This window comes from Apodemus sylvaticus, chromosome 3 (genome assembly GCF_947179515.1).
Source record: "Apodemus sylvaticus chromosome 3, mApoSyl1.1, whole genome shotgun sequence".
Classification (NCBI taxonomy): Eukaryota; Metazoa; Chordata; class Mammalia; order Rodentia; family Muridae; genus Apodemus; species Apodemus sylvaticus.
The window spans coordinates 129,153,385-129,297,139 of NC_067474.1; the positions used below are offsets into that span (position 1 = coordinate 129,153,385).

At 43.3% G+C, this 143,755-nt stretch overlaps 3 protein-coding genes and 1 long non-coding RNA gene across 11 annotated transcripts; 2 read left to right on the forward strand and 2 right to left on the reverse strand.

Moving 5' to 3' along the window:
- Positions 1-31,485: 31,485 nt before the first annotated feature.
- Cmpk1 (cytidine/uridine monophosphate kinase 1) lies at positions 31,486-60,729 on the reverse strand. Its single transcript, XM_052177012.1, has 6 exons — positions 60,489-60,729; positions 41,788-41,934; positions 36,415-36,567; positions 35,062-35,138; positions 34,744-34,840; positions 31,486-33,691 (listed from the first exon to the last, which is right to left on the reverse strand). The coding sequence occupies exons 1-6, from the start codon at positions 60,654-60,656 to the stop codon at positions 33,650-33,652; spliced, it is 684 nt and encodes a 227-aa protein (XP_052032972.1). The 5' UTR covers positions 60,657-60,729; the 3' UTR covers positions 31,486-33,649.
- Positions 60,730-62,700: 1,971 nt separating this feature from the next.
- Positions 62,701-68,845, reverse strand: LOC127681091 (uncharacterized). Its single transcript, XR_007977077.1, has 2 exons — positions 68,560-68,845; positions 62,701-63,492 (listed from the first exon to the last, which is right to left on the reverse strand). It is a non-coding gene; the product is annotated as an uncharacterized LOC127681091 (long non-coding RNA).
- Positions 68,846-69,046: 201 nt separating this feature from the next.
- On the forward strand, positions 69,047-117,392 carry Stil (STIL centriolar assembly protein). Of its 2 annotated transcripts, none has more exons than XM_052177013.1 (17): positions 69,047-69,243; positions 71,853-71,937; positions 73,821-73,928; positions 76,649-76,761; positions 77,076-77,263; positions 83,244-83,491; positions 84,036-84,119; positions 85,824-85,910; positions 87,722-87,872; positions 89,806-89,921; positions 96,285-96,399; positions 98,107-99,039; positions 102,746-102,914; positions 105,820-106,048; positions 112,202-112,391; positions 112,945-113,195; positions 115,553-117,392. In XM_052177013.1, exons 2-17 carry the CDS (start codon positions 71,927-71,929, stop codon positions 116,340-116,342), a joined length of 3,783 nt encoding a protein of 1,260 aa, XP_052032973.1. In that variant the 5' UTR covers positions 69,047-69,243; positions 71,853-71,926; the 3' UTR covers positions 116,343-117,392. The 2 variants fall into 2 exon arrangements, with proteins under 2 accessions (XP_052032973.1, XP_052032974.1); XM_052177014.1 differs by lacking the exon at positions 69,047-69,243 and adding an exon at positions 69,264-69,341.
- Positions 117,393-129,160: 11,768 nt separating this feature from the next.
- Positions 129,161-143,279, forward strand: Tal1 (TAL bHLH transcription factor 1, erythroid differentiation factor). 7 transcript variants are annotated; one of them, XM_052177016.1, is made up of 5 exons: positions 129,161-129,242; positions 131,830-131,978; positions 135,307-135,753; positions 136,892-136,986; positions 139,799-143,279. In XM_052177016.1, exons 3-5 carry the CDS (start codon positions 135,308-135,310, stop codon positions 140,245-140,247), a joined length of 990 nt encoding a protein of 329 aa, XP_052032976.1. In that variant the 5' UTR covers positions 129,161-129,242; positions 131,830-131,978; position 135,307; the 3' UTR covers positions 140,248-143,279. The 7 variants fall into 7 exon arrangements, with proteins under 7 accessions (XP_052032976.1, XP_052032980.1, XP_052032979.1 ...); XM_052177019.1 differs by lacking the exon at positions 129,161-129,242 and adding an exon at positions 129,549-129,646; XM_052177018.1 differs by lacking the exon at positions 129,161-129,242 and adding an exon at positions 129,674-129,959.
- The last annotated feature ends 476 nt before the right edge of the window (positions 143,280-143,755 follow it).

The following is a 143,755-nucleotide window of genomic DNA, read 5'->3' on the forward strand; positions in this document are numbered from 1 at the left end:
TGGTACCCTATGCTGCTAGTCAGGAAGGCACCAGGCTCCTTTGGACAGTAGGGAACCAGAGTGAAGGTGATAGAGGCTAGCGCAGAACCAGGCTGCCTTCGTTGCAGGGGAAGATGTTTGGAAGCCCTAACTCCTTTCCCTGCTGCACCCCAGTCATCCTTATCCATCCCTAATTCCAGGCCTTGTGAGCTTGTTTCAAACATATATAATGGTCAAAAGTGCTCCGCCTGCTTTAAAGGAAGAGCCCCCAAAAGGCGCCCTCCCCCCACCAAGTGCTTCCACTAAAGCTGAACGAACTGCTTTCTGGTGTGGAGATGGGAGAGTTTTTGTTATAATGCCATCCTCCACCACCACGCAGAGAGCCACAGGGGGAGAAGCCTTGTCTTAAAGGTGAGGTCAGAGGAAGGCGCAGCGGCCAGAGAAGGGCGCACTGTGCCAAGTTCCAGAGGCACTTCTGTCAAGTAGTCCTTGAGAAAAGGTGGGCCCTCATTAGACTCCATCTCTAATGAAGTATATCTTATCCCCCACCTCCCGAGGAGAGGGCTCAGACCTGCCCTTTAATTTGCTAGTCTAGTGCAAATGCCCATAGATTCAGGTTGCCTGTAGCCTAGGATGCAGAATCCAGACTCAAGCAAGGAGCTCAAGGGCTCCCCTCCTGTACCCTCAGCTGGAAACACGTTGCAGCCACCACTGTTTAGCATTTTGTATTTGGTAAACACTTTATAGTATTTCGCTGGTACGTAAGCTCCTCTGAGAGATATTATTATCCCCGTTTCTTGACTGGGGGAACCGGTGCTCTGAGAGGTTAAATAGTATACCTCACCTCCCAAGGTACACTAATAGTGGCAGAGCAGAAATGAAACCCCACGGTCAGAGCACCACACATCACCGCTCTTCTAACGCCATTCCTTACAATGGAAGCTTTAGTCCAGCATGGTGGCATGCACGCATGACCCCAGCACTGGAGAGACTGAGGCCACTTTAAGGCTAGGCTAGGCTAGGCTATGTAGTGGTACTCCATATCAAAGATAAATACATGAGGCTGGGAAGACGGCTTGCTGAGCTAAGTCCTTGCCATGTGAGTGTGAGGTCCAGAGTTCAGAACTTCAGAACCCACATGAAACTGAACTCAGCAGTGTATCAGAAGTCCAGGACCCGTATGCCAGGACCGACAGGAGGCAGAGACGGGAACTTGTGGGGAGCTAGCCCTCTGTAGGCAGTGGTGAATTAAAGACCCTGTCTCAAACTAGGAAGGTGAGGACTGACACCCAAGATTGTCCTCTGACCTCTACACATGCCATTCCCAAATGTGTGTGTACCCCTACACATCATTTGCATAGCATATGCACAAAAGAAAGAGAAGACTTCAGAAATGAATTCCAGTAGAATTCCTCCAGTTTGCCCCACTTCAGCTGCCAAAGTTGCATCCCAGTCTCTCTCCTGAACTCCTGGGCAACAGATCCAGGTGCTCTTAAACATCACCTCATAATGTCTCAAAGCACCTCAGTTCCTCGTTCTAAATGACTCCCTCCCCAGCCTCAGCCTGCTCAGCATTCTCAAGTAAGTAGAGATCCCTTCTTTGAATGACAAATACAAGGCCACTGCCACATCCTGTCAAGGCCACACAGATCCCAAATCCACGTCTCCTTCAGTTCTGGACTCAGTTCAGCTGCCTCATTCACCAAGAGCTTCCAAACCAGGCTTTTTGCCAGTGCTCAGGACCAGATAGAAATGAGACGGTCTAGCGGAGAAAAAGACAGTTACGCACAGAGAAGGGGATGGAGGAGGCTGAGGAAACAGGAAGATGAAGGCACGTGCAGGTCTAGAGACAAGGTCCCAAACAAACCAAGGAAGACCATGTTAGAACAGGCCCTGCTCCTCTCCCCCTCCTCCGTTCATTCCGTGTCAGCACAGGCCCCCTGGAGCACAAGACAGTGAGATCACATCACACAACTCACCACAGAAGAGGACAAGACAAGCCACTGTGGCCGCAGAGCATGGCTCCCAGAGCTACATGAGGAAGGCCACCTCTTGCTCAAGCCTGTTTCTTCACCTGCCAAGTGGAAGCAACACCATCTCCAGTGTAAGGGATGTATAGAGGGCCTGGCCTGCTGTGGGTCCTGATACGAAGCTTTTCTGCCCTGTGTTAACCAGGAGGGCAGAAGAGAGTCATCCGGGCTATCTTTCCAGCCAGGTACAGTTTTATCCTGCAGGTGGACTCAAATGTGGAACTAGTATTGATGGAACCTTAGCCTTTCTCACCTTCCCTAGGGATGAAGCTCCTATCACAGCTTCTGTGTAATATCTCCAAGGAGGAAATTGGCTGTTATTGCATCCTACGGCTGTTATTGCATCCTATGGTTGACTACAGGTTTTTTATTGTTTTTTTAAGTACCTTCAATTTCCCAGGTCATGTGTATAGTCTGGGACATGATATATGTTCAATAAATGATCCTGAGTGCGTGGCTAGGCTATGCTAATTCTGAGAAGGCTGGGGATAAGGAGCTGAGGCGAAGGGGTGAGAACCCAGACTTTCTGCCAGTTCTTTGTGCCTGCCTCACCGCCCCCTCCATTGGGCCTGCTTCCCAGAGTGGAGCAAGCTGGTGTCAGGGGGCGGCCCAAGGGCTAATCCGTGTTTTCAGCGTGGCTGGTCCCTCTTTTCACAGGCCCTGGGCCGGACGTGATGCGGCTGAGCATCCGGGCATAAGACGGCCAGTGAAGGTGGCCCCTTTCTCATGGGCCTGGATTCCAGGCGGCCCAGCGTCTGAGTGGAGCCCCTGGGGCGGGAGGAACACAGTAGCTGGGCTGGGCAGTCCTTTGTCTGACCACACTGGGTGGATATTCGGGCTGGCAGGAGGGATTAATGGCCAGGGATTGGCCCTGGGGCCGGCCTTCCCACTGCCCTTTGGAGGCCAAAGGCCCAGGTCAGGGCACACAACGTTGATGGCTCTTCAGATAGGAGTGGAAATTCCCACCCTTGTCCAAAGCTATTTGCACTAGGCTCCAAGACCCTCCGCTCCAGCCCTAGCTTGAGAAGCACCATTAACTCAGGCCAGGAATGGAAATGTAGCTAGAACTTACCAAGTACTCTCCGGGGGGTTGAGGGGTGGTGCTGTGACTGAAAGTCATCTCAGGTGCTTGGCTAAGAGTCTCACTCCATAATTGACCATACAGCACTCTGGAAATAGCTATATTAACCCAAAGGGATCTCAAGAGGCCAGCCTGAGCTGTCCTCAGACCCCTCACCCCCAAAGATCTCTTGTTTGAGATCTGATGCTTATTTCAAAGTATCTCTCTAGCATAGCCTGGAGATAGCCACAGCTTAGGGGCAGCAGTAAATCCAAGGCAACCTCAAACCCTCTCTGGCTACTCATGTGTCTGAGGGTCCCACATTAGAGTTATACAGGATATGGCTTATTTCTCAGGCATCAGGCAGGCAGCTGGGACCACCTGGAACTACACTGGAGGGACAGCCTTTCTGGCCAGGCTCCTCCTACACAGGACTGAGAGCAGTAAGCCAGGTGTTAACCAGGTAACCTCAAGGCCTGGTTAGGCCTGGTTCCTGAAGGGCTGAGCTGGCCCCTGATGATCAGCAGTGCAGATCTGCCTGTCAGGGAATTCACGGGGAGGAGTAAGAAGACGTTCTTCATTGTGGTTCCTCCCTCCTCGGGCACGTGTCACTCCATATATATCCCAAGGATGCATGTCCTGGCTACCTGGATGCTGGGTCCCAGTGAGGAGTTAGTCTTTCATCTGCTTTCGCTGTGCTAAGGAGGGGACAGGCAGGCAGATGTTCTCCGTCCTCAGTAGCAAGTTTACGAGTCTGGCAGAGTAAGGGCAGCAGGAACACAAAAGAAGAACCTCACCCAGCCTGGCTGAGTCGGGCTTCCTGGAAGGGGTAAATAAAGCTCCAGATGTCCAGGGGGGAGGACTGGCAGCTGGACTGGGAGATCATCCTCACACCCCTATAACATCTCTGTCACTGTGCCTGTCTCCCTTGCTGGGCTTTGTGTGCCCAGAGGGTGCATCCCACATCTCATAGGTGGGCCCTGGCAATTAGCCAAGTGCCTTGAGCTGATCAATAGATGTCTGTTGGGTGGTGAGACCAGGCTGAGTACTGAGGTACGGAAGCAAGAGTATCTGACCCATTCTGGAAAGTTAAAAGACTTGCTGTTTTCCTGAGCATCACAGGAGTTGCCAGCATGCTCTAGGGCTGGGTGTCTATTTCTAGTGACAGTTATTCCCCATGATGGCTGGTGTCCAGGCTCATGAAACCGAGACAAAAGAGACAGGCAGGTCAGGATGTAGCTGACATTTTTTTTTTTTTGCCATGTTAAGGGGAGTTTTGAAAAGGTCCCAGCAAGGTAGTGAGCAGAACTTACTTGGTTTCCTTAGACTCTGGAGGAATGAGCTTGAAAGGAAGGCCTGCCCTGTGGTGAGGTGTGCACCTAGGAAGAGGCAGTGGGAGAGCCACAGACACTAGAGGGAGATCCTAGAGCTGTCCATCTCTCTCGATGGCTTATACACCCCCGGGGCACAGGGTCCAAAAGCCATCGCATGCTCCCCTCCTTTCCTCCCTCCTACAGCGTTTTCCACTGACTGAGGTCCAATACTTCTCAGTTTCCTCTCAAACTCTTCTTCCTGCCTCCTCTGACTCCATGTCCATGTCACCATTTTCTCTAACTGCCTCTGAGCAACCTCTCTGGTCTCCCTGCTGGTTGCAGAAACAGCAGCAATGGGTCCCTGCCTCTCTCAGAGTCCCATCAGGCCAGGACTCCCCTGGCAGGCACCACAGGATAGGCCTGTGTGCGCAGACGGCTACACCTGTCCCATCTCCCTTCCCTGCTTCCTCACAACACACACATTGCTGCAGAGCCAAATGGAGCTCCTGCCAGTATTGGAGCCAAGTCCCTCTCTACTCTGAGCCTTTGCTAAACAACATCACAGCAGTCTAGTTTGGCAACTAAGGTACAATTCGGGCCCCGTCTACTGTTCCAGAGAGTCCGCATTCTCATATGTTCCGTAACGCAGCAAATTCCACCTTTTTCCTCTGAAACACTCTACTTCTATGGCATCAGGTCACCAAAAAATAAGCACACAAGAAACCCCAGGGGTTTCTCACCTGAGGGCAGAGCAGAAAGAAGAGGCCCTTCTTCCCTAACCTGCTAGTGCCTTCCTTTTTGTCCCCTGAGAGATACTATCAGAACATAACCATTTGTCTTCTAGAAACCATTTGCCAGGCCCTTTCTCCTTTCCCAGACAACAGGCCTGACACCTCTGGCTTGCTGGTATTCAAAGAGACCTCTGCACTTGTTCTCAAGGTAGAAGGGTGTGGTCTGGAGAGGGGCTGGGACGTTCATGCTTCAAGCTGTGCAGAGGAAGCAGTTGGTGAATCTCTTACCGAATAAATGAGTGAAGCAATGACCACCCATGTCCAGACAAATGAAGGGCGCCTGGTTTCCAGCAAGGAAACCTTGCGCTTACTGCCTCTCTGCATAGACCTGTAGCTCAGAAGGCTGAGACCCCACACTCAGTCCCTCTCTTAGCAGGATCCAAGCTCAGCTCAATCTCAGACAAAGTTGGCTCAGCCCAGAGGGTGTAATTCCAGTCAATCCTAAACTGAAGGGTGCTCCGAGTCATTCAGAACTGTCAGCATTCTGACATCTCCCTCACCTCTGCAACCTCACAGCCTCCGTGGGTTCAGTGCCCCCTGCTTTCTCAGGCTTTCCCTAAATTTCTGGGGAAGTCTACCAGGCTGACTGAGCCAAGAGAAAGACAAATTAGAGCCTAGATTCCCCACCCACCCCCATCTGCTCTGGGTTCCAGACAAGTCACCCAGCACAGCGGCCAATGTTATACGTAGGCTCTTCCACCTGGCAGCTCCCGGAACAATTTGGCCAGTGATTACCAACCTCCAGGCCCCTTAGTTTAAGGCGTCTGGAAGCCACGTGGTACCCAGGACTGCCTGTAAACTGGATACACAGTGTGCCCCACACACCAGTACGATTGTTTCTCAAATGCATGTAGATGTTGCTGTGATGGATAAATATAACCACATTTAAAAGCTTTGCAGTTTTTATTTTTGTCATAATTTTAAACCCATCAGCGGACATTGAAAGCAAAACTATTATCATATGGGGTAGCAAGGAAGTTGTTTTTCAATTCCCATTCTTAAACCACGACTAGACTGCAATGTGCCTTCTTTATAATTTTGGACAGTGAAGTCCCAAATGGGGAAAGACTTGACTGAAGTCTCAAAACAAGTTAATGCAAAATCAAAAATAAAGCCTAGGCATCTGACACCCAGAGCCTTCTTCCGGCATGCACCCAACAGCCTTTACACAGCATCTGACTAGTACGTGCTGGGCTGGGCATCAAAGCCAAAGATAAAGGCCAAAGGTCCTCCCTTCAGGGGCTGATAGTGGATTAGGGGGTGTCTATGAATGGAGAGAAAGGCTGAACAGGGACGTCATCCTAATTACTAAAAGAAGCTGTTGAAGGACTTGCCTGGGAAATGTAAGGGGCCTGTTGCACAACAAGCCCTCAGTTGCCATGTGGGGCACCGTCTGGAAGTGCTTATCACTTAAAACGATTTGGCAGAATTCAGTAGAAAACACAAAGCAATTAAAGCTGTAGGGGAATATTGTTTCAACCTAATAAGAGGTCAGAGGTAGGATAGGTAGCGTTAGAGCGCTGTCTCAACTTTCCCTTGATGCTCTTTGCTACCAATGATAAGTGGGGCTGGTCTTCTGGCACAAGACAGCAACACCCAGATCTGCAGAGTTAACCCTTCCATGACTATTTTTACAGGAGGAGAAACTTGGGAGCATTCACTGCTCCCAAATATCTCAACTCCCATTGGCACATATGGATCATTCTCCCCTTTGTCAACAAATCACAGTGAGGAGGAATGAATGACTTGTTAGCTTCATACATCCTCTGGGACTGAGGATGGGTCACTTCCTAATAAAGCAGGTTGCTGTGTAGAAGAGTAAATAGTGACAAGTGAACACACACACACACACACACACACTAGGAAAGAGGAAGAGAAACCCTCAGTGGTGTCTGCTACTGAGGGAGAAGAGAGGAAGCTGCAGGCCACACACTGGAGTTGACTCAACAGGGAGGTGGTGACCATGGTGTGCTCGTGTCTGCCCTGTGTGAGTGTACTTGCTGCTCTGGCCCACCTGCTTGCCCTTAGCTCCCGGGGGTGAGGGCAAGGACAACTGTTAGTGAACCTAGGATGGACTGTGTAAGAGGAAAAGACAGTACATGTCCTAAATAGAGAGCACTGGCTTCCATTTGAGAAGTGTTCCAAATAGGGACCAGTGATAATCTCCTGAGAGCTTGTCTGGCTGAGCAATCACACAGGAACGATCACCCTGACCATCACGAGCCTCAGGTCTTCCTTTAGAGAATTAGGAGAGGATGTTTGTTTTCTTTAGCCACATTGACCTCTCTCAAAAGAATCAAGTCTCTATCACCTTGAAGAGCCAGAAGGAAGGGATTAGGACAGGGAGAACTGGTAGACCAGGGTGGTAGAAAGCCAGGAACTAGTGCGTGGGCAAGCCCCAGCTAGCCTTTGCGAGTGCGTCCGCCTCATCCAGGCTCTGTTTTGGTGGCACCATGTTGGTAGTTTGAAATGAACCACATGGGAGTATTATACCACAAAAATTGCCAAATGCTACAAATCGGGGTGCCTCCGACAAAGACCTAGCAGTTAAACATTCCCCAGCTCACACCTTGGCAATATAATCAACATCAGCTGATAAGGACACTTTCCCCTTCTAGCTCAGTGGACTCTAGAAGAAAAAGGCCAAAGAAGAGTCTTTGGGGACATGGAGGAGTAGACATCTGTTCTTTCTCTTTGGCTCGGCAGGCTCACAGTCACAGTTAAGAGCATTTGCCCTAGCTAGGATTAGGTCAGAACTGCAAGTAATGTCTTGAATCTTTTGCCAGCTCTATTAGTGAGTCCTGCCACTCTTCTGTACTGTGCCCTAAAGGAAACATAGGACTCCACTGGTTATGTAATTCCCCCAAACTAGAAATTTATGTTGGCATGTGCTTAGTAATACAGGTATAAGGATAATCATTACTGTTATTTATCACAGAGTAAAGTCAAGCCCAATATTCTATAGTCAGGATGCATCTGTCCCTTAGGTAAACATTAGGTAGACTTCAAAAAACAATCAAACAAAAAATGTTTTTGTCCTGCATAGTAGCACATTCCTTTAATAACAGCATTCATGAGGCAGAGGCTGGCGGATCTCTATGAGTTTGGGGACAGCCTGGTCTACACAGCAAGTTCCAGGCTACATGGTGAGGCTGTATCTCAAAAACAAACAAGACAAAACATCTATTTTCATAGTTCTACCTTTTTCCTACCTCCCAACTTTGTATACTTAAAAAAAACAAAAACTTCAAGAATGTTTGTGCTGCCCAAATATTCTTGAGGTAGTTGTAGTGGCCATTCCTGGTTGTCAGCTTGACTATATCTGGAATAAACTACAATCTAGAATTGGAAGGCTCACCTATGATCCTAATCTGGAGGCTCAGAGATATGTTTCTGACCTGGATCTTGGCATGGAGATCTTGAAGCATAGTGGCTATGAATTTCAGAAGATTAAGACAAGGAGATCTCCGAATTCAAGACCATCTGGGATTAAAGGCTTGGAGGCACATGCCTTTAATCTGGGCCACACCCTCTGCTGGAGACCTACAGCCTTTAATCTGGGCTACACCCTCTGCTGGAGATATATAAGGACATTGGAAGAAGGAAGATTTACTCACTCTTTCTTGCCTGCTTGCCTCATGGGACTGAGAAACTGCTATATCCTTGGACTTCCATCCATAGCTGCTGCTGACCATTGTTGGGGAGTTGGACTATAGACTGTAAGTCATCAACAAATTCCTTAACTATATAAAGACTATCCATACGTTCTGTGACTCTAGAGAACCCAAACTAATACAGTGGTCTTCCACTGGACAGTGGTCTAATTATTAGGGGGTTACAGTCTGAGAAAACTGCCTCTCCCAGTGGCTAGCAGTTCCAAAAGCACCACAGCCTAGGGTGGTCTAGGATGCTAAACTCTCCTGCCCATGCTGGGGATTTAGTCTGTCTTGGGCTGGCACAGGTCTTATGCAGGATGCCACAGCAAATGTGGATTCATGTGCACAGTTTTCCTGATGTGTCTAGAAGACTCTGTTTCCTTGTAATCAGTTGCCTCTGCCTCTTACGCTCTTTCCATCTTCTCTTCCTGGATGATTCCTGAGCCTGGAAAAGGCAGGGGTGGTGTGGATTTTTCCTTTAGTGATGGGCATTCTGCAGTCTCTTGTTCTCTGCATGGTGGCTAGCTGTTAATCTTAAGGAACATTTAATGATATGGTAAAATCTGTCATGATAAAATGGTATATATTAAAAGTGAGTGATGCAAATTATGTGCGTGGTTGGAAAAAGAATGGGACAAATACACCGAAATATCATCATATTTTATCCTAGGTGATTTTAAGTTTTAATTTGCTTAAAGAATTAAAACTATAAACAGGAGGCTAGATATGTAGCTCAATAATACATTGCTTGCCTGGCAATTATGAGGTCCTAGGCTTAATGCCCAGCATTTGAAAAAAAAAATCCACTTTCAAACTATGAACATAATTCAACAAACTCTTGTAATATACAACTTCACTGTAAATATGTGAATAGAACTATGAAAAGATTCAAAAATCAAATACACTATGACAGATAGAAAATGGGCTGGTTATTTCACAGTCTACTGGGTATGGTGGCACATTTCTGCCATCCCAGTTACTCCAAGGGCTGTGGCAGAAAATCCCCTAAGCCTGTGAGTTAAGATCAGCCTGATTATCAGGCTGTGAGATCCTGTGTGCCAAAATCAAAAGAAGAAGAATAGAGGGAGGAGGAGGAGGAAGAGGAAGGAGGAGGAGGAATTGACTGGGGGTGTTTAGGTCTGTGCTGCAGTATTAAACATCCTCAATCTGGAGTCACATTTAGTGACTCAGGGATGGATAGATGGCCAGCAGCGAGGAGCACATACTGCTCTTGGAGAGGACCTGCCTTCAGTCCCAGGACCCATGTCAGGCAAGTCACAACTACCTGAACCCTCTTCTGACACCCTCTTCTGTCTGCCAGTTCCTGCATTCCGAGGTGTATATAGTCACACACAGACACACGGGTACACATGATTTTTAAAAGAACCTTTTTAAGTGGTTTGTTTCAATTTTCAAAACATAAATATTAAGCATACATGAATTAATTAACTAGAAAATGTTCTTTTAAAAAACTATCTCCAATTTACAGATGCGAGTGTAGGAACCTTCAGCTGAAAATAGTCCTGACTCCAGGCCTATCTAGGGCAACACCACGAAGTGCATTTAGAGCTTTCACTGCGAATTACTGCTTCCCTGGAGAGTTCCCATTTGACCAGAAAAGAAATAGAGAACATCCAAGTTTTGAGCCCATGTCTTCTGGCCCCCTGGGTATCCAGAGCCCTGCTCCTGGTTTGCCACTCAAGCATCCTTTCTACCACTACCCTAGCAGGCCAACAGGCATTATCTCTACAGTAGTCCCATGGGGCAAGGACGGCCTACACTGCCCCATAGGGATGAGACAAGGCCATCATTTGCTCCAAGGCCTAGAGTCAGTTGTACATCTCCAAGAAGACTAGAACCCCAGGAAGTGTACTGAAGCTTGGGTGGTGAAGAGGCCTCTGTCGGTGGCTGGAGGCAGCATCTGGAACAGCTATGCCTCTGAAGCAGGCATCCAGTCATTAGCAGGGCTTTGACATGTTTTGGAGCCAATAATTGCATGTTGACTCCATGTCCCCCTGTGAGCAGCCACTGCTCAGGATGTAATGAGCATCTTTCCTTCAGAGGAGGGGCATGTTCACGCTCCCCCCTGCCCTCCTGCCTGCCTGCACTGTTCTTATGCCGGCTGCCTGTCTGGTTGGCATTAGTCATGCCTGCTTTCCTATTTTTAGACTTATCCCATAGTCCTAGGACCAGCTGTTCCATGCCACTGTGGGTAAGGATTCCTTGAATGGGTCAAGGACCGGCCTAGTAGGGGAAAGAATCATCCAATGCAGTGCTTTGCTGTGGCAAAACTCACTTCCTTTACTCTCTCCAAGACTCCACCAAGAGATTTTTCTGTCTCTTCCCCCTCCCCCTCCCCAGTTAGCTAGGAAGAAAGAAAAGGAGGAAAGAAAAGGATAAGAAAAGAAAAAGAAAATCTGTTAGAATAGAGATGAACTTGCAGCTTCAACTTTTTTGTTTGTTTGTTTTGTTTGTTGTTTGTTTGTTTGTTTGCTTTTGATATGGGGTTTCAAACCCTGTGTAGCCCTGGCGGTCCTGGAACTCACTATATAGACCAGCTAGCCTCACACTCAGAGATCTGCCTACCTCTGCCTCCTGAGTGCTAGGATTAAAGGCGGCGGCGCCGCCACACCTGGCCAGTGTTATCTGTCTTGCTCATTATTCACATTCTGCCATCCTCCTGACAGCAGGAAGTCTCCTGACCTCTCCACAGTGCTGGTGATTCCCTTGTCACAGCTGTTGTCACATGAGGTACTGAGTGCTCAGCTCCCTCTCCTGCAGTATGCATCCTGAGACCGGAGGGTGTGACTCACTCCTCTGGCAAGACCCCTGGTGTCCAACATTGGTTTAGAAAGACATGCAATAAACACAGACTAAACGACCACCTGAATGAAGAAAGTGATGGATGATATAATGGAGTTTGAGGGGTTAAAAGGACATGGCAGGACCTTGTTTCATGCATAAGGAAACTGAGAAGTAGAGAACAGAGGGGGTATTGTAGGGATCACAGTTTACAAGTGACAAAACGGCAGCTCAAAGGAATGATGTTGAAAAGTGAGATAGGGAGATCCGTTGGCTGTCCATCGAGGCAAGGATGGAAACGGCCTTAAGGGTGTGCAGGGTGGAGCACTTCATGCTTCGCCCATTCTCACAAGCTGCCTTGTTCCAGCTGTGGCCCTTGGATGTGAGGGGCTCCCTGTTCCCACCCCATTTCTGCAGCGAGAGGAGATGAGAAAGCTTCTGGCTTCAGAGAAAGGCTCTGAGAGGTTCCTAGAGGGAGCCACACTCTCCCAGAGACAGTGGCAGCTTCCAGCCAGCTGAGAAGCAGTTCTCCAAAACACATGGGGACAGCATAGACACAACCCTAGGGTAAGCCCCGTGGGGACTGTGAAGCCACCATAATTGAAATCCACCAGGGTCCCTAACACTCTTAGTGCATTCTGTTCTCATAAGCTACTTCCAGCCACACTGCCTGTCACAAGTCTGCGAGGTAGCTGTCATTTTTACCATTTTACAGGTGGGGAAACCACAAGTTTAGAGGATAAGTAAAAGTTTCAGAGAATTATGGGCTCCAACAGAACACTTAGTCCCATCTTCTTTGTCTATAAGTTAGGAAAGTACAGCTTTGAGTCTGGAGTCACATAGCAGCTCAGGAGGGTGGTCCAGGATTGGAAAGTAGATTTAGTGATATCTGATTCCAAGCGTGCAATAAGTGTCTTCAGAGATCTACCCTGATCTTGATAGTTTTGCTTCTCTTGAAACCACAAACACATCTATCCCACAACTATAGGAATCTCTCTCTCTCTCTCTCTCTCTCTCTCTCTCTCTCTCTCTCTGTGTGTGTGTGTGTGTGTGTGTGTGTGTGTGTTTCTCTCTCTCTCTATGTGTGTATGTGTGTGTGTGTGTATAGGAATGGTGGTATATAAATAAGTCCAGACTATAAGCCAGTGAGAAACTTCCGCAGAGCCAAGCCACAGGGAACCAGAATCATAAAGTCTACCACTCTTTACCCTACTAAGTCATTCTAGCCCCAAGTCTCATGGGTCATCAGAAGCCTGGAGACTTGGAAGCCAACAGTGCTGGGCCACAACAAGAATAGGCTAATTTTATGTCAGTGTCCTCAGATGACCCTGATAATCTCTGCAAAGTTGCAGTTTTACCCTTAGGGTGGTTAGATGCATTCCTCTGACTGTTCCCATACTCCAGGTGAAGGGAGGCAGGATGGTAAAAGATTTCAGAAGAGAACAGCACAAGAAACAAGCTAATCCACAGAGTACCAGCAGCTGTGGGCTCCAGCAACTGCTCCATCTGCTCCTCCCAACAGTGGGAGGCACTAGCTTTCCCAGCTTCCTTTTCCAGAAAAAGCAATCAGTGCTCTGGACCCAAGGGAGCGTCCTCCAGGGTGCTGGTCCTGGAGACAGCAGACGGGGCAGCGTGCCCATTTTGTAGATGAACCTTCGGCACTGAGTCCTGCTGTCTCCTAAAAGGGCCGAAGGGTGACCTGAGCTTCTCCAGCATGGCTCCTCTCAACACTTCATGGTCCTTAGCCCTCAGCACCCTGGGCTCCAGGCCCCTCACACACAGCTCTCCAGAGCAGCTTGCAGAAGGTCCCTGACCACAGCCAGACCCCTCTTACCCACTTCTTACCTTTGCTCAGTGTTGGTGGCAAATGTTTTATGGGTCACTGTCCAACATCTGCTCTGCCTTTGACTTCTAAATCCCTGCCAATGCCCCCACTGTTCTATAGCCAATGTTTCTTTGCATCCTGCTCCCAAGAATCCCTGTCATGGGTGCCCGCTACAGAGGCAGGCCAAGTAAGTCCTGACACCGTAAAGTTCAGTGGAGACACCAGTTTCTGAAACAAGTTGCAAATTCTGAGCTAAAGGATGAAAAAAGTGAGGGTCATATGGATTGTCCCTGCCTGTGTCTATTCTTGAGGCCCATGCAGTCTAGCTTGTGCAAATGCATAGTTAAGGCTAGCTTGTCCTATGAGACCCTGTGCCAAAAATAAATATATAAATAAATAAATAAACAAATAAACAAATCTACCTTTTAAATTACTGACGTGTATCATAAACCTTTTTTCATTCATTAAGTGTGTGTGTTTGTGTGTGTGTGTGTGTGTGTGTATCTGTGTGTTGTGTGTGTGTGTGAGAGAGAGAGACATCTATCTGTTTCCCTGTCTGTGATGCTTAAGATTGAACCCAGGAGTGTGTGTGCACTAAGGAAATGTTCCATCACTAAACTATATCCCCAGTCCAACTATCAATTCCTTTTTTAAAAAACCCATTTGATTTTTAATTATGTGTATATGTGTGCGTGGTTCTACCCATATTGGTGCAGTGTGCACAGAGGCTAAAAGGGGCATTAGATCTTCTACAGCTGTAGCTAAAAGGGGCTGTAAGCCATCCCACCTGGGTGCTGGGAATCAAACTCAGATCCTCTGCAAGGGCAGGATGTGCTCTTAACCACTGGGCCGTCTCTGCAGCCTCCGAACTATCGAATCTCAACACGGTGATCAGATACACTAAGAACCTAAGTTCTTTTGGACTGCAATCTTGTGGTGTTATTCTGTGTCACTCTCCAGCGACCTCCTAGACCGGGACAAGGCAAACCCTCCAGTGCCCGGCATAGCTGTCTTTGCTCCCGCTGCACTGGCCTCCTGAGCTGCTCCTGGGAGATAGTGAGGATCAGGCCCTTTTCTACCTCCTCCCTCTGAAGCAGATCCTCCCACCAACTGGGAGTACTTTCCCTCATATATCCGCGTGGGCCCTTCCTTGGCCTGCTCCGGTATCCTTAGCGACCACCCAAAACAAAAATTAGGTCCCGCCTTGTATGACCCTCCCCTCCCCTACTCTGATACGGTCCTCATTTAAACTGCCTCCTCCAAGCTCTTGTGTCGGGCTACTTGGTCCCCAGATGGTGACTATGCTTAAGGAGGTTGTGGGGGGAGAGCTGTCTGTGCTGTGCCTGCTTGGATTCCCTCTCTGCTTCCTGCCCACTGAGACGCGGGGAAGCTATGTTGTGAGCATCTTAGGCCACAGATCTCCACTATGCCTGTCATGACAACCCGATCCCCTAGACCAGGAGCCAAGATAAACTTCTCCTCTTAAAGTGGCTTCTTGTCAGGCGTTTGGCCACAGAACAAGAAAAGGAGCTAAGGCACAAATTGCATAACAAATGACTCGCATGAAGAAGTATGGAGAGGGTCCTGATCCTGGAAAGGATTGATCTAGCATGGGAAGGGAATATAAGGACAGAGAAAAAGGAGGGAGGTGATTGGAGAAGGGATGGAGAGAAAAAGGTTTATGGGACATATGGGGAGGGGGGATCCGGGAAAGGGGAAATCATTTGGAATGTAAACAAAGAATATAGAAAATAAAAATATTTTTAAAAAAAAGAAAGGAAAAAAAAAAGAAAAGGAGCTAATGTAACACCATTTTATAAGAGTCCCTTTGTTATTTCTGCCTCCTGTCTGGATGCCTCCGCTAGGAGGTAAGCTAAGCCCTAGGGAACAGGAACTTTCATGATCCCCCCACCACACACCATTTTTGTGAGTCCTAAGCCCACCCCTCTGTTGTATTCCAAACATCTAGCTGGATGCCTATAGCAGAGCCAGTGCCCAGGAGTGACGCGTGTGCAGCTCTCTCCGCTAAGGATGGCGGTTTTGTATGTCCCCATCTGTTCTTCCTGCCTTTAGCTCAGATGTTGCAAGAGGCCTCAGAGTTGGGTGTCTGCCCTTATGCCAAGGTTTCTGAGGGCTTTTGGTTCACCTTCCTTTGTGCACACCAGTCTTAAAGGGGAGGAGCATGCCTGGAAGGAAAAAGTCCAGCCCGCAGTTTGGAACACTATTTGGCTGGGGTCAGGAACTCTGTGGGAAGAGCCCTGGGTTCCAGGGAGCCAAGGACAAAGCCGGCCAAGAACTCTTTGCCTTAATTTGTTGCCTCTAAATTCCTCCCAGAAATGAGGCGTGTCAGTCTTCAAACTCTGGGTTTTATGAGGTAATTATAGCGATTACTATAAATCTCCTGTGTGTTGTTTTCAAAGGGGCAATTTAGTGGGGGGACCAGGCACCATTTTCGTTTCTCATTAAGTGATTAGGTTTGTTTGGCAAATCCCAACACCAATGGCTGGAGGCAAAATCCGCTGGACTTGTCGAGGGCAATTCAGAGCCTGCTCACAGCTGAGCACCCAGCACTTCCTTACTGCCCCAGCCTCTCCTCCTGAAGGAACTGGGAAGTCCTTTCATTGGGCAAAGGAGGAGGAAACTAACTGCCTAGAAAACTAACTGCCTATATTACACTTCAGTGGGGCCAGACTGCTTCTCGGAGCTCTTCTGAGCCAAAGTAAACCTTGCCTCCTTTTAAACTGTTTCTCATTTACATTTGACCCTCAACAAAAAGCTGGACTAGCACAGTGAGGTACAATGAAAGAGTCACAGTCCTTGTCCCTCTGCTACCGCACGGGGCCTGGACATGGCTTCTAGACTTCATGGTAAGAAGACAAATAATGTCCCAGAAGACCAAACCAATGTGAATTTGGTTTTCTGTGAAATTTTAGAACAGGAAGCAAACAGTATTAGAAGAGGCTTCCTGGAAGAGATGAGACCTTAAAGTCCATTTCACGTCCTCAGCCTCGCGCGTCAGGTACTCTTTGGATTTGTCCCGTTTCAGCTGCTACTGTCATTGGGGAGCCTCTAAATAACCCCACAAAACTGCTTCTCTCATGTGTGAAGGAGAATAGCAGCAGCAGGTGCCTGTGGCTTCATGCTGAGGTTGAGATGAGGTGGCCCACAGTAAGAGTTATCATGAGGGAAGTGGTGAGTGACCTATAAATCTATTGACTGTTTTTTTTTTAACCCTGTTGTTAATTGAGATGGAGGAGAGGAATCCAATCTACTCTACAGTTCTTGAGGTCATGCTGGAATCCCTGGGGAAAAGTGTCCAGATAACACTTTGTAAGAGACCCAACTACATCTACATACCAAGTTCCCATCCTTTAGGGGTTCAAGCAGGGCTGGGGGGTGATGGTGGTGTAGTGAGGAAGGCTTCAGGAAGAGGAGCAGTTACACTGTCCATCACAGATCAGAGATGAGGAAGACCTAAGAGTGCATCTGTGTTTGAGGCAGGGGAGGATCCTAAAACATTAGCTCAGAGTGACGAACACCAGAGTTTGTGGATACCAAAACCTCCATTGTGGGCTAGGACAAGAAAACTAAGTAATGGATGACTCCAAAGAAACAGTGTCACTGGGCGGTGGTTAAGCATGCATGAAAGGGGGGGAGGGAAGGAAGGAAGGAAGGAAGGAAGGAAGGAAGGAAGGAAGGGAGGAAGGAAGAGAGACAGAGAGAGTGGGGAGGAGGGAGCCAGCAAGCTAGCTAGCTAACTATGAACCTGCGAGCAAGCTAGAGGGCAAACCAGCAATAATGTCCTTCTTGTTGATTCCTCCTTCCACCCCGACAGTCCCTCAATAACAGACTGTCACCAGAAGTATAGACCAAATAAACCTTTTCTTTCTCCAAGTTGCTTTTGGTCAGGGTGTTTTATGACAGCAACAGAAAAGAAGCTAGAACAGACAGCTACAAACTCACATGATCAAGACAGTGGGTGTGGGAGCGTTGGTAGACAAATCATTGTAAGGGATTTCAGAGCCATAGCAGTAGAAGGAACACTAGACTCCAGCAGGAATGCCAGGGTGCCTGTGTCTGCTGGGAATGCAGAGACAGATAGAGCCAAGAGAAGGTAGTTTACCTCCACTCAGCAGAGCCAGAAAGTCCCAGAATGCCGCTCTAATTAACAGTCGGCCCTGGGAAATCTGTTTTCTCACTCTGCACAGAACAGCAAAAGACCTGTATGGGCTCTCTAGAGGGAGAGGCTGCAGGCTTCTGAGGAGTGTGAATGCCCATAGGAGACCTTCCATGGGTGGGGAGAGGAGAAGGAAGTGATCTAGTGGCTAACGGGAAGTCTGGTCATCAGCCCGTACACTTTACACTTGGGAGTGAACTAGCGAAGGTTACTGGAGGAGTGCCTCTAAACCTAGGGCAAGGCAAACACCTCCGGCGACCTCAGGAAACAATCCAAGAAGCAGAAAAGAACTAAAAGTAGATTTTGAAAATTCTGATAATATCCTCACAGAGGTTCAATAAGAAACTGCATCTGTCAAATAAAAAACGATATGGCATGAAAGAAAAAATGGAGAAATGGCCAAGAATACTTAAAAATAAGACACATTTAAAAACATTTTTTTTGTTTGTTTTTTGGATTTGGTTTTTTCGAGACAGGGTTTCTCTGTATAGCCCTGGCTGTCCTGGAACTCACTCTGTAGACCAGGCTGGCCTCGAACTCAGAAATCTGCCTGCCTCTGCCTCCCAAGTGCTGGGATTACAGGTGTGCGCCATCACCACCCGGCACATTTTAAAATTTAATACATTTTAAAGGCCAAATAACCTTCACATGAAACTTACTTTTAGACAGACAAAAGTAAAAGTGGGAAAAAGCTGTTTATGGCGATCAGAGATTGCCATGCCCTGCCTGACACAGCAGTTGTCTATTGTTGCACAACAAATTACCAGCAGCCAGCCGCTCAGAACAGCACCGTTTCGTTCCTCACTGCTCTGCCTGTCAGAGTCTGGGCAAGTTCAGCTGGATTCCGCTCACTGGAAGCCAGAGGCAGGCTTTTATCAGGAAGCTCTAGGGAAGAGGCCACAACCAGGCTCATCCAACTACTAGCAGAATTCAGTTCCTTGGAGGTATGGCCCTACCCGCCACCCCATGAGTCTTTGCTGTTAACTGCAGGCCACTCCAGTTCCCAGACTTTCTCCCTCCCTGGCACAAGGCCCTCTCCATCCTCAAAGCAAGCAAATGCAGGTCAACGGCTTCCTTTGCCTGGGCCTCTGTGGCTTTCTTCTCCCCTGCCAGTCAGAGAAACTTTTTTTTTTAAATGTACTCTTACAACTTGATTGGCCACAGTCTGATAATTGACCCTTCGCCATAAAGCCCAATCACATGTTCAAAGGTGACAGGACTGCAGGAAGGTAAAGGCCCCATGGGCAGAGTTCTGACTGCCACCCCACGATAACTCCTCTTTCGTGAACTACAAGGTAAAGGAGATTTAACAGCTGCAGCTGAGGAACTGACCAGAGAACATAAGATGTGGGGATACACAGTCAAACCCAGGGTTGTCGCCTGCGCCAGTTAAGTCAAAGCTGAGAATTTTGTCCAGCTGGCAATAGAGATGACAGATGCCAACCACGAGAAAGGTTCTGCCTCCTCTATGTTGAAGATGGAAGGGCGCATGGAAAAGACCCGAGAGCAGCCTCCAGAGGCAAGGACCCCTGATGAGCAGCAGTCAGCAAGGAAATGAGGGCCTCTGCCCTTCAGTCATAAGGAAGAAGCTTGGAGGTGAATTTTCCAGAGCCTCCAGGAAGAGCCTGGACTAGCTGACATCTTGATTTTCAGCTTCTGACACTGAGATGGCAACCCAGCTGACCCTTCCCAGACTTCTGACCTGCAGAACGCTAGGTAATAAGCAGGTGTTTTAAGTCAGCCATTGTGCTGACTTACTGGGAAGCCATAGAAACCAAATACCCCAGGGTGCCTTTGGCCTGAGTCGCAAGCTTGTCCTCTGCTTATTTCAATAAAATCATTCTGGCTAAGCTCTCAGACCACAGACAGGCAGACCTGGGTCTGCGAGGATTGACCAAACAGATACAATGTTCATTCCTCAACTCTTCCTCCTTCTCTTCCCACTTCTCCAGAAATTTCCTCATAGTCTCCCTCTGCACTGGGCCTGCTGCTGGGGGTGCTGGTCCCACGCACACAGCAGAGCTACATCTTTGGAAGGGTGTCAGTCTTACTTGTGCAGTTGCTCAGGGGACTGTCATAATGGACTGCAGGAATGTCTGTTAGAGATGTCTGAACTACTTAGTGAGGAGAACAGAGCACTCCTACCCAAGAATCTGAAAAGCATAGGTTTCATGGCTTCTTGTCTTCCTACCTTATATGAGGGTTTTAAACTCTCTTGTATGTGTGTATGATGTGTGAGTGCTGATGTGTGCCATGGTGCGTGTGTGGAGGCCATGTGTCCTTACCTTCTATTTTGTCTCACAAAGGCTATCTTTGTTGTTCACTGAGCGGCCTCATGAGTCCTTACCTTCTGTGGTGGCTTGAATAGGCTTAGCCCAGGGAGTGGCACTATTTGGAGGTGTGGCCTTGTTGGAGGAAGTGTGTGTCACTGTGGGTGTTGACTTTAAGACCCTCGTCCTTGCTGCCTGGAAGACCATTTTCTCCTTTGGAACAAGATGTAGAACTCTCAGCAACTCCTGCACCATGCCCTGCATGGAAGCTGCCATGCTCCCACCTTGATGACAATGGACTGAACCTCTGAACTTGTCAGGCAGCCCCAATTAAATGTTGTTCTTATAAGAGCTGCCTTGGTCGTGGTGTCTGTTCATAGAAATGGAAACTCTTAAGACACCTATCTTGTCCCAACAGGCTGTCTTTGTTGTTCACTGCTGCATATTCCGTGGTCCTTGCGCTTTGGGGGGTTCTCTTGATTACCTTTCTCCCCACGGAGAGGTGGGGTCACAGGTGTGCGTGCTTTCTCACTGGGCTGCTGTGTGGGCTCTGCAGACTCAGGTCCTCAGCCTTGCACAGTGAGCGGTTTACTTACTGAGCCACCCTTGCAACCTCTACCTTGTGTTTAGAAACTGATATTTGTAACGCTGAAACACAGAAAACCAGGAGGCGAGTGTTGAAGGCCAGAGACCTCTTCAACCTGATCGGTTGGGTGCAGCCTGTGTTTTGGCTTGGCATGCGCTCGGTTTACTTTGTTACTTTCATGTGTCACTTTCTAGCAGCTATGCCCTGGAGGGGCCTGGGATAGGCTGAAGACCTACTGAGGTTTTAATGGCTGCTCCCAGAGAAGGGTTAGGTAGGAGCCATGGGTTTATCAGGACCTGGTACATCCAATTATGTAAGGTGCATTGTTCTGCTGGAGAAGGCCTTGTTTCCGTGGTCTCACAGGAAGAAGATAAAAATGATTGTGCAGGGGACACTGGGGAAAAGTCAAGGTTGGGCCAACAGAGCTGTGCAGAGAACCAGAAAAGGAAGGTATAAGCTTGTGTATACACAGAAACTCATCAGTTCTCCAAAGTGGAAGGATGCAGAATGGACCCTGGGCGCCCCCTCGTGACTACATTGATAACTACATCTATCGAGATCTAGTCACAGCCAGTGCCCAGCTAGCGGACAAAGTGCTTCGCATTCACTTATCCAGGAAGAGCATCCATGTGATTAGGGAAGAAAGGATGATTTGGGTAAATGCATCTATGCTTAGTTTTGTGTGTCTGTATGCTTTTGTGTTTGGTGTCATGTGGGTGTTTTCAAATACATGTATGCACGTACCATTTATGTATATACCTTGAAGAGTCTATGTGTGTGAGCTGGTGTGCAAATAAGCCCTAACTGCTAGTTGGAAAGCATGGATTTGTGTGTGCTGGTGCCAAACCCTGCGTGTGTATGTTGTATCTGTTGGTATGATTGCCCGTGTGCTTACGTCTGAGCGCATGTGTTAATGTAACTTCTCGGGGCTTGGCTTTCTTTTCAGTTACACATTGAAATAGTTAAGCTCCATAATCTTATTGTTTGTTTAAAGTTTGGTCTTGGATGCAGGCCTGTTCTAGAATAACTAGCAGATGCAAAAAGCATCCATTATGTATTTTTGCAATTAGCCAAAAACCCAGAAACTTTTCTTAAATAACAGACACAATTCTGTGGGTTGCTTATTGCTGGGGACCCACCTCCTAGCCAGCTTGCCCTGGGCCCAGCCCCAACATAGGCCAAGCCAGAGAGGGTTTTCAAAATGTCCCAAGTGAGATGGAAAAACCTATTAAGGGTTTCAGAATAGAACTCAAGGGAGTTTACAGGGAGGAGAAAGAGAGGAGGAGGAGGAGGTGGAAGGGGAGCAGAGCGGGGAGAAGGGTGGAAGGAGGAAGAGAAGGAGATAAAAGGGAGGGCAGAATCCAAAGGGCTTTGTAGAGTGGCTCATATAGCGTAATGGCCGTGCAGCTTTCTAGCCCATGCTCTGTCACATAATCACAGGACACCATCTGTGCTCCTGAGCCTCTCACTAAAGACTTTCGATGCACTCCCCACTTACTTTGTGTGTCCCCCTTTCACACAGGGACCTCCCCTCTTGCTATCAAGAGGCTTTCCCATAGCCGTCATTACTGTCTTTTTCTGGCACTATTTCTCCATGGAAGCACACAGTTCCTCTTCTCTATTACACAGTTACCTCCCAAACCCTAGTAGTAATCCTCCCAGCAGCCTTTGCTCAGCAGTTGCCCCTGGGAAGCAGAAAGAGAAGCCAAGGGAACGTATCAATGTTTGGATTCTTAGGAGAAGGCACAAATTCACGTGGTGCCCTGACCCTTTCCTTCCCTTCTATGGCAAGGGAACTCCAGCATCCCTGGGTCTCAAGAAGGCCTGAGAATATATCTGCCAAGTGGACCTCAGACTCCACGCCAACTCAAACATGATGGCCACTGAACCACAGAACCTTGGGGCTGGAAGATGCTTTGCTTGTGTCTAGGATAGAGGAGCCATGTCCTTAAGACACCTAACTCACTGTTGGGAACTCTTACCTTCCGCCTTCCTTACAGAGCTTCCACATCCTCATCTGCCCTCGAGCCATGCTCAACACATCTACTCCACATCTCTTCAGAGTCGGAGTGTCCCTTGTGCTCTCCAGCCTTCTGGGATCCTAGAAACTACCAAGTAAGGTTTTAAAAAAAGGCAATCTGAAATCCCTTTGGCAATTCCTCTAATAAGAGAACATCAGGGACTTCTTCCTCAGTTCTAGAGCTTCTGCAATGGCAGACAAGGCAATGGTTTCATGTGTGAGCTTTCATTAACTGCGTCCTGCCTGCCAATCCACTCATGCTGAGGACCTAGTCTGCACCAGGCACTGTGGATAGACTTGGTCCCTGGCCCACAGAACTGTGTGGCTGTAGGTTCCTAGCATTTATCCCAGTTACTTTTAATATAGAGGTTCTCAGAGTACCAGTGTCACCTAAAAGCGTGTAAGGGATGATAATTCTAATGTGCTAGTAATTCCAGTGCAGGAAGGTGACACTAGTGGATCTTTGGGCTCACTGGGAGACAGTCCAGCCTTGGTGAGTTCTAGGCCAATAAGACTCCTCTCAAAAAGCAAGGTAGACAGCACCTGAGGAGCAGTAATTGTTCTTTGTCCTTCATACACATGAACCTGCATACACACTCATATACACACACATACACACAACGACAGACAGACAGACACAGACAGACAGACAGACAGACAGACAGACAGACAGACTGAGAGAGAGAGAGAAATATTTTTGACCTGACACTAAATTGACTGGTTCAGAAACCCACAGGGTGGGCTGCATTCTGGGTCTTGACCAGCCCTCACAAAGATTCCATTTGAGAACCACTGATTGGATTCATCCAAGTAGCCTTTAAAATTAAATTAGATTTTCCGGAGGTGGAGCCTGAGGCATTGGCTTTTGTTTTAAACATGGTTTAAAATACATAAATTCAATAAATGTTCATGAAGTCCTGTTGCGTGGTAACAGCAGTTCTGGAGCATCATGGGATGACGGCTCCGCCTTTGCAAGCCCTCGACTGGAAGGCAGTAGACGGAGCTGGCCCAGGAGGAAGGGACAGGAGAGTGGGGTCTCTGCCCAGCTCTGCTCCTCCTGTCTGAAGAACCTCGAGGACACTTCCCCATTCCATTACCTGAAAGTTTAGTAAGAATCTACTGACGCCCACCCATCCGTAAGAGAATATGGAAGAAATACAACCCCGTCTTTCACAGTATCTTTCCACACTCAATAACTGATCAAGATCTAGCTGGCTAAATGGCTCAGCTGGTAAAGGCACTTGGGGCCAACCTGACAACCTGAATTCAATCCCTAGGAGGCCCCGCACAGTAGGAGGAGGACAGCTATTCCCACAAGTTGTTCTCTGACCGCCACCATACATTGTAATGTTCACCCCCACCCAATAACTTAATTAATTCATTAAAAATTTTAAATAAAGACAACAATCACAATGCTGAGTGTTGGGAAGACAGCTCAGTGCTTAAGGGAACTCCCTGCTCTTTCATTGGCCCTTTGTTCAGTTCATGCTCTTATTCAATGGCTCACAACCCAGTAAGCCCAGCTCCGGGGCTCTAACCCCCTCTTTACCCTCCTTGGGCAGCTGCACACATGCAGCATACATGCAAACACACACACACATAACTTTTTTAAAAAATGAAAAGAAGTGCCAGCTCAGCACGTTGGCGCATGCCTCACTAATCCCAACACCCAGGGTATGGAGGCGGGAGGGCCACTGTTAAGTCTGAAGCTATCTTGTTCACCGTCTGCATATGAGTTCCAGACAAGCCAGGACTCCATAGCAAAATACTGTCTCAAAACAAAACAACAAAAAGCAAAAACCAAACATAACAAAGAAGTAGAGAGCTAGAGAGAGAGAGAGCTCAGTAGGTAAAGGTACTTGCCACCAAATCTAATGACCTGAGTTCTGTCAGCAGGACCCACATAGTGAACTGATTCCAAGTTGTCCTCTGACCTCCACATACATACCATGGTGTGAACATGCTCCCTCCACATATTTACTGTATTAAAAGCAACAGAAACACCACAGTGCTGGGGGGGGGGGAGAGGAGAAAGAGAGAGAGATCAGGCTCCAAGGATACCAGTCGATTCTTGCCTAGTTTCAATAAATACAGTCATTGTTAAAGCCCTGAGGATATACTATAATTTTATAAGGTTTCAAGCAGACATTTGCACTAAGTGGTTTCAAATCTAAAACATAAACCAGAAAGCTGTCCTTTTACAGCAGAGATTTTTCCATGTCCTGACATAGTGAAATAGAGGTACGATGGGTCAAAACAGAACTAGAGCCAGTGAGAGACGGGCCAAGCACTTGCCAGGAAAACCTGATGACCAGAGTTCAATCACCAGAGCCCACATAAAGGTGGCAGGAGAGAACTGACTTCGCAGAGCCGTCTCTTGACCTCCATATGCACTGTGGCAAGCTCATGTACACACACACACACAAAATAATAATAATAATAATAATAATAATAATAATAATAATAATAACAATGCACTTTAAAAAATTAGCATCGATGAGATGTCCGCCAGAGTGGAGTTTCCTGGCTGTAGTCCCTTTTCTCTTTTATTACCGAGAGTCACATATAAGTCTTTCTGAATTGTATGCTAAGAGCAGAGTGGAACTGATGATGTACCAAGTCTGCCTCTCTTCCTAGTCCTATATGTTCAACCACTCCCAACCTTCAGGGTCTTCTTTCCAACAATTGTTTATTGAGGGCTCACTCTGCTCTTGGGCCCTGGGAAAGAGGGACCTATAAACTGATGTTCATTTGGAAGGTGGATGATGTTGTTGTTGTTGTTGTTGTTGTTGTTGTTGTTGTTGTTAAGAAAAGGTCTCACCATGTAGCCTTGGCTGGCATGGAATGCACTATGTAGACCAGGCTGTCCTACAACTCACAGAAACCCACCTGCCTCTGGCTCCCAAATGCTGGAACTAAGGCATGTACCACCATGACTGGCCACAAAACTGATGGTTTTTATTGTTGTATAGCTACATAGAACTTTCAAAGAATAAAAAGTACCAAATAAAAAATTAAAGACTGATAATTTTATTCTCCTGGCTCTTAAATCTAGCCTGAAGTCAACAATAACCAAAAAAGTTACATCTTACGGTGAAGCATACAATAAAGAAAAGAATACACTAGGTCCCATCTTACAATAGCGCAATGAAGGTAGTATCTTTCTTGGGCCAACAAGGTAGCTCATCAGGCAAAGGCAACTGCTTCCAAGAATGTGTTTAATCCCCAGAACCTACATGATGGAAGGATACACTGGACTTCTACAAGTTGTCTTCTGACCTCTACATGTACTACAGCATTGTGTGGTGTGTGTGCGTACACAACAAAACAAATAAAAATGTAATAGCTTCTTTTTTTTTTTTTTGAGACTATGTAGTCTTGGCTAGCCTCGAACTCACTGAGATCTGCCCCTTTCCCTTAAGTGCTGGTATTAAAATCATGCGGTGTAATTTTTTAAATTTTGTATTCATTCTTTGTGAGTTTCACATCATGTAGCCCAGTACCATTCATCTCCACATTCCCTCGTATACACCTCTGCCCTTGCAACCTCCCCCAGAAATAAAAACAAAAAATGAACAAAACATAGGAAATATCTCATCGTAGAAGCTGCAGCGTGTCATGATGTATCCAACAGTATACCCCTCTGTCCATACATCTTCACCTGTGAATGTTCACTTATGAATGATCATTGGTCTGGTTCAAGGTCTCTAGCTTCTAAGACACAGTTAATACAGGCTCTTCTCCAAGATTCTCCCTAGTTATCCTGTTGTTGCCCTGTATCATGGAGATACTACAGTTTTGGAGCAGCAGGACCAGCCATTTCATATGCCCCAAGAGTTCACAGATGGTGTAGATTTTGGAATGGGACAACTCAAAGCCCATCCACACTGAGCTTTGGCTAGGCCAACCAATGCCACCACTGGCAGGAGAGAGAGCCAGCTCTCCTCCTCTCCTGCTCTAGGGCCAGCTCGACCACACCCACACCTCCAGAGCCAGCTCCACCGTGCTGCCCAGGCAAGGTACAGAACCTGCTCTTCCGACTAGTGCAGCAGGTGAGAGGTGGGTCTAGCTGTCCAGACTGCCACAACCAGAGAGGGGCAGGGCCCCTGGGCATACAAGTGGTCCCAGATAGACATCCCCATGGTCTCTAGTGGTAATATGAGCCATTCTGATCTCTGCTGCTGCACAGCCACAGATCCAGAGGTGGCCCTGAGCGGCAGCACAGGCAGGTTACTCACAACAGTCTACTCCTCTCCTCTCTCATGTCTGCAGTTCCATCTCCCTTCACAATGCTCAAACTTCCTCTGCTATCTGTTCACCACACACTTGCACATTGTAGTGGCTCCTGCTGCAGGCGAGCCACACTGCCCTCTGCCCATGCAACATGGAGTGATGGCAAACAGATCTGCAGTGTAATATTAAAGAGAGGAGGGAGGGAGGGGGGAGAGAGAGGGGGGAGGGAGGGAGGAGGAGAGAGAGGGAGAGGGAGGGGGAGAGAGGGAGAGAGAGAGAGAGAGAGAGAGAGGGAGAGGAAAAAGAAAAATGGAAAGAAAGCAGGCATGAATCATAAGTTTATAATCCTAACACTCAGAAAGGAGAAGGTAGAATCAAGAAGATCAGAATTTAAAGGTCATCCTCAATGCTACATAGGAATTTGAGGCTGACTTAGGCTACATAAGACCCTGTCAATCAATCAAGCAATGGGAAAAGATGGAAGTATAATAGAGGTATGTCAGGGCACATTGTCTTATTTGTTAAGTAGGCAGAAAGAAGGGAAGGAAGCAGACTAGTTATCTTAGAGTTTCTATTGCTGTGAAGAGACACCATGATCATGCCAACTCTTATAAAGAAAAACATCTCATTGGGAATGGTGTACAGTTTCAGAGGTTCAGTCCATTATCATCATGGTGGAAAACATGGAGGCATGCAGGCAGACATGGTGCTAGAGAAGGAGCTGAGAGTTCTACATCTTGATCAGCAGGTAGCAAGGAGACTTGTATGTCACACTGAGCACAGCTTGAGCATATAAGACCTAAAAGACCCTTGCCCCCACAGTAACATACATCCTCAGAGGCCACACCTACGCCAACAACCCCCTGATAGTGCCATTCATAACAGGCCAAGCACTTAAACACACGAATCTATAGGGAGCATTCCTATTCAAACCAACACACTGGATGAGGCTCAAGGTGAAAGCATCAATTGTACCTCAGTTCCAAACCCCAACTACTGCTTATAAAGCTCATTAGGCAATTGGCTTGGACTCTTTGGGCCTCACTTTAATCATCATGCAAAAGGAAAACAGTTCCAAAGTGCCTCAGAATTGCTAGGAAAACAAAATGAGACCACAGAAGTAAAAGCCAGGCAGCATTAAAAGCATGCATTGGTGACTGTGGTGGCTCACACTTGTAAACCCAGTACTCAGGAGGGTGAGGCAGGAAGGAAGATTGCAGCATAGGGTGTGGGGGTCTATATACAGTTAGGGCCAGGCCAGCCTGGGCTACAGAGTGAGAGCTCAGTTAATACTAATACTACTAAAAATAATAATAGTAATAATAAGTAATATAAAACTAAAGCAAAATGGGTAGGGAGATAGGCTCAGTGGATAAAGGCTTTCCATGAGCATGGGTTCAGAGTCCCCAAACCTATGGAAAAGCCAGGCATGAAGACTGCCTATGATCTCAGCACTCAGGAGACAAAGACAGATGAGATCCCTGGGGCAAGCAAGACATCCCACCTCAATCAATAGACTGAGAAAACCAGACCAACTTCCCAGCACTACATGCATATACATACACACATGTACAAGCATCCTCATAATATGAACCCCTCATACATGGACATGTATAAAGCATACACACATATGGAGAAAGAAAGCATTTCACTCAAAGCGTGGTTAAGAAGCCACTAGACCTTAGTTTGTCTGGTAAGCTTGTAATGACAGCATATATTTGATCTTTGTCCCAAGAGCCATTTTCAATGACCAATTTTTATAACATGAAGATTTTGGTGTTATCACCCTTTAGAATCAAGCCTCGGGATTGACACCCTTGAAAATTGGCTTGTGACCAGTTAACTAAACCTAAGAGGGTACACCCTGAATGAATGTTATTAGATTGAGATAATGAATCAAATCCTGTGTGAATATAGCTATTATTTTACCAACTAGTTTACATCCATGTGGTCCTATAAGACAGTGACTTAGCTCTAATTAACCACTTTGATTCAAACTCAGAAATATCCATAAAATGACTCCAAACACAAACTAACGAGAAACAAAGATAGATGATGTTAAGATGAAGTGCATTCCTCAACCAGTTTTTGTCAATAAAACACTCAGGAGTGGGATTGCAGTCTGTGGTCATGGATATTTTGGAATAGAACAAGAATGGTGTTTGATGAGTGACAGCAGGACAAGCCAGCCCAAGCAAGGACCATAATGTACAAACAGTGGAATGAAATCTACCCTCTTTTTGCCCCATGCTATTCCACTCCCCCCAGATTTTGAATTTTTCCATTAGCGAACAGCAGTTAAGTCTCCAGCCCAAGCCCAGTATTTACCTTCCTTTCTGAAACAGCACTTATCCACCCTAAGTAAGGCTCTAAGCAGTGGAAAAGGGATATACTCTGCTCAGCCATGCTGGATACTGCACACGACACACCCTGACGAGGTGAGATCAGTTTTAGGGAAGCCTTGCTGTATTGTTCAGGCTGTCCTCCTGGGCTCATATGATCTTTTCCTCTTGCCTCAGCATCCTAAGTAGTCAGATGATAGGTACTTGTCAATGTACCAAGTGGAGATTGATGTTTTAACTTGGTTAATATATTTATTATTTTAGTTCTTGTGGTGCTGGAAATTGAACCCAGGGCATGGATCACATGGATCACATGGATCTACCATGGAGCTATGTCCTGAGGTCAACCACTCGGCCACTCTAAAGTGGAAATGCTCTCGCTCAATCTAAAAGCTAGCCAATTAAACCTTATTTTTCCCTTCTAAATAATGTAAAGAATTTGTTCATTTAGCCCATCATCCCAAGTGAGGACAGGGCAACAGCAGTATGTGTACTGTGCTCTTGGTAGTGAGAAAACTGCCACCAATCATGGGGCCACTTCGATGCTATCTTGCTACCATCAGACACACAATTTGCCAAGTCTGGCAGCTTGTAAAACCACAACTCAGGGTGAGCAGGGGCACAGAACTCTATGCTTTCTGTAATTCTGTGCCTTTTAAGTACTAATTGCTGAGCCCAGCCAACAGCTTTGCCCTTTGGCCCTGGATGTCCTTAGAACCAGGCAGAAGGCCAATTCTATATGCTTACAGGGATGCAAGGGTTTAGAACTCCCAACATGACTTACTGAATTAAGGCATTTTCTTGGAAATTCATCTTAAAACTAAGGAGTCAGGTATGATAGTGGATTCCTTTTATCCCAGCAGTTACTTGGAAGGGCAAGGCAGGCAGGTCTCTTGTGAAATTGAGGCCAGCCAAGGCTACATAGAGAGACACTGTCTTAAAAAAAAAAAAAGTAAGAATATTTCCAAAGCTCACAAACACGTTATTTTGTTTGTTAATTCTTTGTTGGACAGTGGTGGCACATGCCTTTAATAGCAGCACTCAGGAGGCAGAAGTAGACAGATCTGAGTTCCAGGACAGCCAGGGCTTCACAAAGAAAACTTGTCTCAAAAAAACATAAACAAACAAGATTACTTTTATGTATCTATAAATCTCTGCACATGCAGGTGTGTGTGTGTGTGTGTGTGTATTCACACATGGAAGACAAAAGAGGGCACCAGATCCCTCAAGAGCTGGAATTGGTCATATATGCACTATTCTGGGATCCAAACTTATTATTCATGAAGTGCTCTTAATTAGTACTGTTCATGAACACACTACAGGCTAGAATGTGGTAACATATTTGGTAGCCTACCAAGAAAGACCTCTTTGAAGACAGACTCAAGAAAAGTAGGTTTGCTCTGATAGGTCAGCAGGCAGGGATCTGTAAAAGCCTGAACCCAGCAGCCTGGAGCTAGTATGGTTAGCCTTAGCTTAAAATTCATCTTGAGTTTTCCTATCTCCCCACAAGAGGAAAGCTGGTGAAAAACAGGGTTTGGGAAATACTCAGATCATTACATCATCATTAACAACTATACCCACGCCTACCACACTGGTTCCAAGAATGAGAAAGCAAAGGGACGGGTGGTTAGGACTACTGTTTTCCTTTCTCTTTGGCACATAATAAGTAAGCTTCCTTTTTATTGAAAAATGCTTAGAATTAGGGAATATTCAATTTAGCTGAAGACACAGAGATGTTAGAGATACCTGACTGAAATAAGAATAACTAGTCTGGTGCACACACCTATGATCCCAGCACTGAAGAGGCTACAGCAGGAGGAGGGTGGGTTTGAGATAAGCTTGAACTACAGATTAGAATCTGTCTCACAGGGGACAGAAAAAAATAAATGAAATTAATTAACAGAAGATATCTGAACTTTTGTAGCAGTGACTTAGAGGGAAAACCAGAAGGCAAAGAATGTGCTGGTGGCACAACTGCTGATACCAGTGGTACCCTTTGAAGATGAAGGCCCAAATCTCCAAGGAAGGAATGCTAACTTTGTATGGCCTAATCTTCCAATCAACCATTATCTCCAGGTACCTCTTCAATGACTGCAAATTCTAAAATGATAACGACATGGCCAGTCCACAGAAAGCCCACATTTGGAGACATTCCCTCCTGTTAATTTCCCTTCCAAGAGACAAAGAATGCTTCCTATAGGTGGTGAAACAGGTTACATATCAACTCTTGAAGAAATGGGATATTACACACTGTTAAGTCCAGATAGCCAAACACAGGGCAGAGCAGAAATTCTCCTCTGTCTGCACTGTTTTTGCTGAGGACTTATGTGTTATAAATATATTGTTCCATGTCCAATACACTTAAAGAGAACAGAAATCAGAACCAGCAAGGACAACAAAGGCATCAGCACAGCGTTTATTGGGATTATTTACAAAATAATCATATACACCCAACACTAGAACATGGAAATGACAGTAACTTTTAAGATATAGCAAGGCTCAAAAGTAAAGTCCTTTAAGAATTGCAAAAGCTTCTTAGTACTGCATCTTTGATAAATAGAATGACTAAACTAGCAAAGTCAGATATATCTCATCAACTCCAAAACTCAATATTGCCAACACATTATTCTACTTAAAAAGCAAACTTACTCATAAGTCAGAAATTACCGTGGGTTGGTTGGTTGGTTGTCTATTTGCAAATGCCAGAGAGATGTTTGAAGACACAAAACACCTACTCCCCTAGAACCTGAGGGGTGTTCTTGCAGTCCTCAATAAGAATATCTACATTCCCAGCTGGTGAATTCCTGCATGGACAGGAAGTCTGTACACTCACTTCATTTCATAGCTGTGTGATTAATCACCAACAAAGCCTCTGCTCCACTGGATTGAAATACTAGATAAAAATTCAGTATAATCTTCCAAGAACCAAGACAGACTGAATATAAGTGTGTGGTCAATATACTATAGCATCAAGGGATACTTTGTTTTCTAATGACAAGTGGTGTCTTGAAAGACACATAGAAATGCATTATTTTTAAAAGTCCATTAACTTGTTCTTACTAGTCTCAATAAGTTTAAATATAAAATCTAATTATATAAAGTCTGTGTTCTATTTAACACTATGTACTAAACAAGTGTAAGTGCTGAAATAAGGAACATTTAAAGAAATCTTTCTATTAAGAACCTTAGATAGAGGCTGAACAGATGGCTCACTCAAAGGTGAAAAGCATTTGCAGCTTTTGCAGAGGACCTGGGTTGTTCCAAGCACCTACAAGGCAATTCACAATTTTCTGTAACTCTAGTAGCAGGAGATCTGACACCTTCTGACTTTTGTGGGCACCAGGCATGCACAAGGTACACAAACATACATGCAGACAAAACATTCATAAACGTTTTTTTAAAAAAGAACCTTAGTTATCACTCAGTTTTAGGAGTAGGAAATAAAGAACAAATTTTAAAAAAAAAGTTTTAATTTTTTAAAGAAAGAAAATCACTTGGACTTTCAAACTTTATTGAAAAAGCAAGCAGGAAGGGAATCAAACATTTATAAGATAAATTTATTATTTTTCTGATCAAAGTGCAATGATTTTTAAAATCTTTTCAAACAAGTAACCATGAAAAACATATTCCAGAAAATAAAATACAAATGGGAATTTTAACCATTAGATTGCTTTGTCTAATTTATTCTAACTCTAAATTTAATCTAAGAAACAAAACAAAAAAACTTTGAACTATTATTAAAACAAGAACTGAATCAAATTAGCATAAACTAGTGAATGCGTGTCAAGCAAGGGTCTACTTCAAGGAACTATGTTAACATCAGTTTAAGGATGACTAGTCCTGTGTCACAGAGCATAGGAACACAAGTTACTGCTTGTGACCCTTGCCCCCCAGATTATGTCAGAAGAAAGCTGACAATCCTGCCTGGGCTCTGAAGCCCCTCCCCCTGACTCAAACATTGGAAGCAAAGACTATGCCCGGTCAAACAACTTTGCACAAGCTGTAATAAATCAATCTCTAAGTTTTAACTTTCAACAGGAAATGGTCAGTCATTTGATAAATAGAACATTGCTAGGAATCCATTTTATAAGTTTGTTTACTAAACACCTTGAGCAAGAACCAGCTACACATAAAGTTCCTTTAAATTTGGTCCACAAATTCACTTAGCAGGTTGGAAATTTTAAATATGCAGCAAGAGGAAGTGGAAATCCCAAATCACAACACATTGCAATTACAAAAGGGATATACATGCATACTAAAAAAAATTAGCTCACAGAAGGTACAGACATAAAAGGGATTAAAGGGGCAATCTTTTAACACAAACAAGAATTAGCTGATACCCTTCTTAATTTTGTGAGCACCATAATACCTAAAATGATTTCAACCTGAATTCACTGTGTACTGTGACCACAAATTAAAAAAAACACATAATTTAATTTGTCTTACTTTTCTAGACATTAATTGAGATGTAATTTTGAAAGATTAAAACTGCCTTAAAAGGGGCTGTGATTAGCAGCTATCAAAGCAATATTCAAGCATGATTTCAAAGATGTCTTCAGGGTTAGTTAGCCTTCTTTGTCAAAAATCTTCACAACTTCACCAAAAACCTATAGAGGAAAAAAACAATCTTAAAAGCAGATATTGTTAAAACACAGTGTAGCATGTACAAGTTCCTGGGTTCAATTCCCAACGTCAAAATTAAAAATAAAACAAAATACAGATAAAAGATTGTACAGCTAAGTTCCTATTTAAAAAACATCAATTTTGATGGGTTTTTTATTTATAAATTTTTTTTGTCTTTTTTTTATTTATAAATTTTTTATAAAAGATTTTTATTTATTATGTTTATAATGTTTGATTTTAAACATTATAATTTCTTAATTTCATTTACTTCACTGTATCAGTAATACAAATGAAGCACACAGAACTATGAACATTTTGCCTTCCTTTTTATTAATGCCTCTGGACTAAATGTGCTTCTTGATGGGCTGCTAGTCATCTGGTAAAACATAAATTCAAACATCTAATCTCAATCTGACTCTAAAAGTCCAAGTCTTCGCATATACTGACCCAGCATTACAGGCAGTAGCAGTGGGTGAGATCTCGTCAGTGAGCCCTCCTCTGGGCCTTGCTTTGGCCAGTGATTCCAAGAGAAGCAAGACTGAGAGAATTGGGGAAAGGGAGCTCAGATGAACTCAGAAGCAGGAGGAGTGTCTGCAAGCAGGGATTTACAGACACTGAGGTCTGTCCAAGACAGAGAGCAGCATCCTGGGAAACCTGCGCCTCAGGAGCTATGTGTTCTGTAAGAGAACAGCCAGGGCCTTTGGCTATGACATGCCAGTTGTACTACAGATTAACAATGAACAAGATCCAAATCATTGTACTGAAAATACCAATCTTTCCCTCTTTGTGGAAAAAGGTTTGGAATTAATAAACCACCCATTTCTTGTGGTATGATGTGGTAAAACAGGTCTGATGTTGTAAAATCCATTCTAGACTTACTAAAAAGGAAAAAAAAACAAAAACAAAAACAAAACAAATTTCAGTTAGCCGCAAATGTCTTGAAAACCTAAGTACTATCCTTTAGAGTATCTTTTCTCACATCTACTCCAATGATCACATTTGCTGCTTGCTGCAAAGACAAACCAGATACACTTACTTCATCCACAGACTTAGAAGCATCTATTTTCTTGACTTTCCCCATTTCTTCATATAAGTCAATAATTGGTTTTGTTGATTCAAGGTAAGTCTGAATTCTGCAAAAGAAACAATTATTTCAGGGTTGTAAGTTCATTCCTCCCTCTTCCACATTATAGAAAGGCTGACAAGAGAGTCTGATGCTTTCTCTCTTTACAGAAGCCACTGTGCCTATGTGAGAATAGCATGTTCTCTTTCTGAACAAAATAGAACAGAAGAGAACAACCCGTCTCCACATGCACAACAGGAATGAGGTGGTGAGGTGAGGCCTGTGAGGTACCTCTTTTCCAAGCTCTCTCTGTTGTCGTCACTCCTACCACTACTTTTTCCCCTTTCAAGACACCGTTCAATACAGATCTAAAGAAAGACAGAAGTAAAAAGTTATGCTTAAAAAAAAGCAAAAAAGAAAATATTTTGAAGAGACTAAAACAAAACAGAAAAAAAAAAACCCACAAATTCTGCATTAAACTCAATGTGTCTAACTCATTAATCAACATGCAAAATCTTTTTAAATTTAAACATGTGGTTCAATTTATATAAACTAGGTTAAATAAGTACAGATCATAATAAGAATTCATTCATGACTCAGTTTTTCCTGCTGTATTTTTTTCAAACTGCAATAAAAAGAAGATCCGTATGGGTATGGCTTCATCTCGGACATATCATTAACTCATTAGGTATGAATTATGTGCCTCAAACTTTGTACCATTTTTGCTTACTTTACAATAATTCCATAAATATCCAAATACTTGAGTCAACATATTTGAATAAAGCATCTCTTGTTAATCGTGAGTAAACATTCCTTAGTTATAAAGCTGTGGTAACATTCTAAAGTTAACTTTGAAGAATAACTGAAAACATATTTTTAAGAGTTGGGAGAAGGAGTTACATTTTAAAAGAACTCAAAGGCTGTGGCAAGCCTTTACCAGAGGCACATTTACAATTCAACCTAAGAATAGCCAACTTCCTTCAAGGCACTACTTCAGATTCAGACTGTTGGCATCAATTTAATACAATTTATAGCATAGTGGTTGTCCAACAGAGTCAAGCTTTTTAATTAATGGTTCTGAGAAATGTATTTACTTATTCAAAGGTATTCCTGGGTTTGCTACTAGAAGTGTTGGGGGGTGGGAGTGGAGAATTTATTCTTGCTATTTTCCAATCCTTTTATTCTTAGAAGACAAATTCCTCAACAACAGTAGACTTCTCCACCTTTCCAGATCTGTATCTTCTAGTAAACAACATATCATTCAGTATACTCTTAAGCAGCACTTCAGCTTCATTACCTAACATTACTCTATATGATGTTTATTAAAAACAAACTAACAAACAAACAAACAAACAAACCAATTTTGACTCTTCTTATATAGAGAAAATAAAGCAAGCCTCAGGGTCACAAATCTGCCAATACTAATAGCCCTCAATATTCTACTAACAAGGCCAAGCTGTTCTGCCCACCCAGTCTATTCACTATGTGTATGTGTGTGTGTGTGTGTGTGTGTGTGTGTATGTACACACACACACATACTGATGCCAACAGAAAATGTAAATGAAAAAAAAAATCACTATTTTTCTCTAACAGCTGACCATCTATAGCTTGAAGACCATGTGGACAGATGAATATGTTCATTACCTCATTATTACAGTCAAAAAACAAAACAAAAGATACATCTGCTTTCCCATCCATTGTCTTATTCCAACCCTGAAGGTTGTCTTCATTTCTTGGAAATCCATCAATCAAGAATTTATTCTTCTGAGCATTGGCAGCCATTGTTTGGTCCATTTCCTAAAGACAAAAAGACTTAGGCTCAATACTGTATCACCAAAGGGCAATTTCCTTCTTTCTCTTTTTTCCCCTTCTCTATGTAGTCCTGGCTGTCCTGGAACTCACTCTGTATACTAGGCTGGCCTTCACTTCAGAGATGTGCATGCTTCTGCATAGCAAAGGCATGCACCACCATGCCCAGCTAAAAGACAACTTCTTGAGCAGAAGAGCAGGCAGATGGCTACTTGCTACTTTTCCCTAAGCCACAGGAGTGGAAGGCACATAGGGAAACCGCCTAGGCACAAGTGAGCCAACTCCTTGACATGGTTGCTTCCTGGGGAGACTGCAAGCATCTGTCCCCACTTCTGTAGTTTCTATATGAAACATATCCTGCAGTGCGTATGGTGAATGCCCTCTGAAGATTCTTGTGTTTGTTAAAAGCTTGGTCTCAGGGGTGGGCCGACCTTTAAGAGAGTGGCTTCATAGATCACTGGGAATACACTTCCTTTTTTTTTTCTTTTCTTTTTTTGGTTTTCCAGACAGGGTTTCTCTGTGTAGCCCTGATTGTCCTGGAACTCACTCTGTAGACCAGGCTAGCCTTGAACTCAGAAATCCACCTGCCTCTGCCTCCCAAGTGCTAGGATTAAAGGTGTGTGCCACCACTGTCTGGCAGGAATACACTTCTAAAGGGACTATGGGATCCTAGCCCTTTATCCTTTTGCTTCCTGACCAAAAGGTAGTCTTCCTTACTGTGTGTATCATTGCCACCTAGTATCCCTACAGTGGGCCAAAACCATGTGTCCACTTAACTAAACTGATGGTACTGTGACAGCTGATCAGCACAGTGTATAAGACCTTCTCATACAAAAGACCACTTAGAGCTTTGCTCTAACATCTAGAGACCCCATGTTGTCCCATGTCTCTCTGTTGCTACTTTGTTTCCAACCCAGTTCCCCCGTAAAAGAAAGCTCAACTCAATCAGTTAACCGAACAAGCTAAAAGCCTAGACTGGGCGACCTCCCACTACACTACTCTATTCCATCTATATTATCCCATATAACTTGCGGTTTCTCCAGGCCACAAGCTTCTCTCCCTCAGATGCCTCTCCTTCCCCTCTTCCTCTCCCTCTCCGTCCCCCCACCCCCGTCCCCCCACCCCGTAGCTCCTTCCCCTCCTGTTTATTCCCATTGCTCCCCTCCTAGACTCTATCTCCTCCCACTTCCTCCTGCCCAATCATTGGCTCAAGTCTTTATTTGAAAAGTTAAGGTGGAGAGAAGGTTCATAAGGCAACTCCTCATCTGCAGCCCTTCTGAGGAGTGGAATTAGCATCAAAATACAAGCCCAGGGCTATCCACAACATCTCTCTTTCGAAATCACTGTGCTATAGGAGGTAGGTGTTTTTTTTTTTTTTTTTTTTTTTTTTTTTTTTTTTTTTTTCAGACAGGTACTCACTATGTAGCATGGTCTGTTTTCCAGCTTGGAAAACTAGGGCTATATGTGTGCACCACCACTCACTGCTGAAACATCCTCCTTCTGTGGGGGCTCAAATTTACTATAAATTTCCTTCCTTCCTTCCTTCCTTCCTTCCTTCCTTCCTTCCTTCCTTCCTTCCTTCCTTCCTTCCTTCCTTCCTTCCTTCCTTCCTTCCTTCCTTCCTTCCTTCCTTCCTTCCTTATTGAACAGGGTCCCACTGAATTATCCAGGTTGGTCTTAAACTCATCCATAGCTCAGGAGGTCAGCCTTGACTAAGATTCCTCTGGCCTTAGCTTCCCAAGCACAGATCTACCAACTTGTTAGCATTATTTAAGATTCAATACTAAAATAAAAAACTGGCCGGGTGTGGTGGTGTACAACTTTAATCCTAACATTCAGGAGGCAGAAATAGACAGCTCTAAGTCTGGCCTGGCCTACATGGAGAGCTTCAGGACAACCAGAGTTACATAAACCTGTCTTAAAAACAAAATAAATAATAAATAAAATTTAAAAAAAAGTTCAACGAATTATACCTAAATAGCACTGGCTGCCCCCAAGCACAGACAGCACAAGGTGTAACACATTCAGAAAGACTGCAAAAACGTATCTACATCTCATCGTATTTTTCCAAAGACAGAACTTACATGGGAGTAATATGAACAGTAGATGTAATCTTTAATCTGTCTAAATCCTTGGTACCTCCATTCAGCACAGATGCACACCTCTAACAAGCTTTAGGACCTTTAGTCCAAAGCACACTGACATGCGCTGCTCTCCACAAGCCGAGTTTCCAGCATACATTCCTTTGAATCTACTATCAGGGAGAGGTCACTGCCCTTGCCCTCGAAGGGTTCACAGTATAGAGGGTAACAGCTACATATAACATGCTACGTTCTTGGACAGCAAAGGATGCTCTTAAGACAAGAAACATTAAGCCTCTAGAGACCATGAGAAAGCGTGACCAGAGTGGGCAGTGGCAACGAGGATCACCAGAGACGGCGGGAAGCAGGGTATAATGGTTGAAAATAAGAAAGCATGGCAGCTTTGATGAATCTGAGGCAAGCTGGTACAAATGACTGTTAGGGCATATATGGAGAGTGGTGGGAGATAGGATGGAAAAGAAACAAGGTTAAAAGATTCAAGAAATTTTAGTGATAGATGAACAGGAGTGAATGAGAGCTCCTCTCACTAAAGAGTTGGGTAGTTAATCCAACCAATATCCAACCCAGGAAATAAACATCATACTTTGGCTGATATATTTAGCCTCTGGTATGACTCTGAGACATTTATGAATAATTTAGATAGCAGCCTGATAGGCACATGTCTGGAAGTTAGACAAAGGTCTGTCTGTGCAAAACTGTAGAGTTCAGCAGCATTGGCAGTGAAAACATAGGCATCACTTAAACAACCCAGCAAGGAATATATACAAAGAGAACTGAAGAGAACCAAACTCTAAGAAGCATAGCAGTTTAGAAAACTTGCAAAGGAAAACAAAAATCAAGAGACAGTGGCAGTTCCTGCAGAAGAGAATGAACAGAAATGCTGGTACAAGAAATAGAATGTTTCAGAGAGACATTAATTAAGACTTAAATGCAGAGTCTTGAAGTTCTTGTCATACAGATCTTTCACATGTTTGGTAAGAGTCACCCCAAGATACTTTATACTGTTTGTGGCTATTGTGAAGGGGGTCATTTCCCTAATTTCTTTCTCAGCCTGCTTATCCTTTGAGTATAGGAAGGCCACTGATTTGCTGGAGTTGATTTTATAACCTGCCACTTTGCTGAAGTTGTTTATCAGCTGTTAAACAAAGAATTCTCACCTGAAGAACTTCGGATGGCAGAGAAGCATCTTAAAAAATGCTCAACTTCATTAGTCATTAGGGAAATGCAAATCAAAACAACCCTAAGATTTCATCTTACACCAGTCAGAATGGCTAAGATTAAAAATTCAGGAGACAGCAGGTGTTGGAGAGGGTGTGGAGAAAGAGGAACACTCCTCCACTGCTGGTGGGGTTGCAAATTGGTACAACCACTCTGGAAATCAGTCTGGCGGTTCCTCCGAAAACTGGGCACCTCACTTCCAGAAGATCCTGCTATACCACTCCTGGGCATATATCCAGAGGATTCCCCACCATGTAATAAGGATACATGCTCTACTATGTTCATAGCAGCCCTATTTATAATTGCCAGATGCTGGAAAGAACCCAGGTATCCCTCAACAGAAGAGTGGATGCAAAAAATGTGGTATATCTACACAATGGAGTACTATTCAGCCATTAGAAACAATGAATTCATGAAATTCTTAGGCAAATGGATGGAGCTAGAGAACATCATACTAAGTGAGGTAACCCAGACTCAAAAGGTGAATCATGGTAGTGCACTCACTAATAAGTGGTTATTAACCTAGAAAACTGGAATACCCAAAACATAATCCACACATCAAATGAGATACAAGAAGAAAGGAGGAGTGGCCCCTGGTTCTGGAAAGACTCAGTGAAACAGTATTTGGCAAAACCAGAACGGGGAAGTGGGAAGGGGTGGGAGGGAGGACAGGGGAAGAGAAGGGGGCTTACGGGACTATCGGGGAGTGGGGGGGGGATAGAAAAGGGGAAATCATTTGAAATGTAAATAAATTATATCGAAAAAAAAAAAAAGACTTAAATGCATGACTTAAATGGCAGTGTTTATGTATTCCCCGGGCTACACAGGGCCAGTCACTGATAAAATGTAGTAAGAGTTCTGCCCGTAATAACAGTTGAGGTTGGAAGATTCCAAGTTCAAGAACTACCTGGGCTACCGAGTGAGTTCAAAGTAAACTGGGCAACCTGGTAAGAGCCTGTGTCAAAGATAGCAAAACAGGCTAAAGCTCAGTGACAGAGCTTGCCAGGCATGCTCAAAGCCCCACACACCAAATAGACCAGTTTCAATGAAGATGTCAACTGCCCTTTCATAATGTTCACCACCTATAATGCAGAGAAAGGCATCCGAGTCAGAGGGATGGGAGATTTACTTACTCTGGAAAGGAAGTTGGTTGTTCAGGCTGAGGCAGACTATGTAAGAGCCATTCTACACCCCAAGTGTCTCCAGGTAAAACCAAGATTCACTATTGAGATCCATTTATTACTTCCTGTTCCCAACAATGCAATTCTGTTTCACTGGTTTTCTAATGTCAAAATACCTGTTACTGACTAGTCTTAGGACCTCCAGGAAAGCACTACCTACCAAAGTATGCATTCTTTTTAAATCTCACAGTGAAAATAGCAATGCATTCATCAGGAAAATAAGGAGACTTCAAAACAGAATATCAACAAGGAGAAAACTGTGAATGGGAATCACAGGAGAGAACACAGACATTCAAGAGAAGGGAGGACAGAGCAGTGAAAGGGGAGAATGACCACAATGGTAGGGAACTAGTGCATGCTGGGAGGGATGGGTCCAGTGCCTGCAATCCGAACAAACGGAAGCAGGAAGATCCCTGACTAGGTAACTTCAAGGCCAGCCTGGGATACATGAGGCTGTTTCAAAAACAAAATGAAGTATACCTATGTGTACCTTAAGCTGGACTATATACAGCTGATCTTAGACCAAGGCAGGGAATACTGGCCTCTGTCAGTTTCTTCACAATGAAAGCAGTTTCCAACATGGCCATTTTCTACTACTTTCTATAATCAGGAAATTTAATAGTCTAGCTTTTCATTATTCAAATGAAGGTGAATTTAGTTTCTTATGTCCTTAGTAGTTTGGATAGGTTGGTGTTCATGCTCCTTACCCTCTTTAATAAACTGATAGTTATCTCAACTGGTACAATCTTTCCTTCTTTAATGTACTTTTCAATAAGTTCACCATACTGTGAATCTGGATTCTTCCTTTCATCACGAAGAAGCTCTCCAGCAGAAAGGTGTGTGTAGCCATATTTCTGGAACAAACAACAAATAGAAATATCAGAATTCATTCAATCCAGTGACTGGAGTACACATAATTATGTGTTAATTTCTATTTATAATTTTCTACAATAAAAAGTAGTTTTGCTTATGAGGTAAATAAATACTAAAGAAAAATTTAAGAGATTTCATATATTCCAGTTTGCTTATTATTAAACAGCCTTACCCTTTCATAACCATGTTTGTACAATGAAATCATCTCAACATTCATCTAACTAGTCAAAATACTGATGTGACAAAAAAGTCAACATGTCTAAACCCATATATAAAATTTGGGTTTGTGCAAGAGCACTTTTATGGTGTTTGAACAAAACTGCCTGTCTCCATCATTAACTGACACTTGCTATAAGGACAAGGACAGAACAGAAACGTTACTGAGTTAACACCATAAAGCATATCTATAAAAGCTAAAGTGACTACAGTGTCATTAGGTGAGGCGATATACTCTTCTGAGACTAAGCAGTGTACATGGCCTTGAACTTGGGCTAAGTCACAGAAGACATGAAGGTATTGCACTGCTACTGCTTCAGTGCACTAAGGAGTCAACAGTCTTAAGGAGAAAGATCCTGAATCATGGAAAGCTTCCCCATATGAATTTACACGTCTACTTCTATTAAGTGAAAAGAATGATACAACCCACTCTCAAATATTAGAATACTCATATTTACTACATATTCATATATTTGTTTATATAACATATATACAAATTTTTAAGACTCTCAATGAGTTTTTATCTTGTGTATATACTTTATAACTTGAAGGTTAAGGTGTGAGGCAACCCACACCATTACCCCACTCTTAAAAGTGTTTCCTGGGCTGGAGAAATGGCTCAGCAGTTAAAAGAACTGACTGCTCTTCCAGAGGTCCTGAATTTAATTCCAAGCAACTACATGGTGGCTCACAACCATCTGTAAAGAGATCTGATGCCCTCTTCCAGTGTGTCTGAAGACAGCTACAGTGTACATACATAAAATAAATAAATAAATAAATAAATAAATACATCTTAAAAAAACAAACAAGCAAGTGTTTCCTACTCAGTGTGGTAGTATGTATCAAGAGGTACAATAGTCACCATTTCCTGACATCAGAGAACTCAAACTGGCAAGATTTATAGGGTCTTAAAATGGGACTCTTTTGGTATCAAGAGAACTCTGAGTTTAAAGCCATTAAGTTAAGAAGAAAAAAAAAAGGGGGGGGGGGTAACTTCAATTGAGTTTTTAAAAAAGCTCCAAATGACCAAAGCTATAAATAAGCTTTCTGGTACATCTTTATCCCTATTCTACTTCCCAAAAGTATTGGTTATATTTGTTCTTGCTCACTAAATAGTAAAGTAGCAATAGTGCTATCAGCAAAGGAAAATAAACTCTAAAAAGGTTATTTGCTACCTGAACTTAGATATAAATTTGGATGAGAATAAAACAAAAACAAAAACACCATAGTATCATCATGTTTCTGTCTCATTCCTATAAGTGCTTCTAGTAAGAGAATTTATCAGAAATGCTAAAATTGCAATCGGTTTAAAGACCTCCTGTTATTTACAGAAAATAGAAATGTAAAATTGTTCAATTACATCTACACTGGTTGTTAAATTGCCTGCTTGATCACTGAGCACAGGCAAATGTCTAAGAGCTGAGCACAAAAAGGACTTTATGAAAAATGAAGTGTGACCTACTTTCCCATTTACTACGTACAATTTTCAAAAAGCATTTGCAACTACTGTCCACGGAACTGTAGCACTTCATATCACACCCTTTATTTTGGCCCTACGTGGAAGCCTCTGCTTGCTGGATGCTCTACTCTGGCCCGGTGCTTATAGCATAAAGTAATATTGGACAAATACAGAGATAAACAGCCCTAATGACAGCACACACTCAGTGAAAACATCACCAATACAGAGTGTTCCGTAATGCTGCAGTGTGAACCATAGACATTACAAAACCTGGCAGGTAATTTACAATAGTCACCATTTCCTGACATCAGAGAACTCAAACTGGCAAGATTTATAGGGTCTTAAAATGGGAATATACCACTGTTTTGGAAAAAAAGAAAACTAATTATAAATTGGACCTATAGACATAGAATATACACATAAATGGTACTTGTAAAAGCAATTTTTTATAATTTCTTTTTAAATTTTATATGTGTGTGTGTATGTGTGTGACAGTGTAGGCCTATGTATAGGCTGGGAGCCAAACCAAGTCTCCTAGAAAAGCATAAGCACTCTAGCCACCGACGTAAGACAACTTTACAGTTTGTCTGAGAAGCGGATGGCATTACCTACAAAGTCAAAGTCAAAGGAATAGAACTCAGCATAGCCATGTCAACCCCGTGGTCTGTTTCACTTTCTCGTGGACATTCCATTGTTACAGTCTCTAACCAGGTTCATCTTTCTAGTATATTCTTCATAAGGATTTTACTGAAGCCATACTCTAACAGAATTTCAACAGCAGCAAAATAACCATCATTTCCATACTAATTTCCATGGAACTGGGCTTTCAAAGCATTCTGCTGTCATTAAGTGGTCAGTGATGGCAAATCTGAAGAAAGCAAGAATAGATATTTCTAGAATTAGCCATTTTTCTCATATTCTCTGATTTTTTTTTAGCAATTAAAACCTAGTGGTTCTCATATTCATAAGCATAGTAGCTTATAAATCCTACTAACTACAAGGACTGCAATTATAAGCTATTGTTCAACTAAGATAGTTTTCTAGTGACAAATACCCAAACCTAACGTAGGGTATCTGTCCAAGCTTTAAGTTTTCATTTTTCTTAAGAGGTTGAAAAGAGAGCTGGAGAGATTGCCTGGCTGTTCAGAGTACTTGCTGCTCTTGTAAAGGACCTGGGCTCAATTCCTGGCTCAACGTGGAGATTCACAACTGTCTGACTCCAACTCTAGGAGATCTGATGCCCTCTTCAGACACTGCATAAATGTGGTACACAGACATAACATGCAGGCAAAACATCCATATACACAACTGTTTTCTTTTAATCAATTAAAAAAAATTTTAAGTGAAAAAAAGGCAGGTATGAGATAGGGTACAGCTCAGTTGGCAGAGTGCTTACCTACCATGTGTGAAGCCCCTACAGCTAATACACAACACTCCATTAAAAAGGTATAGTGAAGCATGTGGTGGCACTTTAATCTCAGCACTGGTGAGGCAGAGGATCACAGTGGATCACAGTGAGTTTGAGACCAGTCTGGTCTACAGAGTGAGTGCCAAGACAGCAGGGTGACACAGAGAAACCCAGTTTTGGGGAGAGGGGAGGGAGGAAGTATAATGATACAGGCTTCTAATCTCAGCACTTAGGAGGTGGAAGCAGAAGGATCAGAAGTTCAAGGTAATCCCTAGCTTCTAACAAGTTTGAGGGCAGCCTAAGGTATATGAAACTCTGTCTCAAAAAAAAAAAAAAAAATTAAGGTCAGCTCAAGACATGGCTCAGTGGGTAAAGGTGCTTGTCACCAATCTTGAAGACCTGAGTTTGATCACAGGATCCACAAAGTGGAAGGAGATCCAACTACCACAAGCTGTCCTCATTACATGGGCAGGAAAGCATGTACAAATACACACACACACACACACACACACACACACACACACACACGAAATAGAAAAAAAATATAATTGGGCATAGTGGCACTTATAATCTCAGCACTCAGCAGCCAGAGGCAGGAGAACCACTACACGTTTGAGGCTGCCTGTATACGCAGCAAGACCCTGTCTTACAAACAATGACAACTGCCAGGTGGTGGTGGTGCACACCTTTAATCCCAAAGACAGAGAGAAGGCAGAGAGGCAGAAGCAGAGAGGCAGAGAGGCAGAGAGGCAGAGAGGCAGAGAGGCAGAGAGGCAGAGAGGCAAAGAGGCAGAGAGGCAGAGAGGCAGAGGCAAGTGGATCTCCTAGTGAATTCCAAGATAGCCAGGGCTACACAGAGAAACCCTGTCTGGGGGGAAAAAAAGGGAGGTGGGAGGGAAGGAGGGAGGGAAAGAGGGAAGAAAGAGGAAGAAGAGGAAGTTGGAGAGCAGGAAGAGAGGAGAAATCAAAATTAGTTCAAAAGCATTATTTATGAACCAACATAACAGTTCAATTTAGAGGGATGAAAAGGCACCATGGTCTCAATAAGAACAGAAGAGTACTTTCTTTTACCATAAGCAGGCAGATGTCAATTTAATCTACTCAAACCACTGTGGCTTAGTCACTGTTTTACTGCTGTGGAGAGACACCATGAATAATTGGGGGTTGTTTTAAAGTTTCAGAGAGTTAGTACATAATCAAAACAGGAAGCAGAGAGGCATGGCACTGGAGGAGCAGTAGCTAAGGGCTTTATATCCTAATCCACAATGAAACCTCTAAGCCCACCCTCAAAGGATATACCTCCTCCAAGACCACACCTCCCAATCCTTCCCCAAACAGTCCACCAAGGGACTAGGCACTTAAATATATGAGATTATGGAGGACATTGTCATTCAAACCACCACACATTTTAATTTAAAAATTTTCACCTTTTAATCAACTGCCTTCCTTTCAAAATTTAGATAATGTTGAGACCTGGGACATTCTTCAGTGGTATAATACTTCACCTAAGCTTAATACCCTTAATACCAAACCCCCACACACAAAATTTTAAAAATTAGATGTGGTTCTATATAAAAAATCAAAATTAAAAAAATAAAATTAGGAGAGTTGGTATATACCTGTAATCTCAGAACCCAGGAACCAGAAGCAAGAGGGTTCAGAAGTTGGAAACAAACCTTGGCTATATAAAAACCTATCTAAAAGGGAAAAGAAGAAGAAAAAGCAGAGTTCAAGACACAAATGATGTACAAATATAAGGACCTTGAAAGCAAGAAGATTCAAATGCCAAGCACCTCCTCTTTCTTTTCATGTAGAATTTAGAAAGTGACACCAGACTGTTATGTGGCTTCTCCTTAATTTCACAGAAGGAAGACAGCAGAAATATAAGCTACAAATATAGCTTTGAAGCAACTGAGCAAATAAAATTATTCAGTGTCTTAAAATAAAAGAAACACTTCTTGCTGGATATGGTGGCACACACCTTTACTTGAAAGGAAGAAGTGTGCTAACCTCTGTGAGTTCAAGGCTACTCTGGGCTACATAGAGAGGCCTTGTCTCAAAAGACTCCTTTATATATCTGTGTATATGTATATGTATGTGGGTATGCTGGTGGAGGTCAGAGGACAACTCTTGAAAGCCGATTCTCTTCTACCATTTGCATTCTAAGGATCCAACTTTGGTCAGGCTTGCTAGCAAGCACTTTACCTACTAAGTCTTCTCTCTGGCCCTCAAAGTCCTTATTATTTTGGGGTCTGGAGAGATGGCTCAGTAAGTGCTTGCCTTACAAACAAGAGGACCTGAGTTTGGATCAAGTACCTACATAAAAGTGGGGCATAACCATACAGTCTGTAATCCTAGCATGGGGACCAGAGGACAGTCACAGTTTAGCTAAAATGGCAAGCCCCAGGTTCAATAAGAAACCATCTGAAAAACAGGCTTGCACTGGGTTTAGTGGCACACACCTTTAATTCAGCACTTGGGAGGCACATACAAGAGGATTCTTTGAATTCCAGACAGCATGGGTTATACAGTGAGACCCTGTCCAAAACTAAAACCAAACCAAAGTCTACCAAAGTCTGCACAAAGCCTTAAATACAGAGGTTCCAAAAACTGGCAATACAGATATTTCTGTGCATAACAACAAAAACAAACAAAAAACAGTGCAACACAATAAGAATTTATTTCTCTGGTTTGTTTATATTTTCTGATTACTCTTTTTTAAATGGATCAAGAGCTTTTCAATCAATTAGCAGTGACTAACCAGAAAATATTCATTTGGGGATGGGGACAATGGGTCTAAATTATTTGCTGCACAGGCCTGACAACCTGGGTTCAATCCTCAGAACCCATAGTGTAAGGAGACAACTGATCCCCAAAATGTATCCTTTGATCTCCACAATCAGTCCTTTGGCACTTGGCTACATATGTGCACACTTGTCTCCCTAACACTGACACACACACACACACACACACACACACTAATAAAAAGTAAAATTTTAAAAGAAAATATACAGATTAAAAAAAGACCTCATTAGAGCAGTGATAAATAAGACAGGTAAGATGGCCAGTGGGTAAAGGTGTTTGCTGAGCCTGAGGACCTGAGTTCAATCCCTAGAGCCCACTTAGCAGAAGGAGAGGACCAACTCCAGCAAGTTGTCCTCTGATTTCTGCACACAAATACACACAAACACACATAAACTTTAAAATGTAATAAAAATAGTGATAAAAACAAATTTAGGAATAAACTTAAAATGCATTGTGTAAGAATTATACGAAGAAACAAAACACTATATTGTACAACATAAATAAAAGCTAAATCATAAAAAGGAAGCATTCTCCAGTGGATGATGCCACATTCATGTCCATATGGGCAGCATCATTTAAATTCAGTGGGCTATTAAAGAGAGAGGGGCATGAAGTTGAAAGGAAGATATACTGGGGGAATACCTCAGGAAGTTGAAAGGAAGGAATCAGATACATTGTGTGAAATTTTCAAAGAAAAATAAGAAAAAACATTAAGTCCTATGAAAGATTCCTACTGAAACATTTGTATTTTTATATATTAATCTAAAAATGTACCTCCTACTGGGTGGAGGCAAAGGGGATGATGGGTCAATGTGAGTTCCAGGCCAGTGAGGGCTATACAGTAAGACCTGATAGATAAGATAGACAGACAGACAGATATTGAAAATCTGATTGGAATTTGTCTGTCTTATGATGTTGGGGATCAAAACCAAAGCCTCTTGATAATGGTAGGCAAGGAGCTCTGCCACTAACCTAACTACATACCAGACATGTTTGCTTGCTTTAAAAAAAAAAAAAAAACAACTTGATGAATTTATTGACAAATTTACCAGAAATAGGCATAAGTAAGTAGTCAAAATTGAAAATAATATTAACAATTACAAATGAGGACTTGCCTAACTATATTTTAAATTTATATTTATTGTGGTATTTTAAAAACCACAATAATTAAAATAGTGTGTTGGTGGCATATAAAGTAGGTACTAACAAAGCAGTTCTGAGACAATATATAAACAGTATAAATGGGAATTCAGTGATAGTCAACATTAAAACTCAGTGAAGATAGGCTGGAGAAATGTCTCAGAAGTTAAAAGCACTGACTGCTCTTCCAGATGCACTGAGTTCAATTCCCAGCAACCACATGGTGGCTCACAATCGTCTATAATGGGATTCAAAGCCCTCTTCTGGTATGTCTGAAGACAGCTACAGTATACATTAAATACATACATACATACATACATCTTTAAAAAAATACCTAAGTGAAGAGGCAAGTGTAGTGACATCCCTGTAATCCCAGACTTGGGAGGTGAAAGCCAGAGCCACGAGGATCAGACTCAGTTTCCTAGTGAGTTTGAGGTCAATCTGGGTTACATGAGAGAGAAAAAAATAAAATAAAATAAAAAAATAATAAGGAAGAAAGAAAGAAAGAAAGAAAGAAAGAAAGAAAGAAAGAAAGAAAGAAAGAAAGAAAGAAAGAAAGAAAGAAAGAAGGAAAAAAGAGAACAACAAAAACCTTACAAATCAGTGAAGAAAAATGAATAAGTGACATTAGGGCACCATTTCAATGAATGGAATGGGTATCCATTCATAGAAAAGTCAGATCCCTATCTCATCATAGGCAAATGTCCAGATACTTAAAGCTCTAAAGCAAAAGGCAAGCAAACAGTGCTAAAGAAAAAGAATTCTGAGATATAGACAGGTGTTGCTAAGTAAAGTCAAATAACTAGGGTTTATATTTGATCACATAAAAACTTCTGAACAGAGAAAGGCTTCAGAATTATAAAGGAGTTACTTGGGGAAACTGAGGCAGAAAGATCTCAAGTTTTAGGCCAGCCTAGACTATATAGCAAGACTATGGCTCAAAAAGGATAAATGAGTTTGGTGTGTCAGTTCATAACCCTAGACCCAAGGAGGCAGAGGCAGGAGGACTTCCTTCAGTTTGAGATTAGCATGTGCTACCTAGTAGGTTCAGGGTAAGTCTGGGCTAAAATGTGAGGCCCTGTCTCAAAATATAAGAAAAAAAACAAAAAACAAAACCAAAAACAAAGGATGGGCAACAGCTTAGAAGAAACTATTTTTATAGCCAGGCAGTGATGGTGCACCTTTAATCTCAGCACTCAGAAGGCAGAGGCAGGTTTAGGTCAGCCTGGTTTAAGGTCAGCCTGGTCTATAGAGTGAGTTCCCGGATAGCCAGGGCTACACAGGAAAATCCTGTCTGGAAGAGAGGGGGAGGGAGAGGAAGAGGAGAAGGGAGGGGAGGGGAGGGGAGGGGAGAGGAGGGGAGAGGAGGGGAGGGAGAGTTGTCAGTAAATCTAAGTTTCAGTTTGCACATCTTTTGACTCAATAATCTAATTTCTAGGTTGGTGAGATGGCTCAGCAGATAAAGTCACTTGCTATCAAGACTGGAGACCTGTATTGAATCCCTAGCAACAGCAAGACAGAAGGAAAGAACCAACTCCTGCAAACTATCCTTTGGCTTCCACATGCCCATACGCAATAAATAAATGTTTTTGAAAATTAACAATTCCAACAACAGCATAAACTCAGTTCAACACTGTCCAATGGTAGCACTTGTACTTCTCCAAACCTGGTTCCAAGAAAAAGGGAAACTGAACCTGTACAATCAGTATTTACTTCAAATGTGAAAGGAGATCATTTAGAAAATGACAGCTTAAGGGCTGGAGATGGCTCAGCAGTTAAACACTGTCTGCTCTTGGAGAGGACCCAGGCTCAGATCCTCGTACCCACATGGTGGCTCAGGACCAGGGAGTCTGACATCCTCTTCTGACTTCCACAGGCACAAGGCATGCACATGGCACACATGTCTTTGTGTAGCAAAACCACTACAAACTTAAAATAAAAAAATCTTAAAAGAAAATAACAGCTTTAGACAAAGGTCTCCATGAACTTCCCCCAAACCAAAAATCAACTCAAATGTTTAGATAAAATTTTCTCTGAAAAGTGATCCATCCCATAAACAAAGGAGAAACCAAAGTACAATACAGCAACACATGGGCATGGAGTCAAGAGTTATAGACGGAGACAGAAAACAGTACAGTTTTACATCCTAGAAACAGATGCAAATTTAGAATTCATGAGATTACCCAAAGGTTTAAAAGGAAACATATTCAATGAGCCCTGGCTCCAGACATTAGAGTTCAAAATTATAAACAAAACATTTGAAAAATACCATGTGTATAGATACAGTGGGCAAAATACCTACACCATCTTAAGCTTCAAAATAACCTATCAGAACTGCTAAGCAACCTTTCTCAACAACAAAATAATCAAATAATGCTTCTAGAAAAGAATCACCTTCATTTTTAGTTTAACAGCCTATCTTACCAGAAAGTCTAAGTAAAATCTGGCTTTGAGAATTTGTCCATACTATATTTTGGTATAAAATTTACCTTCATAAATACATTTTGCACATTCTAAAATTAAAGTCAATCTAGGAATATATGTTTTGCTTTGACAGGGCCTCACTGTATAGCCCTAACTATCCTAGAACTCTCTATGTAGGGCTGGCCTCAACTCACAGAGATCCGCCTGCCTCTGCCTCCAGAGTGCTGGAATTAAAGATGTGTACCGCCATGCCAAGCCCAAGAATATATGTTGTCCATTAAATAGCAATCAATCCTAATCCAGCCTAGGATCTAATACTGAATAGAGATAACTATGTCTACTTTTGTACTGAAGAGCAAACAAGTTCTTAATTGCAGTGCTCACCAAGGAAATGCCATAAAAAGGGACAAACTCATAGAAAATGTTTTTTATAAAATTTCTTTTCCTACCACAGCTATACACTGAGAAAAATCACTGGAAATCATTTGCAAAATGGGCACCTTCTCCCATCAAATTAATCTGATGTAACTAACTAGAGCCTACTCTACCTCTCCTTTCCTTTCTATATATTGCCCCTTCAACTCCAATACAAACTATTACCAGTTATTGTCTCCTCTGTAGAACCGGAATAACTTACCAAGTTTTTAGTTCTCTATCACAAGCCTGAAAAAGTACATCAGATGAGTAAATATTCAAGATGTATTACCTGGTCATTAAAACTTCCTTTCCTGGGCTAGAGAGATGGCTCAGTGGTTAAGAACAAAGACTGCTCTTCCAAAGGTCCTGAGTTCAATTCCCAGCAACCATATGATGGCTCACAATCATCTGTAATGGGATCTGATGCCCTCTTTTGGTGTGTCTGAAGACAGCTATAGTGTGTTCATATACATAAAATAAATAAATACATCTTTTAAAAAAACTTTCTTTCCAAGTATATTACAAAAAGGGGGAGGACACAGGATGAGATTATGTTTTACAATTTAAAACTTTTGATGCAGGGCTGGAGAGATGGTTCAGTGGTTAAGAACACTAGCTGCTCTTCTGGAAGACCCAGTTCTATTCCCATTACCCACATGACAGCTTACAATTGTCCTCAACTCTAGTTCCAGGGGAAACTGAAATGTGCTGACTTCCTGGCTAACACAGAAAACTTGATCCAGTTCTCCTGAGATCCACTGAGAATTAGTCTTTAATGGATCTCAGTAATTAGACCTTAATATACTTTGGTGACCAATGCAGATATGCAGTTTTAGCCTGCAAGCTTCTTTAAGCTCCCTGAGTGGGAGAGTTGATGGAAGGAGGGAAAGCTATCTATTGAAAGAGAAATCCCAACAGGAAACTTTCCATATATAAAATTAGAGTTATGAAAATTGTATGCTTCCTGTGTTTGGATAATGCTTTTGGAATAAGTGCTAATGGTGGCTTTAGCATCTAGCAATGAGTTCCCCAGTCACAAAAAAGGAATCAGGGGTGAATTAACTTCAAAGTAGTTCAGGGATTGTTCTAGAACTCCATTATATAACTTACCTTTCTAAAGGAATTTGCTTCCTCATCATTAGTATTGTACTCATACCTGTAATGCACAGGTAAGTCCAGAATATACTCTGTATTAGTAGAGTTAAGCATTTAGCAATAATTGTCTGAAAGGAGGTAATCAACTCCTAGCTTCCAAGCTGTGCATATGTACATCTCAAGTTTGGCTAGGTTATGATATAGCAATCCCCCAAACTCAATGGCATAATATAACGAAATTTTACTTCTTGCTTATGCTACCTACCTATTAGGGATAGATGGGCTGTTATGACCTTTGACTCATAGAATCTGCTGGTGCACATTTAAAGGGAGACTCACCAGGAATGTGTAACACAGGGATGCACTCAAAAACTTTACCCCCTCCCCCACACAAAGAACCAGGTGTATTTGACATCTTGATCCTGCTGGATTCTGGCCATTTGCTTATCTCATTTGCTTCAGCCTTGCTTTTCTTTGCTTCTGAAACACTACCATTTCTACATGTGTTGCCCAACAGTCACTAAATGAGTAACAATGATAATCTTCGACCATCTGATAACCCAAATTAACCATTAAGTCAATCACATGATCAAAACTTCTAAAGTGCATCTACGCTCTCAGTAGACACCAAGAAAATGGAAACTCATGTTATGATCCACCTAAACCATATGTAACGATACAGGTAAATCTTGTGCATTTAAACACATGTGCTTTCCAATAGCAAACACCAATGACCAATCCATTCTGGAAGCTTCAAACAGGAAGTGGGCAGGAAGCAGTCTTTCACATATCCAAAAATGAGTATTCTTTAATGGTAAATGGAACCAACTTACAGGTCTCTTGGAAAAGACTGACAGAAAACAGGCACAGAGAATAAGTTTCCCAGGACCTTTCTGGGAGTAGTAAGCTACAACTAGTGCTTTTTTTTTTTCTTTCTTTCTTTTTTTTTTTAATCCAACTGATGTTTTGTTAACTTTATTCATCAGGCAGAACAAAACTGTCAGCAAAGAGTCTCTCCAGCTACACCTGTTCTCTATAAACTTCTAAACGCTCTTATCATGTTTAGTCTGTAAAAAATATTCTTGATTTGACAGGTTAAAGCAACTGAAATGTTACAGCAAATACACTTTCATGCAGCAGCTGAACTAAGGTATTAGCTTAAAAGTAACAAGACCCGGAACATAAAAAATAAGACAGCAAGCCTCTGTGTGCGCTCGCTTTTGTTCTCTCTCTCTCTCTCTCTCTCTCTCTCTCTCTCTCTCTCTCTCTCTCTCACACACACACACACACACACACACACACACACACACACAGAGGGGGGGGGATGCCCATGCAAAGCCTCCCTAGTGTGATTTTTTCCTTTTTAAAAATTATTTTTATTTCGTATGTATCAGTAGCTATCTGTATGTAAGTGCACCAAGTAGGTGCTTAGTACCCACCAGAGGGCATCCAATGCATTGAAACTGGGGTTACATACAGATGGCTGTGAGCTACCATGTGGGTGATGGGAATTGATCCCAGGTCCCCTGCAAGAACAGCCAGCACACTCTCTTAACGCTGAGCCATCTCTCTAGTCCCTGAAGTCATTTTTTAGAAATGCTCTGATTTCAATTCAAAACCAACTGTTACAAGACTGTACTTGTGTGTGACTTTGAGGTCTTCCACAAACACAGTTCTAATAGCATTTGAACAGGAACATGTCTAGATTAACCAAATATGCTCCATGTAACTTCAATCCATAAGGAATAAATCAAGATTTCAAAGAGAATAAAGATGTGGAAATAACTGATACTGAAGAAAGATCAATTTAGGGCAGACTGAGAAAGAGATTAATTCTAATATTTTGTTTTATTTTGTTTTTTTAACTATTAGATTCAGATATATCAGGCAGGCCTTTGGTCCCAGTACTCAAAGTAGAGGAAAGTAGATCGCTGAGCTCAAAACCAGCCTAGTTTACAGAACTAACTACAGGACAACCAGGGCTATACAAAGAAATCCCATCTTGGGGAGAAAAAAAATTTACTACTAGCTCCTCTAACCCAGAGAAACTGGAGGTTGTTTTGGTATCCTGGTCTGAGACTTACAAAGGCCATGAACTCTGATGTTCACATTTCACATTGCTAGGCCTACACATCTGACAAAAAGCAACTTAAAGGAGGGTTTACTTGGACTCACAGTTTAAGGAAATAGAGTCAATGATAGCAAGAGGATGGCCATGTTACTAAAATCCAGGAAACTTGAACAGGATTGAAAACAGATCAGCTCTCTTCATCTCACCATCCAATCTGATGAGACTTTTTAGAATAAAAGGTGGAAAAAAAGAAAAATTGCTCTCCTAGAAAACTTAAGGTTCTCTGGTCTTCTAACTCTAAATTACACCAGCTTCTTTGATTCTCCTGTTTACATATGGCCTCTCATATGACTTCTCAGCCTTTATAAGTGTGAGACAGTTCTCCAAATATAAACACTTTTACATGTCTAAATTACATATCTTAATAGCTGTGTTGCTCTGGAAAACTCAAATTTTTTCCAAGTAATCATAAGTAATTATCAATTAAAATAAAGCACAGATCCTCTGAGGCAGCAATCCACTTTTATGAATCTAATAAACAAAATATCCATACACAAAGTTATATTTACAAGAAAGCTCACTAAAGCACAATTAACAGCAAAAACACCTATAGAAACTGTTCTAAATAGTCATCAAGTGAAATGGTACAACTATGCTATGACAATATCCAGACTATTCTGCAGCTACAAATAAAAATCTACTAAGTAATAGGAAAGCCCTAAAAGTCTAAATAAACATGATTAACTAAGTTTGGGGGGGAGGGAGTGAATAACCTATTAGATGTAAAAATTTTAAATATTTTCAACAGATGGCTCAGCTCATCTGCTGCTCTTATGAGGAGTGCAGTTTGGCTCCAGCACCCACACGGCAGCCCACAACTGTATATGACTCTAGTTCTAGGAGAACTGACACATTCTTCTGGCAGCAAAGGCAGCAGGCATTTATGTAGTATATGCAGGCAAATATTCATCACACACATAAAATTAAAACAGGAAGTCTTTTTTTTTTTTTAAAGATACAGATAGGAAAAAGAAACTGAAGCTGTTCCAGACATTACTTTTGCATTTAAATAGAAAAGTAAAATAGAAGCTCTTCTCACCTCTTCTAAAATATCAACATAAAAAACCTTATGTTAACTCAGAAGGCAGAAGCAGACCTCTGTGAGTTCGAGGCCAACCTGGTCTACAAAGCCAATTTCAAGACAGCCAGGACTGTTACAAAGAGAATCCCTGTCTCCAAAACCAAAGCCAAAAATAAAAGAAAACAAAACAAACAAAACAAAACCAAAAACCACCACCACCAAAACAAAACAAAAAACTCCTTACAACAAGCACTCTTAAAGAAATAGTGGTTCTTCAATAGAGTCCAATTTTGTTGCTTTTTAAACTTGTATGGGTGTTTTGCCTGCATGTATGTACGTGTGCCATGTAAAAGCCTGGTGTCTGTGAAATTCAAAAGGGGGAGTCAGATGCCCTGGAACTGAAGTTACAGATGGTGTGAGCACCACATGGGTGCTATGAATCTAAGTGGGTCCTCTAGAAAAGTGGCTACTGCTCCCAAAGGCAAGTGTTTTGCAAACCATTTCTTTTATAGACTGTTTATGGCTTTTAATTTGTCTTTTTTAAAGAATCATCCTTTAACTATATCCTTTAGAGAAAAAATGGTCCTACCCTTAACAGACTAGAATAGAACTTAAGGTTTACCAGATATTTCTTTAGTGCCTTCTGAACACATGGGCTGAGTTCTGGATTTTGAAATCAAAAGCTTTTAAAATCCTGCTCAGCATACTTACCATTCATTCACTCAGAGTAAACAAAAACAAAAACATCTCAAAGATAGGTCTTATTCATGTTAGGTCCAGAAAGCTACTTGGGTGCCCCCTAGAGACCAAATTTTTAAAATGTATACAGCTTCATGATACATTACCGTCTTCTGTCATTACTTTTATTCAACAAGTACCTACCATGTGCTAGGTACAATGCTCAACAACAAAGACAAAAAGGTAAATAAAATCAAGTTCTGATCTCTATATGCCTAAATTCGATCTCATCCAAAACTTTTCTAACCACAGTGTGAGTCATCCATCTGAGGAGGCCCTTAAGGAAGTTATGGCCCAGATAACAAACATAAGCTTTACTCACTACTTATGTAAACAAAATGTTCACAGTATGTGAAAAAGAAATTAAATATTCTTTCCAACCAACCCACACAAAATTGGGGATACTATTTTCAAAACTAATGTTTAGGTTACAGCACTCTAATTTATTTTTGACCAAAACAAATATAAAGCTTCATTTTTAAAAATTAACAAATGAAGCCTGATGACCTGATTTGCATCCCTGAGCTCACATAAAGGTGAAAGGAGGGAACCAACTCCACAAAGCTGCCCTCTACACATGAGCCAAAGCATGTGAATATATGCTTATGTACACACAATAAGTAAAAAAAATAAATAAATGATACAGCATCCCTCTGAATCTCAGAAATATATCATTATATAATAGTTCCACTGAATATTAGTTCAAATAAAAGTATTAGAGACTTAGAAAATAGTATCAGAGGACACAGATTGAGAAATAACTAGAAAATAAAATTAAACTGAAAGGACCACTACAAATGAGGTAAGCCAATTCCCAAAGCTCCCTCAAAACTTCTCGTCCCAGTAGGAGATGCAGTAAAGATCTCTCTCCATCTGACCTGCCCTCCCCTCCCCATGGAGCAATTACTAAAGTGGAGTGTGACTCCAGAGAAACTCCCAGCTTCTCTGCTACACTCTCCCTTACCTAGCTCCAATACTCTGGAGGAGAGAGCCAGGTACCCTCGGGTTCTGTATCCCTGAAACCAAGGTGTACTTTTGTCAGCAATGGCAGCAGGCACTTCCAATCCTAGCACTTGGGAGGCTGAGGCAGAAGAATAGAGTTTGAGGCCAGCCTGAGTGAGGATTAGCATTAAGTGATATAACATCTTCCCTACAGGAAAAAAAAATAATTTTAAAACTTGCCATCTTTGGGGATTATGTTCACAGCTGACTGCATAATAAAATACTAAGCCAAAATGCAGACTCACAAAGGAGAAAAATGCCTGACTTACCCGACTATAGACATCCAGTGTTTATTTAACCAGCTAAGGATCAGTCATTGTTAAATTATACATCTGAAATAGCAGAGTATCAGGTGGATGTTTATGGCAGCTGGATCAACAGCACAGTTCAAAACAATTTATTCTAGATGGCTTGGTGGGACAGGCCCATAATCACAGCTTTTTATGACATTGAGCCAAGTTCAAGACCTGCCTTAGTTACAGAGTGGGTACAGGGACACCTTACTGAGAATTTTAAAGTAAAAAGTACAAAGATGTTCTGTTGTAGAGTGCATGCCTGTCATGTGTGAGACCCTGGGTTCCACTGTCAGTACAACCAGAAAAATGAACAAAAAACAGAAACAAACAACCCACAGCTTAAGCTTATCTAACTGCCAAAGTCTTAAATAGTTAAGTAAAGAATAGATATTAAAAAAAAATCATATCATCATGGATTAACAGTATTATCAACTATTATTTCACAAAGCAGAAATACTAGTTGCTGAACACAGAGATTTTTAATTCAGTGGAGTAACGGGTTACTAGTAGATTGAATGCAGACATTTAAGGACATAAATTTAGAACGTATTTGGGTGCACTCAAATATGAAAATCATATGCCAAGTTTTAAAAAGTAATGCACCTTTAGGGACTGGAGAGTTGGCTCAGAGGTTAAGAGCACTCACTGACTGCTCTTCCAGAGGTCCTGAGTTCAATTCCCACCAACCACATGGTGGCTCACAACCATCTGGATTGGGATCTGATGCCCTCTTCTGGTATGTGAAGAGAGCCAGTGTATTTTCTTAAAAAAAAAAGAAAAGAAAAGAAAAAGTAATGCCCCTTTAAAATAAAAATGACCAGTTCTAGATAGTAATCTTATACCCAGCCTGCTGTTCCTTGCAGTACATTAAATCAGCCTGCTGACTTTCCAAAAATAAATTAAATGACCAATATAATAAAACCAGGAAGCTTAAACATTTGCATCTATGTGCCAGGTGTGAGACCTCATTTAAGAGTCACAAATACAAAACAGACATTTCTATTTTCTCCCTTCTTATAAAGGAACTGAAGCTAAAAGTAACTTCTCTGGGGCTAGAAAAAAAAAAAAAAAACAGTACCTGCTTACCTGTTTTGACTCTAAATCCCTACTCCCTCCTTTACCATGCTATCTATATTTTAATTATTTTACTTATAAAGTAAACCTGAAACCATCCACTTGTCATTTGGCTTTCTAAAAGGTAAGACAAACAAATAAAAATAAGGAGAAAAATTCTATGTGCTTTGTGATTTAACTGGTTTTCAAAAGTCATCAGTAATTCTAAACACGACTGTAAAACACATTAACTTTTAGGCCACATTATTCTATTTATTTGTGGGGGTTCTTAAGAGAATAGAATAGACAGGAGTTGAATGTATGAACATGGAAAAAACCCAAAGCAAATATAGGTCACAGCCTATAGGGAAACAATTATCAAGTTCCGGGTCAAAACCTTTTACCAAGCACTCAATTTAATGGTGAACGTTGGGGGTTTTACCCCAACCCTGGTTGCCTTTTCTTTCTGATTGTCTTGTTTTCCCTTAAAACACTGCCCAAGACAGTCCATTAAGCTTTCCGCACCACATCATTACAGCTCACAGAGGCTAGGAAAACGGGGTGTGAACCCATACCTGCGCGAGTTTAAAGTCTTTGCCTCTCTCCGGGTACATGCCACCCCTGACCTCAAATACTAAAAGAATGGAACTGGTAAACATGTCAAAACTTTAATTGTATTTAATTACTTGTGTGGGCAAACACTTCAGCTCGAGAGTGAACATCGCAGGACAACTCGCGGTGGGTGGAGATGGGGTCGGTTGGTTCTCTCTCTGTGGGTCCCAGCAATGGAACTTGGAGGTAGGCGCTCTTACCCGCTCAGCCATCTCTCCAGCCCTAAAGCAAACTTTTTTTTAAAAATAAGAGGATTTTATAGTTGGGTGGTGTTTTACTTTCTCGGAGAGCATAGTTTTTTATTTGCTTAGACAACTGAGATTCAGTGAGAGTGAGTGACTCACTCGCACAAGGAAAAGGCGTGAGTTGGCAGCGGGGCCAAAGGTTAGCGCCTGTGCTCGCACAGTCCTGGTACTTTAACTACCACAAGATCCGGGTCAGGTTCCTCGAGGCGCGTTAGCCGGGAGACTGACAGCTCGGGATGTAGCAAGAAGACAAGACCAGGATCCCGGGAGAAGAAGCAAGGGCGCGCGGAAACAAAGCGGACACCGCGGCGCGCACTCGCAGACTCGACGCCCCTCGGCCCGGGCGCGCGGTGGCCGTCGGGACTCGTAGTCCGCGCCCCACAGCAGGGGGCGCGGCCGCCAACGCGGCTGCTCCCTCGGGCCCCGGCCCGCTCAGCCCGGGAGCTCTCCGTCGCCCTCCCGCACGGCCTCACCTCGACAATACGCGCGCACTGGGTCCCCTTGCCCGCACCGGGCCCGCCCAAAACGAACACGACCAACGGCTTCATGAGGTGGAGAGGGAAGAGTTGCAGTCTCCGGGTCAGAGGCGGGAAGCTCGGGACCAGGACGTGCAGCAGCCGGCGACGACAGCTGCTCAGCATACAACGCGCCTCTGACAGCGGCCGGCGCGGCGGCGCGGGCGGGGCGGCAGGGAGGGGGCGGGCTGAGCGGGCGACGGCCCCGCCGCCAGCTGCGGGCCGCCGCGACAGGAAGGGGCGGGGCCTCTCGCGCAGCGCCAGCTTCCGCTCGTGGTTCCGGTTCTTACTAAGGTGCCTAGAGACCCAAGGCTATTTTTTCAGTATCATAACCTGGGTTGATGCTTAGCCAGACCAGTGGTTCAATCCGGATTTCCTTTTCCCATGAAAGCGGCCGAACTGAATAGGCAAACACAGGAGTCAGTAGGAACGACGGCATCGTTGGGAAGGAAACCAAGAACGGTTTGGGCGAGGTTTGCAGGGAAGGCCTCTAAAGAGGTGACCTTGGAACCCAGACTTGAGGGCTGAAAAGAGCAGAGACTGGGATACAGTGACCCACCAAGAGAGGAGGGCATGTTGGAAGGTTAGGGCTGGATAAGGGGAATGGAAAGTCATAAATGGAGAGTTGAGCGGTTATGGAAAAGCACTTAGGTTATATTCTAACCTCAGTGAAAGCCTTTAAACTTAGCTCTGTTGCCATGAGCCATGCCTGTAATCCCAGTACTCAGGGTAGAGACAGCTTATATGTGATTCCTAAAGGCTTACAAACCTTGTGGCTAAAAGTACCTAACTGTGCAGGCCTGACGACCTGAATAGTCATTCCCTGTGGAACCCACAGTGGAAAAAGAAAAAATTTTGAAGGTTGCCCTCTGACCTCCACTTGCGCTGTATGGTGTGTTGCACACGCACCATACCTTGCTATGTAGATTAGGCTGACCTCTAGGTCACAGAGATCTGCCTGGCTCTGGATTGCCTTTTTTAAAGAAAGTTATTTAGGGCCAGTTAGTGCTTCAGCAGGTTCAGCTACATGCTGCCAAACCCGGAGCCTGAGCTCAATCTCTGAAGTCCACATAGCAGAAACACATAACAATTAAGAAAAGTTCTAAAGGATATTTAAACTAGAAATTAAAAGATATCAAAGTAAATGAGCCTTATTTTCTTTTGTGCATACTCCCCTGGTGACCACTGTCTCCTCTGGCCAAGGGAGCTATAAGATCTTAAGGGTGTGAGGTCTGTGAGAAGAGTCTATGCTGTTGGCTAACTTTTAGGAAGGCCTTGAGGCAAACACGCAAACACAAAAAGACACTCGTTGTTGCTTCCGTAGCAGAGCACCAGAACAAAGAATTCCACCCAAGGGTCTAGGTCCAACTTGTGTGCCACAGTTGACATTAGGAATCTTCCCCAATCACATGTTTATTTTTCAGGTCCTGGATATCTTGGAAGTCTCTATATAGATCAGGCTGGCCTCAAACTTACAGAGATTTGCTTTCTTCTGCTGGGATCAATGGTGTGTGCTACTGTACCTAGTGCTACAGTCATTTTTGAGTAAGAGTCTCACCAAATCTTAAGCTCTACTGGCTGGCCACTGAGCCCCGAAGATTCCTCCAGTGCTGATATTACAGGTATCTCAAAAAATGGGTGCTAGCAGTTGGACTCAAGTCCTCATGCTTACATAGCAAGCACTTTAGTGGGCCATCTCACCCATCATGAGCCAAGTTTATTAAAGCTGCTACAGTTCCAACACTCGTGTGTGGTATCCTAGCTTTAGTAAGATGTGCTAGATTATGCAATGCTTAAGGAGATAATATCCATGAAACAAGCCAAAGAGCCAGGATTTATGAGACCCCAGGATGCACTGGTGCTTAATATTTAAACCTGCTGCTGAGCAAAAGGTCAACCTCAGCACCTTAGTCTTAATTAGTCCCCAAAGAATCCATATTCTCTTAGTTACAGATCCATTTTGTCTCAGTATCTTGGAGGAAGCAATGAGTTTCACCTACATGCAAACAATTAGATGTGCAAGAACAGTACCTAAAGATATAGACTAGGTGGATGTCACTTCCTAAAGAGCCATTCCCTATCTAAATTCAGAGTATCCACAAGCTGACATGCGTACACTTCATTCATTCATAGGTACATCCATTTTTTTGAATGCCCATTATGTGACAGCTACTTTGCTTATGTTAATTATTTGGGGATGACATTAAAACATAAAATACAAATTTGACTGGATTTTTCTCTACCAGATGTCTTTACTCGAGGGTCACAGGGAGGTCCAAAGTGTACATAGAGAGTAGTGTCTTGGCAATGGTGGTTCAGGGTGTTCTGGCCCACGGAGGCCCCTTGAGTTTGAATGAGAGGTGATTGGATGAGCCCCGTGTAGGTCCTTTGGAATAGCAGGAAACACTCTAACAGCTGAGCCATCTCTCCAGCTCATTTTGGGAGTACATACTCTGTGCAGAGGCAATCTTCTCAGAGTATGTCTATGTTATAGTGTAGTCTCTCGGGCTTAGAGATTGTGGCTTGTCACCATTTGTCCATCCTTCTTGTAAGAATTGTCCTTTAGAGGCAAATGATTGTTCCCATTACTTTCCTCACACTTGGCTGCCTGTGTTCTATTAATTTTTCATGATTCAGCTCAAATTTTACCACCTTTAGGCAGCTTTCTCTGAGTCCCCCATCAAATCTTGTTACTTCTGTTGCTCTGTTCTGCATTGGGAATCTTCACTCTAGACTCGAAAGCTGCTTGAAGGACTGTTTATACAGGACTGAAACAGCATGATATTGGGACATGAGTCTTTCATTACATGATTATGAATGTAGGCTGTAAACTTTGTAAACAGGTTTTCATAACCATCTAGTACACGGGAAGCTATTTCCTGGAGGTGTTGTTGGATAGATTTCTGTTGTAGGTATAACTGGTCTCACGGGTTTCTTGCTTACCACATTCTAAAAGAAGAAACTGGGATACCAAAAATTAATAAAGGAAATTGGGTCTGTTACAGCTGTGGGCAGAACTGGAGCTGGAAAAGCTGCTAATTCCTCTCCACATCCTTGTTCCTGATACCAATCTCTCTTTAATTCTCACAGTAAGAATTACATGCACCATCAAATATAATACTGAAGACTTATCTAGTCATAAAAACCATGTTATAGGTAAATATGTTTAAGGCTGGCCAGGCAGTGGTGGCTCACGCCTTTAGTCCCAGCACTTGGGAGGCAGAGGCAGGCAGATTTCTGAGTTCAAGGCCAGCCTGGTCTACAGAGTGGGTTCCAGGCTACACAGAGAAGCCCTGTCTCAAACAAAACAAACAAACAAAAAAATGTTTAAGGCTGACCACTGGGAACTGATACCTGTTCTAGTTTGCATCTCCACTGCAAACACCAGAACCAAAAGCAAGTTGGGGAGGTAAGGATTAAATGTGGGGACACAAGCTTCCATGCAAGAAACAAAGGCAAGTGCATATCTATAAGTTCCATGCCAGCCAGAGACACAAAGTAAGACCCTGCTTTTTAAATAGATAGACAGACAGACAGGCAGGCAGACAGATAAGGGTTTCCGGGCTTAAATGATGCATCCCATGATCAAGTGAAGGCAGAGGAAGAACGACCATGGGGAATGCTTCTCTTGGACCACGGCTTGTTGACTTGCTCAGCTGCCCTTCCAGCCCGGGCCATGCTGCCTAGGGATGGTGCTCCTCACAGTGGGCAGCCTCCTACATCAATAAGAATAAAATCCCACACAGGCATAGCCTCTGGCCAAACTGATCTGGACAATCCCATGAGTTTCCCTCATTTCAGGTGGCCAGTTTTGTGTCAAGTTAACAGCTGAAGCTAACTATGACAGGATGGAAAAAGAATGAGGAAAAAAAAAAAAAAAAACAAGTCAGACATGGTGGCACATGCTTTTAATCCAAGCTCTGAAACATAGTGTTTCAACAACAGCTAGGAGTACATAAACCATGTCTCAAAAAAAAAAAAAAAGAAAGAAAGAAAGAAAGAAAGAAAGAAAGAAAGAAAGAAAGAAAGAAAGAAAAAAGAAAAAAAGAAAGAAAGGAGGAAGAAGAAAAAGAAATAGAAGAGGAGGAAAAGGAAAGAGAGAGGATGAGAAAAAGAAAGAAAAAGAAAAGAAAAGAAAGAAAAGAAAAGAGAAAGAAAGCAAGCTCCAGTCTCCAAAACCAATTGATGTTAGTGTCTTTTTCCACTTGGGCCATATAACAGAATATCACCAACTGGGTAGATTTGAAATAACAAAATTTCTCATGTTCTTATGGAAGAGATGAAGCCTAATATGAAGGCACTGGCCAATTCAGTACCAGGTGAGGGCCAGCTTCCATGTTCTGAGACTTCGCTGGGTAGAAAGAAAACAGAAAGTACTCTGGGGATCCTCTGTAAGAGCAGGACTCCTGTTCATAAGACCTCATCCAATCATCCACTTTCTACCATCACATTGGAAGCTAAGATCCCAACACGCCTTCATCCCAGCACTTAGCATAAAGAGGCAGGCAGATATTTGTGAATTTTAAGTCAGCAGGGCTACATAGCGAGATCTTGCTCAAAAAACTTTTTCAACATGTGAATTTCGGCTGGGACAAAGTTACTCTACAGCAGTTAGGATATAGAATTGTGGATGAATTTTTCCCTTTATAATTAACTTTATGTTATATATATTTATATAACATATATATGTAATAATATATAATAATAAATATATATTTATATAATTATGTAATTAGTATAATTGTACATTGTATATTTATAATGCATTATATACTGTACCACTAAACTATACTCACAGCCCCAAATAATACATTTTGAAATGGGTCTCTGTGAAACAAATTAGAGCAAGACAGCAGTCATTTTCCATAAAGGTCGGCAGCCATGGAAACTCTAGTGTCTTGATGTACTATATAAATATAAACAAGGATCAAAGATCAGCAACACAGTATAAAGTCAGTCTATTCATCCTGGCAGGCAATCCACCAGTAATTCACACTGGGCTTGGATAATTACCTCTTATCACTTAGCCTATAAAACTGTACTTTCTGTGTAGTATGCTTGCCACGTCATTGAGACTTCCCCTATCATTTAACACAACACTTAGTGTGTAAGAGGTCCTTGGTAGCGTTTGCAGCTCTTATTTCATTATACTTTAGCCTTTTCTGACTTAACAAATCAGTTCCCATAATCTCTTCAAATATGGGATCACGGCGCTCCTTTATTAGTAATGTTAACTCTAGAATACCTAGCATAGCAATATTTGACAGCCTTTTAACAAACTGACGCACATTCATGATAGTGTACAATGCGTCGTAGATAAGGAAAATGAATTTTTGGAGACCAAGTGGCACAATTGGGCTTGTTGCACTTAACATTGCTCAAAGAAAATATTTAAAGATACCTGGAAATACAAGCTTTCTTAAAAATAAACCGTCTTTTCAATTTTAAAATAAAGCTATTAACGTTTTCATTTTTCAGAAGCCTTTTATTGGGCCTCATGTTGCAACACTAGGGGGCAGCACAGAAGAGTACTTCCTGCCTGCTTTAAAAAGTGAGGTAATAGCCTGGTTTTACCGTGTGGAGGAGCAAGGAGGACTGTGTGGATGTGGCATGCAAATGAATGTATTTGCACCAGTCACAGCAGTACTTCTAGTTCCACCAATCACAGGCCTTGTTTTGCACCAATATAAGCTTTCTGCTGAGCCATAGAGGAAATGCCTATCCACATGACCTAGGAGAGAGTCAGGTCCTCTGGTATTCTCTGAGGTTCATCTTAAATGGTACCCCCCAGAAATAGTGCAGGTTTTTGGGTACAGTTGTGCTGGAGAAAAGCTCTCTGTGAAGTGTTGTGCAGTGGCAGTAAAGAATCTACAGGTGGGCCAGTAGGTCATGATGGAATGAATATACCTGTAACCCTAGCTGGGTGACACTGCAAGTTCCTGGCCAGCCTAAGGACTTTACCAAGACCTTGACTCTGAAGAAAAAAAAAAGGGGTTGGGGGCTGGAGATATGGCTCAGCAGTTAAGAGCACTGACTGTTCTTCTGAAGGTCCTGAGTTCAAATCCCAGCAACCACATGGTGGCTCACAATCATCTGTAATGAGATCTGATGCCTTCTTCTGGTATCTGAAGACAGCTACAGTGTAATAATAATAACATATAATAATAAATAAATAAATTAATTAATCTTTGGGTTGGAGCAAGCAGAGGTCCTGAGTTCAATTCCTAGCAACCACATGAAGGCTCACAACCATCTGTACAGCTACAGTGTACTCAAATACACAAAAATAAATAAATCTTAAAAAAAAAAAAGAGTATTCTTCTAGAAGTTATGAATTCAATTACCAGCAAACATATGATGACTCACAACTATCTGTAATGCGATCTGATGCCCTCTTCTGGTGTGTCTGAAGACAGCAACAGTGTACATATATACATAAGATAAATAATTCTTAAAAAAAAAAAAAAAGAGGGCTTTTGGGGCTGAGGATGTGGTTCAGTAGCAGAGCACTTACTTAACATGCCAATCCCAATACTACAAAGAAAACTAAGTAAAAATGAACAGCTGGGCTGTCTTTAGGGCAGTCTTCTTGTTTGCCAAAGGCAATCATTTTCCATTTTGGTATGAGGTATTTATGCACTAGAGCTGGGGATGTAGCTTTGCTGGTGGGATTCTTATACAACATGTACAATAGTTATGGGTTCAAGCACCAGAACGGCATAAACCAGCTGTGGGGGCCCATGCCTATAATCCCAACACTTGAAGAGCAGAGTAGGAAGATCTGGGTCATCCTTACCTACATAGTTCAAGATCAATCTGGACTCTGAGACCCTGTCTCAAAACAAACAAGTACTTATTGATAACATTACATATACATTTGGCTTAGAAGTCCAGTGTCAATAAAATGTTTAATTCACAAATTGCTGACATTTGCGTTCTCATGTTTTAGTTGTTCAAAAGTTAATATATGCTTTAGCTTTTCATTTGTTTCCTCTTGTCTTTCCTGACTTTAAAAACACCCCCCCCCCAAAAAAAAATCCAAGAATCTCCAAGACAGCTTTGCCTGTCCTGGAACTAACTCCGTAGACCAGGCTGGCCTTGAACTCACAGAGATCCTCTGCCTCCCCAGTGGTGGGATTAGCGGTGTGCACTACCACAAGCACTGGGTTTCATAACCTTTTTTAAAAAGATTTATTTATGGATTATGCATGTGCGGCAGCCAGGGGTGGGTACACCCAAGAAGGCCAGAAGACAACTGTGAGGCCCGCAACCAAGATCATCTGCAAGATCAGCAAGTGCTCTTAACCTCTGAGCTATCTCTACAGCCCCAGATTTTACCTGTTAAAGTATGTACTTATTGTGTGGTCCTAGTCACTCAACCCAGGACCCTGCACATGTTGGGGTCCTACACTACCACTTAGCTGCTTGCTAGACGCCCAGAACAGTCTCAGCTACACAGAAAAAAATGAAGACACTCCCACTGCTCCCCCTTATTTTTAACATCTTATATAAGTAAGTACATTTGTTTCTATTAACCCAACATTGATACATTATTAAACTAAAGTCTTTAATGTATTAAGACTTTTATCTGACTTTTTAAAAATACACAAAGTTTAAAGTAACACGAACTAATTTAAAAACACATTTGCTACCTTCCCCTAACATTATGGATGTGCTTCCTTTTTAAATTTTAAGTCTTTTTTTTTTAATTACAATAAATTCCTGATCATCTCAAAGATCTCCAACATGGACCTCTGACTGCACACACACATAAATCACACACCATAACTGTCCCCAATATTAGCACTGAAAATAAATACAGTCACCAGCTTTTTCTGTTCAGCGAGTTTCCCAAAATTGATAAGATCGATTGTATTTAAGAAACAACTTAAATTTAATCTCCTCTATCTCTGAGATCATTCAAGGGCTTGAAAACCTTTCGGGTCTCAAGTAGACCAAGTTGGTCTTTCATTTGCTCCATAGGTACCTTAGACGACCTAGAACTGCGGAGTTCTCTGCCTCCACCCACCTCTTCAAAGCAGGGACTAAGGCGAAGGCGCACCACCACACTCGACTCTAGTCTTTTTGAGACAGGGTCTCTAAACAATTCCAGTTTGTCTTCAACTCGTGGCGAGCCTCCTGTCTCAGCACCTGCTTCGGAAGAGCGCAGGAATTACAGGGGAGAACCAATCTCGGCTGAGTCGATCCCAGCAGTCAGACCACTGTTTTTTGCTTGATGCACTTCAAGCTAGTCAGCCGGGATTTTTTTTTTTTTAACTGCGCATGCGTTTAGCCAACTCCAGCCAAACCGGAACTTAACCGTTGACCAACAGAAGGTTTAAATCCTCGGAGTAGTGACACAGAGCTATGGTGGCGCCCTCGATTCTCTAAAGAACCTTGGGATAGGCTGAGACGTTGCGTGACGCTCTTAGTACCGCCCCGACAGCGGGACTGGCTGGGCTTCTGGCCAATCAGTAGGCGCGGCGCGCCCTTTGGTTTTTCTCCTGCGGGCGCTTGCCGCCTCGGTTCCCGCGACCTCAACGTCCCAGAGGCGGGGCCGCAGTCATCTGAAACTCTACTTGGCTCCTACTTCTGCGTGCCCAACAAACGCACCCAACAACCAAACCCTAGCTTGGCGGCGGCCGTGACAATAGCGACGGTGGACCTTCGTGCTCCTGGTTCCCCAAGGCGCCCTCCGGGCCCGGGAAGCACGGTGAGTAACAAGCGGCCTGTAAGGTCCGAGTTAGCGCGGTGGGACCGATGACCGCACGACTGCCAGGGACGAGAGAAGGCGGACCTCACAGCTAAAAAGTGAGAAAGAAGATCACATTGTGACTTGCTTCAGATTGACTTCACTGTAGAAATTTTTTGGAGACTGAAACCCCGATCCTCGCTTTTGCGTTCTATCTGGCCCCAGACTGTAAGGAATCTATTGTTTATAGTCGGTGGTCTATAGGAGTAGGCTTATGTCAAAAGTGAGGCGTGGACGTACTGTAACACAAAGACAGTAATGTCACCGTGAGAGATTGCACATTCGAGTTGGAGGTTGGATGAAAGGATTTAGTAGGAAATTCCAAAGGAAGGGGAGGACATCCTGTGCAGTTCTGTCAACTACAGATAGTTGAGTTAGGACTGGAGGGTGAGTGACCAGGGGTTATAGTTGCAGTAATTGGGTAGGACCTTAACTATGAAGTTTCCAAGCAGGGGAAAAACTTGTTCATAGACACCTTTGTGTCTACACTGGAGGGACTTGTCAGTAATGCTGGCAGGGCTGAGGAGGTCAGCCAAGGTAAGAGGATGGAAAGAACTTTCTCTGGGTAAGAGGGAGAAGAGGTGACGGTAACTTGATGGTCCTCATTTGCTACGCAATGAAGACATTACCCGAGGAGAATATTTTTGTTAGGTGTACATTTTGCTTTGACCCCGTTAGCTTTATGTAATACTGTCAAGATGAACTATCGTCTCATTTGGTGGTTTTCAAATCAGAACTAATGCATGAAAGAGAGTCGGAGCACTTAAAAACACTCTTGTTGGTGAGGAAAACTTGGTACACTTTGTGGTGGTAGAGTTATCAGTGTGATTACTGATACCATGACAACCAAGTGCTAAAGAAAGGCTTCTTTTTTTTAAAAAAAAAAAAAAGCCTGTATTTCAAGAAGTCCCATATCTCTGGGAGAATTTTTAGTTGATCCTTCAAAGTTATATCCAGTAAAACTTTGTTCTCCCAAATATTTTTAGCCTTAGACTATATAGAAAAGGTCTCTTCTAAATGACTTATACCTTTGTTAGTAATCCTTTATTTTGAATCAGATGATTCATTTTTTTAAATTTCATTAGAGTTTAAAATGTCTTTATTGTGTGTTCATATGTGCGCATGTGCACATGCGTGCTAAGTGCACATGCGTGCTACAGTGCACATGTGGAGATCTGAGGATAACTTTCAGGAGTTGGTTCTCCATCTGCCAGTAGGTCTTAGGAATCAGACTCAGGTTGTTAGTTTTGTCAGCAAGCACTTTTATCCTCTGAGCCATCTTAACTGGCCCTAGATTTTTTACTATTGTTATCATAGCTGATGTGCTATGTATGTGATATGTGTAAGCACAGAAGTCTGTCCCACTTCATGCATGTGGAGGTCAAAGGACAACTTTCTAGGTTCTGTTCTTTGTTTCCACCTTACATTCTGGGAATTGAATCATTAACCTTGCAACAGCAAGTACTAAGCCTCCTTATCTATCTCAGACAATATCTTTTTGCTAAAATCGTAACAATGCACAGAAGGTAAAATATTAAAAATAATAAATGCTGGCTGTGCTTGGTAGTGCACACCTGTGGTAAACCTAATGATCCCCAGAAAGCCTAAACAGAAACTTTATGATACATTTTTTCTAAACAGCTAAAATGAACATATTCATCTACAAACTCACTCTTGTGACAATAAACGGGAAGATCTCTGTCCAGGAACTGACTTGTGGAATAATCTGTAGTTTGGCTTGGGTCCATAGTCATTCTCACTGGGCATTCTCACTATTGTTTTGGACACCTTTTGTTTCCACCTCTCTTTAGTTTCAAGTCCATGTGTCTAATTTTCAACTGGATAGGTTCATTCAGTACTAATGAAGCAAAATATAGACTGTGTAGTCCTTTGTTAGTAATCCTTTATCTTGAGTCAGATGATTCATTTTTTTAAAATTTCATTAGAATTTAAAATGTCTTAATTGTGTGTTTATGTGTGTGCATGTGCACATGCGTGCTACAGTGCACATGTGTGCTACAGTGCATTCACTGTTCTACAAGTCAGCATTCACTGTTTTGTTTGGTTTATTTTTTAAGACAGGGTCTCTAAATAGTCCTGGCTGAAATCACTGTGTAGACCAGGCTGGTCTCAAACCTAGAGATTCATCATCCGCTTGCCTCTGCTTCCCAAGTGCCAGGATTAAAGTTCTATGTTACAAAACCTTGTATTAAAGGAAGAAAGAGATTTGGGGAAAACATATGTGCTTCCTGTAATGAATACGTATGTATATTTGTTGTTGAGTATTAAGGTTACTTTAGGCTGAATGGCTCTGGAGTATGAAAGCAATCAAAATTTATTAACATCTCATCTTTTATTTTTCTCTGTATTGGACATTGAATATAGGGCCTTACACAGGGTAGGCGAGTATGCTACATCCTGAGATTTACATGCATTAAATCTTATTAATCTGTAGTTTTCATATAAGCAACTTAATTTTGCCAATTATTTCGGTACTATATGGTTAAGAATAGTCTTCATTTGCTAACAATGTTCTTCAGTGTTTAACAATATTTTTTTATTTCTGTAAGGTACTGAGGATTACAAGTTGAATAAATCAGTCACCAAATATAGAGCCTATAGTTCCTCCAGCTTATATTCCCAGATGAATACCAGGTACAGAAATTTTATTTCATTGAATATATACTTAGATATTTTGTCATTTATGTGTGTGAGTGTTTTGCCTATATGTATGTATTAGCAACATATACATTTCTGGTGCCCAAGAAGGCCAGAAGAAGGTATCCGATCCCTCAGAATTGGAGCTCTAGTTGGTTGGGAGCTGGGCGCTGCCTGTGAAGGCCAGGAAATAAATCTGGGTCTTCTGCTAGAGCAGCAAGTATTCTAATCACTGACCCATCTCTCTCTCCAGGCCCCACTTTAGTTTTTTGAGTCAAAAGCTGTGTGGTCCTGACTGACCTCACACTCACTCAGTTCTTGTGCCTCACCCTCCCAGTAGCTCGGATAATAGGCATGCACCACCGTGCCTGACTGGCTGTTTAGTTCTTTGAGGTGGGTGTCTTGCCGTGTTGCTGAGGCTAATCTTAAAACATTAGACTCATTTAGATACGACTTCCTCAGCCTCTCAAGCTTTGGGATATGCTGCCATGCCTAGCTTCAACACGTTTTCACACAGTGTCTTATTACAGCTCTCCACGTTAGCTTGAGAAGGAATACTGGAAGGGAAGAAAGAACACAGTCTTCCGAACCAGGAATATCTGGCTCCACCATTAAAATGGTGGCTCCCTCTGTCTAGTTCGTTCACTATGCCCCTCACTGTATAGAGAATGGTGATCACTTTCTAATTGATAACCAGGAAGTATTAAGAAGGCATATTAGACAGAAGGCATGGGCATCTGTAGGGACTTAGTAAATTCTAGCTCCCTTTTCTCTCACACTTCATGACATAGATGTTTTTGTTGATAAGACATTACCTGAACTGAGGCTATAAATTTGAAGATTGCTCATTTCACCCTAGAGGAATGGAAAGTTTTGGGGGTTCCTTCTTTCCTTGGTGGCAGTCATCTCACACTGGCCATCCCGAGAGTCTCCATGTTTCCTGACATGATTCTTTTTATGTGTAGTATGGAGGAGGAGCTGGCCACCTGTCCCTGCTTTTCTTAGTCTGTTATTCCATGGAGGAACTGGCAACCTGGCTTAGGTGATTAGTTCTCTGGACCATTATTTCCCCCTAGAGAACAGTTAATGCTGGCATATGGATTTTTTTTTCCTTCTAAACTGGGGGAGCTTTTATATTCTCTGTTGCTTCCTTTGTGCCAGATGTTTTTGATGAAGACAATAGGAATCATGGCCCAGGGAGGCGATCATATTTCTTTTACTTTAATCCTGACCCTTCTGTTGGGTCATACTGCTGTAGTTTTTTTTTTTTTTTTCTTTTTTTAATTTGTTTGTTTTGAGACAGGGTCTCTCTACATTATCCCTGGCTATCCTGAAACTCACTATGTAGACAAGATTGACTTCAAACTCAGAGATCTGCTTCCCTCTGCCTCCCAAGTGCTGGGATTAAAGGTGTGTGCTACCATGCCTGGTCCCATATACTATTTTTTTAAATGAACATAAAATACAGCATATGTTGTCATAGTTTATAAGTGGCATAGTTAGGATTTTAGCCGACATGACTCTTTATTGTACTAATAAAATAAACCCAAAGAATTATTATTGATTGATCTTTAAATGTACTATGGACTGTGGAAAGTGAGGGTAAAAAGAAACAGCTTTAAACACTTAACAGTGAGTTCAAGATCATTTTAAGGCAGTTTACACATGTGTTCAGTATTCAGCATAACTCTTTAGGAAAGCATTGGTGGTCTTTTTGGTTATAATCAATCCTTAGCATGGCTACCCCTAGCTTTTTTTGGCTGGTCTGGTATGTCTAGTCTTGGCCTTCTAAGGACTTGGAATGCCTGGCAAAGAGAATTAACTTTCTTATAAAATGTATACTTTTTTGCTTTTCTTTGTACTTTGTTTTCTTTTTTAAGGTTTCCTTCAAGCAAGATGGTACCTTTTCATTTTCCCCCATCAAAATTGGCACTTTGGAACCCAATGCCAATTGGAGAGTGCATCTACTTGCATCTCAGTTACTATAGGTATGTTCCTCTTTTCAAGTCAAACCAGTGTAAGCTGAATCATAACATGTAAGACAGACTTGATTGGTTGTTAGTGAATTACAGGTTGGGCTGCCTAAATCCCAAAGTCCATTTTCTTCCCTTTATTTGTGTGTGTGTCCACTTGTGGAAGCCGAAGGTTGATGTCCAGTGTGTTCTCCTAGTGCTCTTCACCTTATCTTTTGAATCAGGATCTCACTGGATCTGGAGCTAGCCTTTTCAGCTAGCCTGCTGGCCAGCTCATCCCCACCCCCATCCAACAAACACGAGGTGAGACAGATGCACCCATCTTTCATATGAATATTGAAGATCCAAACTCAGGTCCTTGTGCTTGTGTGGTAGGAACCATTTCCCCAGATTCCAAAATCTGAAGCTTGAACTGGCAAGATGGCTGAGCAGGAAAAGACACTTGCCCTCAAAATCTGAAACTTGTCGATACTATAAAGTGGTGCATTCTACATTTTATCTAAATACAAAATATGTAAAAATTACCTTCAGACCCTATATTTGTAAACATCAGTGAACGTAAATGTTTAGATTTGAGTTTCATCTCAAAGATTTTATATATGTATATAATCTCAAACCTGAAGTACTTGAGGTCTCATGTATTTCAGAAAAACAACTCTCAGCCTGTTCATTTTTTTAAAACTTTCTCACTTAAAATAAAAGATATAAATTCCATCTGTTTATTAAAGTTTCCTTAAGCTTTTGAGAAATAATCTCTTTTTTTTAATTATTTATTTACTTTATGTTTATAAGTACACTGTAGCTGTCTTCAGACACACCAGAAGAGGGCATCAGATCCCATTACAGATTGTTGTGAGCCACCATGTGGTTGCTGGGAATTGAACTCAAGACTTCTGGAGCAGTCAGTGCTCTTAACTGCTGAGCCATCTCTCCAGCCCAGAGAAATAATCTTAATTTTACAGTTAAAAAAAGTTCACATATCTAAGGTTCTAAGTATTGTAGAAAAATCTACTGTACTTCAGCATGGTATCTATGTGGAATCTTGAGACGATACAACAAAGATGGAATCCATCAAGTTAGAAAGCATCTAGTACTGTAGTTCTGTGTAGGATCTTTTGAAAGAAGTTTAGACTTAAAGTAATGATAATCAATTGAGGTGTTGTCTAAGGACTTACTTGCTAAAAGGAATATTCTGCGGAGGATAGATTATAGTGCAGAGAGCCAAGTTAGTCTGTAAGGTACTCATCAGTAACCAGATTTTGGCCATAGTGATTTAACTAAAGTGTTTAACTGAAGTCAGATTGCCTGGGCCCTCAGCACCAGATCCTACCAATTCTTACCTAAATAACTCTAATAAAGTAGTCAAAAATCAGTTTCCTTATTTATAAAATAAAAGGAGAACTACCATGAAAGGATATACACACACACACATACATATACGCACATGTATATAGTCCCTAGAGTGTTTCATGTACTTGAACATGCTAAGCAAACACTCTGCTACAGGGGCAACATATGACCCTTTGCTGGTACTTTAAAATTTTTCCAGACAAGATCCTACTTATTACATGGCTCTGAATGGTCTGAAATTAACTATGTAGACCAGACTAGCCTTAATCTCACAGAGGTCTGTCCATCTCTGGGTGTGTTTTGTGTGGAGTTTTTTTGTTTTATTTTATTAAAGTAATATTTTTTAAGAATATCTGGTCTTTCTTTCTGGCTTCTTGTTCCTTATATAAATTATAGTTTCCCTCTTATATTTCTTAAACTTTCTTAAAAAGATTTATTTTGTTTTTTAATTTCTTAAACTTTCTTTAAAAGATTTATTTTGTTTTTTAAAAGAATTATTTATTTTATGTATATGAGTATACTGTAGTTGTCTTCAGACACACCAAAAGAGGACATCAGATCCCATTGCAGATGGTTGTGAGCCACCATGTGGTTTCTTGGAATTGAACTCATAACCTCTGGAAAAGCAGTCAGTGCTCTCTAAACTTCTGAGCCATCTCTCTAGTCTGATTCATTTTATTTTTAATCACATTAGTGCAGGTGCCAGAAGAAGCCAGATCCCCTTTAACTAGAATTACAGGTGATTGTGAGCCATCTGACAGTGCTGGGATTGAACTCAGGTCCTCTGGAAGGGCAGTATGAGCTCTTATCTACCAAGCCATCTCCTCAGCTTCCACCCCAACCTTCCCCCCTTTTAAAGACAGAATCTTGTCTTGCTACATAGCTCTTGCTGGCTTGAATCTGATCACTATGTAGATCAGACATAGTGTAGGCCTCAAACTCTGAGATGCCTGCACCTCCTGAGTTTGGAGATTAAGGGTTTATGCTACAATGACTAGCTGTTTTGTTTTAAATATATTTATTTATGTTTTGTATTCAAGAATGCTGGGATCTAAAGAAGTGAATGTGACTATTTTTGTCAAATTTTATTTACAGAAACAGCAGTTTGTATTCTGGCCCAGGTTAGGCAAGACCCTGGGGGCATTTGTACCTTTCTGTCAGTTTATGGCCAGTCTGTTTTCCAAGTGGCCTTGTCTGCCTCTTGCCTTTTATAGGGTTTCTTAACTAGGGATCTCCGGATGATTGTCTTTGTGTACATTTTTAAACTTCTTTGTTGCATTTTAGTCAGTACTTTTATAGAAGGTTTTTGTTTAATGTGGACATTTCCTAAGGTGTAGTGGACATTAGGTCTACCACAGTCATAAAAGACTTTCCTTATTTTTCAGAAAGCCAAAGCTTGTGGTAACTGAAAAGGCCATCCGACTTGCTTATCGTCACACTAAGCAGAATAAAAAAAATGTGCCATGCTTCTTACTTGGTTCTCTCACAGTGGATGAAGGTAATATGCTGTAAAAAATACACACACACACACACACACACACACACAAAGGCTGCACTTGGAATATGCACTTGTTTCAGCCGGCTGTGCGTGTACTTTTGCTAATTTCTTTGCTGTACATCATGGATATAAGTATGAGTGAAACTACCAATTACAGAATTCATGGTGTAGTCACCTGGTAGACTACATAAGCTTTCATTTTTTAATGTAAGATTTTAGTATAATAAAAATATGTTGCTGAAAATGTAGTTCTGCTTGGTGGTTTTATGTTTTTAGTTAGCATGCTATATAATAGAAATATTTTTGTTCTGCAGATGAAGAAGGTGTGACATTGACCATAGATCGCTTTGATCCCGGTCGAGAAATGCCTGAAAGCTTAGAAAGAACTCCTACTGCTTCTCTTCCTGGAGATTTTTTGATCCCCTGCAAAGTTCATACTCAAGGACTTGGTTCAAGAGACTCAATAGTTCATAATGCAGATGACTTCAGTTCAGCTTTAAAGGTGAAATCTATTGATAAGATTTTTATAATAGTTTTTAGTTTTTGAAACGATGACACAATTGCATTGTCTCCTCTGTCTTCCTCCTGCGCCTCACGTACTTCTCCTCTCACTCTCAGAAAGCTGCTGCTGGGGACACACATGTAACTTCAGCCTACAGTGTATAATGTTACCTCAGCACCGGCTGCTTCATATTAGATAACCAGTTAGTGTGCCGTTCCCTCGGGAAGACAGTCTCCCACTCTCAACCTTTCCCAGTTGCCCATAACTCTTTGTCTAAGGTTGAGATCTCATAAGATTTCTCCCTGCCCCGTTAGCATGTCTATGGATGTTGTCACCATTCTTTGCAACTTGTTTAGGCAGCCATGTTGATGAGACTTCATTTATGTAGCCTTTCTGACATTTCTAGTAGAAGCAACCTTACATGAAATGTCCTGTTCTCTGACTCTTTAACCATTTTTCTGTCCTCTTCAGCAGTTATTCCTGAGCCTTAGGTGCAGGAGTTATGTTACAGGTGTCCCAGTTGGGACTTACTCTCTCTGCATTTTGATCAGTTGTGGTTTTCTGTAATGGTCTCCTTCTGTTCCAAAGAGAAGTTTCTTTGATGAGATCTAAGAGTACATGTACCTGTGTATAGAGGATAAATATTTAGAATGTACTTAGTTTAGGAATTAGGCAGTTTAGTAAACTTACAGTTGAAGGTTTTCCAAAATCCATGACATTTCTAGCCCTGGGTGGTTGGCCAGGTTTCTAGTACCAGGCATGATTTCCTACTTGAGCGAGCCTGAAGTCCAGTTGGAAAGCTGGTAGTTACCACCAAGGCATGAGTGCTGAAGTCTAGTTAGAAAGCTGGTAGTTACCGCCAAGGCATGAGTGCTGAAGTCTAGTTAGAAAGCTGGTAGTTACCACCAAGGCATGCCTGCTGAAGTCTAGTTAGAAAGCTGGTAGTTACCACCAAGGCATGCATGCTGAAGTCTAGTTAGAAAGCTGGTAGTTACCACCAAGGCATGCCTACTGCTATTGCTCCCTTAGGGATATTGTGCCATGCTGGTCCTTGTCGCTCGTAGGTTGTCGTACCTGGGAAGGACTGTTTGCTTGCCTTCCTTGGAAGTTTGCATGGCATCTGTGGTGCTATGGAAACTAGTCCTCGGGTAGGATGCTTTGGGTCAGATCCAACTCAGGTCCTCTAAGTCCTGTGACTGAAGTGTAGATGGCATTATTTTTAATTATATATGAGAATGATTGTGTAACTTATAGTATTTTGATAAATCATACAATTTGAGAATTAATTGAAATATGCGATTGAATCATTGTGGACTTAAAAAACGAAGGTAATGGTGGTTTCTTGAGGCTAGAGATGGCTAGTATTCCAGAAGAGGGAGCAGTGGGACCAAGACAGGAAAGAGAGTTCAGGAAATACTCAGGGTTGCTAATGGAATGTAGGACTTTCACTAAAGGCAATTATACTAGAGTATTAATTTAGTCAAATTATAGAGAGCTTTATTGGATGAAGAAATTTCTTTTGTGTATATCATTAGAGATTTCTGAAAAGAAACAGTTCTGTCAGATCTGATCAAGCAGGCTTACTGAAGTCAGAGAGAATGATTGACTAGGTTGAATGTATACTAGATTTTGTGTGTGTGTGTGTGTGTGTGTGTGTACAAATATACATGCAGTGGTAGCTCTAAGAATAAAAAGGGCACAGAATATATAGCTAAATATGGAAGAAGAACTACCCCGATTTGAATAACAAGAAAGGAACCAAAAAGGAGTGAGTGAGTGAGATTCCCTAAGGCTCAGTCATAATTGCGTACCATACCTCAACCTTCCCACTGTAGTGAAACTTACTAGGGGTGATAATTGCCCAGCATGAATTTAAAGAACTGCTAGGACATCCAAGTTGGAAATTTATGATGGAACTGTGAAGGGCCAATGCACCAAAGAAGGGGGCTTAAAAAGAGAGAATGGGGTTTAGGGAGTGTGGCACGGCAGTGTGGCGGAAGGGGGTGCCCAGGTGGGCCCCTGCCCAAGCACCTCTTCCCCCTGAGGAACCACATGCACACAGGCATGGTATAGAATAGAGTTTATTCAGGGCAGAGAATGGGAGTGAGAGAGAGAGAGAGAGAGAGAGAGAGAGAGAGAGAGAGAGAGAGAGTAAAGAGTAGAGAAGTGGAGGCCAGCCATGACCATGTGGAGAGAGGGGGGAGAGGAGGAGAGCCCAAGGGACAGAGAGGTGAGAGTGGGATAAGAGAGCGATGAGAGAGAGAAAAGAGGGGCAAGTAGCCTCTTTTATAGTGGTCCACGTCTATGGGGCGGGGCATATTTGCTAGGTAAGTGTGGGGTGGAGCTTAGACAGAATACCAACATTCCACAGTATTTGTTTAATTTAAAAAGAAAAATAAAAAGAAGTGATGGCGAAGCAGGAATAGGGTTGTCGTTGTTGAGATATCTGGCTGCTTCATGCTGACATTGGGGGCAACGTGTCTCTGGGGAACCTAGAGAAAGGATATAGGGGGGTGTTTGTCCAGTCTCAGGAGGACTGGATTTTTTCTTGCTGTCCAGGGGCCATTTGAGGATAGGTCAGGAGAACAGGTCCAGTAGAAGCTGTCTGTGTCTAGAGAAGCTGAGAGGAGATTGGAGCATCTGAAGGTTGCTTCTCTGGAGCTGTCCTGGATGTGGCAAGGGCCTGGACTTGACAAGATGTTGGAACACATTAGTATAGGTAGGGAATAAGATTAAGTACATTTGGGAAATTTTTTTTAAGATGTATAGTTGAAACCCAAAGGAATCCCACCCTTTGGAATAGGTAGTAAGTGGGAACTTAGGCAGATGTACTTATCTGGATGGAGCCTACTTAGTTCACGAGCAGTAGATCTGGGCAGGTTTTCTGTAGCTAACAAGTTTATTAAAGAGATAACAACATGAGTTAACCATATGAACAGTCTTTAAGATGAGCCTTTGTGGATCAGAAGGAATAGGATTGAAAGTTGGATTGTATAGTGGAATCTTTATTATTAGAGTTAGACAAATCTATAGGAACTCAGATGTTAGGACAGTGACTGAGCAAGAAGAGGAGATATGAAGCCTTTAATGGAAATAGAGTTTAGGTAAGGAGATAGATAACTGTCTAGCTGTCAATGTAGTCAGAAGTCTGAGGAATAAACAATAACTTAGCAGTTATATTATTAAAGAATGACAGATTCCAGTAGCCAGCAGTTCTTTGTGGTTTCTGGTCTCCACAGCAGCTTTGGCTGTCAATCTGGCTTTCAAGCACAGAAGATGCAGGGCTTTTTCTCTGTGGAATGGGTACCCATGACATGAGAAATGGCTTACCTTTGTTTAGCTAAGTCATTTGACTCAAGGTATCCGGTCTTGTCCGCTGCACTCTTTTAGGCAGCATCCTGTAGCGGTGTCCACATCTTTCTTCTGAGACCTCCTGAGAGAAGCTGTCAGGCCTTTGAGAATTCTGTCTGTCTTAAATTTAATAACAAACTTTTGACAAGATTGGGCGCAAGATAGGAGAGCAATAGTCAAGTGAGGATAGGAATGGGAATCTTAAGTAGCTTTGACAGGCTGTATAGGTAGAGGAAAGTATATTATTTTGGTTAGTAAAGATGCTAGGATCAGAGTAAGAAAGCTGGCAGCAATGGATTGTGGTGACAGAAAATGAGTTTGTCTAGGCAGATTTAGACTCATTAACATCAACTTGAGCACGCAGGCTATAGGAACAAACAAGTTAAGGGTGTGGGAACACGAAATAGGAATAGGTGAGACTTAGGTCCTTTATCATTTACCAGACTGTTAATTTTTAAAATTATACAGTCAAAGACAAGTTACGGCCCATTGGGTGGGTGGGGAAAATTGTTAAATATAATTTCAAATTGAAATTTTGCTAATATACCTGAAAGTATATTAGCAACACAGTATAGCCAAGCTAAAGGCTCAGTCCGTCACGAGAGTCTCTAGGGGCAGAGAAGCTCCCATGCCTGGACAGCTTCAGCAGCTATAGAAGCTAACAGGGAATCTGGGTAACTTCTGAGTTAGGAGACATCCAAGGGCTTAAATGTCCTATCAGGAACGTTATCTGGAATGTCAGTCGCATGTGGGCTAGGCATGAAAAGCAAACCCTTAGTTCCAAAGAAGTTGGCCAGGCTTCATTGAAGGCTAAGGGTTATTTATTATTATGATTAGTGTTTATTTGAGTTTGTAATCTGGTAGAAGGAATAAGAACTTGACAGGCAGCGCGCACATTGTGGGAGCTGATGTAACTGTTTTCCCAGGCGCGAAAAACTGGAAGTTTGAGAAAGGCAAGCAGTGGCATGGCTGGGAAGTATGTGCGCCTGCAGGAATTGGCACCCAAGTCCGCATGACCAGTGGGAGAGGCCCACAGGAGACTGTAGCAGCTGCTATGATAAGAAGCAGCACGGTTCTGAGATCCGCTGCGCTGTGGCGACTGTCACAGGTAGCCATAGCAGGGCTGAGCTGGGCGTGGGCTGCGGCCCAGCTGTGGCAGGCACGCAGGAGAAATCTGCACAGTGGCCAGCGGAGCGGGACTACACAACGGCGGGGATAGACTCACCAGATAGACTCACAGCGGTCGCGGGCAGAACCTTGTCAGCTGGAAAAGTTGTAGCAGGGGAAAGGTTTATGGTTGTGTAGGCGCATGGCGGGACTTCCTGCCAGCAGCAAAAGTCGTAGCCCGTGCTGACTGGGAAGAGGAAGTACCAAAGTAGCTTGTTTCATATCCTAGCATCGATGCAGAGGTGAATGAGATAGCTGCACCCAGTGGGCAGGAAAAAAAAAGTACCCAAGTAGCTTGTTTTGTAGCTTAGCACTCGGTGCACCTCTGCCACTGCTGGCCAAGGTCCAGCAGGGATGTAACCGCCGCAGTCCAGCAGGGAGGCGCAGGACCTCCGCGAGCAGCGAGAGCACAAACACAGGAGAATGGGAGAACTAGGAGGGATAAGGAAAGCAGAGTCTAGGGAAAAGGAAGTACCTAACAGTTTGTTTAGTATCCTAGTAAGCAGGTGAACGCACGCTGCCACAGAGCAGTAGAGCAGCGGCGTGCAAGCTGTGAGAGCATAAACATAGACTGTCCAGGAGGATAGGAGAGCTAGGAGAGGGAGGAAGGACACTTCAGACAAACACAGCTAATTAGCAGTTCACAGATGAGGGAAAAGGGGAAAAGTACAGACTCCCGTCCTCAAGACAATGCAGCAGTACCCTAGAACTATATAAACTGTTGCTCTGACCAAGGGGGGGTGGGGGTTATTAGCTTACCGTCCAGGGCTAGCGAGTGAGGTTGTGACTTAAGAGAGCATAACCACAGTGTTTCTTGTTTCTCAGCCAACATACTAACGAAGGGCCAATGCACCAATGAAGGGGCCTTAAAAAGAGAGAATGAGGGTTAAGGGAGTGTGGCACGGCGGTGTGGGGGAAAGGGGTGCCCAGGCAGGCCCCTGCCCAAGCACCTCTATCCCCTGAGGGACCACACTCACACAGACATGGTATAGAATAGAGTTTATTCAGGGTAGAGAATGGCAGAGAGGCAGAGAGAGAGTAGAGAGTAGAGAAGTGGAGGCCAGCCATGACCATGTGGAGAGAGAGGGGGGAGGGGAGGAGAGCGCAAGGGGCAGAGAGGTGAGAGTGGGATGAGAGAGAGGGATGAGAGAGAGAGAAGAGGGACAAGTAGCCCCTTTTATAGTGGGCCAGGTCTATGGGGCGGGGCATACCTGGCTATTGCCAGGTAAGTGTGGGGTGGAGCTTATAATACCAACAAGCTGAGTACCTGCTTTGATTAAATTATTCACAGTCTTTAGATAATGTGAAAGAAATTGGAAGTGAAATGTTGTGAATTAGAACTAATTTAATTTTGTTAATGTAAGATATCATAGATGTGTATATATGTAGCAATGTTAAATAAACTTTAAAGATATGAGGTGTTTCAGAGTTTTAAAATAATTGTATAATATTGATTCCTCAGGCTTTACAATACCATGTGTGTAGCAAAGATTTCTTGGACTGTGGAAAGCTGCTTTCCTTACGAGCCCAAATCACCCCAAGGGAGAGTTTGGACGGTGTGGATTTTAACTTGCAGTGGACAGCAGTAACTCTAGCAAATTCTTTCAAGTGTGTGCCTGTGAAGCCTGTCCCCATTATTCCTACAGCACTGGCAAGAAACTTAAGTAGTAATCTGAGTATTTCTCAAGTTCAGGGAACCTATAAACATGGGTAAGTAAAAGATCCATTAGTCTAAGCTTATAAATATTGATTGATTTAATATATTTTTCAAAAATACTAATTCCTATAGTCAGTTTACATGTCAGAGATCCATGTCCTTTTAGGGAAAGTGGGTTTTGTGTTTTGATTTCATACTCTTTGGCAGTAGCTGGGGGAATGTCGTGTGCAGAGGAGTAGTTACCCCTCCCTTAATGTAGTCTCTTTCACTGAAAAGTCACATGTGTACTGTCAAGTTGCCTGGATACGTGCATTCACTTTTCTCAGTAGCATAATTGGTTCTGAAATTGTCCTCTTTTGGCTTAACACTATTTAAAAGTCGTATATAAGTAAGTTTAGTAAAATATTTTAAGTATATAATCCTAAATGACTATTTTAATAGGTCAAAACATTTTACATATTGTCTTTGTGGTTTCTTTTTCATCCACTACCAAAAATAGTTTTATTTAAATAAAACTGAGTTTCAAGACTCAGTTTGCATTTCAGGGGTTAAAAGCACACACTTAAAATTATTCTTACTTAAGTTTCTTCTGTTTAGATATATTACTATGGATGAAACACGCAAATTGTTACTTTTGCTGCAATCAGATCCCAAGGTTTATTCTCTGCCATTAGTGGGAATGTGAGTATTCTACTTAAGAAAACCTCTCAGCTTAGTGTGTATCCAGATAATTGCGAAAATCGTTGGCTTTTATGTTGGTTGTTTTGGGTTTTATTTTTGTTCTTGTTGGTTTGTTTGGTTGTATGGGTGTGGTTGTGTGTGTTTTGAGGCAGAGCCTTTCTGTGTAGCCCTGGCTGGCCTGGAACTCACAGAGATCCTCCTGCTTACAGAGTGCTGGGATTAAAGGAGTGTGCCACCTCATCTGGTTTGAGCTCATTGTATAAAGCTACAAAAGCTGGTGCTTCTTAAGCTTCAGTATTTTAATATTAATCAGCTGAATAATATTTCTGAATCCTAGTTGAAGTTGAAGGTCTCCAACCTCCTCATTAAATTTGTCTTTAGAGAGAATCCAGGGCTCAACATAATAGAATTTAAAATCTGTTGAAGGCAGTCATACAGAAATTCCCTTTAATGATAATGGTTTTCTCTTTACAGTTAGTGTGTTAATGACATTTAGAAACTCATATTTATTCAGTATCTGTTACATGTTTTCTGTGTGCATAGCATGTTTGGTTCTATGTTAGGGTGTAAAAGAATCGTCTCAAAGAATTTCAATTCAAACTCAGGTGATATTGAGAGAGAGAGAGAGAGAATCACAAAAGAAAAAAGATATTTTCAAATGCAAAAAATTAGACAACAATGAGTATATGATTTACCTATGAAATAAACATAGTGCTTGTGGCTACATAGTGATGGCATGCACCTTTAATCTCTTCACTTTTGAGGCAGAGGCAGACATATCTGTGTGAGTTCAAGTCCAGCTTGGTCTCCAGAGAAAGTTGTAGAACAGCCAAGGCCACACAGAGAAACCCTGTCTTAAAAAGCAAAGCATAGTTAAGTAAGTGTGTGAGGAAGTAAGTGTGTGAGGAAGTAAGTGTGTGAGGAAGTAAGTGAAAAGAAGCAGTTATAGCATTTCTGTTTGTTTTTTGAGGCTGGATTTCTCAGGATAGCCCTTGCTGTCCTGGACCTTGTTCTGTAGACTAGGTTGACCCCAAACACAGAAATCTGTCTGCCTCTGCCTCCCAAGTGCTGGAAATGAAAGCATGTGCCACCCACCACCTCTTGGCAGTTGTGGGCATTTTCTTGTAACGTATCTCTATATTTTGGGATACCTATACATATATACATATACATATACATATATATATATATTATATATATATTATAGCATTTTTAACCTTTTCACAATTCCTAGTTTTAGGCCACAAACTTTGGTCTGCTCTGGTTTTGTTCATTTCCAGTCCATGCTAATTTATTCAGATATCTGTCTTCCCTTCCACAAACCATTTTTCTCTCCCAAATCCAAATGGAAGAGAATAAATACCATGTACTTGTCTCTTTCTGTGTGTAGATGTGATGTGTGTGTGTGTGTGTGTTGCCATAGATATCAATGTACTCTGCCTCTGAATTGGCAATGTGATTTTTTTTTTTAATTTGTCAAGTTTTTAATATACTGCTGTTGAGCATCAAGGATTGATCTTGAAAAGCATGTGATCCAAAGTATGTAAATTTTGAATAGCAATAGGGTTTTTCTTTGTACTTTCAGCTAAGATCTTCCTGTGTAGCCCTGCTACCCTAGAATTTGCCTCAGCCTCCAGCAGTTGGGATTATAGCTGCATGCCACCATACTTAACTGATGATGTACTTTCTATCTTTTTCTTTTAGCTGGCTGTCTGGAGTTATACATATCTATAGCCCTCAGGTATGGGCTTGCTGCTTGAGATACATGTTCAGTTCTTCTATTCAGGAAAGGTGAGTAATATTTTATTCTATAATATTTTAGTTTGTTTGCTTCTGTTTATAGTGTATTGGTTTTAGTTAAAATTCTTACACTGCTTTAATCTTTTATAATACACAATAGTTGTGCACTTTTACGGAAAATGAGCCTCATAGTAGATCAGACTAAGTAGTAAGAAGGCAAGCGTGTAATGATCATGAGTAGGCATAGGATGTGTTAACCTCAGAGGCACTGAGTGAAAGGCACACGGTAAGCATGCTAGTGTGGCCACACAGAAGGACAGAGAGGCAGAGTGTTAGCTCAAGACAGATGAGTAGAAGGTCTTTGCATTTTCTTCAGTCATTTGAGACAGGGTCTTACTCTGTAGCCAAGATGGTTTTGAACTCACCGTGTGGCCCAGATTGACTTTGAACTCAAGGCAGTCTTACCTGCCCTAGCCTCTTAGAGTGTTAGAACGATAGGTGTGAGCTGCCATTTCAGGTTACAGAAGCCTTGACGACCGCTGCTAATCTAACAGAGGAAGCGTGCCCTTTTCCAGCATTTATGACATTTCTGGGTGTTGTCTTTGCTATTGTCTCTTGCACTGTGCCTCTTTCTCATATTAATTTGTAAAGTCATGCACTCCCCTCCTTTTCCTATTTCTCTCTGCACACATAAATACTTAGAGCAAAACTTTCTTCCCTTGGATTGTCATTTCATTTAATTTTTAGTTAATGGTATTTTCTCCAGACTGTTTTCTTTTTTTCTGATGGTGCTGGGTCTCCAAGTCAAAGCTTTGTACAGCTCTGACCTATACCCCAAGCATTTTTCTCCTCCATGTACATTAGTGTTTTGCCTGCGTGTATGTCTGTATAAGAATGTTTGATCTTTTAACTGGACCTACAGACAGTCGTGAGCTGTCATGTGGATGCTGAGGATTGAACTTGAGTCCTTTGGAAGAGCTGCCAGTGTTCTTAACTGCTGAGGTGTCTCTCCAGACCCCAACACCCTTTTAATTATTTTATTTTGTTGTGTTGTGTATTTTGTTTTAGGTGTGTTTTGCCTGCATGCTTGTCTCTGTACTATTTGAATACTTGGTGTCTATGGAGGCCAGAAGAGAGCATTGTAACTGTAACTGGAGTTACAGGTGGTTGTAAACTACCAACTGGATACTGGGACTCGAACCTAGGTCCTCTAGAAGAGAACTGAGGGCTCTTAACCATTGAGCCCTCTCTTGAGGGTACTAAATGTTAATTGTTGGTTCTTTTCTATGATTTAGTACAGTTAAGTTTTATTACTAATTATTCATCTTCTTTTAAGTTTCTATAGACAGTAGATGTTCAGTCAAAGCTCAGGAGGGTGTTGAACTCCTGGACTCAGGTGATCCTTTTTACACTTGCAAATAGCTAGATGTGCATACCATTATGAGACTGTGTACGCAAGATCACTGGGTGGGGAAGGTTTTATGGGAATCCATTTTATGTATTCCTGCTTTGTTTGATGTTTTACAAAGAGTATTTATATATTTTATTATGGAATTTTTGTTTATTGAAAAATTAGTAACTTTGGGGGCTGGAGAGATGTCTCGGTGGTGACTACACATGCAGAGAATTCTGGTTTGATTCACAGTCCCCTCATACTGGCTCTCTGCCTCCAAGGACATCAGGCCTGCATGTTGTGCAGGTACACACATGCAGATAGACATATGTATATATGTTTATTTTTTAATTGCAATATTAAAAGGTAAGCTACATACTTTAAATAATCTACTGACTAGATTGGGAAACTTACCCAGGAGATCTTTCCGTATAATGTTATCTCACTTCCATGCTATTTTTTTGTTCAGGGTTTTTTCAGAATCTGGAAACTTCATCATAGTTCTTTATTCATTGACACATAAGGAACCTGAGTTTTATGAGTGCCTTCCTTGTGACAGTAGGACGCCCGACCTTCAGTTTCAGTTATTAACCAACAAGGACACTTTTCATCTTTTCAATGTAAGTGCTTATGCTACCTGTGTGTGTTATTTTTCTCATCACTCAGACCAAAATATCTGATATAAGCCAGGAAGGGAGACTGATTACAGCTCCCAGCTCGGGGACGTGAGCCTGTGCATGGTTGGCCGGTTGCATGTGCTAAAGCAGAACATGGTGGTAGGACTGTGTGGTACAAGAGAACACTCACTTCCTGGCTCACCTGGAAGCAGCACAGCAGGGGTATAGACACTCCACTGTCTTTCCCCTTCATTCAGTCAAGGCTTCAGCAAATGGGTGTGTCTTCATCAGTTAGTCCACTCTGGAAGCACCTTCCCAACAGCAAGAAGAGATACCCCTCGCCCACCATGGAGGTGAATCAACTGAAGATTTACCATCAGTTCTTGTTCTTCTAGTCATTGTTTTTCAGTCGCTTATACATTGTATTACTTTGTACCGTTGAGGATTTGTTGAATTGTTTTTGTTTCCTACCCCCAACCCCCATAGGGTTTCTTATTGTAAACCTCTCTAGCTGTCCTAGAATTGGCTTTGTAGACCAGGCTGGCCTCGAACTCACAGAGGTCTGCCTGCTTCTACCTCCCAAGTGCTAGGATTAAAGGCATATACCATCATGCCCAGCTGAGGATTAATTTTTGATATTAGTGTTTTCCTTGTTATCATTTATTTTTTAAAAAATATGTGGGTATAATTAGTAATATATAAAAGATTTTCCTGAGAGCCAGAGATATGTCTCAGTGGTTAAGAGCATTCATTGACTGCTTTCCAGAGGACCTGGGTTCAGTCTCCCAGCAATACCATGGTGGCTCACAACAATCTGTAATTCCAGGACCAGGAGATCCAATGAAGAACATAAAAATGAATCGAGGAGCCAAGCCTACTGGCTCAGGCTTCTAATCCCAGTGCTCAGTAGGCAAAACCAGTCTGAGTTCAGAGGATAGCCTGTGTTCCAGGAGAGCCCAGCATTCATTTTAAGACCTTGTCTCTAAAAATAAATGATCATCTAGGTGGCTGTAACAGAGAAAGTAGTTCTTTGAAATTGTCATATACAAACTAAATTTAAAGGATAAACCAAGTGGTGGTGTATGCCTTCAATCCCAGCACTTGGGAGGTAGAAACAAGACATTATCTTTATGAGTTTAAGACTAGCCTGATCTACATAATCAGTTCTAGGGTAGTCAGGGTTATATATAGGGGCCCTGTTTCAAAAAAGCAAGACAATAATAATTAAAAAATAAAGTCCACCCTCTCCTTTTTCCCATGCTAGATTCAAATTCTTTGGCTCAAATAATCCTCCTGTCTCAGACTCCTGTAGTACCTAGGGTTATATGTGTCTACCTTTGGTTCTAACCCTAACACTACTTTTATTTTTATTAAATTATTATTTATCTTAGGTCTTGAAGTAAGTAATAAAATACATTCATGATTTTATTATAAGAATATTGAAGCTGGGAGGTGGTGGTGCACGCCTGTAATCCCAGCACTCTGGGAGGCAGAGGCAGGCGGATTTCTGAGTTCTAGGCCAGCCTGGTCTACAGAGTGAGTTCCAGGACAGCCAGGGCTATACAGAGAAACCCTGTCTCGGAAAAAAACAAATCCAAAAAACCAAAAAAAAAAAAAAAAAAGAATATTGAATAACTCCAAACTAACCATATGGTTCGGCTCAACTCATCGTGTTTTCTTTGAATTCATTTATGGATTGTATCATTTCGTGAATACATTTTTATATTATTGTACTTTCTGCACCCTGGTTACTGAATGAGTTTCATAATACAGGGTAAGGTTCTTATTTTCACTTAAAGCAGTAAGCCTGCATTCTGCAGAAGCAGGTTACAGAAGTCAGAAGTGCTCTCATCACGATCCAGAGCTACTGTTTCGATAAATAGGATTCTTTGCTATTTTAAGTCAAATCTCAAAAGTATGACCTACTTCATTTCAGAATCTTGAACCTTCTGGCAAAAATCCAATCCATTTCGAACTCAGTGCGGAGAGTCAAGATGCTGAAGGGGAGGCAGAGTTTTTTAGCAAGATTTCAAAGAATCTTTCAGTTAAGAGGTAAAGATAATATTTATTACCATGTGTTTTCTTTACTAGTTATTAATTTTCATTGAGTAATTAAAATATTTTGGGGGCAAGTAAGATGTCTTATGGGTAAAGTCACTTGCTATCCAGTTTATCCACTGGCATTTGATCCCTGGAACCCTTGTCTAAGTGGAAGGAGGAAAAGCAACTCCAGACTTGCTCCCTGGCCTCTACGTGTGGAGGCACACACTCCCCCACCAGAAATAAGTAAGCATAATTTTCTTTTTAAGACTTCCAATTATTTCTTGTAGTTACTTGATAAACTCAGTTCAAAGCTGTCTTTTAATGCTAGGGGTTATTTTTTGCTTACTTGCTTGCTTGCTTGAAGAAATCTTAGTTTTTGCCCTTTGACTCTTTAGTTAGAAACCATTTTTATTTTTAAATCATCCTGGCAGGTGCCTTGACTGTTTCTGTTTTTGAGCTTGTTGGGGCACTGGCTTTCTGTGTCCTAAGAGGCCCACACTGAGCACATGGGATATCCTTGTGTAGTCTTCCTGTCCTTGCATATTTCAGGAGAGCTGAATGGGACTGGTCCAGACCCTGCCTATCTACTCAAAGCACATTGTGATGATAGTGTCATTGCTTTGTTGCAGTACCTTGCACAGAATGACCACCAGAGTTTGGAAGGTCTGTCAGATCTTCAGTTCTTCTTTGTAGCTTCTTATTCTTTTTCCCTACTAGGAAGAGTTCAACTTTTGTAAAACAGCACATAGGATGTATTTTCAGGAACACATTCTAAGCTCTCAATGTCCTTGTTGCTTACCTTTTCCCTAAAACATCCTAATGAGACTTTGTCTATTTACTAGAATGAAACAAACAACAAAAAACCTTTATGTACATATTTCAAATCTTTAGTCTTTCACTCTGCCCTGAAAATTTTTCTTTTTAATCTTAAACCTTAGTTTTAGCTTTTGGAACTCAGTACCAACATTAACATTTTTCTTTCCTCCTCCTCAGTGCTAGGGATTGACCTCAGGGCTTTGCATGTGCTAATCAACCCTTCACCATAGAACTATATCCCCACCTCTGTTTTCAGGTGGAGCATGTTCTCTGAGATACAATGACTACAGCTGACTAAATGTGAGGTATACTCCATTTCTAAGTGTGTTCCCACTATAGATATAGGTACATAGGCGGGGCGGTGAATAAGAACTGATATAATGACATAACTATATGAATGCTAAATAAAACCTAAATCTTTGTAGGCTAGCTTACAAAGTTAATTTTAAAAAGAACTTAGGAGCCAGTGAGATGACTCAGTGGGTGAAGCACTTGCAGCCATGTCTGATGTCCAGGACCCACTTAGAGTAAGAGAAGACCAGTGTCTGAAACTGTTCTCTGACTTCACACGCATGCACAAAATAGGTTGTTTGTTAGTTAGTTTGTTTGTTTGTTTGTTTTGAGACAGCTTTCTCTGTGTATCCCTGGCTGTCCGGAAACTTACTCTGTAGACCAGGCTGGCTTTGTACTCAGAGCTCCACCTGCCTCTGCAGCTGGAGTGCTGGGATTGAAGACATATGCCACTACTGCATGGCCCAAATAGTTTTTTTTTTTTAAGGTAATAATGCTATTTTTTCTTTTCCTTTTGATACAAAGCGTTACTTTGTAACCTTTGTTGGCCTGAAAGTCTCTTTGTAGAACATAGTGATCTGCCTGCTGTGCAGGAATTAAAGAGATGCACCATCACACACAGCCATGGGGTTTTTTTGGTTTTTTTTTTTTGTTGTTGTTGTTGTTTTTAATATTCTTATTTTCTATATTCTTTGTTTACATTCCAAATGATTTCCCCTTTCCCAGATCTCCCCTCCCCATATGTCCCATAAACCTTCTTCTCTCCATCCCTTCTCCAATCACCTCCCTCCTTTTTCTCTGTCCTTATATTCCCTTCCCATGCTAGATCAATCCTTTCCAGGATCAGGACCCTCTCCATACTTCTTTTTTTTTTTTTTTTTTTTTTTTTTTGGTTTTTCAAGACAGGGTTTCTCTGTGTAGCCCTGGCTGTCCTGGAACTCACTCTGTAGACCAGGCTGGCCTCGAACTCAGAAATCCGCCTGCCTCTGCCTCCCCAAGTGCTGGGATTAAAGGCATGCGCCACCACTGCCTGGCCTCTCCATACTTCTTCATGGGAGTCATTTGTTATGCAATTTGTGCCTTGGGTATTCAGGGCTTCTGGGCTAATTAATATCCACTTATCAGAGATTGCATTCCATGTGTATTCTTTTGTGATTGGGTTACCTCACTTAGGATTATATTTTCCAGATCAAACCATTTGCCTAAAAATGTTGTGAATTCATTGTTTCTAATTGCTGAGTAGTATTCCATTGTGTAAATATACCACCTTTTCTGTATCCATTCCTCCTTTGAGGGGCATCTGGGTTCTTTCCAGCTTCTGGCTATTATAAATAAGGCTGCTATGAACATAATGGAGCATGTGTCTTTATTGCATGCCGGGGAATCCTTTGGGTATATGCCCAGGAGAGGTATAGCAGGGTCCTCTGGAAGTCTCATGCCCAGTTTTCTGAGGAACCTCCAGACTGATTTCCACAGTGGTTGTACCATCTTACAGCCCCACCAGCAGTGGAGGAGTGTTCCTCTTTCTCCGCATCCTCGCCAACACCTGCTGTCTCCTGAGTTTTTGACCTTAGCCATTCTGACTGGTATAAAGTGAAATCTCAGGGTTGTTTTGATCTGCATTTCCCTAATGACTAATGATGTTGAGCACTTCTTAAGGTGCCTCTCGGCCATCTGAATTTCTTCAGGTGAAAATTCTTTATTAAGATCTGTACCCCATTTTTAATAGGGTTATTTCGTTCCCTGGGGTCGAACTTCTTGAGTTCTTTGTATATATTGGATATTAGCCCTCTATCAGATGTGGGGTTGGTGAATATCCTTTCCCAATTTGATGGTTGCCGTTTTGTCCTTTTAACAGTGTCCTTTGCCTTACAGAAACTTTGTAATTTTATGAGGTCCCATTTGTCAATTCTTGATCTTAAAGCATAAGCTATTGGTGATCTGTTCAGGAACTTTTCCCCTGTGCCCATGTCCTCAAGGGTCTTCCCCAGTTTCTTTTCTATTAGTTTCAGTGTGTCTGGTTTTACATGGAGGTCCTTGATCCACTTGGAGTGAAGTTTAGTACATGGAGATAAGAATGGATCAATTCGCATTCTTCTGCATGCTGACCTCCAATTGATCCAGCACCATTTGTTGAAAAGGCTATCTTTTTTCCACTGGATATTTTTGGCTCCTTTGTCAAAGATCAAGTGACCATAGGTGTGTGGATTCATTTCTGGATCTTCAATTCTATTCCATTGGTCCACTTGTCTGTCACTGTGCCAATACCATGCAGTTTTTAACACTATTGCTCTGTAGTATTGCTTGAAGTCAGGGATACTGATTCCCCCAGAATTTCTTTTGTTGTTGAGAATAGTGTTAGCTATCCTGGGTTTTTTGTTATTCCAGATGAATTTGAGAATTACTTTTTCTAACTCTGTGAAGAACTGAGTTGGGATTTTGATGGGGATTGCATTGAATCTGTAGATCACTTTTGGCAAGATGGCCATTTTAAATATATTAATCCTGCCAATCCACGAGCATGGCAGATTTTTCCATTTTCTGAGGTCTTCTTCGATTTCCTTCTTCAGAGACCTGAAGTTCTTGTCATATAGATCTTTCACTTGTTTGGTTAGAGTCACACCAAGATACTTTATATTGCTTGTGACTATTGTGAAGGGTGTCATTTCCCTAACTTCTTTCTCAGCCTGCTATTCCTTTGAGTATAGGAAGGCAACTGATTTGCTTGGGTTGATTTTATAACCAGCCACTTTGCTGAAGTTGTTTATCAGCTGTAGGAGTTCTCTGGTGGAGGTTTTCGGGTCACTTAAGTAGACTATCATGTCATCTGCAAATAGTGATAATTTGACTTCTTCCTTTCCAATTTGTATCCCCTTGACCTCCTTATGTTGTCTAATTGCTCTAGCTAGAACTTCAAGTACTATATTGAAAAGATATGGAGAGAGAGGACAGCCTTGTCTAGTCCCTGATTTTAGTGGGATTGCTTCAAGTTTCTCTCCATTTAGTTTGATGTTGGCTACCGGTTTGCTGTATATTGCTTTAACGAAGTTTAGGCATGGGCCTTGAATTCCTGTTCTTTCCAATACTTTTAGCATGAAAGGATGCTAGATTTTGTCAAATGCTTTTTCTGCATCTAATGAGATGATCATATGGTTTTTTTTCTTTGAATTTGTTTATGTAATGGATTGCATTGATGGATTTCCTTATATTGAACCATCCCTGCATCCCTGGGATGAAGCCTACTTGGTCATGGTGGATGATCGTTTTGATGTGTTCTTGGATTCGGTTGGCAAGAATTTTATTAAGTATTTTTGCATCAGTATTCATAAGAGAAATTGGCCTGAAGTTCTCTTTCTTTGTTGGATCTTTGTGTGGTTTTGGTATCAGCGTAATTGTGGCTTCATAGAATGAGTTGGGTAGAGTTCCTTCTGTTTCTATTTTGTGGAATAGTTTGAAGAGTATTGGTGTTAGGTCTTCTATGAAGGTCTGATAGAACTCTGCACTGAAGCCATCTGGTCCCGTGCTTTTTTTGGTTGGGAGACTTTCTATGACCCTTTTTATTTCTTCAGGTGTTATGGGACTGTTTAGTTGATCTATTTGATCCTGATTTAGTTTTGGTGTCGGATATCTGTCTAGGAAACTGTCCATTTCCTCCAGATTCTCCAGTTGTGTTGAGTATAGGCTTTTGTAGTAGGATCTAATGCTTTTTTGAATTTCCTCAGTTTCTGTTGTTATATCTCCCTTTTCATTTCTAAATTTGTTAATCTAGATATTGTCTCTGTGCCCTTTGGTTAGTCTGGCTAAGGGTTTATCTATCTTGTTGATTTTCTTGAAGAACCAGCTCCTGGTTTTGTTGATTCTTTGTATGGTTCTCTTTGTTTCTACTTGATTGATTTCAGCCCTGAGTTTGATGATTTCCTGCCTTCTACTCCTCCTGGGTGAAATAGCTTCTTTTTGTTCCAGGGCTTTCAGATGTGTCATTAAGCTGGTAGTATATGCTCTCTCCATTTTCTTTTTGGAGGCACTCAGGGCTATGAGTTTTCCTCTTAGCACTGCTTTCATTGTGTCCCATAGATTTGGGTATATTGTGTCTTCATTTTCATTGTGTTCTAAAAAGTCTTTAATTTCTTTCTTTATTTCTTCCTTGACCCAAGGTATCATTGAGTAGAATATTGTTCAGTTTCCATGTGTATGTGGGTTTTCTGTTGTTTTTGTTGCTATTGAAGACCACTTTTACTCCATAGTGATCTGATAGGAGGCATGGGATTAGTTCGATCTTCTTATATTTGTTGAGGTCTGTCTTGTAGCCAATTACATAGTCGATTTTGGAGAAGGTACCATGAGGTGCTGAGAAAAAGGTATAATAATTCTTTTGCTTTAGGATAGAGTGTTCTATATATATCTGTTAAATCTAATTGGTCCAAAGCTTCAATTAGTTTCATTGTGTCCCTGTTTAGTTTCTGTTTACACAGCCATGTTTTTTGAAGTTATAATAACACCAAAAAAAGTATTTAAAAAAACACTTTAGTGATTTTCCTTTTTTCACAGTAGATGTTTAATATGATGTGTTGAGTATTGTTGGTGTATGCCTTGGTTCCTTCTGTTATTGCTGTAGCAATATAGCTGAAGGAAAAAGGTCATTTTGGCTTACTGTTTCAGAGAGATTTCAGTACTTGGTGGGGAGGCCTGGTGAAAGAGATACCCCACCCAACAGCAGTAGCCTTGAGTAAGGTAGCTTCTTCACATGGTGGGGACCAGGAGACATAACGCAGGATGGAATCACTAGAATCCATCCTAACTGACTTACTTCCCTCAGCCAGGCCTTTCCTACCTCCTAAACAGTCCATGACCTTACAATAGGGCTATACTCTGGGATCAGAATGTTCAAAACCTAAGCCTACGGAGTACATTGAAGATTCAAACCATTGCAGGGTGTATATCTGTCACACTATGATATATATTTCCAATAAGTGCTTTCTACATCGTTCAGTGTGGCCAACCAGAGGGTGTTCAGTGACTGTTTATGTAGTGGTTAAGTAGGGTTAAACGTTCAGTGATCAGGTAAATGGGGTAGTTAATTAGTAAACTGAATAGACCACCTTTTCTGCTAAATTAACACTGACCTAAGAATTTAGTACCTGTAGCTGCCAAGTACTAAATTAAATGTTTCCATATTTACTAAATGATATCACATTTCAAAACAGAAAAAAACAATCCTAGTTTGTTGAAGGTTTCTCTTGTCTTGTCTCCTCTTCTACTCTTTAGATCCTCCCAAAAAGTATCTCCTGGGAAAATACCAATAAATAAGCATGGCACTAACCTTGAAGATGAAGACTTTTCTCCAAGACCGACTCCCAGTCCTCACCCAGTGAGTCAGAAGGTAATATTCTGAAAAATGAGCTCATGTCATCTAGAAAGCTTGAAGTCTCTATAACAAAGCACTTAAGTACCACTTCATCCTTATAAAAGGGTTATTCTGACTATTGTAAGAGTATATCTTTATGTAGAAATTTATATCTCAAAAGTGCATACAATTCAAGTAATAATATATATGTTCATATGTAGGTAATAGTGTATACATAGTGTAAGGAAACTGAGGCTTCAGTTTCCAGCTGTCCATGGTCACATAACTAGTAAGCAGTAAAGCTGGCATTCCAAGTCTGGGGCTTTGGCTTCAGAATCTGGTACATTTGTCAACCATGAAGACTCAGCATTCTGTGTTACCAGTGCCTCACAGTGTTGTTACTGTCCTCAGAGAAAGCATCCTACTTGCATTTAGAGGTTAGTTGCCAATAACCCTTGATTGTCATACTGTTTTTTTAACTGCTACCAACTAGTGAGCTATTTTAGAAAGAACTTAATTGAAAGGAAAGGAAAAATAATATAGTTGGCAATTCTCTCTTGATAAGTCCACGCCCACACTTTTGGGTATCTTAAATTTCTTATCTCTTTCTCTTAACCCTCAAGCTTAAAATCTGTATTAAAATCTCCAACACTGCTTCCAAAAAATTATAATATATCAGATTTAATGTTCTCTCCCATCTTTTATTTATTATTAGCAGAAATAGTTGAGTTACTTTAACAGAGAAGTATTCTGAAGTATTATTGGAGTTTACTTTCCTTTTTTTCTTTTCTGGTTTGGTTTGGTTTGGTTTGGTTTTGATTTTCCAAAGTTTCTCTGTGTAATCGTCCTGGTTCTTCTGGAATTTGCTTTGTAGACCAGGCAGGCGATCTGCCTTCCCCTGCCTTAAAAGTACTGGGATTAAAGGTTTGAGTTTGAGGCCACCCTGATCTACATAGTGAGTTCCAGGACAGCCAGGGCTATATATAGAGACCTAATCTCCGAAAACTAAATAAGTAGGGGAAATATTTATGTATGTATTAGGCTTATACTTTTTAAAACCAATTTTAGTAAGGGTTCTTAAATGCTTCAACCTCCCTTCTAGCCACCTACCAGAGGTAGAGGAAAAGAAAAGTTAATAGGAAACAGAGATGTGGACCTGTTTAGAAGTAGTTTGGGGGGCAATTCCAATCTTCATTGTCAGTATATCAGCAGTCCAATCCAGTTGGCAAACACTAAACACAAATTATAGCAGTGGCTAGATCCAGAAGAAACCTTGGGCCTGCTGAATTGGCAGGAGTCTGAGGAAGCAGCAAGAAGCAACTGCAGTTAACACCGGAAGGAGAAGGTCTCTGGTGCGTTCTCTCTATGAAGTCATAACAAGCGAAGACGAGCAAAGTGTTACAAGACGAACCATTGTGAGAGTATCCTCTCACTCTCTGTGGGGTGATATTTATATTCTTTCTAAACATCACATACCCTTTCACAAGACAGCTTCCATAAAAAATAAAAAAAAAAAAATCACATGACAGAACTGATTCTCCAAAGAAACCCAAAAATTTTCACTTTATGTGAGAACAACACTATATATTGTACTCCTGCTTGCTATCTACCCAGAATAATGGTTGACGGCCTAAGTAGTGAACAAATCTTAATATGTAATTGAATATTATTTGGCAAATACTTATCTAAGAAAAATAGAGCAAATAAGTTTTCTAAGAATTTCCTTTTTGCTTCCATTTATAGATTTCTAAGATCCAGCCGTCTGTTCCTGAACTTTCAATTGTGTTAGACAACAACTTCACAGAATCAAGTAACCAGTCTAACCCTTTGGAAATGATGACTATGGAGAATCCTTTGTTGATTAAGCCATCGCAGCTTGAGCTTTGTGATGCCAAACACAGCTCAGAAGCTAACCCTGGGGAGCCTTGCCTGTGGGGACTTCCAAATCAGTTAAGCCGGGACACTGCTTTAAGACAGTGCAGAGGGAAGCAGTCATCTACCTGTAAGAAAGAGAGCCTCCAGTTCAGAAACTGTGCTAAACCATCTCTCAATGTGCCATCTCCTGAGGTAGCTGAGAAGCTTCAAGCAGTTTCTACTGGGAGCATGCAAAAGGAAGACTACCCCGTGAGACCTTCTACTTTGGACTCCAGGCAGCCCTCTCTTGCTCCACAAACCCACCCACACAATCTTGTTTTTTCACCCCATAATTCAGCAAGACCAATGGAGCTTCAAGTACCCACTCCTTCATTACCATCCTACTATCCCACAAGCGTCTGCAGCTGCTGCCAACATCATGGCCATCTTCAGTATAGTACGATGAATTCTTGGCAGGGAAATACAGTGGGGTCTGTTCAAGACCTCCGATCTGAAGCCCTTCCAAAACATGCATTCTTTCACTCAAGTGGATGCCCATCTCTGTGTGCTAACGCTATCTACTCGTCAAGTAGCCCCGTTACCACGAAGCAAGGAGGCATGGGTACCTATTCTCCCCACAACAATGGAGAACCGACACCTGTGGCAGGACCTTCACATGTGGACTCGTGTGTGCCACATCCCTGTGCCATGTGCATGCACACACCCAATACAGCACCAGACAATGGCATGATGGGACTGTCTCCTGATGCATATCGCTTTGTCACAGAGCAAGACAGGCAGCTGAGACTACTTCAGGCACAGGTTTGTGGGAAGCTTTGTTAGTACTCTTAAATCCTTAGTATTTGGTACTCTATAGTGATTATGCTTTATAAAACTATAGAATATTAGAACCAGAAAGACCTTAGAAGCTCAAATCTAGACCCTCTTGTTTTACAGGTAAAGTAAGGATTAGAGAGAAAACCTTGTTCCATAATTGCTGGTTAGTAGGACTGGGACCAGAGAGCAAGCCTTCTATCTCTATATCTTAAGCTACAACATAATCACATTTTCTTTCAGTTTTTTCTAAGCTTTTTTTTTTAAAGATTTATTTATTTTAGGTGTATGAGTACACTGTAGCTGTCTTCAGACACACCAGAAGGCATTGGATCCCATTACAGATGGTTGTGAGCCACCATGTGGTTGCTAGGAATTGAACTCAGGACTTCTGGAAGAACAGTCAGTGCTCTTAACCACTGAGCCATCTCTCCAGCCCATTCTCTAAACTTTTATATATGGCTAAATACAAAGGCTTACATGTCTCTAGTTTTTCGGCCTTTGTGTTTACTCATCTAAGCCAGTGTGCCACTGTCTCGAGCTCTCTGTGTCTGTTCTACTCATTTTCTTCTGCAGTGTCTCCTCTCTTCAGGCCTTTTATTTCAGGGTTCTTCATCTTTTAGTTCATCCTTCTTTGAAGCTGAGGCTTCTCATCGACGCCCTTCTTACACACACACACACACACACACACACACACACACACATGTCCCAGACCAGATGCTTTCTCAGGTTTCCAGCCAGTGCAAGCGAGTGAGCGAGCGAGTATAACTTGAACTGTATGCTTCAGGTTTTTTCTTAGCCCAATACCTATACAAATATGTGACTACTCTGCATAATGTGTTATTTAGAAAAATCTTTGTTTTAAAGCTTTCTGAGGCCATTCCGGGCTGAATGAGACCCTATCTTTTAAAAGGGGGCTATGCTGGAGAGATGGTTCAGTAGTTAAAGTTAAATAAAAACTTTAAATCTTTTATAAAAAAAAAAAATTAAAAAAAGACAGATTTTCAAATTCTGCTTAAAATACTTTGGATACAAACACCTGAGAAAATTGTACTTTATTTTATTTTTAGATTAATTTAAGTGTATGTGTATATGCCTGCATGAGTTTATGTACACCATATATATGCTATTTCCCCAGCCCCAGGTAACTTTCAGGCATGTCCATTTTGAGTACATGAAGAACTTTATTGCATTGGGTAGTTTTCTAAGAGTACACATGGATTTTCTTTTTTTCTTTTTTTTTGGATTTGGTTTTTTCGAGACAGGGTTTCTCTGTGTAGCCCTGGCTGTCCTGGAACTCACTCTGTAGACCAAGCTGGCCTCAAACTCAGAAATCCGCCTGCCTCTGCCTCCCAGAGTGCTGGGATTACAGGCGTGCACCACCGCTGCCCGGCTACACATGGATTTTCTAATTGTCCTGTTCTGCTGTTCTGTCAACAATTTGAACTGTCTTTTATTGCAGACAGTGTACCAATGACTGCTATATTTACAGTTTATTATCAGTGCTTCTTGTTTTTGATGATGATGATGATGTTGTTGTTATTGTTCTTGTTGTTGTTGTTTTTGAGACAAGGTTTCTCTGTTAACCCAGGCTGTCCTGGAACTCTCTGTAGACCAGCCTGGCCTTGAACTCAGATACTCTCCTGCCTTTGCCTCCTGAATGCTGGGATTAAAAGTGTACACATCACTCCCTGCTCAGTGCATTTATTTTTATGTTATTTATTTTTTATTTGCATCTTTCAATTGTGAGCCTTTAGGCTTAAACAGCTGAGCCATCTTTCCAGCTCACTTATTTACATCTTTTGTTTACATTTTAGTTACATATGTGCTAATATCACTGTACCATAGATCCTCCCTAGAAGTAAAATTAAAATTTGTGTGTGTGTGTGTGTGTGTGTGCGTGTTTATGAGGACCATGGTGTGTTTGTAGAAGTCATGAGTTTATAAGAGTCAGTTCTCTCCTTCCAGTACATGGGTTCTGGGGATCAAAATGCTTAACCCCCTGTGCCATCTCACTGGCCCTGTAGAAGTAAATTGTGAAGTCAAAGGGTGTTTATTTAAAATAAGTCCAGAGACACTCAGACTTGGCCTATAGCTCAAGTGATAGAGCACTTGCCTTGTATACAAAAGGATGCCCAAAATTGTTCCTGTTCTAGTATTCACAGTCTTTTGTTTGTTTGTTTGATCCTTAATGGAGAGGACAGATGAATTAAACAGACAGATTCCTTAGATTCTAATTCATTTCCCAGTCAATATTGGTCTTGTAGCCTTGGAAAAGCAACCTGATTGATAGTCCACTAAAATTAACTAGTTAGTCATAATAATACCATTTGTAGGGAAATAGAAATATTTTAAAAAATCAAAATCAAAACAAATAAAGAGGAATGTTCCTCACTCCAGTGTGTGTGTGTGTGTGTGTGTGTGTGTGTGTGTGTGTGTGTGTATTCAAGAAAAGTAAAAACCCTGTACATAAGCTGTTGTGGTGATACACCAGGAGATGGAGGAGCCGGAAACCAGTCCAGGAGGTCAGCCTGAGCAACAGAGCAAGGTTTAGATCACCTGTGACTACAGCAAGACACTATCTTAAAACAACAAAATGAAATCAAAACAAAACTCCCTTGTATATAAATGTCCACAACAGTATTCACAATATTATAGGCCAGACTATAAGCAACTTAGCTGTCCACAGCTTGATTGATGGATAAACTCAGTGAGCATATTTATACAGCGGAATATTCAGCAGTTAAGAGCACTGATAAACGCCGTGATTAGTCTTAAAAGCTTTATGTAGAGAGAATGATGACAGGCACTTAGCTTAGTTCTGGGTATATGAAATGTCCAGGTGGGGAAACCAGGAAAGGGAATAACTTTTGAAATGTAAATAAAGAATATATCCAATTTTAAAAAATGTCAAAATCAGCAAACAGGGAGCTGGAAGGTGTGGTAGTGGGTCCAAAGGTCAGGAGAGGGGAACTGTAAAACTTACACATAAAATCTGTGATATAGGACTAGAGAAATGGCTCAGTGGTTAAGAGCACTGGTCCTTTTCCAAAGAACCTGGGTTTGATTCCCAGTATCCACATGATAGTTCACAACTGCTTGTGACTCAAGCCCCCGGGGATCCAGTGCTCTCTTCTGGCCTTCATGGACACCAGGCATGTAAGCGATGCAGACAAAACACCCATCCACCTAAAATAAGTAATATGTGGTACAAGTGTCTTACAGACAGGAACACCAGTCAGTGTTAGCTGTTCCTCAATATTTTATTTCAGTGTGGCTGAACATGAGCAATTTTTGACTAAAGTTTATAAAAGGAATCTTTTGTAAAATCCTCAATTTTGGGTACATAAAACTCAAGGTATGCCTCCTCCATTCTTGATTGATTTATAAATGAAGTAGGAATAAAATACACTAATTTGAGGTATTTGAATAAAAATTCAACTTAGAAATGCTAATCTAATCACCTGTAAGTTTCACTTTTAAATTTATACTTAGTGAAAGTGGGTCTTAGTAGCTAATGATAGTGGCTTTCTGCACTAAGTACGTCTCCCAGTATGATTTAATTGTTTTGTAAGAAAATATAGTTAAAATTCAGCTCTGTAATGACTAGAGTATTTGTAATTTGTTACTAAACTGCTGCCAGTTTTGTTGATTGCTGTGTTGCCTGGTCAATGTATGTTTTTAATTGATACAGATTCAGCGTTTATTAGAAGCACAATCTCTAGATCCTGGCTCCCATAAGACAGTAGCCACTGTGGAAGACACTGTGAAAGCGGCAAGACAAATGGAGCAGGTTTCCATGGAAGCACAGTCTTCACCAGGCTTGCACATGAGAAAAAGTGTAAGCATTGCCGTGAGCACAGGTGACTTATTTTTTTAATTGTAAGAAATTGGTTTTCAGTGTTTCTCATGTTTGCCTTTTGAAAGAAAGGAATGGAGGAAGGATAAGGAGATGGCTTAGTGTAGTACCTGCCACATAAGCATAACGATCTGAGTTCAGATCTGTGGCACCCTTTCACCCCCACCCTCAGCCCCCTCCCTGTAGAAAGCCAGGTGCAGCAGTTAACATGCATCTCTAGTCCTAACCTGGAAAGGCTGACGGATCCCTGGAGCTCTCTGGCTAGTGAGCCCTTCTCAGCCTGTGAGCTCTAGTTTCAATTCTCAAGAAATAGGGTAGACAGTGGTGGAAAGGCTCCCAGCATTGACCTCTGGTGTCCATATCCTTTTGTATGTGTGCTTACACGAATACACATTCGTACAGAACACACACCAAAGAAGGGGAAAGGTGCAGTGTTCTTCTGTCTTATAAAATTCTCTATTTACTATACTGTAGTTTCTCATTTGTTTTGGTTTGTTTGTTTTTGGGGGAGGGTTTCTTTGCGTAGCCTTGGCTGTCCTGAAACTCACCCTAGACCAGGCTGACCTCAAATTTAGCTCCACCTGCCTCTACCTCCCAAGTGCTGCGATTAAAGATGTGTGCCGCCATTGCCCAGCTATTGTAGTTTATCATCTGTGTCTGTCACTAGACTACTTCTTAGGACTTAGAAATGGCTTACCCACTTTTGTACCTTTACAACTTAAAGTGACAAGAGAAATCATTCGCATGTTTTGGGGTTTGTCTTGTTTTGTTTTGACTTGTTTGGGTTTTTCAAAACAGGGTCTCTCTCTGTAGTCCTGTCTGTCCTGGGCCTTGCTCTATAAAGCCAGCTCTCATGGAACTAACAGAGACCCTCTTACCTCTGCTTCCCAAGTACTGGAATTAAAGGCCTGTGATACCATGACCCATTCCAAAAGAAATTATTAACAGTTATTTTAACTAAGAGACTTTTAGGAACATATTTTACATATACTTAACTTTCTCTAAAGGTATAAAGTACACAGAACCTATTGCAACTTTTAAACCTTGCTGTTATTGTGATTTCTTTTCATAAAGTCACTCAAACTAGAAAATGTTTTCATGATGGTGCATGCCTATAGTTCAAGTGCTCTGGAAGGGTCTTGAGTTTGTGGCCAGATTGGGCTCTATATCTTGACTCAAAAACAAAATGAAAGGAAAAAAGAAACCATTTAAATTTTTTGCTTCTTCAAACCACTGCACTTACAGTGTTTTCCCTGATTAGAAAATATACATAGGTCATGGTGTAAGAGAGTATTTGAGGTAGAGTACAGATGACTGTCTTAAATTTATTTTTCTTTCTAGATTGATTTTATGTGTATTAGTATATGTATGTATGTTTACCAGCTATATGTCTGATGCTAGCAGAGGTTAGATGAGGTTGTTACATCCTGTAGAAGGTTGGTTGTGAATCACCACATGAGTATTGAAAACTCAGGTCTTCTGTAAGAACAAGTGCTCTTAACCAGTGTGCCTTCTTCACAGCCCTAATTATGTATTCTTATGTGTAACAGAAAAGGTATGACTAGCATAGCAAACCTGAGACATCACAGAAGTGGTGAAGCTAAATAAAAATGAAGTGAATTTATGTAACAGAAAGTAGAAACATGGTGTGTAGACAGGCTCTAAAAGCATGTACAAATGGCTCATTACTTTAGAGAAACACTGGGTTGTTGTTGTTGATGTTGTTGATGTTGTTTGGTTTTTGGTTTTTCGAGACAGGGTTTCTCTGTATAGCCATGGCTGGCTGTCCTGGAACTCACTCTGTAGACCAGGCCAGCCTCAAACTCAGAAATTTGCCTGCCTCTGCCTCCCAAGTGCTGTGATTAAAGGCATGTACCATCACTGCCTAGCAGGTTGTTGTTTTTTCTTTTTTTTAAAAAGATTTATTTCTCTTATGTGAGTACACTGTTGCTCTCTTCAGACACAGCAGAAGAAGGCACAGGATCCCATTATGGTTGTGAGCCATCATGCAGTTGCTGGGAATTAAACTCCGGACCTTTGGAAGAGCAGGAGCTCTTAACTACTGAGCCATCTCTCCAGCCCCCCTGGTTGTTGTTTTTTTAAGTGTGGTTTTACATATGTGTGTGCACTGTAGGTGTGACTAGATGCCAGAACTTGATATCACTCTGTCTTCTCATTTGCTTCTCTGCTCTGCTCTGCTGTGTCTGTCTATCCATATGTATGTATGTATGTATGTATGTATGTATGTATGTATGTATGTATGTTTTGTTTTTCAAGATAGGATTTCTCTGTGTAGTCTTGGCTGTCTTGGAACTCGCTTTGTTGTCCAGGCTGGCCTTGGACTCAGAGAATTCATGCCTCTGCCTCCTGATGCTGGGATTACAAGTATACACCACCACCACCTGGTTGCTTTCTTTCATTAAACCTGGAACTTGCTTTCTCAGCTAGGCTGCTGGCCAGCTGGTGGCTTTTACATGGGGGTTTAGGGTCCTCATGCAAGCAGATCACACACTGAGATGTCTCCTTATCCCCAAAGCACACTTTATTTTGAGACAGAGTCTTACAATGTAGTGCAGATTGGCCTTAAACTCACTGCATATCCCCGGCTACCCTCCCATTCAAGATCCTCCTGCCTCAACTTATTGAGGGCTGGAATTGCAGGCATTCCACTGCACCTTAATTTGAGCAGAGCCTCCTCTTGAGCGGGCAGGATGCAGATGTCCCCTGTCCCTTTGCTGCTGGATTCTATCTTCCTGCCTTTCACCTGCTTCTCTTTGCAGCATTTTAAAAGGTAATTTGAAACAGTGTAGTTTTGTTAAGATAATGTAGATGTTCTTTACAAACTTTTACATCCATTCTTTTTCTAGGTGGATATTTGTTCTAATAGCTGAACTGATTTAACCCCTTAGGTGCTAGCTTGTTTTGGAATGCAGCAGGTGATGGTAAAGAGCCTGACTCACAGCTGAAGCAAGATGACACCAAGATTTCCAGTGAAGACATGAACTTTTCTGTAGATATTAATAATGAACCGACAAGTCTTCCAGGTAGCTCATCTTCTTTAAAAGCAGTTGACATTCCTAGTTTTGAAGAAAGCAATCTTGCTGTGGAAGAGTTTAATCAGCCACTTCCTGAATCCAAGTAAGAACCTTCCATTCACTGTTTCATGCTATTTCTTTAAATTTTTTCTTTTTTTTTTTTTGCAGTACTATTCAAGGATTGTTTTTTTTGTTGTTGTTGTGGGGGGATGTTGTTGTGTTTGTTTATTTGAGACCAGGTCTTTCTGTGCATCTCTGGCTATAGAACTCACTATGTATAAAGTGGCCCTGAACTCACGAGAGATTTGCCTGCCTCTACCTCCTAAGTGCTAGGATTAAAGGCATGTGCTCCTTTGCACTGCTTAGAATATAATTTTTATATTTATATACATAGTAGAAAATAATTAAATCTGGCAATCAAAATTATGACCTAATATACCTTTTGTGGTAAAAAAAAAATTTTAAATCTGTTCTGCAGTTCTGAAATATACCATGGACTATTATTTATCACCTTCACAAATATGTTCATTTTCTTCCTCTTGGAGATATTGATAAGCTTAGTGCATTTTCATTGACATCTTTACATAGTAAGTATCAGCATAACAGAAATCTCAGTGAAAGCTTTCTTCAGCTATGCCCATATGTCAGTTACTGGGTTTGCACGTCTGAATGAGTCACAGCATCTTAAGAAAGCCTCAGCATTCTGTGTACTCAGACCTTACCTTAGAGAGTCTAGTGATACAGGGTTTCAGATGACACTACAGTTATATTTGGAAAAGACAACAACATATAAAATATTATTTTATATTTTTGTTTCAGAACAATAGGAGATGAACTGATAAAACATAGAAACAAAGCCAGGCAGTGGTGGCTCACACCTTTGATCCCAGCACTTGGGAGGCAGAAGCAGGTGGATCTCTGAGTTCGAGGCCAGCCTGCTCTACAGAGTGAGTTCCAGGACAACCAGTGCTACACAGAGAAACCTTGTCTTGAAAAAGGGTTGATGGTAGGGGAGGAGGCAAAACAAAACTGACAAGATGGTAATTTCTGAAACAGATTGTATATGGTATTTTGTTAAGTAGTTTTCATTTGAGTTTGAAATTTTTGCATTATGAAAATTTCTATTAAAGTAATGATTCCCAAGTAATTTATTTAGCTCCTCGGCAAATTTGGCAAGAGTTCTTTGAACTTTTAACATGTGCTGCACCACACCTCGCACATAGTGACCAAACAGTGAGTAAAGCAGACCTCCTAATTGTATGTTTAACCACATAAGCAATAAAAATGAGATTGCTTCATGCAGTGACCAATGTTCCTAAAGAAAACAAACCAGAGCCCTCAGGTGATGTAAACAGGGATGACGGTGGAGTGGGATGTGGGGTGTAGTCAGCACAGTAGTGGAGCAAGACTCAGAGCCCTAGCGTTTGAACAGTGGTCTGAATGATAACGAGCAGTCATGACATTATCTCGTGGAAGAATGCTCTTGTTGATGGAAGTGGCCTGGGGTGTATATAAAGACCCTGGGGTGTATGAGCTTGAGATGTCTAGAGACAAGCAGCTCCCAGCAGAGCTGGACATAGTGACTGAGCCAGAGAGAAGATCAGAGACGGAGGGGGGAGCCAGACTGGAGCCAGACTTTGTGGGTTTAGATCTTTCTGTGTTGTTAGATGGTGGAGTTCTGTAATCTGGTTTTTGTTTTTTTGAAGGTGCTTCTGGTTCTGTGGAGAGCTGAAGGTGGGATTCAGAGGGAGTAGTTAAGAGACAGGCTGTTACACAGGGAACAAGTAGACTGAAAGCGCTGTGGCCTCATATGGGGGGTAAAAGGGAAACAGCTAAAATACCTCAGGCCCTGCCATGAACTTACCTAGAGAAGAGACAGGGACTTAAATGTGAAGCAGCATGGGATAAGCAGTAGACTTCAAAGTAAAAGTTGTCTGATACTAATTGATATTTAAAATTATTGATTGTATAATAGTTAAAACAGTAAATGTGTACCTCCAGGAAACTAAGAAACATGCCCTTTTTTATTTCATAATACTGTTTTAATCACAGATTCAAGTAATATTCATTGTGTGTACCAGTTTATTTAAGCCTTTTGCGTACATCTGCCCAGTTAGACTGCTCCTGGAGCAGGGTGGTGAGCATAGCTATTTCTCCATCTCTGACACAGTAACTCTCCATGCAAGCCCATTCATTCACTTAGACTTTCCTACAACTTAATATGTATTACATGTGGGCTTTGAACCCATGATCCTCCAGCCTCAGCCTCCTGCACTTACAGATACGCACTGCCATGTCCAGCTCATGTTAGTGTCTAAGTAAATGTTTATTGGCAAAGCTCCAAGTCTGTATATATTTTATTTGGACTAATGTCAGAAACTCAATTCTCTTTTTTAATTAACTCATTTTTACATGTGTATGTTACTTGAATGTATATCTGTGTACCGTGTGCTTTCTTGTCACTTGCAGAGGTCAGAAGAGGGCATCAGATCCCCTAGAATTAAAGTCACAGAGGAATGTGAGCCACCATGTGGGTGCTGGGAACCAAACCCAGGTCCTCGCGGAGAGCAGCCAGTGCTCTTAATCACTGAGCCAGGCTTTTCAGCCCCTTCCTTGACTTAATTTATAAACTACAGATACTTTCTAAAATTGCTAAGGTTTTCAAGTTTTTGAAAATCTCCAATCCTTTGGTAGTTAAAACTTCAGAAAAGGACCTAATTAAACTAATAGAATGAGAAGCTAATTGCTTTTTCAGGGTATTTATGATCAGCCTTATTGATTGCAACATAAACAAGATGTAGACCTAATCCCCTTTTTTCAACATATAATATATTGATTTAGGATCAATACTATCTCTAGGCCAGATATGGTGGCACTTAGAATATGGAGGCAGGACAATCATGAATATGAGACCAACACAAACTATGTAGAATGACCTTGTCCTAAAAGACATCTCCGAGCTGTCCATGGTGGGTTTGGGACTGTCTCCAAGCACGGCCCGACTCACGCCACGGCTCTCACCGCCCGGTGCTCACGGTGTTGCTTAGATCAGCCAGGCTTTGTGGTGTTGGAGCAGTCTCTAAAGATGAGTTTATGGGCTGTACAGCTCTATTGGCTATCAGTTGCTTTTTCCCAATGGAAAGTGATGGTATAAGGAAGGCGTCTATAGAGGCATTGTTTAAAACAATTGTTTAAGAAGCCATGCGTTGGACAAACTGGCACACTGAAGTAACTTTAAATTTTTTGAGGTTGAAATCTTTCACATCTTCTTTTCCAGCTTTTGTTTTAATTTATTAGTTGAGACACCTAGATAAATCTTTTTAAATTTTTGAGCACACAGTGTTGTAGCCCAGTGATCATAAGCACACTCTGGCTCAGACTTCTGGTTTGAGTCATAGCTTTGAACTTTTCTCATGATCTCTGGTTGGCTGTTTTTCCCCTTATAAGATGGAACTAATAAAGGCACCTGTGTCTGGGGTCATTGTGAGAAGTAAATGTTCATACGTGAACCAGTCAGAACAGTGTCTGCCGCTGTGTAGCCAGCGTTTGTTTGATGGTGAATACTGTTAAAGGAGATTATGTGGTTTATAGTTTCAGAGGTTTCAGTCCTAGCATCAGGCTCCATTGCTGTGGGCTGTTGGTAGTTCTGACACATGGCAGGGCCCAGGTGCTCAGGACACAGAACCTGAGCCGGGAGCAGGCTTTGTCCTGATTTTCTTCACCCTCTCCCCTAGCTGACTAGACGGTGCTGTCCACATTTAGGGCTGCTCTTCTCTCAGGTGCTGTTCCCCTCACAGGCTCCTGCAGTGTGCTTTAGGAATCTCCCAGGGCTCCATCAGGCCAGTTGGCAGGCAAGACTATTAATCATCACAGTATTTAATCATGATGGTCCTTTAGTTAAAAATGGAATAAGCCAAGTTTGGTAACTGACATCGACTCTCAGAATAAAAACAGTATGTGGCCCAGAATGCCCTACAAAATACAGTAGAGGCCAGGCCACGCTTGAATTTGTGATGTGTGTGAGCTACCCTGTCTGGCTTTTGAATGACAATGGTTTTGGGTTTGTTTTTTTTTTTATTGTTGTTGTTGTTGTTGTTTTGAGAACAGGGTTTCTCTGTGTAGCCCTGGCTGTCCAGGTGTAGACCTGGCCTTGAACTCACTGAGATCCACTTGCCTCTTCCTCCCAAGTGCTGGGATTAAAGTCACGTGCCACCACTATCTGGCTGAATGACAATATTTTTTGGAGAGACAAACAAACCTTAAAGGCAGCATTAGAGTGTTCCTGCCCTAAGGTGAAGAAGCTACTTAAAGTGATTGAAGATAAGGAGCAATCTGATGTTCTAATGTTTTTGAAACACTTTGGGAGGAACTGGAGTAAAAGAAAATTCAGTTACAAACTTCCCACTGGGTATATGTGATACTGTGCTAGCAAGGCCTTTTTAAACTTTCTGCAAGTGACCCGTTTAAACCTGAGAAATTTTAACATGACCCTGTATATATGAATATAAAGTAGTTATGCAAAACATTTAGTGATACAGAGATTAAAAAATACTTATAGTAATGGAATGGGTATGATTGTTGAGTATTACATAAAGAATTAAATCTTGGCTAAATAGTTGAAACTGTAAGAGATAGTACTTTCAACTGCTTTTTTGTTTTGTTTTGTTTTCCTTTGAGGCAGGGTTTCTTTGTGTAGCCCTGGATATCCTACAACTCAATTGATAGACCACACTGGCCTTGAATTCAAAGATCCACTAGGATTAAAGGCGTGCGCCCATTATGTTTCTATAAGAACAGAAAACTTTATTTATACATATACTTTATTTATACATATATATAACTTTATTTATACATGTTATACTATATGTGTATACACACACACACACACAGTAGTTCATAACATGCAGTAATCTTTAATCTGAGCCACAGTGTTTCGACAGCTTTCATTGAAATACCAAGGTCCTGGGCTGGAGAGATGGCTCAGCGGTTAAGAGCACTGACTGCTCTTTCCAGAGGTCCTAAGTTCAATTCCCAGCAACCACATGGTGGCTTACAACCATCTATAATGGGGTCTGATACCCTCTTCTGGTGTGTCTGAAGAGAGTAATGGTATACACATACATAAAATAAATAAACAAATCTTTTTTTTAAAAAAAGAAAGAAAAGAAATACCAAGGTCCTGATGAGCACGTGCAGTGCATATGTGCTATGTATTCAGAACAAAGGCTTCAGTGAAGTCATGTGTTGCAGTATGAATAAACACTGCCAGAGACAACTCTGGACTTTATCTTGGGAAGGTTATTAGCAGCCTGGAACTCTAGATTTTCCAGCTTCTGCCTCCCAAGTGACTCATTGGTTAAGAATACTTTCTAGAGGATCTGAGTTTGGGTCCCAGCACCTGTGTCAGGCAGCTCACAACTGCCTGTAAGTTGAGGCCCAGGAAGACTCGATGCCTCTGTCCTCCACAGGTACCCACACGCATGCACCTACCAACACACACATAAACATGTAATGTAAAAATAAAATAAATCTTTGGAGGTTGGAGAGATGACTAACTATTATAGCACTAACTATTCTGATAGAGAACCCTGGTCCTTTTCCTAACTCAGACATGTAACAAACATCTACAAATTCAATTTTGGGGGTTAGGCCTGACTTCCTCTGGCCTCACTGGACCCTTGCATGCACACGATACATATAAACTTACACAAGCACACAAACACATAAATAACTAAAAGATTTCAATCATGTGCCACCATACCTAGCCACTTTTCTCTATTTTCTCCAAGAACCACAAATTAGTCCTTTAACAAGAAATGTGCTTATATTGCTGCTTCTCCCAGTCATTTTATCTTTTTTTTGTTTTGAAAGTAATAAAAGCTCTAAATAAAGTTGAAAAAGAAACCAAAAACATAAAGAAAAAATACCACCAACTAAATAATTTGATAATTGTAGCTTATGAGCCTTGGATTGACAAGGACCTTTTCTATTTTAAAACTTCAAATGAGCAAATTATACATTTAAAATTTTTTAGATATCCTAAAAGGTTTTTTCTGCATTAGATGCATACAATATCAGTAGCTTTTTTTCTAACCTTCAATGAAAGATAACTTAAAATAAAACAGTACAGTGATCTAAAACAGTTGACAAGCAAAACACTGTTGGAGTTTTACTACTTTCTTCCAAAAGTACTGCGCTTCAAATATATGTTAGAAGTATTTTGATGTTTGTTAACCCTGCATGTCCTTTCAAACAGCTCTTCAGAGCAGAGAAAAGAACCTGATGTTCCTGTGTTCTTCCCCAATGCTTTGCTGGCTGAAAGTGTAAGCATGTGCTTACAGACTGCGCCAACAGAGGGAGCCAGTAACAGCACTGAATCACCACAGAGAACAAAAGTTGAGCCTCAGGAGCCATCAGATAACCAGAAAATTTACCAGGACTTGTTGGTAAGTATACCATTTTATTTTTTGTGAAGTGCTTATTTAATATAGGAAATACTAGTTAAGCTTTCCATAGATTTATACTGAATGAGAATAGAACAAAATCATCTTTGACCACTAACAATTATAATACGTAATTGTTTAGATTTTCATAAATTTTGATAATGTAAATTGTAAGCTTTTTAAGTCATCAGATACTTAGCAAGAACAAACATTTGTTTGTTCTTGAAATTTTGTCTGTAAAAAAAGAGAAAAGACCTATATAATTGCAAGTATACTAGATACTTTATGGCATTTGACAAGATACTATTTAGCCTTCCTTGTGGCATTTTCCTAAAATCTTAAAGCTGTGTGCTTGAGAGGGGGCAGTTCACCCATGCCTGCTCTCTGTTAGAGGACTCCAGATCAGGTGGCTCACGACCACTAGCATTCCACCTACAAAGACACACACACACACACACACACACACACATAAATAAGTAATGAGCAAGTCGTTTTATAAAAAAAAAGATCTTCAGGGGGCTAGTGATTTTTAGATATATTCCTTTTCTTTTCAAAGGGTCAAGTGAGCCACCTACTAAGTAACTCCTCCCAAGAAACAGATCAACCACCTACGAAAGCAGTTGTTATCAACCACGAATGCACCAAAACCCAAAATACTCACCATGCAAAGAAAAAAAGACACAATTCAGGACTGGTGGACAGAGACTGTGTACTCAGTGCAACTATTAAACAGCTAAGGAACCTAGGAGTGAAAATTGACTCTCCCACCAAAGTGAAGAAAAATGCACAGAAAGTGGATCATGCCAGGTAACTGGGTTTTGATTTAGAAGATGAATAAATGTTAGGAATGTTGCAGCAGTCCTGGAAAGTGTGTGCTTACATCTCAGGTCTGCTGTGTGTGGAATGCAAATACCATCTTTACATATTTCTGTCTTCTAGTGGGAGGAGGTTACATAGAAAAGATACCTGGGGTGAGGGTGGGGATGTGGTTCTATTGATTTATCCTTTCATTGTTATCTTTCCAAGCTAAAGTTGCTAACAAAATACTGGAAAAGAGAAATGAGTTTTATTGGCAGTATCTGAACATCTTCCTGGAGGTAGTGGAGTGTCATGCCAGTTCCTGGTGGCAGCGTGCAACCAACTGTCAGACCCTTCTGTTTAGATTCCTCTTTATCAAAGATGCCCTCAGCATATATACACCTGTAAAAGAGAATAACACCTGGAAATTATATTATTAAGCTAATAACTTTTCTGAAAATTGTTTTTGTTATTAGAAACTAACAAAACTTCCTAGTTTAAAAAAACAAATAATTTGAGACAATGTAAGATAAAATGCAAAAGTTCTCCTTCCCGCAAATTCTTCAGTGTGGCACAGTCATGGTTACTTTGTGTATTTCTTTCATATTTTCCTAGCCATGTTATTTGGGTGGATGTCGGGAGCTGAACTGGATCTCTAGAAGTGCAACAAATGCTCTTGGCACCGACCCGTCTCCCCAGGCCCTTCTCCTGCTTTCAGTATCTGCATTATATTCTGTTGTAACCATGCACTACAGAGTGTGCTGAGCCCTCACACTCTCTGAACTTTTATGTACTGTTTAAATCAGTGCTAAGTGTATGTCATTCTGCAAGTACTTGTTCAAATAAGTTATAAATAGGTGTTTTATCATTGCTTGCCAAATATTTATATTCATTTTAATCTTTACCAATAGTATAGGAGAATGAGGCTAACACTTTTGAATATTTTCACATTTAAAAGAATACACTTGCCGGGCAGGGGTGGCGCATGCCTATAATCCCAGCACTTGGGAGGTGGAGCCAGGGGGATCTCTGAGTTCGAGGCCAGCCTGGTCTACAGAGTGAGTTCCAGGACAGCCAGGGCTACACAGAGAAACCCTGTCTCAGAAAATCAAAAAGAAAACAGAAAAGAAAATAAGAAAAGAATACACTTATTTGTTTGTTCCTGTGTGGTGTGTGTGTGTGTGTGTGTGTGAACGTGTGATATCAGGGAACAATTTGGAGTCAGTTCTTTTCTTCTACCATGTGATCATTGAGCTCAGCAGCAAATGCCTTTACAACTGAGCCATCTCAGAAGCCCTGACATTTTGTTTTGTTTTATTTTTTATTTATTTTCTTTTTTTTTTTTTTTTTTTTTTTTTTTTTTTTTTTTTTTTTTGGATTTTTGGTTTTTTCGAGACAGGGTTTGTCTGTATAGCCCTGGCTGTCCTGGAACTCACTCTGTAGACCAGGCTGGCCTCGAACTCAGAAATCCACCTGTCTCTGCCTCTCAGAGTTGTTTTTTATTTCTGTACTGACCACATAGTGATTTCTTCAGTTACAAGGGATCCAGAGCTCTCTTCTAACCTCTGGGTACCAGGCACATATAGGGTACACATATGTACACACAGGAAAAACATTTATATACACAAAATTAAAATGATGTTTAAGGGGGGAAAAAAAGCATGAAAAAGAACTACATATACCCATTTGGATTCATAATTTCCCCGTGCTTTCCATGCAGAGTCATGTTTGTTTGATCAACTCACTATATAGACCAGGTTCATAATTCTCCTGCCTCAGCTTCCTATTAAAAGGATGATTAAGACTCCCTCCCATTAGGGAGTAACTATTGGGTAATATAATAATGTAATGTACTTTTTTGCTTTCTCTTTTTGCTTTCTGTTCTGTTGTACTTTGTATTTGGGAGAGGGTGGGTTGTTTTTTGTTTTTGTTTTGTTTGGTTTGGTTTTTTGTGTTTCTTTGTTGTTTTCAGGGGTGGGGGGCTGGCTTTGTTGTGCTTTTTAACAGGTTTTGTATAGCCTAGATTGGTCTTAACTGATTATCCTATGTCAGGGCTGGGATAGCAGGCCTGCAGCACCACACCTAACTTGGTAATGTGCTTCTTCATGATAGTCATCTGATGCCCATGCTGCCTGTAAAACACTGAAACTGGCAAGTCAGTCAGGAGTCTGCATTCAGAGTGTGAAGATAGGCCACCTCCTGGTTACAGTGTATGCTCTGAATGGAGTCTGCATGGAGGATTTAAGTCTGGGTGGTCAGTTTAAAAGTCTCAGTAAGATTAAAGTGGAAACTTGTTACTTTTGCAGAATGAAACTCTTGCTACTTTGTATCAGGTAAAAGCAGCCTTACTTTCCCCTGTCTTTCAGTGTTTTGGCATGCATCAGCCCAGAAGCCGTGATCTCTGGATTAAACTACATGTCGTTTGGTAATGTTGGCATGAGCAGCTTAAGTCCCACTGGTGCCGATCTGAGCATGGAGGCCAATGCCATTGCTCTGAAGTACTTAAGTGAAAATCAGCTGTCACAACTGTCTCTTGCTCGATCAAACCAGAATAACTGTGACTCATCTTTCGGCCTTCTACATATTAATTCAGACAGAAGCACAGTGGGGCTTAGCTTAGTTTCACCAAGCAACATGTCATTTGCAACCAAAAAATACATGAAGAGGTATGGACTCTTACAAAGCAGTGACAACAGCGAGGATGAAGAGGAGCCTCCCAGCCATGCAGACAGTGAGAGTGACCACGGGTTGAGCAGAGACCCAGCGTGCAGACCTGCGCAGTGTGCTCATGAGAAAGAGCCTTCTCGGAGTGCCCGTGAAACAGCTCAGTGCTCTGACTGTGGCTCTGAGGACACGCACACACATGGGCCAGTATTGACAGATATCACAAATCAAGCTGTGCAGCCTAGAGCAACAGAGCATTTGAGTGAAGACTCTGCCATTTCATTAAGGAATCTTAAGCCAAACCCAACAGTGAACCTCCGAACTGGAAAAGCAGAGTTTACTCATCATCCGGAGAAGGAAAATGAAAGAGACATTGCAGTTTTTCCCAGAACCTTGCAGCCTCCTGAGACTTTAAATCAAATGAAAAGCATGAATTCTGTGGGCACGTTCTTAGATGTAAAGCGTCTCAGACAGCTACCTAAGTTATTTTAACTCTTCACTTCTCTTTTGTGGTGTGAGGAGTAGGTGTGTACTGATGGCACTTATGGAAGCCAGACCTTTGGGATTTGTTTGTTTTTCAAGACAGGGTTTCTCTGTGCAACCCTGGCTGTCCTGGAACTCACTCCATAGACCAGGGTAGCCTTGAACTCACAGAGATCCACCTACCTCTGTCTTCCAGGTGCTAAGTAGGATTAAAGGCTTGCACCATTGCCAAGCCATGACCTTTGGGATTTTAATACCTTTCGGAGTCTTTTCCCTATTAGTAGCTAATTAACATTGGCTGGGGTTGGGGGTGGTTGGCCCAGTTGTGAGATGGCTTGTTAGTGAGTGGGAAGGTTGGGTTCATTCTGCATCACTGAACCTAAAACAAGCAAAACAACTCTAAGGTCAGGTACTGCAGCTAATCAACTTCAGATGAATTTCCCCAAACCCCAGAACCTTGCATGTGCTAATGGGCTCTATTACGAGCCTGACCACTGAGCTATATCCCCAACTGTAGATTTTTAAAAGAAGGTCTCAGGTCAATCTAGCCTAGGCTGGCTTCAGACATAGAATTCTGCCTCCTCATCTGGCTCAGGTATGCACTTTACCCTGTGTCTCCCAGAACCAGTTTTTTTACATAATCATAGTTTGTTTCCAAACTAAGAACTTACATTAAACACAGTACTGAATAACCAGCAGAACTTTTCCTTGCCTTGGGTTGTTATTTGGTGGGGTGAGACCATGCTGGGGTGAACCAGGGACCTCACACAAAGTGCTGTAGCACTGAACTTTATACCTCAGTCCGTGAGGGCTTGTGTGCACTCATTGATTCGCTTTTTTTGTGTATTGATGAAATTACATCACATAGCTTCCACTAGCCTACGACATGCCCTCCCTCCATCCCTACCCTGATATCCCATGGTCTTTTCACCATCACCAGAATGTTTTTATCATTTTAAAAATGTTTCATAAGCAGAATTGTACTTTTAAAAACAATTTTTATTTAGCACTCTACCTTTTGAAATGTACTGTCTTACTCCAATAATATCCTGAGATCTATCCAAGTGTTGAATGTGTCAGTAATTACTTCTTTTCTTATTCTTTACTTCCACTCCCCCCCCAAGTTATTTCAAATTGTTGTTTCTAAAGAAAAAAGAAAAATTTCCTCATTCACTTGAAAGATTTAGGTTTCTGCAGAAGTTAAAATGTGCTTGCCCTGTATTAAAGCTAGTGTGTGCTAACACACATCTAAAGTGCCCTGCTTATTGACTGTGGTAGTTGCCTGTCTTCTTGACACCCTACCCAGTGCTCAGTCCCACAGAAGTAGGTAGACCTTTTAAGTAAACCTTGTAAAAGTTGCAAAGATTCCAAAGGAAACGGTTATATCATCTATATCTTGAAAAACTGCAGTGATCGCTTCTGTCTTTTTAGGACTTGCTGTGTTAGCACACACTAGCTCTTTGAAGTGTCCTGGCCTACCCCCACTCACCCATGTCAATTACTGTCGAGCTCTAGGAATCTTTAAGCAGTTGAAAAAGAAAGCCTTCCTGAGGCCAGAGAAATCCAGGAAGAACTAGCTTCCTACTGGACTTGGATCTGGAGCTGAATTCAAATACTGCTGGTACTGCACTGTCCAAGCTGCCCACTTCGCTTTCCTTCTGGAAGGATTTCTTACTCTTTAGCTGAGAGCAGGAACCACCATTTATTGAGTGTCCCAAAAGAGGCACTGCCAGCTTTGGCCAAGGTTCCACTAATGACCTCGGAGTGTAGAGCTAGCACTGCGTCTGCTGCAAGGGCCTAGATTAACAGTCTGCTCTGCCCCTGCTCTCCCAGTAATGCTCGCAGGGGCAGGACTTTGACTAGCCTTCCAGATTGAAGGGTCTTTATGTCCGCACCATAAATCTCCAGATAATGCTTTGAACCTGCTGCAGACTTTCTGCTTTCAAAGTGTTTTCCCAGGTATCCACCCCCCACCCTCATATTCTTAAAAGCCTTACCCAAAACCTGTACTGCAGTCATATTTAATTCTTCTCTACAGAAGATAGAGCATGCCAACTAGAACTGAGCTGAAGTCAGCAGCCTCACACCCATCCACAGGCTCTAACCCAGTAGCAGCTGCCCCTCTGCCCTTCCTCGACACAAGGACCCTTTTTACCACCACCGCCCCCCCAGTATTCAACAGGTTTGTTGATCCTGCTAGGCACTGACCAAGATGGTGAACTTAATGGTGGACAAGACAGTGGTGCTTAGAGCTTTGGTGAGGCAGTGATGCAGCTACTATCAGTGTAGTCAAGTGCTCACAGTAAAATTAGTAAGACCTTGGCACATTGAAGAAACAGAAGAAAGCGTATTTTCAGAGTATTCTAGGAAAATGACATTTTTTTTCCCAGAGTCTTTTGGTGTCAATAAGAAAGAGAAGGGGAAATAGAATATTTTCTGTGCCAAAACCTGGGGAGATGAGCAGACACTGCTTTGGACAAGGGGATTTAGCTCAGGGAACTGACTGTAGGAAAGAAAACAGAAAGTCTGCATTGAGAGTTGGCAACTACTGGACCCCAAACTCGACACTAGATAGGTAAGTTAGAGGTTTTAGCTCCTCAGCTTTGGAGATGATGGGGTAACCGTGTGCATGAAATGTGCAGAAATAAATTGGTGAGCCAGGTGGGCAGTGCACACGTGGGAGGCAGAGGCAGGTGGATCTCTAAGTTTGAGGCTAACCTAGTCTACATAATGAGTTCCAGGGCAGCCAAAACTACTTACTAGACAGACCCTGTCTCCAAAAACAAACAAAAATAAAACCACAAAACACAACAAAACGAAAAAGCAAAACGATGGAGAAGGAGGAGGAAAGACAGGAGCCAAGTCGGGGAAGCCCAGAGGGAGGAGAGCCTTCCCAGACGAGCGCTGGCCTGCAGCCTCCCCTGGAAGATCTCAAAGGACTTTCCAGGTGTAGACATTGAAGGGGCTCCTCTTTTAAAAAAATAATGTTTAGTATACTTTACACACAAAAAGGTTACTTCCCCAAACAAAAACAATTGGGGAGAAATGCGGGCTGAACGGAGACCATTTTGTTGTTTCTGCCCCTGGCTTACACATCACCCTCTTAAGTGAAAGAAAGCCCCACTAACAGGTGGGAGGGTGGAGGCACAGGGGATACTCCCCACATCCCCCACCTCCCCTAACAGGAGGGAGCCGTCTGGGTTATGGGGAACATCCTCACAGGAAATCCTGTTTTTCCACTTCCTGGCCAGAGGCTGAACTTCAGGAAAAGGATTTGGGGAGAGCTGTGTCCTGCCTCTTTGTGGGAGGTCTGGGGGCCAGAACAAGGGTGCTCCCTAAAAACAATGGGAAGGATGATATCAGGCATCCAGGAGAGTCAGTGGGATCCTAAAAAGCCACTCGGTCTCCATTGTACACCTGCGGACCCAGCCACAGCAGAGAAGGGACTTGGTCTGGGTCATCATCGCGCAGGTGCGACAACTGAGCCTGGAGCTCCAGGCACTGCCTCCACAGCGTGCCGTCTGTCTCAGGGTCTTAGCGAGTTAGCAATGAAGTAGTCAAACCCAGGCCCCCTGAAGCCTGTCATCCTGGAAACAGAATAAGGGCAACACACACACATACACACACACACACACACACACACACACACAGAGAGAGAGAGAGAGAGAGAGAGAGACTTTGCTCATATCACTGACTTCCAAACTTTGCATTTTGGAGAACCCTCCAGAACCCAGCCTAGATGACTGCCTGCATCATCTCCTCCATCTTACACAGAGGCCTCACGTGGCAGTGTCGTTTTTTCCTTGGTTCCAACTCCTCAGCCCTTTCTCTGGTCCTCTTGTCCTCTTAAACCACCTTCCATGTGTACCTTTGGCAATGAGTATGCTCTATGACTCCCTTTTCCAGTGAAGAGCCACATCCAAAACGCGTCCTTTTCCGCCTTCTTTCTTAGGACAGAGGGCTGAGGCAGGCATGAACTTAGGCTCCCTAAAGCTCATGCCTTACTTACCGTATTAAAGTGGCAGGGAGGAGGGTTAGCTAAGCGTGGGAGTGTGCCACAATTGAGTCACTCTTGAGTGATTTCAGATTTCCCACCCCTGACAGATTGATGGTGGAGTAAGCTAGGTGACTCTGCATGGAAACCTGCATTTCCCCGATGCACCAGATGGGGGCACCACTCAGAATAAGTGTGGCGGCAACCAGAGATCCCTTTCTCTCTTTCCTGGCCAGACGGAATGCCCTTTCAAACTCGTCTGTGGCTAGTTTTAGAGCCAAGACAGCTAGACAGTTCCACTTCCTCCAAGCGAAGCCCAGGTCCCAGCTGAATGTTTGCTCTCCATTTCTCTCTGCAGCTCCATCAGTCTCCTGATTTCTTCACTGCATGCAAGCTCTGTGGTAAGCTGGATAAAGACAAGCCAAGGACATGATCCTATCTTTGGAGGGTCTTTGTGTCCAGCACCATGCTGGGGATGTTCAAGGGACACAGGGATTTCTGCTCTGCAGGGAGTCACAGGGCAACCTCATTTCTGCTCATCTTCTGACCTAGAGAAATTGTTTTGTGTTTACCATCCCCTTTCTGCCCCCACACCAATCCCCTCAAGGCTTGCAGAAACAAGATAATGATGGGATAGCCTGGAGAAGCAAAATGCCCACTCATACATCACAAATTCCCCTAGTCCTGTAGTAAGCAGAAACTATGGTTCCCTGAGAACAAATGGGCTCGGTCCTCTCATACTCCTGACAGCACGGAGCCCACACTACTGCTTGAAATGAACCAACAACCAGAAGCTGTGCCCACTGTACAAATGAGGAAACAGTTTCCAGATGGGTCAGAGCTTGCTTTCCTCTGCCACTGGTAACAAGACTGGAAGAAAGCTGGAATTAAATTTGGTTTTCTTTTCTCTTTTCGTTTACACTGGCTCTATAACCCAGGCTGGCCTCAAATTCACATTTAGCTGAGAACGACCTTGAACTGATCCTCCTGCCTTCACCTCCCTGGTGTTAGCATCAGAAGTGTTCTATCATTCTTCTTGTATGCTGGAGATCAAACCCAAGAATTCAGCATGCCAGCTACTCTACCGACTGAGTTGTTTTCCAGCCCCAATCAGGGATTTCTTACCTTCCTACACAGCCTGCTACCACAGAAAAGGAAGTTTTCCTTTCTGACATTCAGGCATCCAGGATAGTGTCTGGCACATACAAGGCCTGTATGTAGTAAATGGAATACATGAGTGACCAAAGCTGGGTTTGTTTGCTTCATCCAAGGCCACCGTCTTCACAAACCCACTTTGTACAACTTGAGCCACAGGCTCACTGAGTTTCAATCATCCTCACATGTGCCTCCCGCCTCCTACTGCTGAGTCTTCCCACTCACTCCTGATCTCCTTCTCTGTCCTTATTACACTCCAAAGCAAAGGGCACCAGTGTAGAGCCCTGTCTGATGTACAGCCTCTCCTGGACTCCCAATACTTTTTAGCACCCCTCTCTAACATATCAGGCTGCCAATGACTCTTTCCTTCTGCCTTCTGCTTCCTTCATGGAGGTGTCTCTACACCTAAATACAGGGTCCGAACAGAGTAAGGCTCATAAGCGCACTCGCGAACATGTGCGCGGGCGCGTGTGCACACACACACACACACACACACACACAGGCATACTCACCACTTCTGTTCCTTAAATGCCCTAGACATGGTGTTTTTCCCACAAGTATTTTCAGCGACCCTGTGAATAGTGGTGTTTTAAGAGATGAAGAAATGGAGGCACAGAGTAGTTAAGGAGTCTCTTCTAGCTCAGAGTGCCCTGATGATCAGTTACTTATCCTTAATTATTAAGGGGTCATGTCCTAGAGTGTGAATTCAGAACCATGTACCCAGAGCACTAGAGATAGATGTCTTCTGCCACAGCTTCTCCTGGTGACCCAAAGCTGCCTGGCAGAGTCTAGTCTGCCTAGCACCTATGAGTCTCCTTAAACATACTTAAAAAACCATATCCTTCCTTCTACACATCTTTCCATTTCCTGTTCTCCTCCACCCCATTCAGCTGACAACTGTCTCAGTCTGTGAGGAACGTGAAGAGGGGATAGGGATGCTTGCTTTCACAGGAGCCTCTGCATAAAGGGAGTTCTCACTGAGCCGGAGCAGAGGCTATGAAGGAAGGAAGTGGAGATGGCAGATTAAAGACAGATGCAGAGACAAGGCCTTTATACAGGAAAGAGGAGCATATTCAGAGTTTGCCTGAGCCTAAGATAGAGACTGGAAAAATGAAAGGCAGAGTGAGCAAGATAAGAGATGAAAGGAATAGACCCGGGGTTCCTCCACTGCATCCTCATTACAGATAGGAAGCCTGAAGGTCAGAGGAAGAAATGGTCCTACTTCCTACGGATGTGTCCTTCATTCTTGCAAATCCCATTGGGTCAGGTCCTGCCTTCTCCAGCACTTTCCTCCTGTCCTTGTGCAACAGGACTGAGCAACACAAGGGACACCCAGTGGAAGGCTCCTGACAAGCCAACCAGGAAGAGTGAGAGAGGAGACAGTGTAGACAAAACGGGTTGACAGGGAAGTTTTTCTGGACTAGGTAAGCTTGAAGAAGGGCGCAAAGAATGAAAACAACTGTATTAGCTGATGATTTATGTGCAGTGAGATGTACCATTTCACTATCCAGTTAGCTGAGGTTTGACAAACACACACTTTTATAGTCATTACCACAATCGATGTATAGAATGCCCCTTGATGGAAGGTTCCTTTGTGTCTCTCATATTCACTCCATATTGCTTATCCTTCTGAACTCTGCCATTGTAGATTCATTTCGCTTTTTTCTAGAGTTTCATGTAACTGTAGCTAGATGCTATAGACACTGATCACTTTCACTCTTCAAGCACTGGAGGTTTTCTCCGTTTCTACATATATCTGAAGTTATTTTGATTGCTCAGTATCTAGTTGCATGCCTGAGCCACTATGTGTCCCAATCTGTGATATACTCTGGAATTATTTCTACTTGCTCTCACTAAGTAGCTCTGGCTGTCCTGGAACTCCGAATATAGGGCCAGGCTGGTGTGGAACTCATAGAGACTCACCTGCTTCTGCCTCTTAAATTCTGGGATTAAAGGTGTGGACCACTATAACCTGCTTATTTATTTGTTGATGCTGTGAATAAGGCTTTATGTGCATCTGTTCCTGTGGATATGTTTTTACGTCTCTCAGCAAGTATGTATGTATTAACCATATGATTAAAGGGGCTGCCAATGTGTGTATTGTTCTCCAAGATGGCTTCGTAATATTTGCATTCCCTTCAATGTACAAGAATGCCAGTTGACCTTTATCCCTATCAACACTTGGTATTGACAGTCTTTCACATTTTAGCCATATTGACAGACTTGTCACGGTAGCTCATTGTAGTTTGAATTTCTGTTACTCTGGTGTAACTTTCTTTTCATGAAAGTTTTGTTTTCTATGTTCATAAGGAATTTCAATTCAGACACATTACAATGATACTCATTGTTCAGCTGAAGATTTTAAAGTAGTTCTCCCACAGAAAGAAATGTCATATTCCCAACAGGAGTGGAGGGGACAATAGGCCATGTTGTTCTAGTTTACACAGCAGTTAAATGGCCAAGAGTGAGCCTGCTCTCTCATGTCCAAAGTAGACAGCATAGCACGGTCATTTCTACAGTCAGATGACAGGTGGAGACAAGGGCAGAAGAAGTGCACACAATAGATAGATGTTCAGTGCATATGTGCGCAGACCTGGAGGCAGATCGACTGTCCTCATGTGTGTCATGAACTGGCCACTGTGCTGGTGACCATCAGCAACTATTTGCCACAGACAGTTGGTTGCTATGCGTGTATTGTCCTCTAATGGCTTGAGCAAGTAAAACATTGATGGCAGAATTCGCTCTCCGGAGGACAGATGAACTTGGGAACACAAATTGTTGGCACAGCTTTGGTCCTCTGTATACTTCTAGAAGATGCACAGGTGGCGCAAGGAGGCCAGGAGGCCAGAAGGCCAGGAAACACTGGAGAGTCCACTGCAGTCTGCAGCTACTCACTCATTTTGCTTTGAGTTTTTTCCTTTCTTCCTTCCTTCCTTCCTTCCTTCCTTCCTTCCTTCCTTCCTTTCAGCAAACAGTGGAGGATTGCTCTGGTTCTTGAGCTGTGCACTGCAGACGTCCTGGAGGCTGGTAAAACACCTCTGACCTCCCTTCCAGAGGAACTTAGGGCCCCCTTCCAGAACTGACTTTTCTAAGGAGCTTGTGGAGACACCAACCCCTCCTCTGAAAGTCATACATTAGAGCAAAGCCCATTCCACTCCTACAAATGCTGACGGCAAGGCTGGGTGGGATAAGACCGTGGAAGTGATTTCATATGTGGGGTTCCGGGCTCAGCCTTGCAAACTGGCAGGGGCTCTTCCCTTGTCAGGAACAAAGGCAAAAAACAGAGTAGAGTTACATGGAAATGAATTGGAGCAGGTTATGACATCTCCTTAAATGGGCATATTTACCATCAATAAGTTTTATAAAACCCACTGTTAGGTATGGGCAATTATCACCTCTTTACAGAGGAGAAAAATGGAAGAGGCTATCTTGCCTACACTAGGCAAGCCCAGTGAGAAAGCAGAAATGAGTGCTTAGATATGCTAGTCAACCTTGCTCTATTGCCAGGAGGCACCAGAAGGTCCGGGCTGGGAATTCTGTATGCAAATTGCTTAGATGTCTGGGCTATCTACTAAGTGGAAGTCCCAACCTTCCCTACCTCTTTGAGCTGTTGTAAAATGAACGGAATCGATATTATGAAGTGTTTAGGTCTGGCACGATACAAAACCCATCTGCTCATCAGAGTGCTGGCAGATCGAACTCCTCCAGGGGCGGAAGCTCAGAGATGATACAGCACCTGAAAACATTGCAAACCCTGGACTCTGGAGGGCGGACAATGTAGGCCCTGGTAGTGGAGGAGTCTGTCCCCTGCTCTTGCCTACCCAAGATCAGACTCCAGACTCACTCCCTGGTGCCTCACCTCCCCGCCCCCGCACCACCCCCACAGAGGCGCTCCGAATTTCCTGCCGGACCGAGGCCCGGGCTCGGGGCGGGTGGAGGAGGGCTGGCATTTCCTGGCCGCCGCGTCACTGGCTCAGCGGTGCTCGGACAAAGCGCTGACCGACAGGCACCAGATGCTATTTCAGGCAGCGCCCAGCTTAGCGCGCAGTTTCCGTTTTTCCACTGTCGGAAACAGGGAGCGGGGAGCCTGCAGACGTCCCAAAACCCCAGCCTCAGGCGGGGGGTCCAGGGCCCAGGAGAAGCAAGGTCCATGTGTCAGAAAAGGGGTAGGGGCAGACACTGTCCCCGCACCTTGTATCCAACCCTACTCCTTAAAGGGCCTTGGAAACGTCGGAGAAGGCCATTTCACATCCAGGAAAATGATCCAGCCATCATTGGTCAAGACAAATGCCTAACCTCCCCAAGCCCGTAAACCTCTAGACATCCTCACCCCATTCCCTCTCCTGAAGTAACCATTCTGCCCCAGACATCCAGAAATCCAAGATTTCCCGGATTCTTCGAATTACCTTACTCTCTGGCGTAGCAGTTCTTCCAAATTCAGTCTTACATACCCTGTACAAGACATCTACCCTCACACCCTCTCTTCCATCTCCTAGAAGGATTAGAACAAGCTCTAATCTCTCTTCCCTGGTCTAGGTAGTGGTCCCATAACACTCAGCCTCCCTGCTCCCCCTGCTCCCCATGCCAACCACAACCCCCCCTCCCCGTAGCCACCATTGCCCCGCCATTTCAACCCAAGGGTTTTCTAAAAAAAAAAAAAAAAAAGCAAATCTGATCTTACATAGGACAGCAAGCCCTTATGTAAATAAAGTGGTAAAAAAACCTTCAATTCCCCCACCCATACTGTACCAGTTTTCCGTTTCTTACATTAACTTTCCCCCTTTTTGCTTCAGCCCTTGGTTCAGAATGTCTGGCTTTCTCAAGAAATACACCTAGTAAGTTCACATACAATACAGAAATACAGGACCTCTGTGCAGGGATGAGGAGATGTCTAGTGTCTTGTCCCTGAAGCACAGGGGGAGTGGATTCACTATCATAACCAGATGTCTTTCACTTTGTCTAAAGCAAAGGCAAGGGCTTTGTGGGTGGGGTGGGAAGTCTTTTTCTCAGGTCATGGGTGGCCCTTTCACTGGGAGATTCCGTGGCCGTTGCCTGTACATACAGCGCAGCTAGACTCTCATGAACTGTCACAGAGGAACAGAGGTATAAGGAACTATACTCCCTTTCCGGGGTATTGGTCCTGAAATCTAGGAGGGACAGAACTCAAACAGGAGCCACTCTTGGAATCAGCCCTTGACTGGGTCTCAGTCTGTGACTGAGTCCAGAGCTACCGGACGGTCAATGCAGTTTGGGATGCTTAGTGGGGCTATGGCCTGGAAATTGGACAACAGAGCTTATAGGTGCTGGTTTACTCTAGCTATAAGTTTGGTCAAGTTACATCTCTTTGCCCCCTAATTTCCTTTAATATTCTTAATTTCTGTATGGCAACAAGACAAATGATATCTTATTAGCCCCATCCACCCATTTTTTCATTATTTTTCATATTATTTTTCATGTATATGAAATGTTGTAATTTAAAATTATTATTATTTATTTAGGGTTTTTGAGAAAGGGTTTCTCTGTGTAGTCTTGGCTGTCATGAAACTCCATATGTAGATTAGGCTGGCCTCGAACTCACAGAGATCTGCCTACCTGCCTCAATGAGAGCTGGGGTTAAAGGCGTGTACATTTATTCTTTGAGAATTTTATAAAATGCATTTTATGCATTTATCATATTCACTTCCCAAAACTCCTCATCTCTTCCCATCCTAGTGTCTTTATTATTATTATTTTTTAATCCACACTGAGAGGCTAGAGAGATGGCTCAGTGGTCAAGAGCTTTGGCTGCTCTTCTAGAGGACCTGGATTTGATTTCCAGTGTACTCCTGTTCCAGGGGAGCTAATGTATTTGCCTCCTTTTAGTCTCTGGACACAGTACATAGACACGAATACAGGCAAAACCAGGAGCCACACCCTAAAAAAATGATTCCCCTTCTCAAGAAGTGTTCAACTGCCAATAGCTCTTCAGTTAGTAGTGGAGGCTCATGAGCCTCCCTCACCTCTCCTGGCTAGAATCTTGACTGGCTTGACCCTGAGCAGGCAACCACTGCTGTGAGTTATCAGTGCATTGGTCCTGTTTGGACCAGAAGATAGCTTCACTCTGGTTCTCCTTAGCTGCCTCTTACTATCTTTTCCCTTCTCTTCTGCTTCAGGGCAGGGTCTCACTATGGTGGCTGCTCTGGGGCTCTATATTGTGAAGCAGGCTGTCCTTGAACTCTGGGTGTCTACCTCTCTCTGCCCCCAGACACACCACAAACAGCATTACTCTTGGTTTTTATTTTTTGAGACATGGTCTCACTTATGTAGCCCAAACTGGCCAAGAATTTTAATATGTTTGCCCTTATCTTCTGGGGGATAGGATTACAGCAGCCAGTTTCCACCATCACAAAAAGAAAAATCCAGATACTCTTTAGCCCACTGGGTTCCTACAATGAGCGGTGCCTATGAGCTTCAATGCCAAACTTCTTTCAAATCAGGCTTCTGTTCCTCACTAGTAATTTGACACTGAGTTACTTTGACACAGCCCTGCCATCCATTCCCCCCATTCAGTTTTCTCACCTGTAAATTAGGAATAATAAAAGTACCAATGAGGGAAAGTCGGCCGAAGGGGGAGGACTATCACTAAAGCACACTAGTATTCAAAGGTGCTGGATATCCAACTGCATGGTAATTAAAAAAATAAAAGCACCAGGGTGTGGTGGCGCATGCCTTTAATCCCAGCACTCCAGAGGCAGAGACAGGTTCGAAGATAGCCTGGTCTACAGAAAGAGTTCCAGGACAGCCAAGGCTACACAGGCAAACCCCTATTTCGGAAACAAAACAAAACAAAAACCAAAATGAGAAAGAAAAGAGGCAATTTAGATTTTGCTAATTTATACACGGTTATTTTTTATTTTTGCACTGCTGAAAATTGCATCCTTGGCCTTGCAGTGGATAGGCAAGCCCTCAAACTCGGGTGTATCTCCAGTCCTTAGGGATGTTTAATAAAAACCAAACTGTAGAGTGCATAGAAACAATGTTTCAGTGCCAAGATTAAAGAGTGCGTTAAGGAACAAGGGGGTTCGGGGATGGGGGGGGGCGGTGTTCCGAAGGTTCTGCTTTCATCCAGAAACCAAGCTGAAGGAACATTTTCATCTCTCCATTGGCATCTGCTCTGTTCCCCCATAGGGCTCCTAATCTTTAAGCAATTCCAGTTTTAGAGCGGTCAGGGGCCGAAGCTGATGAGGGTCAGCGAGGAGCTGGGTGTTGGCGATATGGGAATAAGAGAAACAGACACTCTGGCTTTGGAGAAGACTGGAGAAAGAATGAAGAAGGAAGGGTTGGGAATGGTTCCGGAGACGCGGCCAGTCTTAAGAGACTAGACGACGGCCAAAGCCGCTGAAGGAGCATCTGGAAGGCGGAGACCGAGAGGGGTTGTTTGTAGGGAGCGGGGATCCCGAGAGGCCAGGGGTGGGGAACGGGCGGGACCCACCGGGTCCCAGCATACGCGCTCTGCCCTCTCCTTTGCGCATTCCTGGGCCAGCCCAGCGCCGCAACCCGTCCCCGCTCCCTCCGGAGAAATTGCCAAATTAAAATGAATCATTTGGCCCATAATGGCCAAGGCGCTTATCGGGGGCGGGCGGGCCCGCGGCGGCGCCTTATCTCGGCGGCGCACACGGCCGGTGCTAACGAGGCCGCGGGCGGGAGCGGGATTAGAGCGCGCGGCGAGGCGCGGGCGGGGGCTGCCCAACATGGCCACGCGCGCCCCCAGGGCGCAAAACGTGAGCATCCCAGCCTTCTTCCCAGGGAGACAGCCGCCTCCCGTGGAATTGCCCGTCCGTTTCCTCCGTCCTTCCTCCTGCGCACTACAGCCCCGCTCCCTCTCCCCGGTCTCTTCCCGGGGGGCACTTTCCACGACGCCCCTCCGCTGCCCCTCCCGCCGGGGAGACTCTCTTCCTTCCTTCCCCTTTTCCCCTTGCGCAATAGACAGAGAAGCGCAAGGAGCTGGCGGCTTCCATTGCTTCTGGGTGGTGTGTGCGGGCGGCCAGGTTGAGAGTGCTTGCGTGAGCGGCAGGCTGCGGTGCCTACCCCCTGCGTGGGCTTTTGGCGATAGGTCGTGTGCGGGAGTGTGAAACCCTGCGCTGTCTGGGTGTGGAGATTCCGACCCCTCTGCGTTTTCTTCGTTGTATGTAAATTGCCCCGTTTCTTTTTTTCCCACAAGGTCGGCCCCGCGTGTCGCAGTGTGTGGCCTTGGACAAAGTGTTAGGCTGTCTTCGTTATGCCGGGCGGGTGTGATCCCCACCCTGTGAGGTTGTGTGTCTGTGAGCGTTTGCGTGTGACTGATGTCGCTGTGTCATGTTGGACAGTATGCCGGTCTGCCTACGTCGGCTTGTGGGACAGAGCTGGCTTGTGTTCATCTGCTTTCCTCCTCTGGGGCTGGACCATGTGTGGTCCTGTCCACCAAGAGTCCTATGCCTGTGTGCCTGTGTCCTTTAGAGGTGCGTTTGCAAATCGCTGGGGGCGGGAGTGGGGGGAGGGCGAGCGATCGCAGCGCTGGTGGGGGCGTCGGCATGGGGGCGGGGAGCGGGATTTCACATTTTATTCCAAATTATGATGTATTCGGGAGCCAGTGTTGGCTCGGATGGGCGGACAGAGCCCAGTGGGCGGCAGCTCTGTCCGGAGGCTGTCTGTGCCTTGGTGTTGCGGGGTCCCCTGGTGTGTACGTGGGGGATCTTCTAATCTGGAAGATGAGCCGCGCTCGCTGAGGCCAGCGTCTTCCCGCCCGCAACGCCGGGCCTGGATTCGCGCTGCGCCTGGGTTTCGCCTATTTCTGGTTAGTTTCGCGGGTGCGTCCGCGGCGGTTGGGAAAGAGGCCGGGAAGGACAATGGGCACACTTTCCAGGTCTGGTGCCAGGGGTGGGGAGTCCTCGGGATCGTTCGGAGCGACATTTTCTCAGTCGCTCCCCCATCCCGGTCGGGTCAGACCCCCTACCGGGGTTAGCTGCCCTAGGAGTCCTCTTACTTTGGAAGGACCGCTTCAGGGCCACCTTAGCTGGACAAGAAAGCGTCGCACTTTCCCCTTTTACTGAGATTGTTAATACCTTCGTCATCATCACCATCACCATTAAAATCCGCTTCTAATTAAAACAATCGAACAAAAAGCTCACCAGCTCGACCCTTTAGCTTCTTTGGAGGGAGAACAAAGCGGTCCTGTGTTAGGCCCCTCCCAGGTTTGGGGTAGGGAAAGAAAATGAAGAGGTAGTCAGACTAGAGATTCACTCCATAAAACAAACATTAACCTCAAGTAACACAGGGAACGAGTGTATTCCCCGCGTCTCTCCTCCGCTTTTCTCTGGATTAGAAAGGAAAAAGAAAACCTCTCGCACTGAATTGAAGCCGAGGGAGGTGGCAGTTCTGAGCTTCCGCCAAAGCCGCAGCAGAGAGAAGGAAGCCTTCACAATTAACCCAAGACTTCGATGTGCCTGTGGATGGTGGACATCTCAGGCAAAACAATTAAAAAAAAAAAAAAAAGGCGGAGGCGAAACATAAAAGCAAAGGAATCCAGCTGCCTCTCTCGGAAGCGGCGTCGGGTTTGACGACCAGTCCTCCCTTTGTTTTGTTTATCGCTTCAAACAGTATAAGAGATATTCTCACCTTCTGCCAGTCAAAACCCGGAAAAATCGAAAACTCTTTTTGCAAAAGAGGTGGGGGAAAAGGTGTAGAAATTCCTTCCTTTATGTCTCTTCATCCATTAGAAAGAAAACAAGGGACCCAGCTAAAACAGAGCCCTCTCCCTTTCATCCCTGCAGGGAAACAGGACCTTTAGAAGCGGGTTCTGCCTTCGTTCTGGGCAGGAACTTGATAGACGGGGGCCACGAAGAGAGTGGGGCTAGGGCTCCCAGGTTCTGACCCAGCAACTGGGTCCTGAAGACTCTTGTTTAGTCCCATCCCGCCCTCTCCACCCGCATCAAATAGGGAATTACATCTTCGTGCTTTGGCGGCAACGGGAGCCAGGACTCAGGCAATCCGCATAGAGACGTCCATGCTTAGAAAACAAATTCGGCCATACTGAATTAAGCAGATCCGTTAGAGGGTTCGAATATGTTCTGGGCAGCCTGCCGGGAGAGGCTGTTGTTGTTATTCCTGATTGGTCAGGTGTAGGGCTCATTTTTTTTTTTTAATTCGGGATGTGTCTGGGGGAGGGGGGCTCCAAACACCTGCAAGTTGGAGGCGGAAAGCCGTTTGCTATTCTTTGGGATGGCGGGGCACACGAGGTAATTCCCAATTATTGACCCCCCATTTTGTCTCTCGCCCTCCCTCTTTCTCTCCACCCCCATCTTTCCTGGAAACTCGCTTTGGGCGCGGCAGACCGCGCAGGACCTCAAGGCAAGCTAAGTAACTGCTGGTCTCTCAGCGAGAGCCGGGAACACAGAGCTCCGGGGTCCTACCTCGACCCCTCTCCAGAGGAGGAGTGGAGGTCCTAGCCAGCTGAGTCGGTCTCTCTAAATATGCCCCAGGTTAGTTGCGGCCGGGCGTCTTGGGGAGGGGGTGAGTGTGGGAGAGGGCAATGTCTGTGGAAACAACAGTATTCTGGGTTGTGGACTAGGGTGGGGGAGGCTCAGAACTGAGAAGATTGTCAGGGGTGGGGGTGGGAGAACCAACCTAGGCTAAGAACCCGCCATCTGACTGCCGCTAAGCTACCTCAGGCCTCCAACAGGGCCCTTTCCTTTTTCCGGCCTTGGATAAAACCAGCTGGTTGGATTATGTCCTCCAGGCCGCTCCCATGGCCCCGGTTCCGAGCACATTTCACAAGGCCGGTAACTTTATCGTGGCTATATCCGGGTGGCGCGGGCTGTGCTTGGAGCCAAGGCCACCCCACTAAGGCCTAAGGCCTAAGAGGCTGTGCTGGACCGCATCTCCACTCCGGTGAGAGTGCACTGCTCACTGGCGCCTTAGGTTTTGGCGCAGGCTTTGTGTTTCTCCGCTATGTCTTGCGCATATGAGTGTGGAGGATGGGAGGCCAGCCAAGTCTAAGGCCAACGCTATTTCTTTTAAAAATAAGTAGATTTTAAAAAACAATCTCCGAGCTATGATTTGGGGCATTAAGAGTTGCTGGAGAAGATGCAGTGCCGCCCGCCCGGAAAGGAGCGTTCTGGTCCCCTTGTTCAGGCGAATATTGTCACCTGCTGGCGTTGGGGCGACTGGAGGGTGAAGATGAGGTTGAAGCTGCAACCTAGGTCTCTGAAGCACAAAGAGCTGGGATGGTCGAGGGAGCGCTCCAGCCTAGCCTGAGCCCCTCCCTTTCCCATTCTCCCTTAATAAAAACAATTGCATAAAAGCCGTTAGTGTTAACCCCTGGGCTGCTGGGGGTGATCCTGGTCTTAGGAGGTTTATCTGAGGTTCAGGAACTGAGCAGGGAGAATTCCACTGGAAGCCTTGAATATTTATAGCATCTGGAGGGTCAACTCATCAGGAATATGTGTCCTCTTTGGCCATTGGGATCCTGCTTCCGTCATTGCTGCAGAATTAATCAGGGAGTCAGAGGGATGCTGGGACTCAGTTACTGTAGTGTATGTTTGTCCTTTAGAAGCTGGGGCTAAAGCACTGGTCATTGAGAGCACACAGATGGTGGTGGCCTCAAGGTAGGGGGACAGCATCTCAGGCTTGTATATTTCACCAGGAGCTGGTTTCTTTCTGGTGCACTTCCCTAGCACGGAGGGAAGTGAGGATGGCTACTATCCTACTGGTTCATTTCCGGTGGCTGAGGTATTCTCCATATGTAGACTTTTTGTCTCCACTCAAATTGTGAGTTCAATTTCAGTGAAGCATCACAGACCCATGTTGGCTTTGCAGCTTGTGTGTAACAAGTGTTGGGAGATTTGTTGCTTCCTGACTGGGCTAACACAGAACAACTAGTGTCGCCTGAATTGCAGTCCTTGATCTCCATTTTGTGTCTGGCTATACACCTGAGTTTTGGAGAAGGCTGAAGAAGGTCCAATTTCCTTTTCTTAAGAGGAGGGAGTCACTTTCCCCGGATAACTCTGGTCCAGAGCAATGCAGTGGCCAAAGGGAGCTCTGTGTGTGCTCCGTGTCAGTAATTATGTGGTCTCCTGTTTGGAACTGACTTGGATATTTTTATATTTATTTTCTGTTTTAAAACACCCCAGTTCAGGCCAGTGAATTGACTTGGTGGGTTGGGCTGTTGCTGTCAATCCTGACAGCTTTAGTTTGACCCCCAAGACTCAGGTGAAAGGAAATCACTACTTCCTGAAAATTGTCCTCTAAGTTCTAAGTTGGTGACTGTGGCATGTGTGCCCTCATATACAAATAAATAAATGATATATGTAATAAAAATTAAAACACAACAAAATAACTCAATTATCTTATCCTGGGAGCAGAAATCTGATTTATAAAGCCTATTAAGGTGGTTATATGTGTGTGTGTGCACATACATACACAAATGTATATATTGAGGAGATAGGATCGGGTGTAGCCTAGGCTAACTTCAAATTAGGAATTCTTCAACTCCCTTCTCAGGGCTGTAGTTATAATGTGCCACCACAGATGGTGAGTTCATTGTATTTTTATTTTTAAAACTAAAACAACTCACAAGTACAATCCAACTTTGGAGTCTTATAGATTGTGTGTCTGGCCTGTTGCTGGGTCAGGTGCGACCTGAATGAAGCGAAGTGATGTAAGAACTCTCAAACTGGTGGGAAATAGAGTGACTGTGCTCATCAGGGGAGTATGGTTGGAGCCTAGGAATTTTTCTGGGCTCCAGGGTCTATGTGAGACCGTAAAACAGTGAGATCCGGGGCTGGAGAGATGACTCAGTGGTGAAGAGCACTGACTGTACTTCCAGAGGTCCTGAGTTCAATTCCAAGTAACATGGTGGCTCATAATCATCTGTAATGGGATCTGATGACCTCTTCTAGTGTTTCTGAAGACAGCAACAGTGTACTCATATATAAAATAAATAAATCTTAAAACAAAAACATCGAGATCCGAGTTCCATGTATTGAGAATACCAAGGTGTATGGGGTGGGGGGAGAAGGGACACTACATTGGAATAATTCTAGGAAGGGCCATCTTTATATTTTCTCCATCAGGAGGGGAGCCCAGATTCTAGTGACTTCAGGAGTACTTTGCAGTGTCTTAGTCAGGCTTCCCAAGCAGAATGCAGTGGAATGCTAAGGGTAGCCAGAGCCAGCCTCATTCCTCATGATAGGAGGAAAGAATGCAGAATACAACGGCTTAGTGTAGGCAACTTTCCTCTTGCGGGAGAATCCTGGCAGAAAGTGACTGGTTCCTATGAAATATTTCTGATATCTGTAGCTGAATAGTGCAAGTTCTTGCAGCTTCCATACCCTACTTCACCACCATAGTGTTTCTGGGTGTATATTTGCGGCACATGAGGTTCCTATAGCACTGGACAAATTCCCCGCCAAAACCAAAAGGGGGGCGGGAAGGACACGCTTGCTGGGGGATTTGTTCCCTCCCCTTCCCCTGTGGCCTAAGAAGGAGGGACTGGGTGATCTTTCTTTCTCTTCTCTGTGCATTTCCTTCCTCCTTTTTCCCGTCGATTTTTGTTTCGCTGGCTGATTCCTTTTCTTCCAGTGTTTCTGCCATCTTTCTCCAGCTCTATTCCTATCCTTGGACACTGTGCCTCCCGGGCTTGGCCTACACTTTTCTCCCTATCTAGAGACACCCCCACATTGTTCCAGTCCCAGACCCCGCGGGCCCTTCACTCCAGCAGGGTTGGGGTGTGCGTCCACGTGGCTCTGAGTTTGTCCGCTTTTCGGGTTTCAGTGCGTGATCTCCTCTCTGCCCCTTACATTGTTACAGGATGACGGAGCGGCCGCCGAGCGAGGCGGCACGCAGTGACCCGCAACTAGAGGGACAGGACGCGGCCGAGGCCCGCATGGCCCCCCCGCACCTAGTCCTGCTCAACGGCGTCGCCAAGGAGACGAGCCGCGCAGCCCCGGCTGAGCCCCCAGTCATCGAGCTAGGCGTGCGCAGCGGCACGGGGGGCGGCCCTGCCGGTGGGGGCGGTGCCGCGAGGGACTTAAAGGGCCGCGACGCAGTAGCAGCCGAAGCTCGCCATCGGGTGCCCACCACCGAGCTGTGCAGACCTCCCGGACCCGCCCCGGCGCCCGCGCCCGCCTCGGCTCCTGCAGAGCTGCCTGGAGACGGCCGCATGGTGCAGCTGAGCCCGCCCGCGCTGGCAGCCCCCGCCGGCCCCGGCCGAGCGCTGCTCTACAGCCTTAGCCAGCCGCTCGCCTCACTAGGCAGGTGAGCATCCCGGTCCCCTGCTGCGTTCTGGTTCGAGAGGAGGGGCGATGGCTTAAGACTCCAGGACCGAAAGAGCCTAGAGACCAGAGTCCGCCCCCCCCCACCCTTCTGCTAGTGGAAAAGGGGTCCCCTATGAGACAGTCAGGAAGGACCCGTGGTACTTAGGGGACATAGTTGTGTAGAAACCGGTGGTGGTCGCCTGCGGTTTTGACGATGCGGGCCCGTGTGTGTGTGTGTGTGTGTGTGTGTGTGTGCCCGTGTGTGTGTGTGCCCGTGTGTGTGTGTGTGTGTGTGTGTGTGTGTGTGTGAGAGAGAGAGAGAGAGAGAGAGAGAGAGAGAGAGAGAGAGAGAGAGAGAAGCGTAGGGTGTCTGAATGGCCCTCTGCGGCAGAGGTGAGGTTCGCCACAAAGGGTGAATTCCTCTGGAAGCTGCCGCGGTGGGTGGACAGGCTGGAGAGAAGGATCTAAGGCGGTTGCTGAGGGCAGCTCTTCTCAACCTCTGCTAGGATGCCGTGAGTGGTGGGCAACACTGTGGTCCGCTCCTAGTCCTTTTGCTTCTTACCTGCCGTCGTGGGGACCAGGCAGGTATAATTGGTATGAGAACGTCGGTCTCCTTGCTGGGCCCTGTAGTGAGGGAAGCTGAGAGGCTGGCAGAATGTCGGACAGGCGGTAGGAAAGAATTATATAGGACAATGCAGGACGGTAGAGCAGTAGGGAGGCTGTCAAGGGTTGGTGAGTAGTGGAGAGGGGGGCCGATCTGAGATCAGAGAGTGATGGTGGGTGAGGTCTGTGGGAGGGGGGACACTGTGAGACCCTTTGTGGTGTGGGAGTTGCCTGATATCACTGCCTTCACCTGTTGGCCTGAGCAAAGGTCTACCATGATTGAATGATTCTCTCTCTCTCTCTCTCTCTCTCTCTCTCTCTCTCTCTCTCTCTCTCTCTGTGTGTGTGTGTGTGTGTGTGTGTATACTTGAGCACAGGAATACACCGCCCTGCCCCCCACATTTATGTTTTGTTCCATATGTTCACCCTCTTCGATTCGATTCTGTGAATGCATGCATACTCAATTCAATCTGCATGTTAAGTGAGGGGGAGCAGGGAGGCCTTACCTCATTGTGATCTTCCTTCTCTTTCCACAGTGGGTTCTTCGGGGAACCGGATGCCTTCCCCATGTTCACCAACAACAACCGGGTGAAGAGGAGGCCCTCCCCATATGAGATGGAGATTACTGATGGTGAGGCTGCACCCATCCCTTGCCTGGTTTGAGCCATCTGCAGTGGATAGTGCAGAGACGCAGAGGCAGTGTGGGGATCTCAGAGTTGAAAATGACAGTTTGGAACCCCAAACTGCCAGAACGCTTCATGCTGGAACTGAATTAGGACTGGCATTTAAGCCATCCCTCTAGAGTCAGCCACATGTAGTTCTCACTCAAGGCTTGATCCCTGCACTTTGTCAAAGATCCAGGAAGGGTGGAAACACTTCAGGTCCCCAACGCCAATGGCTGACTCACAGAAAGTCCCTCAACTGCATCTTGAATCCACTTTGGAATTTCTGACTGTACTTGTGCCTATTAATGTTTTTTCTTTCTCCCAGGGCTCTCTATTATGAAATCCCTCTGTCCCTCTTCCACAGTCTGGGCTGAGACCAAGAGGTGGCTTATAGTGTCACAGAATGAATATATATTCAGGGGATCTCAGTACTCTTTGGCTATTCTTTGGCTTGGATAAGTAGAAATTTAGAGCCCCACCTACTGCCAAAGTTAACTTGATGCTATCTGAGCAGGAGGGTGGTCTCTGCAGGCTGAGGGACTCTGGCCATAGGTGGGGATTCTCAGTGCTGCTGTCTGTCTGGGGCCCTAGTAGGAAGTGTGTCGAAGTGTGTAAAGAGCTGGGAGCCTATCGAGAATGTGTGTGTGGAACTTGAGCTTCTAGAGAAGATTCTAGAGAGGAAGGGGGTGGCTCTGACAATACAGAAGAGACACCAGGAACCACAACAACTCAGAGCACAGACACAGTCAAGAGGAAGGGTGGTGGGTGCTTCTGCATCAGAGCCGCTTCTCCAGCTCCTGGTAGAGCAGTTCTGCAGTAGGCACCTCTCACTCACTCCTCATCCGCTGCCTGTCAGAAAGCTGTCAGGGAACAATAAAGCTGTGTCCACGCAACACTGAGATCTCCACACAGGAGTTCTGTCTCATCCACAGCTTGACTCCCAGCACCAACGTTGCTAACAGCCATCATTATTATAATAGACCATGATTATAGGTTTTACGTTTTGGAATGAGTTCTGAAGTCCTCCCTTCCCTCTAGCCATGATGTAAAAGGCTGGTCCTCCCATGTCACTGTTGAAAGACCCCCTCTTTAGAGGTCTGGGGACACCAACTTGCTTTCTATACAGCAGCCCAGTGTAAGTCTGCCAAGTAGATTTGTGATGCTTTCTCCAGTCCGGATTTTACCCTTTCACAGCTTCAGGGAAACTGCAGGGAGGGCAAGGGATGACACAAGGAGTGTGGGTAGAGGCACAAAGTGAGGAAAAGTGACAGTGAGAAAAAGGGATCTTCAAAACTCACAGTCATGTAAGTCCCAGACCGAGTCATACACTGGCCAGTGGACTCGGACGGCCTCTTAGCCTGCCTTTTCTTTCCTCCCCTTTTACCCCTTCCCAAGTTTCCAATCTGAGCCCTGGACCCAGAGCTTACTAAAAGAGGGTAAGCAGGAGCCTCAGACTGGGCTATCTCTTCTGTACATTGAATTTCCCGAAGGTTGTCATGAGGCCTGTGGCGTTGTGGTGGCAGGGAAGTACAACTTCAGCCCAGGGCTCAGGAACACTGGTGGAAGTGCTTGTGTCTCCCCTGGCTCTGAGAATCCCAGGTCATGCCTGGATGCTTGGTTCATAGCTCAGCATACATTAGGCACTGCACACAAGTGCACTGGTGTTGCCCTCTGCCTGGCAGCTCAGTATCGGTATCAGTGTGACAGTGATTATTTGGTCCAGGGCAGTCCTTAGAATCCTTTTTCTGAGGCCAGCCATGACTGTGCATAGTTGTCTTTCTGTTTTCTTTCCTGGGCTTGGGGGCCTAGAGGGGCCCTTCTGCTCTCTACCCTTCTCTCCATTTTCCCCCTTGTCATCGTGAAAGGCCACTTAAGAAACATAGACTGCTCCTGTCACCCCTAGAACTGGATTTCCACCCTTCTGACTGTAGGGACCGATGAGATGTCCTCTCATGCCCATCACTCCACTCAGGCTTCGTCCCTTCCTGTGTCTGGAGGGCTTTGCTTCAACTTGAAGCTGCTGAGAAAAGTCTCTGCCAGCTGCCTTAGCTGAGCATGGTCGTTTCTAACCAGCACGGCTTTGGGTTGTGCTTCTCATTTGTTTGTTCCTTGCTCATCATCTCCCATCTCCATTAACATGAAAACTCCATGAGGGTAAACACCTGCCTGAGCCAGGCACACCTTTAATCCCAGCTCTCAGGAGGCAGTGGCAGGCAGATCTCTTGAGTTCCAGGCCAGCCTGGTCTACAGAGAGAGTTCCAGTACAGCCACAGCTACTGTGGGCTACACAGAGAAATATTATCTTGAAAAAACAAAACAGAACACACACACACACACACACACACACACACACAGAGAGAGAGAGAGAGAGAGAGAGAGAGAGAGAGAGAGAGAGAGAGGTTGCTACTTTGTTTCCAACCCAATTCCCGGCTAAAAGAAATCTCAACTCAATCAGTTAACAAAACAAGCTACAAGCCTGGGGCCTGGGCAGAGCCCTCCTCCGTCTGGGTGGGGGGAGGGAAAGACATATTAAAAGCTGCACAGCCCATAGGAGGGGCCCAGAGCACTCAGATACGTGTCATTATGAAAGGTGATGGAGAGGAAGCAGGTAGAGTTGTGAGGTTGGTAAGCTAGGGCTGGTGGGATATAGATCTCACAGATGGTATGTCAACTGGACTTCTGAGATGAGTACTCCTTGTTTTAGCTCCCTAGCTTCTCAGTTAGAGGAGCCCCTTGGAGGTCTCTACCTGCCTCTAACCCACATCCTTCTATTCTCAGGTCCTCACACCAAAGTAGTCCGGCGCATCTTCACCAACAGCCGGGAACGATGGCGGCAGCAGAATGTGAATGGGGCGTTTGCTGAGCTCCGAAAGCTGATCCCCACCCACCCACCAGACAAGAAACTAAGCAAAAATGAGATCCTCCGCCTCGCCATGAAGTACATCAATTTCCTGGCCAAGTTGCTCAATGACCAGGAGGAGGAAGGCACCCAGCGATCCAAGCCTGGCAAGGAACCTGTGGTGGGAGCTGGTGGGGGTGGGGCAGGGAGTGGCATACCCCCTGAAGACCTTCTACAGGATGTGCTTTCCCCCAACTCCAGCTGTGGCAGCTCTCTGGATGGGGCAGCCAGCCCGGACAGTTACATAGAGGAGCCAACACCCAAGCACACTCCCCGCAGCCTCCATCCTGCCCTGCTGCCTGCCGCTGATGGGGCTGGCCCCCGGTGATGCGTCTGGGGCTGCCCAGGGCCAGCAGGCAGGGGTCTTTAGTCCCCAGGGTTGCTGGACTTCAGGGCAGGTGGGATGAGAAGCAGGTCATTGGACTTAAATGAACTTCCCTTATGGTCTGAACTTTGGGAAGTCCCAACTGACCCTAGGCTGGCATTTCTGTTTCCTACCTGGAAACAGAAGAGGAAAACAGAGTGCAGTAGTAGGTACTTTTTCTGAAGATGGCACGGTCTTCTCCCTTTCCCAAGCCCCAAGATTTCCCCAATTATGAGGCTCAAGTCTCACTGGTTTTGGTCTAGAGTTTGTGAGCCTTGTTTTGGACAAGATCTGGGGTTGTCACCTGTTACCTGAGGCATCAATTGGCCTCTGCCTTGCCTTTCTCCCATCCCGAGCTGGCTGGGGTGGCTTTTGTGGCAGCTTCTGTTCAAATACGTAGGTACCCAAGAGCTGACCATTTCTTGAGCCCCATCTTCACCCAGGTCCGTGCTGATCCATCCAGCTTGCCAGCGGCTGTGGAGAGTCCAAGCCTCAAGGTGCCTTCTTCAGGGCCTGGTTGGAAAAGATGGCCAGTAAACAGACAACCTGCTCTCGACTAGCTGGGGCAGAAAACCCAACAGCCCTTTTTGCTCCAGGGAATCAGAGCTCTCTGTTTTCTCCCCACTGAGACTTGCCTTCCTATCCTGTGGCTGTGAGGACCAAGCTGGCAGCCTTGAGCATGCTTTGTTGGGCTGTGTGCAGGCCCAGAAAGGGAAAGTGACATTAGGGTGAGCAAAGAGGGAGTGTTTGGGGCACTGGGTTTCAACTCCTGCACATCACCGTTTGTACAGGAGAGCAAATGACACTGTGCTGGTGCATTGCATGTTGGTGCTGGGGCTCTGCAGCCCATAGGCTTCCCCAGGAAACTTATTAAAGGAAGCTTTCCATTGCAAGATGTCTGTTGGCTGATGGTCTGGACTTCCAAATGGAGTACAAACTATCCTGTAAATACTCTATTTGGGATTCTGCCTGACCACTTGGTGGCAACTCTAGGCCATGATACCACCCAAGATGCAGCCTGATGCGAAGGCAAGGAGTCCAGTCAGAGGCAAGGCCCTGGCTGAGACCTGAGCATGCATATCTGCTCAGCTTACCTTTAAGTACTCTCCCCCCCCCACACAACTGCAGGCCCTACGTGTGTGCATGATAGGTTGGTTTAACACAAAGTGAAGCGCCCCTCTAAAACCTGTACATGAAAATTTTGTAAAGCAAATCCTTCTTCTCCATCTTTTAAAGACATACGCTCTGCAAGTCATTTTGTAAAGTGGAGAATCTTTTTTTATGTAATATGGACAAATGCCCCATTGTTTCTCCCCTGTGGTGGACCGATTTGTCCTAAAGCTAGGCCTGCCTATAATGAAGCTCAAGCTCATGAAACAAAATGGACAGAAGTCCTGTGTATCTGTCATTGTAGTGATGTCACTCAGCTCTCAGTCTCTGGGCTTTGCCTTCGAGCTAGAGAGAAAATATCCAGCAGCCCCCATCTTGTAATGTACAAGCCCATCACCTTTCTGTTGGAGTTTCAGCACGATGGTTTGCTCACACCAGGATGGGGCCTGAGTACAGACTTAGGTGGACAGAGATGGATCCTGCTCCCTGCTCCCCACTCTCCTCCCTTTCCTAGAAAGTACTGAGGGCCCCCAGGCATAGGGACAACGTGGTCAGCTACTAAGGCACTGTGATTCTCATGTCACATTCTGCTGTCACATGAATATTAAGGTTGGGTCCTTCCCGTTGTGTTGAAGGTGTCCGACCCATAAGAAAATGGTATGACCGTCCTGGGCTCTACGCCTGTGGCTGTGTTTGCTTCTCAATGGAATGATGACTTGGGAATGAAAAGTGTGGGTCTGTAGGTGAATTTCATGAGAGGGATCACACACGTGTTGGAAGCCTCAGCTTCAGTGCCCTATATCAGCTTTGCAGCTTCGCTGGAATAAATACGCTAGGCAGTGGTGTGGACTGACTGCAGTAATGACATTGGAAGTTCACTGGGTCTGTAAAGAGTTCTCTGGAGCACTGAGGGCACAGTGCAGGGGAAGAATAGCACACACAGAGTTCTGTGTTCTATACCCAGCACAGACACAAAAGAAGCTTCGTTACCCTCAGTACTGACCGTACTGAGGCTCCAGAGTTCAGGCCTGGGCAGTTGATGTTTGTGTCATTTAGATTATAAAATATTTTCCATTGAGCTATCTAGATGCTCATCTCTCAAGATTAATCTTAATTTCTCCCTGATTCTAAGACAAGAGACAGGAGTGAGAAAAGGAGAGAGCTTGCTAACATTTCTAAAGGGGCTGGGTAAGGAAGAGCCAGGGTTTTAGTCTTTGTAAGATCTAAGGAAGACCACACATTCCGTTCCCATACTCCTCACTCCATATCTTTCTTCCTTTGCCTCCCCCTTGCCCTTAAAGAAACTGCAGCATCCCAAGAACAACATCTGTACAAAGGGGGAAATGTAAGCATGAGGAAACATTAAAAAAAAAAACAGTGATGAACATAACTTCAGAGAGAATCCCACCCTTCAAGAATAATTTCATGGTTATTTGTGGTGGCAAGTGACAAGATGGTACAACCTTTATCCTTTTCCGGAAACAAAAACAAAGGGCACAGCAACTATAGTGAGCTGACAGCTATTTTGGCCTTTTGGGTGGGTCTAGCTGTACTTGGGATCCCAGTGGTACATGACCCTCTGCCAAAGGCTTGCCTCAGTCTGTGTACATAGCACGCCAAGTCTGTGGGCAAGCCCAGCACTTTCCGTCAGCGTCGCGTACTGTATGTGATGAACTGTGTTGGTCTCTGTGTTTTTCTGCAGAAGAGGAGTAACTACTCCGGGTACCTTGATATTTGTATAGCCTAGAGGCCAACACTGCGGATGTGTGACTCTTTATTGAAAAACAAAAACAAAACAAAAAAAATACCAGTGTGGTGATGATAGTGTGTGTATATATATATAAGGTTATATGGGGAAGATTTCTAAATAAAAGTTTTACAAAGGGGCCTGGACTCTGTACTTGGACTTGGCCCCGTAGAGCCTGAGCATGGGGACCTTAAGGGGGAAAGGCGGATAGGGATTGGCTCCACTGCTCTTAGGAAGTGATCTAGCTTCTAATCTCAAAATGAGCCTGTAGAGAGGAAGGAGGCAACCCTCTGGGTGGGGGTGGGGTGGGGGTGGGGGTGGGGTGGGGTGGGGGTGGGATGAGGGTGGGGTGGGGTGGGGTGGGGGTCCTTTTTCCCCCTTCTGCAAGACTCCACAGGGCTTCAGTATCCTGTCCTTGTGCTTGGAGCCCTGGACAGCCTGGCCCTCTCTGTATTGGGTCAGCTTTCTTCTTCTTGTTAGATCAGGTTCCCTGGTTGGGGCCATTGCTCCCAGTGAGAGCTTAGGACAGACAAATGCAGCTGTCACCCACCATTTGTGTCTTCAGATTTTCTGATGACTCCGTGGGTGCTGCGTCTTTTACACCCGGACTTTTTT

Bases quoted from the DNA above. Each gene is read 5' to 3' on its own strand.
- Cmpk1 (XM_052177012.1), bottom strand. From the start codon at position 60,656: ATGCTGAGCAGCTGTCGTCGCCGGCTGCTGCACGTCCTGGTCCCGAGC. The intron at 35,139-36,414 runs GTAATGAACATA...GTCTTTCTTTAG, and splicing joins TTTTTGACTGTAATAATGAG to ATCTGTATTGAACGGTGTCT. The intron at 34,841-35,061 runs GTACCTCACAGG...TTTCTTTTGCAG, and splicing joins AGAGAGAGCTTGGAAAAGAG to AATTCAGACTTACCTTGAAT.
- Stil (XM_052177013.1), top strand. The intron at 99,040-102,745 runs GTTTGTGGGAAG...TAATTGATACAG, and splicing joins TGAGACTACTTCAGGCACAG to ATTCAGCGTTTATTAGAAGC. The intron at 112,392-112,944 runs GTAAGTATACCA...TTCTTTTCAAAG, and splicing joins AAATTTACCAGGACTTGTTG to GGTCAAGTGAGCCACCTACT.
- Tal1 (XM_052177015.1), top strand. The intron at 135,754-136,891 runs GTGAGCATCCCG...CTCTTTCCACAG, and splicing joins CCGCTCGCCTCACTAGGCAG to TGGGTTCTTCGGGGAACCGG. The intron at 136,987-139,798 runs GTGAGGCTGCAC...TTCTATTCTCAG, and splicing joins TGAGATGGAGATTACTGATG to GTCCTCACACCAAAGTAGTC.